Genomic DNA, 144179 nt, shown 5'->3' on the forward strand with positions numbered 1-144179 from the left:
CCATTCCACAATTTTCTTATTTCAAGGACGCACATGGATGGAGTTAGGCAGGAGGGGACGCAGGAGACCGGCGTTGCTCACGGGCGCGCTGCCCTGGAGATGCCCCCGCGCCGTCTTGGGCACCTTGTCCACAGCTCTCCATCTCTGTTTGCTGAGTGGTTTCCCACGGGCGTACGACTTTCTGAAAATCCAGGAGAGAACCGATGATGGGACCGTTTCACTGTAGCGTCAGCTCATTTGCTACGCCCAAGATTAACACGTCATAGGCCCCACCCCTCGGTCCTGGGGGAGGGGCCTCTCCGGGGCTGACCTGCGCAGAGCGGCGCGTGGGCGGGGCGTCCTGCCTCTGCGGCGCGCCTGTCCCCGTGCTCCCGAGGCTGGCAGCTTGGTGAGGGGCCTTTGCTTCTCTTCTCCGACCCGCGGCGCACCGGGGCCTGTCGGTGCATCGGCAGCAGTGGCAAGGGTGGCGCGGTGGCAAGAGTCAGCGTGTGCGCGCTGGTGGCGGGGGTGACACTGGCCCAGTACATATTCACCTTGAAGAGGAAGATGGGCCTCAAGACCAGGATCATGGAGATGATTCGCCACGTCTACGAGAAGTAGGATGGAGCGCATCCTAAGTATTCTCCCGATAGTGCTCTGTGCATGTGAACATCTGGGATCCAGTGTTTATGACAAATAAGAAGATTGGATAACCAAGATGTGACTAATCGAGAGCCTGCTGTACTTACCAAAATGATGCCAGAATTCCAGAAAAGTTCAGTTCGTATCAAGAACCCTAATGTTGGGTAGCAAATCACTTAGGTTCTGCCAGACACATTAAAAAGTGATCTAAGAGTTTTATTTGGAAATATCAATAACTACTAGGTGGGAGAAATGACATCCTTTGCAACTATTTAAATTCTGGACAAAAAAAAAATGTTCAAGATGTGAGAACATTAAGAAGCACATGGGTGGGGGAGTTTAGAGTTTTTTCAAAACTTTTTTTAGCATACTAGAATATGTGTGAATAAAAACTTTCAAGCACATACTTAGTAAAGTGCTTTTGAAAATCTATGAGGCAAGCTGGGCACGGTGGCACATGCCTGTAATCCTAGCGGCTTGGGAGGCTGAGGCCAGGGGACTGTGAGTTCAGAACCAGCCTCAACAGGGCTGGGGTTGTGACTCAGTGGTAGAGCACCGTCTAGCACGTGCGAGCCCCTGGGTTTGATCCTCAGCACCACATAAAAATAAATAAAATAAATGTATGTGTCCAACTACAGGAAGGAAGGAAGGAAGGAAGGGAAGGGAAGGGAAGGGAAGGGAAGGGAAGGGAAGGGAAGGGAAGGGAAGGGAAGGGAAGGGAAGGGAAGGGAAGGGAAGGGAAGGGAAGGGAAGGGAAGGGAAGGGAAGGGAAGGGAAGGGAAGGGAAGGGAAGGGAAGGGAAGGGAAGGGAAGGGAAGGGAAGGGAAGGGAAGGGAAGGGAAGGGAAGGGAAGGGAAGGGAAGGGAAGGGAAGGGAAGGGAAGGGAAGGGAAGGGAAGGGAAGGGAAGGGAAGGGAAGGGAAGGGAAGGGAAGGGAAGGGAAGGGAAGGGAAGGGAAGGGAAGGGAAGGGAAGGGAAGGGAAGGGAAGGGGGAAGGAAGGAAGGAAGGAAGGAAGGAACAGTTTCAGCAACAGTGAGGCACTAAGCAAAATACAAAAAAGGGCTGGGGATGTGGCTCAGTGGTGGAGTGCACTGAGTTCAATCCCTAGTGTCAAAAATAGAAAATTTATCAGGCAGTAAATGTTATGTAATAGTTCTCCCACTGGCATCCTGTCAAGAAATTAGTCTGAATTAGGATAGTTTCAGTCTGAGTAGCCCAAATCTGGTTCGCACTGGGTTAGGCAGAAAATAGAGTGTACTGGCAGATGCACTAAAAAAGCTGAGGTGCCTGGATCCATATGCTTAGCCAGCGCCTGGGAACCCATATCTTTCCAGCTTTTCTGGCTCTGCTTTCCTCTCTGGTCATCTCACTCTGGGGCATCCTTCCCAAGATGGCTGCTGGCAACCCTGGTCTTCCATCCACCCCACTGGGAAAGAACTTCCTGTTCTCAATAGCCTCAGTGAAATGTCGGGCACTGGGCCTCCTTGGCTTGGTTGGGATCCTGCACCCATCCCTAAACCAGTGGCTGTGGCCATGGAAGTGGGATGATCTGATTGGCTGGGTCTGGGTCACATGCTTCCACCCCCCCTGGGGCAAGGGTCAACCTCATTCTTGATCCACTGAGATGAACTAAGAGTGGAGGAGGGAAGCCCAGAATTCTAAGAGAAGAGAAAATGGACAGTAGAGTGCCCGAGTGATAGAAGGCTTCTGTATAATCTGCCAATCAGCACATCTTCACAGAGTTGTAGGGGGAACATGTGACACCCACCCTTTCAACCTCCTGACAAGGAGCCTCTGGGAGACTTTGGTTATCACTGTGGCGCAGATGGGAACATGACCACACAGAGAGGTTACGTTATTGCCCGAGATTGCACAACGGTAAGTGGGGGAGTAGGGTTTGGCTGGGGCATCTGTCCTAGGGTTGGCACTCTCTGAGCCTCCACGCTGGTGGCAGGGACAATGGAAAAGCAGTGTGGCCCAGACTTGAGGATCCAGGAGCTGGGGGGGGGGCAGCGATAGGATGAGCTGTAAAGAGTTAGCACTGGGGCCGAGCAAGCCCTGGTGCCCCAGGCTTGGCCCCAGCTCCCTGCCTCCACCCCACCCTGGGTGCAGCAGGAGCACTGCCACAACTCCAGCCAAGCCTGCGCCAGCCCTGCCACAGTCTGGGAGCTGAGACGTGGAACTGGCTGGGGAGCTGGGGTGGCAAGGTGAGGACAGGAGAGGAGCAAAGAGAGGAGGGAAGGCCGGAGTCAGGAGGCTCCTTTGAGCCCTGAAACCACAGAAGCCACCATCAATGATGAGGCCTGGGCCTCCAGTAGAGGCCTCACCTGGAGGCAGCTGGTGGGCAGCTCTGAGGCTCCTGTTCTGGAGACAGCACCCTGACCACACGTCCGTATCAGAAGCAGCTCGGAAAGTTTTGTTTTATTTATTTTTTTATTGTGATAAAATACACATAACACAAAATTTACCATTTTAACTATTTTTAAGTGGACCATCCGATGGCATCAGGTACATTCACGTTGTTGCACAAACATCACCACCGGATTCTGGAGAACTTTTTCTTCATCTCAAGACTAAAACTCTGCCCATTAACCAGTGACTGTCCATTTCCCCGGCTCCTAAACCCCCAAAGCTTCTATTCTGCTTTCTCGGAGTCTCATGTAAGTGGAATCATTCGGTGTTTGGCTTTTGTGACTGGCTTACTCCACGCAGCATGACGTCCTGCACATGCTCGGTGGCAGCGTGTGGCAGAATGCCTGTCCTTTTTCAGGCTGAGTCATATTTATGGTACGTAGGTTCCCCATTTGGCTTATCCATTCATCCGTGGTTGCTGGACACGTGGGCAGTTTCCACCCTAGTTTGGTGAATAATGCTACTGTGAATATTGAAGCACAGGTATCTGTGAGGCCCTGCTTTCTTTCAGTTCCTTGGGGGTACATACCCAGGGGTGGAATTGCTGAGTCATGTGCTAATTCTATGTTTGTGGTTGCTATTGCTTTGGTACTGGGGTTTGAACCCAAGGGTACTTAACTACTTAGCCCTTTTTAAAAAATATCTTATTTAGAGACAGGGTCTCGCTGCATTGCTTAGGGTCTTGCTATATTGCCTAGGGCCTCACTAAGATGCTGAGGCTGGCTTTGAACTCGCGATCCTCCTGCTTCAGCCTCCTGAGCTGCAGGGATTACAGGCATGCACCACTGCGCCAGGCTAATTCTGTGTTACAGTGTTTTCCGCAGTAGTTGCACTAGCAATGTACAAGAGTTCCAATCACTCCATTCCTCTCCACATCTCCTTGTTTTTCATGGGAGATGTGTGTGATTTAGAGTTGTCCAATAGGGGCTGCATTCAGGGGGCACGGATCAAACCTAGCAGGGTGAGGCTTTAGGTTAACTCTCCGCTGCCCATCTGCTGCCCTCCTCTCTTGGGGGTGCAGAAAGGATGGAGCACCACCATTGCCCTTATCAGTGACTCTGACCTCCTACGAAACACGTGAAACCCGTCACTGTGGTCCCCCCTCACCTGTGGGGAATGTCTTAAGACCCCCCAGGGGGTGCCTGAAGCTCAGATAGTACTGAACCTGACATCGACTTTTTTTTTCTCTGTACATACACACTTCAGATGAAGTTTTATTTATAAATTAGGTACAGTAAGAAGAGACGAACAAGAATAACTAAAACTAGAATAATTTATAATGAATGATATACTATAATAAAAGCCATGTGAGTCTTGTCTTATAGCTTTTTGCTCATTGCTGGAATTTTCCATTTATTTTTCTCATTTGACCATATGTAAATCAGAAAGCGTCCTTTCTTTGCTTACCTACTGAGGCAGTCCCCAGCCCTTTTTATGTTTGATTGTGAGACAGGGTCTCGGTAAGTTGCTTAGGCCTCACTAAATTGTTGTGGTTGGCTTTGAACTTGCCGTCCTCCTGCCTCAGCCACCTGAGCCACTGGGATTACAGGCTTCTGACAACATGCCCTGCTCACTCCAAGTCCTTTCAACTGGTGTTCGGAAATAGCCTCTTGCACTATCTGATCAAAAAATTCTCAAATAAGTAGATAAGCTTTATAGTCTGTCCTTATTAACCTAAAAAAAAGTCAATAGGAGTTCCTTTTACCCAGGAAGTAAAACTATGGATAAGGGTCTCTGTGCCCCACTGTGGTGGCTTTTCTCCATTCCCCCTTACCTTCTCCGCACCTTTCTTGTCTCTGCTCTGTACCCTGGAGGGCAGGACCCCGTGGATGCATTTTCTGGGTTTCCTTCCTCTTGGCCTCTGCTGGGTTTGGTCAATGAGAGACACTGAGAAGAAACCAGAAGGTGGAGGAAAGGGAGACCTGTCACACATGTGTTGTACTATTGCTGGTGTCACCAAGATCCAGGACAAAATGGGGCCCCACAGACTTGGAGGTGGTGGTGGTGGGGGTTCTGCATGCCACTCCACACAGTCATTCTCCTCTCCATTTTCTGTCCACTGTCCCCTCTAAGGGACAGCATGATACATTCACCTGATCCAGGGACAAAGGTGGAATGAACCCTGTGTTTATCGGTGAGAGGTCCTGGCTGGCTGCCACCGCCATGGCACACTTGTGATCTAGAAAACCTGGCCAGGCCAAGTCCCCACAGGATCCGCAGGCATTGCACACTGACCTGCTGGGCGTTCTCCTGCACTGTGGGTAATAAGTGCATGCACAGCATAGATTTGCTCTATGCTTCTAGAAGAATCCCACTGGTTTGGTGTTGTGGGTTATGGGCTTTCCAGCTGCCTGTGCCACTGGATGACTCCCTGGAGGATGGCCTCCGGAGCCCTGTCCTCAGAAAAACCCACCAGCCTCTGCTGCTTGGCAGAAGCTGGGCCCTGGGGGCTTCTGCCTCTTCCGCCAGGGAGCTGCAGCTCTACGAGGAAGGGCTCGCCAGGTATCCTGCCCCTTGGTTCTGCCGACTTCCAATTCTCACCAGGAACCAGGTCTCCGTGTCCACTCTGCCCCCACTTGTAATGGATCAGCCACTGTCCTCAGAGAGTGCCAAGGACCATGTCTTCATGACTCCAAGAGAAAGGAATTGGCATTTTCCCACCATATATTAGATTTCAGTTTCAGATGTCAAAAATCATCGCTTTTGGTGACAAGAAAGGGAGTGAAATCAATGAGGGGATTAACAGGGGCCTTGTTGGTTCAGTGGGTTCCCACCCGAGCCCTGGCGATGGTTAATTTTCTAGATCAAGTTGCCTGGGCCATTGTATCCAGCTGTTTGGTCTAGATATTTCTGTGAAGGTATTTTTTTTTTAGATGTAGTTGATATTTATTTATTTTCTTTCATACACACACACACACACACACACACACACACATACACGCATACATATGTATTTTAGTTGTAGGTGGGCAAAATACCTTTATTTTATTTTATATGGTCCTGAGGATTGAACCCAGTACCTCACGTGTGCCAGGAAAGCGCTCTATCACTGAGCCACAGTCTCTGCCCTGTAATTGATACTTAAGAAGTACACTTCAAGTAAAGACAGTAAGCTCCATAATGTGGGCGGCCTTCATCCAGTTGGTTGAACACCGTTGGAGAAAAGACTGAAGTCCCCCAAAGAGGGGACTTCCAGATGCTTTTAGGCTCAAGCTGCTATGTCACCTCCAGCCTTCAGCCTGCCTTGCAGACCTCAGTCTTAGCAGCCCCATGACTGCATGAACCAAACCCTTAAAGTAAATTTCTTCTACACACACACACACACACACACACACACACACACACACACCTATTTCTCTGGAGAACTAACTCAGTTTTCTTAGCATTTTGGTTTGGATATGAGGCGTCCTCCGAGAGCTCCTGTATTAATTCAGGAATGCTCAGAGGTGAAATGACTGTAAGCTAATCAGTCCATCCTAGTCAAAGGGACTGAGTGGTAACTGTGGGCAGGTGGGACGTGGCAGAGGAGGTGGGTTACTGGGGGCCGTCCTGAAAGGGGTCATCTTTCCCGTGGCCCCTTCGCCCTTCCCTCTCTGTCATGAGCAAGATAATTCACTAACATAGACCAGACACATTTGTGTCTTTCCACAACGTCAGAATTTATTGAATAACAGCAAATTCACAAGCTACACCACTTTCATCCGTTTCGGTTCACCTGATAGTCAGAAGCCCAGCAGACACAAGTACTTTCATTAATTTCTCATATCTATAATTTCTCATATCTTAATTTCTCATATCTATAACCTTCAAGTCACACTCAGACATCGTCTGCTGACATACAGAAAGACTAAGAAAAGACTAAGGGGGCAGCAGGTTAAAGGGCGCTGGGCCACCAGCCCAGGCAGAGATATGAAGGCTGAGAGTCGGGGTCACTGTGGGTGGCCAGATAAGGACTTTAAGGAACCAGTTCCCCAGACTCGTCAAAGCAGAGGATCCAACAGGATGGACAACAGTCTCAGTTTCAGGTGTCAGCTCAAGGTGTCAGCTTGGCATGGGCCCTCTGTGGTCATCATGGGCAGGAGAAACTGCGCTCTGCTGAAGCCCCAGCTCAGAGATTCAGAGGTTTGTCACTGGCGTGGTTTTCCTGGGCCAGGCTTGTGATGAGTGGCCAGTGATGGGGTCAAGGGTGTCCTCATGTGGAGCCTCGGGTCTCCAGCGAGGGGGGTGCCTCTGTTGAGGGTGATGAGCTCCCACGTCTGGTGTTCCCGACAGGATTTGGAATATCCAAGTGTCCAGGTGCTCCTTGATGCAGTTGGATAAGTTGGCACATGTCAGTTGTTTATCAGTTGGTGCATTACGGTAGTGCCAGTCAGATGGTGGTCATCCACGTGCACAAACAAGGTATGGAGTCATTCTACCTTGGCACTTGCACTCACAATGGAGCAACTGGTGGCAAACTGCTGCTTTACAAAAATGGAGTAACTCAGGTTTAGGCACAGCCCCCAAACTGCTCTTCTATACATGGAGTTTCTCAGCGCAAGGCACAGCCTGCTCCCCAAAATTCTCTGCTTTCTGGTCATCCATGAACGGAGCAGTGATCCTCCACCATGTCTTCCTGCTATGATGTTCTGCCTCACCTCGGGCCCAGAGCAATGGACTCAGCCGACCATGGACTAAATCTCTGGAACCGTGAGACAAAATAAGCTTTCCCTCCTCTAAGTTGTTCTTGTTGCGTATCTTGGTCACAGTGATGAAGCTGACTGATACCCTCAGGAACTCAATGTGAATAGCTAAGCTATGGGACCAACCTAAGTGCCCTTCAACAGACGAGTGGATAAAAAAAAAAAAAAAAAAACGTGGTATATATACACAATGGAACATTACTCGGCCATAAAGAAGAATGAAATGATGGCATTTGCCAGTAAATGGATGGACTGGGGGAAGAGAAGACGGGATGGCAATGGCAAAGGCAGTAGAATGAATCAGACATAACTTTCCCATGTTTATATATGAATACACGACCAGAGTAACACATCATGTACAACCACAAAAATGGGAAGTTATACTCCATGTATGTATGTCAAAATACACATTGTCATGTATGATTAAAAGGAACAAATACATTTTTAAAAGTAAGCTTAGTGAAGGAGCACATGCCTAATGGTGGAGCCCATCAGGGAGGCTCTGGGTTCAATCCCCAGCACCACAAGAACACACACACACACACACACACACACACACACATACACCACACACATACACACACACACATACACACACACACATACACATACACACACATACACCACACACATACACACATACACACACACACATACACACACACAAATAACAATAAAAAAGAATGTATATAAGCTGGAATTAATTATCAAAATTATTGTTCATAATCTGTGGCTCTCAGTAAGGTCTAATGTCCGGATCCATCTTTACATAATACAATGATAAGTGACATATTTACTGTCAAAAATAGCCCTTTCTCCTGCTCCCAGAGATAAACGGATTGACTTCTGTGTGTTGGTTTCCATCTGAGCATCAGCAGAAGTAGTTGTTGAGCACACACAGCCTCGCTCTATCGGAAATATGTACCCAACACAGTAGAAGCCCCCTCACAGGGTGAAACGCACCGTGAGGGAAATCTAGAAACCGAGAGCACACGAAGGAGTGTTTGGTTCCAAACTCCAACGTCTCTCCTACTCCAGGGCATGAACTTATCGATGGGAACAGTAAGCCAAAATCTCCTTTGTGATATAAACTCACTTTATCTTCCACCTGTCTCTGTGTTGCCCTCAGCATGCACATACAGCCGATTTTAAGTGAGTTGTATGGGGCAGTATTTTGGCTGTGACTCTGCTGTGGGACTCATGACCTGGCTGCTGTCGGACTTGACTGAACACATCTCCCGGGACTTTGGTGTGCTGTTAGAATGCATGGGTTTTGCATGAAGAGGCCTCTTCATAACTGTCCCCAAAGGACTCATTAGTCATTTGAATATAAATGCCAAAGAGACCAACCTACTCTTGGTGAAAAATTCCAGCATATGAGCCAGGCTTGGTGGTACATGCCTATAATTCCAGTTATTCAGGAGCCTGGTGCAGGATGACAAGTTTGAGGCCAACCTGGACAACTTAGCAACTTGTCTCAAAAAAAAAAAAAAAAAAAAAAAAAAAAAGGTCTGGGGTGATCAGGGCTGTGTCTCAGTGGGAGAACACTTGCTTGGCATGCTCAGCCTGAGACTCTGGGTTCAGCCCCCAAAATTGCTAGAAGGAAGGAAGGGAGGGAGGGCGGGCGAGCCAGCTTCTGTGAGACCCATAGAAAGGCTGTCAGTACAAACTGAAGACGACACTCAGAAGTCATCAAAATACAAATACTTTCAAAGAAGAGAGAACGGAAGAGTTGAACTTCCAGTGAACAGAGAACCTACAACTGCATACACTGCCTAAAAAAAAAAAAAAATCACAATTGTAATCCGCTCTGAACAGATAAAGGATGATGTTTATTGAGATGAAAAAGTAATTATGCTTAGACTAAAAAATATTGTCTTTCATATTTCTTTTAGTAACACTGGTAAGAAAATTTTACCAAATTGAGTTTAGCTGTGATCTTCGTAGCCAGTTAGTTTTTATGATACCTACACTTCACGTGATTTATATCTGTGAAGCATAAAACATACCGACTGCTATGGTTGGGTCTGAAATGTCCTCTGAAAGCTCAGGTGCCGAAGGATGGGTCCCTGATGGGTGGCACTACTGAGAGGAGGTGGAAACAGAAGGAAGTGGGGCCCTGTTGGAGAAAGCAGGCCATGGCTGGGGTGTATCTTTGAAGGGTTAGTTTTTCTTCCTCTCTCTCTCTCTCTCTTGGCTTCCTGGCCACCATGAGGTGAGCAGCTCTGCTCTACTACTGTGCTCCCTGTAATGATATTCTGACTCACCAAAGGCCCAAAGCAATGGGGCCAAGTGACCTGGTCTGAAACCGTGAGCCAAAATCAACCTTTCCACACTGTAAAGTTGATTCTCTCTGGTATTTTGTCACAGTGATGAATATCTGGCTAACATACATATAATACAGCATATATATTCACCAAGAAGAGGTAGCTTTAGTCTTCTTAGTCTCCCCTATTGATGAAACTAAAATATATTTCAAGTGTGGTTTTGTTGCACACAAAAGGCAAATAAAAAATTGGATATGTCCTATTATTTTTCTTTTTATCTCTCTCTCTTTTTTAAAAAAAAAGCTATTTTAATATATCTGAGATCTATCTTAACTCCAGTGGTGTTTTTTATGGTGAGCTCTGGTTCATAGTGTTCACACCCTTGTGTGGTCCCTTCCTGGCTGGGTTCTAGACTAATCTTGGTGGCCAATAGAAACCTGTGAAAATGTGTGGTTCCCAAGTCTAGGCCATAAAAGCCATATCTTCTGTCTTGCTCTCGTGGGCCATTCACTCTGAGGGAAGCCAGCTGCCATGTTGTGTGGCCACTCAAGCAGCTCTGTGGAGAAGCTCAGGCAGAGAGGCACTGAGGCCTCCCATCAACAGCCAGCACCAACTTGCCAGCCACACGAGGGAGCTGTCCAACAAATGGCTGTATTCTCTAGCCCCAGTCAAGCCTTCAGATGACTGTGGCTCACCTCAGCCAATATCTGACTGCAATTTCACAAGAGACCAGAAGCCCCAACTGCGCAACCAACTTATTCTCAAATCCTAAACCACAGAAGTTATGACAGATTAAAAAATGATGATTGCTATTTATAAGCTATTATGCCTGGGGTGAATTGTTAGCAGCCATAACTAATATGGAAACATTATTAATCTTACTGATTTTTTTATTTTAAATTTATTCTAATTAGTTATACATGACACAATGCATTTCAATTACACACAAATGGAACAAACTTTTACTTCTCTGGTTGTACATGACGTAAAGTCATACCATTCCTGCAATCCTACATGGGGTAATGATATCTGTCTCATTCTACCATCTTTTTCACTCCCTGTCCCCTCTCCTCCCCTCACTCCCCTCTGCCCAATCCAAAGTTCCTCTATTCTTCCATTGCTGCCCCCGACCCCCATTATGGATCAGCATCCACTTATCAGAGAAAACATTGTATGCAAGTTGTATGCGACGATATTTTGGCTGTGACTCTGTTGTGGGTGTAGCTTAGTGATACAGCACCCCGGGGTTCAGTCCCCAGTATTCGTCTCCTTCTCCAAAAATAAGAAGGAAATCTAATTATCAAAGATCAGTCGCTTCTTGACAAAAATCTCAGGACTGACTAGAAAGGGCTCCCACCCATCCAAATAGAGAAAAGTGGAGCATAATAAAGAATAAGAAGGCAGCTTTGTGTAGTGGCAGTATCAGAGCCAATGAGGTTTATCTGAGGCTGATCGTTGGGAATTGAAAACGTTCCCAATACCCGGCCTTAACGACCTGCAATATGATCAGCATTGACAATTTTTGACAGTCTCTATAGAGACTGAATAAAAAAAAAAGAATAAGGAGGGAAGTTATACTTTATGTATGTATGATTGTCAAAATACATTCTATTCACATGTATAACTACAAAGAACAAACAAAATTTTTTAAAAAGAATAAGGAACAACTCAAACACCCGTTTTTTTTTTTTTAAAGGGTGCTGAAATACATCAGGCAGGAGGCAGGACAGGTAAGTCTTTGCTGAAAGGATTGGAGGAGGCTAGGGTTTTTTTGTTTTTGTTTTTGTTTTGAGAGAGAGAGAGAGAGAGAGAGAGAGAGAGAGAGAGAGAGAGAGAGAGAGAGAGAGACTTTTTTAATATTTACTTTTTAGTTTTCGGTGGACACAACATCTTTATTTTATTTTTATGTGGTGCTGAGGATCGAACCCAACGACTCTCGCATGCCAGACGAGCACATTACGGCTTGAGCCACATCCCCAGCCCTTCAACACCTCCTGATGGATGAATGGTCATATAATATATGCACATACATACAATGGAATATTATCCAGTCTTAAAAGGAGGGAAATATCTGACACGTATTGATATTGGTTGAAGAGGGAAACAATTCTACCATGGAAATATCAGCCCGTTGGGAATGAAATTCAGCCAACCTTAGCATCTGGAGAGTCTGAGCATGCGAGTATGCTGAAATATAAAGAGAAGTCATCACCTTGGGAATATTTGTACCAGGGCTGGGAATGTAGTGTAGTGGTAGAGCACTTGCCTAGCAACCATGAGGCCCGGGGTTCTATCCTCAGCATGAAAGAAAAGACAAGAGCACGAGGCAAAGAAGAGGGAGGGAACTGGTCTGCACTGACTCAAACCAGCTGTGGAATATTATGTAGGATGACTGGAAAAATTTGGATATGATCTGTGGGTAAGATGATTTTTAGAAACTTATTTTCTTACATGTGATGAAGGAATTGTGGTTTTAGAAGACAATGCCCATGTTAATTAAGGTTGTGATTTTTTTTTTTTTTTAGAGAGAGAGTGAGAGAATTTTTTAATATTTATTTTTTAGTTCTCGGCGGACACAACATCTTTGTTGGTATGTGGTGCTGAGGATCGAACCCAGGCTGCACGCATGCCAGGCAAGCGCGCTACCGCTTGAGCCACATCCCCAGCCCAAGGTTGTGATCTTTTGATGCTCATAATTTACTTTAAAATACTTTAGCAAATCATAAAAGAGCAAATATGAAGCAAAAATGGTGAAATGTTAGTAACTGTTAGATGTCCAAATGGGCTCATTAAATTGTTTTATGTACTTTTCTGAATATTTGAAAGTTTTCAAATGTAGCAGTTCTCACTTAGCCAATACTTTCCAGGATCCCCAGTGGATGACTGAACCCTAATATATTTTTCCTGTACTCATAGGCCTATAATAAATTTCAATTTATACATTAGGCAAGTAAGAGATTAGCAATGATAACTAATAAATAATAAAATAGAATAATGGTAACAATATGCTGTCATAAAAGTTATTTAAGATGTATGAATTGTTTATTTCTGGAATTTTCCATTTAATTTTTTTGGATCATAGTTGACTATATATGACCGAAACCCAGAAAGTGAAACCATGGGTAAGGAGGTACTAAGATATAAAAGCAAAAATGGATCTGTGGGGCTCTGAGAAGCACAAATTCAGGGGTTAAGGACCATTTCAGGGTGAAATAGTCCAAACAAATTGGTGGGTATCATTGTGACTGCCATATTTATCTGTAAATAATGACTGACATTTATCTACAGATATCTATAAATATAACCTGTCTCAGAAACACTGAGTGCCCAGTTCAGCAGGACCACATAACTAACAGTGCTAGAGTTTGGGTCTAGAATGTCCCTCGAAAGCCCATGTGCTGGAGGCTGGCTCCCCAGCCACGGTGCACTGGTAGGTGGAGGAACCTCTAAAGGTGGAGCCTAGTGAGAGGTCTTTAGATCACTGAGTTGGGCCACTGACGGGGATTGTGGGACCCGGATCTCTGTCTCTGCTTCTTCTCTCTCCTTACTCCCTATACACTCCTGGGTCTCTCCAGAGACCCCAAAGCCACAGGCCCAACTGTGGTCATGGACTGAAACCTCCAAAACTGAGCCAAAATACACTTTTTCTTGTATAAACTAATTGCCTCTGGTATTTACTGCAGCAGCAACAGGAAGCTGACAACCAAAACAGTCCTAGAGAAATTCCAGGTCAGGAAGCTGCAGAACTGGTTGGGCCCTCGGTCTTCTACAGTGGGTAAAGGACTAGGCTGGAGACCCAGAGCCTTGGGCTCTAACCTTGGGGGTACCATTTGTCTTTTCAAAACTCAGCCTAAGATTTCCTACTTTAAAATGAGGATTTGTTGTTATCTATTCAGTTGACCAATTTCTTAATCATATGCAAAGTTTCAGCCCTGGTCCAGATGCTGAAAATATGGTATGAAGATATCCCTGCAGAGTTTGCTCAATGGGAAAGAGACAGGTGAGACCCAAACACCAGCCCCAGTCAGGCACAGAGGAAGGCTGGGAAGGGGGGACAGAGCAAGAACCAGGCCAAAAAAAAGGGAGGGGTGGCTTGGGCTGGGAGATCAGGGAGGGCTTCAACAGACCCGAGTCCCAAAGACCAGTAGGTGTTCTCCACAGGCACAAGTGTGAGAGCGTGGCTTCCAGGGCAGGAGCAAAAGAATGAAGGAAAGACGGGGAGGCCCAGGAGGTGCAGCTCTGGTGCACACCAGAGGGATAGCATGTGAGGCGCTGGGCCCCAGGCTGAGCAGACTTTGGAAGGATGTCATTTATTCTGGTGCCCAAATCAACAAGCACTCAACAGCCAAGGAGGAAAGCCAGGAGAGCTGGTGTTTGCAGAAGATGATTCTGGAAACATGGGGAGAACCAGCTGGGAGGTGAGAGGACGGAAGTGGAGCTGTTAACGTTTTCAGGGGCCATGGACTTCCTTTTAGGGTAATGTTTTTAGGTGCATGGATTAAAATACATAGGATTACAATGGAAACGTTGAAAATCTGCTGTCAAAATGTGTTTAAAGGGCTGGGGATGTGGCTCAAGCGGTAGCGCGCTCGCCTGGCATGCGTGCGGCCCGGGTTCGATCCTCAGCACCACATACCAACAGGGATGTTGTGTCCGCCGAGAACTAAAAAATAAATATTAAAAATTCTCTCTCTCTCCTCTCTCACTCTCTCTTAAAAAAAAAAAATATGGGGTAAACTCCATTTAAAAAAAAAATGTGTTTAAAACTTGTGATGTGTAATATGTGTGCTTCTCTTTTAAAGACATTAAATAACAGATGTAGTGGTGAGTTTAACAACACTATGATTTAATTGATTGATTGATTGATTGATTGATTGATTAGTACTGGGGAGTGAACCCAGGGGCACTTTCCCACTAACCTACATCCCCAGCCCTTTTTATTTTGAGGCAGGATCTCACTAAATTGCTTAAGGCATTGCTAAATTGCTGAGGCTGGCCTTAAACTTGTGATCCTTCTGTCTCAGCCTCCAAAGTCACTGGGATTGCAGGCATTTACCCCCCACCCCTGTGCCTGGCACAACTACTATGTCTTTAAACAAGTGATTACTGTAAATCGTATTCTTCGTGTGATGCTATGTAAAACAGGAATTTCAACAGGGGACATCGTCACAGGTACTTCTGTGGTTTGTAACCTCAGTCATCACTGAAGGGAAAGTTTGATTTCAGATTGGGGCTGCTGAAAACAAGGACAGGCTTGGTTTCCCCCTGAAGTGTAAGAAAGACCCTTTGAATTCCATCAGAAAACCCTCGGGGGACACCTCTCTAGATTAACTGTCCTGACTGCCCTGGAATTTGGTACGCGCCCCCACCGTGTGGATGTAGTTTTAGGATTGTGCCAAGTTCAGGGGAGACTCCATTTCCTTTGAAAGTTCCAGCTTCATGATTTGGTTCTTTGGGGTGGGTTTGCTTGGGAGCAGGATATTCAGGTAGCTTGTGGCACCACGGCACAGCTGACGTTAATCCAAGCAGAGGAAAAGGAACTTTGACCATGGGAGATTCTGTTAGACCCATCCCCTTAAGCAAAGGCCCAATACTCACACCGGAGAGTGCATCACTCCTAAGGTTCTCTGAGGGAAGGAACATTTCTTTTGTGCTGTTTGCCTAAAATGCATTGAAAAGAAGAAGGAGGAGGAGCTGTTCCATGTGCAGGAGATTAAAAAGATCTGATGACTAACTGCCTTGCTTACTTTAGGATTGAAGCCTAGCTGGAAAACAATGGTTAATAAAGGATATTATTGGAACAACTGGCAAAATACAGAATCGACAATATATAACACGATAATACTGTAATCATATTAATGTCTTGGCTGTGATGATTTTTCGGTAATTGTGTGAGAATGTCTTTGTTCTTAGGAGATATACTCAGAATGATTTAGCTGGGAGGGGTATCTTTACAGTTCAGCAAAAATAAGTCTCCGTGTATTCTAGATGACAGATACACAGATGCACATCCTTATACATCATACACATGTATGTAAATGTACACATTTGTATATACACACATGTACGTATGGAAAAAGAGCGTGTGAGCAAATGTGACCATGATGGTAACAATGGGTGGGCTTAGATAACAAGGTTAATGAAGTTTAGATGAAGTTCATTGTCCTATTGATGAAACTTCTTTGTAAGTTGGACTTTTTTCCAAAACATACTGTTCAAAAAAATTCAGAAGCCCACCCTCCAGAGTTAGGAGGGACAGTGCTTCAGCTACTCTGATCTCAGATCAATGCTGGAGGCTCTGCTGATCAGCTAATGTGGATTAGGAATTCGTTTTCACTCATGAAGTTGGTGGTGTTTGTGCCCTGGGCACGGCTAGGTGTGCCGTGCTGACCCCCGGCATGAGCAGGGCACAGGGATGGAGCCAGGCCAGGGCACCAGGCTCAGACCTGAAGCAGCCACGTGCACAAGTTCTGCGCTTCAGTTCCCAGAGCTACCCCCAGAATGGGGATCGTGGAATCTGCCCAGAGTCAGCCTTTCCTGGAAGGTGCCATTGGAGAAGCCAGAAGCCAGAGAGCCAGGACTTAATGGAGTTGACAGAAGAGGTTTCCAAGGGCTGTCCTGCCTGCTGAAGATTTGCACAAGTGACAAGATTCTGTCTGAGGACTGTCCTCCTCTTCTTCTACTACTACCTTCTCTTTTTCCTCCTCCCATTAATTCTGGTTTTATTGAGGTGTGATTTAAATATAAAATCCACCCCTTTTAGGATCAAGTTCAATGAATTCTGTAAATGTGCAGTCATGTAACCACTAAGTTTTACAACTCTCCCATCTCCCCTAGAAGTTCCCTGTTCCACGTGGTCACCATCGACAGCATACCCTGACAGTGGCCTACCACTGACCTGCCTTCTGTCCCTATAGCTCTGCCTTTACTAGAGTTTCGTACTGGAGTCATTCAGTATGGAGTCTGTTGTGTGTCTCCGTGGCTTGTTCCCTTCTACTGCTGAGCAGTTGTCCATAGTGTAGATATCCCATAATTTTTCTCTTTTCAGACACTGAGGTTGTTTCTAGTTTGGCTCTTTTGAATAAAGCTGCTATTAAATTATATTTAAATAATCTAATAGTTCTCCTTTCCTTTTAATAGATGTAATGCTGGAATTTCTCATAAGGAAAAGGTATTCCAAATCCAATTGAAAGTTTTATATTTAGTGTATCAGAATAGTGAGTTAATTGGTGGTAAAGTTAAGAGTCTCAGCCAGTCTTACTTTTGAGTATGATGATTTTTTTTACACTAATTGTGATAAGATAAACATAAACATAAACTAACCCTCTCGACCATTTTAGAGTATCATTTAGCAGCATTAAGTACATTCACTTTGATGTGCCATGGATCTGCAGAATTTTTTTTTATCTCGAAAAACTGAAACTCTATATCCATTAAATGGTGGCCCCCTCCAATTTCTCCTTCCCCATTGGGAAGGGGTATATATTCCCCAAAGATAAACTTAAAATAACCCTTTTTACTCTAAACTTTTTAAATTTGGATTCATCAGGACTTAGTGCTGCAGAAAGGCATATGTGTCCAAAAAAGGTACATAAGCCCAAGGTACTTTGGAAAGATATTCTAACAGGACAATGGAAAGGTCCTGACCCAGTAATTGTCTGGAGTTGGGGGTCTGTTTGTGTGTTTCCACAGGAAGAACAGCAGCTGATTTGGATTCCAGAGAGATTAACCAAGGTCCTGACCCAGTGATTGTATGGAGTCGGGGGCCTGTTTGTGTGTTTCCACAAGCAAAACAGCTCCTCAGGAAAAACCCTCAGAGCCCAACTGCCACCACCGGCTTCCACAAGCCTCTCACCCCCACACCAACAACCACCTCCCACCATCCTCCTGCTCTTGAGGCCGATTGGCTAGGTCGCATGGGCGGAGCCAAAGAAGTCCCCCAATGAGCAGTTCCGTAGTCTGAAGGGCAGGGAAACAGCCCAATGAACATGACCACAGAGGAGCCAATCAGCTAGATGTTGCTGGGGCCGCTGTGAGCCAATCATCAGCTGGCAGTCTGAAGGGCAGGGAAACAGCCCAATGAACATCACCACAGAGGAGCCAATCAGCTAGATGTTGCTGGGGCCACTGTGAGCCAATCATCAGCCGGCAGCTGGAAGTTTGCTGGGGCCCCTTTGGCTGTGGCTCTCAACACCCCATCATTCTGCTTTTTGTTTAAATGACTTTAACTATTTGAGTTACCTCATGTAACTGAACTCAGGTAAGTAGTTGTTCTGTTGTTATTGTTGTTGTTGTTATCTGTAGAATGAGAATGGGACACAGTATTTTGTGCATGCTGGGCAAGTGCTCAACCACTCAGCTACATACCCACCCTTTTTCATTTTTTTTGTTTTGAAATGGGGTCTCACTAAATTGCCTAGGTTGGCCTCGAACTTGAGATCCTCCTGCCTCAGCCTCTTGAGTAGCTGGGATTATAGGTTTGGACCACTGCCCTTGGCTGATATTGCCCTTTGATGAACAAAAGTTTTACTATTGATGCAGTCTTTTTTTTTTTTAAATGATTCCTTGGCCTTTCTTTGTCTTTCAAGACATTGACAACTCTGAAGAGTATAGTCCACTATTCTGTATGATGTCCCATAACTGGGGTTTGACATTTTTTTCACATTTTTCTCATTTAATTCAGAATGCACATTTTTGACTGACAGCAACTCTGTTAGTGATGCTGTGGTCTTTTCGTTACCTTCCATCAGAAGACACACCCACACTCATTTTATCCTATTATTAGAGCTGTTATTAGAGCTGTTAATTAATTAATTAATTTTTTATTTTTTAATATTAATTTTTTAGTTTTAGGTGGACACAATATCTTTTTTTTATGTTTTTATTTTTTAGTTGCCAATGGATCTTTATTTTATTTATTGATATGTGGTGCTGAGGATTGAACCCGGTACCTCACACATGCTAGGCAAGCACTCTGCCACTGAGCGACCACCTCAGACCTTTATTTTGTTTTTATGTGGTGCTGAGAATTGAACCCAGTGCCTCACGCATGCTAGGCAAGCGCGCTACCACTTGAGCCACATCCCCAGTCCCTACACTTGTTATTTAAACTCTTGACTAAAGTGGCATCCTCTTTGAAACTGGTAAATTTGTAGCTGATAAGTAATCTGGGAGAACCGCTTAAAGATTGCACAAATATTGTGAATATCCTTTGCCCTGACAAACATCAGCCCCATGGTTTTAGCAGCCATTGATGATTCTAGCCTGAGCAGTGATTATTATGAAAGGGTGCTTTTTCTACTTGTCTTGGTCCCTTTGCATTTATTAGTTGGCATCTTACTTTCTCTTGCAGTGAAAGAGGAGCTTCCTTTTTCTATTTATTTTTTCTTTGGTATCAGTCTGACTCTTTTTTATTCAGGGATATCTCTTTTGTAATTTTGGTGAACTTTTTTTTTTTTTCATTTAACAGTATGAAAAAGATCTCTGTCTGCACACAGAGATCTTCTTTGTTGTTTTATTATCCTTTATTTTTTTTTCCAGTTCTGAAACTCAACATATTGGTTTGTATAGTGCCCACAGTATTGCAATGTGGAGATGTGCCATAATTTACTCAAACAATTTCTTACATAATGGAGATCCTGGTTGTTCTTAATATTTTGTACTTATAAATTATTATATACATAGCAATTTATTCTATAATTGTTTATACATGGAATTGTTAGAGGTTATTCAGGATAAGCACCCAGAAGTGAGATTTCTGAGTCAAGGGCCAAATTCTAGGTAATTTTGTTAGATGTTGTTCAATTCCCCTCAACAGGGGTTGTACCACTTTCTATTCTCACAGCCTTGCCACAGAGTGGTTTGTTAAGATTTTGACTTTGCCATTCTGGTAGGTAATAAGTGTATTATAATTTAAATAGTGCTTTTGTTATTGTTGTTATTGTGTATATAGAGCATGCATAGCACACATTCTTTCAAGTAAGTGACTCCTAAATCCTTAATTCAGAGAACTGTGTTCCACTCAGGCTTCAGGAGTTACTTATTCTTCAGCCCTAATCCCTATTTTTTTCTTTATAGAGAGATGCAGTCAGTCATTGTAGGAATGGGATCTTCATTGACACCATCATTATCAATTGGGCCTAGACATGGTAGGGCACTTAATACACATGTACCAAGTGATGTCCTTTGCATGGAGTTGGACAGCCATTCATGTCCACCTCAATCCTCATAGTCACCTCCTCCAGTGGGCAGCAGATACTACTCCCCTATTAAATGAGGAGGAGAGGAAGTTCAAAGAGATAAAATGATTTATCCAGCCCAAACCAGAGACCCCATGTTCAGATTCCTAGTCCATGACTGTAAAGCTAGGTGACAATCCCTGAGTTCACCTCACTTCTGATACCAATTGCAAATTCAGGGATCCTGACAAACACTTCAAGTTCAATACTTCCCTTGAAAGATTCTCAGGACCTACTAAAAGCTATATATATAATTTCAGTTTATAACAGCAAAGAATTCAGGTTACCATCAGCCAAGGGAAGAGAATGGTAGGGTAGAATCCAGTACAGTTGCACACACAGAGCTCCCAACTGTCCTCTGTCATGGACAATGAGAAATCCTTCTGGAAACAACGTATAATAACAAACATGGTGCACTCTTGGCTGAGGAAGCTCTCCACAGCATTGGTGTGTAGAATTTTTCACAGGACTTTTTCCTAGTAATGTTGATACAGTGACCTCAATCTCCAGTCCCTTTAGAGGTCAAGTTGGTACTGTTTCCAAATCTTTCACCATAAATTACATTGTTACACAATCTGGAATGACCCAAGGCCTTTAAACAAAACATACATAAGGCAGGACATTATAAGAGTTAAGAGATGACCTCCCAGGAGCTGAGGACAAGGCCAGTCTCTCTGGGCAAGTTTAAATGTGTTAATTGTACAATGCACTTTCTTTGCAGTACATTGCTGTAAGTGGGGGTGCCCTGCTGGCCATCCCATAGGAAGAGCATGGTCTCTATGCCCACATAACTATGAGGAGGGACAATCCTCCTTACAAAGTAAGACTGGGAAATACAAATGGAGCATTGCAAAGGGAAAGATAGGCACACAACTGAATTTAATGACAGCTAGTCTGCACAAAAAAGTACAATAGATCCTGATTATTGAGAAATCACAGCCAATGTTTTTCTCTACTCATCAACTATAAGGAAAAGTGCTAGCAAGAGCTGCCTGTTGCTTGAGTCAGATCCCAGCTGGCTTCTGATTGATTGCATTGAGGATGGCTAGGTGGCGCCAACTTCCAGCTCGAGTAGCTAAATAAATAAATAAAGGTATCTGAAAGTTCAACCAACCTCTCTTTTATCAAATTACATTTCCCAGTGAGATAATGTTACCAAAAGAGTTGGCTTGCAATTTGTGTAATAGCTATATCCCTTTGTTTTCTTAAAAAAAAAAAATCTCAGCCATGGGACTTTTGTTGGCAGTTGGGAAAATATTCCACCCCATTAGGACAAAGTTCAGCCGGTATGAAGCCAAGGCAGAGGGTTAGGGTGGGGCAGGGGAGAGGAAGGTAAATACTGGGTAGTGGCAGCTCAGAACAAGCACAGGTATTTCTCCAAAAGACCAAGGCTTCCTGCAAAACCAAAGACTGACTCTAGTTAGATAGGAGGCCTGAGGGGAAGGCAGATGGGGTGGGGGAACAGACTCTGGAAGGCAGGGGGTGGGGTCCTTTGTTGGGGACAGTATGGAGAGCCAGAGGAGTTGGGAGTGAGGAGAAAAAGCTTCTCACTCTACTCTGGAGTGCCTTCTCTACACAAGCTCAGCTCCCCTCAAGGAGGAAGGGAGACTTCCCTTCTCCCTAGTTTCTGGAGCCATCCAGAGACCCCTCTCAGGCTCCCCTTCTCCACCAGCATTCCTTGGGAGGAAGCCAAGACTGAGCTTTCTATGCCATGGACAAAACCAAACCAAAATGTGGATTACCAAACTATGGAGTCTTATTTTAGACACAAGAGACAAAGAGAATTATAACATAGGCTGAAATGCTGAGAAACTATCAGAAGGAGTAAACCAGTGTTTGATGGAGAACAGGTGGTCATTTTAAATTTGGGCAAGAGTGGTCTCTTTGAGGACTTAAAATCACCATACTACAGTGACACAGACACATCAGTGTTTATAGCAGCTCAATTTATTATAGCCAAACTATGGAACCAAACTTGGTGCCCGTCAACAGATACATAGATAAAGAAAATGTGTTATGGGCTGGAGATGTGGCTCAGCGGTAGCGCGCTCGCCTGGCATGCGTGCGGCCCGGGTTCGATCCCCAGCACCACATACCAACAAAGATGTTGTGTCCGCCGAGAACTGAAAAATAAATATTAATAAAAAAAAAAAAAGAAAATGTGTTATATATGCACAATGGAATATTACTTAGCCATAAAAAGAATGAAATTATGGCATTTGCTGGTAAATAGATGGATCTGGAGAATATCATGCTAAGCAAAATAAGCCAATCCCCCCAAAATTAAAGGCTGAATGTTTTCTCTGATATGTGAATGCTAACCCACAAAGAGGGAGTGTGGGAGGAGGAAGAATAGAAGTTCATTGGATTAGACAAGTGAGAATGAAGGGAAGGAAGGGGAGAGGCCAATAGGAAAGATAGCAGAATGGATTGCACATAACTTTCCTATGCTCATATATGAATACACGACCAGTGTAACTCCACATCATGGACAACCGCAAGAATGGGATTCTACTTAGAATGCTATATTCCATGCATGTATAATATGTCGAAAAGACACTCTATTGTAATGTATATCTAAAAAAGAACAAATAAAAAAAGAGAGGGATTCCAACAGCAAAAAAAAAAAAAAAAAAAAAGAAAGAAAGAAAGAAAGAAAAAAGAAAAGAAAGAGAGAAGGTCTCTTTGAGAAAGTAACATTTAAATAAAGACCTAAAAGACAAGAATAGGCCAGTAAATGTTAAGGAAAGATAATGGAAAAAAACCCTTGAATTTGTTGCTGGACCAGGTCTGTTTTGTCTTCTGCAGAGTATGCCAGACACTGAGATGATGAGTTTTGCAAAAGAGAGTTGATTCACAAGGTAGCCAAGTGGGGAGGTGGGATACCCAAGTCCAGAACCTGCCTTCCCAAGAGCAGGGTTGGGAATATTCACGGGGTGAAGAAACAGGGTGACTTCAGGCAGGGGGAGGGTGAGGGGAGGTGAAGCAGTGGGTGTTCTGAATGTATATAATCAAATTCCACCGCTATTCGTGGCATTCATGTTCAGAAAATGGTGGCATTAGCAAGACCTGGGGCTACCCATTGGACAATCACAGGCCCAGATGAAGAGTCAGTGGTTCCAACAAAAATGGCCTTCAGGTCCCTGAAAAGTAACATAGGCAACTGTTGTCACCATGACCCACATCTCAGAGGTATCATCTACAGCAAAACGACTGGAAAACTAATAATGCACAGCCCAGCTGCGTGACCTCCAGAATTAGTGATTTTTAAAGTTAACCAAAAGCAAGTAACTACGGGGGGGGGGGGGAAGAGGGGCTCAGAGTCAGAGAAGTAAAAAGCGCCAAGTTGGCTAGTATGTACACGACCAGGCCAGCTGTGTTTCTTGGCTGGCTATGACCAGAGTTAGGATTCTGTCCTCCTGAGGAGTCTTGGAGTCTGGGGTCTTATTCTTTTGCTAATTACATTCCTGAGAACAGCTCTGGGGTCCTCAAGGGATGCTTCTGAGCACAAAAGATACATATTTACAACTGTAAGCTGTTCTTCTGGTAAATGCCAAACAGATGGTTGGGGTCCATTGAGCAAGGGCTAGGTTGTATGTTGAGGAAGGAAGCCTGGCTTGATGTAGACTTTAACCTATCAAATTGGCTGAGATGTAGCTTCTACAGCCAGCAGAATCAGTGTTCAAAATAGAAATGAATTTGAATTACGAAAGAATTAAGAAAGCTACAATCTGCACCCTCCAATGAGGAGATGGGAAAGAGAACCAACCGAGTCTTGGGTTGTTCCATTGGGACCCGCCAAAAAGGCTCCAGACTGGCCCCTGACATGGTGACCTGCATTATTTTCAGCATGATGTTGTGGTATCAGAGAGACAAAGCTTTGAATTCTAGGAGTATGACCTTTGACAATTCTTAATGAGTCCAAGCTTCAATTTCCTCACTTGTAAAGGGGATAAGGATCCTCCCATTCAGTGGGGGTGGGATGCCAACAGCATCTTGCCACAGAGTTTGGCACAAAGAACCATTTCCAAAGATGGTACGCAGCCACTCTCTAGGGATGTCAAGAAGCATCCATGAACTGTGCATGGACCAAACCAGCATCGCAGCCATTGAATAGGAAAATCTGGTATCTGGGAACTTCCAGTGGCAATCCTGCTGGTGAGACTGCCTGGATACCTGCGAGCTCCTATTCAGCTCTGCCAAAAGGTCCCACACAGCACCAGAGATGGGGTGACCTGCTGCAGCCACATGGCAACACCGCCTCTCAGAGATGGGTGTGGCTTGTCAAGACGCCAATCAAGTGTTGGCTGCAAGACACTGTGAGGCAAGACTCCACCCCTGAAACCTTCTCCCTGCCTTTGATACTCGCCTTTAAATAAAGAATCGGAGCCATTTTTTAACTGTTCTGTTCCAGCTCCTATCAGGACCGAAAAAATATATCAGGCGCTCTGCTTTTAAAACCTATTCTTTGACTTTGTCTCTTATTTCTTCCCTAAATACTTCAGACTATATTTTTCTCGGTTGGCTTATCCCCTCCTGAGCAGGAAACATTACCCTGGCGAGGTGCTGGCCACCTTGAACTACAGGGGTTCCTCCAATGGCTGAGAAGGACTGCTTAGCGGGATAAAGGAGATGCCCTCTGTCAGTGGCATTCCTTGGTGGTCTTGGAAGCAAGGAAAGAATGCTTAAGGGTGAGAGGGCTCTTTGCCAGCAAACTCCTTCCTGCAAAAGACAAACGGCAAGTCTCAGGCAGCTGTTACACAACCGGTTATATAACCCTGCTGCTGAGCACTGAGATTCAACAGCGTCATCTGTCCCTGCTCAAAAAGGAACCACATTCTCACATCCACCTGGAAACAGCCAGCTTAAGTGAGTAACAGACAATGCAGGTCACCATCTACCAGGTCCTGACCTCCAGCTGGTGGTTCACATAACCACCTCCCGGCCTCTGGGAAGTTGTTTGCCTCTCACCGCTTCAAATCAGTGGGGGCCAGCAGCCTAGGATCGCCTGGGAGGATGGGAGTGCAGGGTTTCCTAGTTTTGCTGGGACAGAGCCTGCACTATTAGCAAGATCTCCAGGTGATTTTATGCATATTGAAGTGCAAGAAACCTTCCCTTAACATTTCTGAGCCTTTATCTCCTAAATGAGAGGCCCAAGGGGCTTTTAAACATCGAAAATAAATTTAACTAGCCACTAAAAATATACGAGTAATACATATTCATAATATAAATGAATTCTTTATGAATAAATACATTCATAAAGAGGGGGAAATTAAGAGCAAAGGTAAAAAACTAACGGTTCTCTACTCAGCCCTTCACTCCACCAGACACTTCTGGGGGCCCCTCAGTCCCTGCCCAGAGTCCAGCCATTCTCCCCTCCTGGCACGCAATCCCCTCTCTCCCACTGGGCTTTTTTTGAACAGAATTACTTGTCATGAGCTGGAAGCGTCCCTTCAAGCCCCTTCGACCCAACCACACTCCTCAGAGAAACACACACTCTGATCTGGCCTACAGGTTTTTCCCTTTCTCCTAGAGAGCCTGCAGGAGAGGAACCGGCTCTCAGCTCCTGTTAAAGAACTGGTCCAGCCTCCTCTTAGCAACTTACACCTTCCTTTGGAATGTTGAGGGCTTGTCACTTGTCGCTTATAAGCTTGACTCTGGCTTCAGTTGACATGCCCAAACAGGGGGAAAATGTCTCCAGATTGTCTTCCAAACCTGGGGATCTGTGGATTGATCTCACAAGACTGGATCTAGGCCAGTGACCATCTCATGGTTGACTCTCTCTCTTTTCAGATGAATGAGATTTGATGGAAAGACCACTCTTCACTAGGATCACAGTGGCTCTAGAGGGAATCTATCAGCATCTTGGGTTTCCCATGGCTATTTAGATAGTATCTCCAGTTTTGCAAGACTGGGTATCTTGGCTAACCCCTAAATCTCAAGTTTTCACCTGTCATCTCCATGAATGAACAAGTATCACACACTCTGTTGATATCTAAGACATGAATATCCTTACTTTAGCAAAATTCGAACCTGAGAAATGGAAGCAGCCTTTGTTTTGCTTTAATGCCTGCATTCAATTTATTCATGAAATATCCCTTAGGGTTTACTGTGTGCCCGGCTCTAAGTTGGCACCAGATGTTTAATGATGAGTAAGATGGCCAAGATTAAATTTGATAAAAAGCAGTCCTGTGAGCTGGCTGTCAGTTCTGGAGGAAAAAACTCTCTAAAACTGAAAACCTTACCTTAGTCTCTGCCACAGGTGAATCTCATATCTTGTAAACACTGGCTTTTTTTTTTTTTGTGTGTGTGTGTGTGTGTGATGCTGGGGATTGAACCCATGGCCTGTGCATGTGAGGCAAGCACCACATTGAGCTATATCCCCAGACCCAGGAGGTTTTTTTTTTTTTTAAGTTAAGCATTTAAAATATTTTTATACTGAATTTATTTGATTTTCTTTTGAACTTAGTAAGAGTAGATTTAGTCATACTCCTCACTTTCAGGCATACTTATTTCTTTAAATCAATTCATTATGGTAAGTACACTCAACATGAGATGAGCCCTCTCTCCAAGTGTGCAATGTAGATTGTCAAGTACAGGTGCAACAATGTATAATTGTATATTATGTCTCCAGAACCTATTCATTCTGCTTAATTGACATATCAGACCCCTGGATTAGCAACTCCCCTTTACCTTTCCACCATTCCACATTCATTTATTAGGATTTCAATTGTTTTTATTAAACACAAAAAAGGTTTTTATTGTACTCAAAAAAGGTTCACTTTAAATTTAGCTTTTTGACTCTATGCTCAAGCCTTCAATACCTTCATGATGATTTTCTGCTCTTGATAAAGAAAACCTGTTTAATCCTGTCACAGACACACTCAACACATATAGGACCACTCTAAGCCTCTGATGTGTGTGTTTTTTCAAAATGACATCATGAGAACCCTAGGTCCAAGGTCCATGATGTGAACATCTGCCCAGGCACATAGGACATACAGATTTTGGTGCTTTCCCTACTTTCTTTCTTTTTTTTTTTTTTAATATTTTTTAGTTGTAGATGGACACAATACCTTTATTTTATTTATTTATTTATTTACATGGTACTGAGAATCGAACCCAGTGCCTCATACATGCTAGGCAAGTGCTCTACCACTGAGCTCTTTCCCTACCTTCTTGATATAAAGATAAACAATTCTATTACCAGGGGTTTGGAACAACTGGGTTTTCTTAGAGACTGCATTGTAGGAAATTTTTTGACTGCCTTCTAACACTGACCTGTTCCAAGTGTGTCTAGATACCATCCCTGGAAGAGGAAAAAAGCCTGTTCCACTTTTGGATTCAATGAATTTGCCTATTTTATATACCTATTTTAAGTGAAATCATACAGTATTTGTCCTTCTGTAACTGGTTTATTTCACTGAGCATAGTGCCCTCACGGCTTGTGTTGTTGCATATTGCAGAATTTCCTTCTCTTTAAGCAGAATAATATTGCATTGTAAGTGTACACCATGTTTTCCATAACCATTCATCTGCTGATAGAAGTGAATTATTTCCATAACTTGGCTATTGTGAATGGTACTGTCATAAACATGGAAATGCCATTGTTTCTTTGAGATCTGGATTTTCATTCTTTTGGTTAAATACCAGAAGTGGGATTGCTGGGTCATATGTAGTTTTTTTTTTAATATGTCTTTAATTGTTGATGGACCTTTATTTTATTCATTTATTTATATGTGGTGCTGAGAACCAAACCCAGTGCCTCACACATGCTAGGCAAGGGCTCTACCATTGAGCCACAACCCAGCCCCACATGTATAGTTTTTAGATTTCTTGAGAACCCTCTATGCTATTTCCATGATGATGTCACCATTTTGCATTTTCAGCAACAATGTACAAGGAAGCCAGTTGCTCCACACCTCATCAACACTCACTGCCTGTTGAATGTTTGATAACAAATGTGAGGGGATGTCTTATTGTGATTTGCAATTCCTTGATGCTTAGCAACATTGATTATCTTTTCATGTAAAGTCAGCCATTTGTCTTCTTTGAGAAAATACCTACCACTGACCCATACTATAATATGTTTGAAGGTCTCAAAATTTGCTGTGTATTCTTAGCACTTTGGTCAAAGATCAGTTGTCCGTATATTTCTGGACTTATTTCTAGGCTCTTTATTCTGTTCCATTGATCCACATGTCTGTCTCGATGCCTACCATTCTCTTTCAACTACTATAGCTTTGGAATACATTGTAATATCAAGAAATGGAAAGCCTTCAGTTTTGTTCTTCATTTCTGAGATTATTTTGGTGATTCAGGACCATATTTTGATCTCATATCAATTTTAGAATTGTTTTTTCTATTCTGTAAAAATTTCCAGTGGGTTTTTTATATGGATCACATTGAATATAAGTGACATTGGATACTATGGGTATTTTCATAATATTATCTTCTCCTTCTCTTTCTTCTTCACAAGGGATTGTACCCAGAGGCTCTCTATGACTGAGCTACATCCAGGTCTTTTTATTTTCTTATTTTGAGATAGGATCTGCCTAAGTTTTTGAAGGTCTCAAAATTTGCTGAGACTGGCCTTGAATCTGCAGTCTTCTTGCTTCAGACTTCTGAGTCATCACGATTACAAAATTTTGCCATGACACCAGCCAATATTAAATCTTCTAATACACAAACATGGGATGACTTCTATTACTTATTTTAATGTTTAAAATTTAATTATTATTTTAATTTATTTCATCAACATTTTGTAGTTTTTGGTGCATAGGTCTTTCACTTCTTTAGTTAAATTTATTCCTAAGTACTTTATTCTTGCTAGTACTATTGTAAATGAGATTATTTTCCTAATTTTTTTCCAATAGATCATTATTAGTATGTTGAAACACAATTGAAGCCATCAGTCCTGAGCTTTTCCTTATTGGGAAGATTTTGGTTGTGAAGTCAATCTCAATATTATTTTTTTTAGTTTTATTGGTTTTATTTTTTTAAATACACGACAGCAGAATGCATTATAATTCTCATTACACTATATATAGAGTACAAGTTTTCATATCTTTCTATATAGAGTATGTTCATGCCAATTCATGCCTTTATACATGTACTTTTGGGGTTTTTTTGCATACAATTCTTATTACACATATTTATCACAATTTTTCATATCTCTGTAAGTATATAAACTATGTTGACACCCAATTCGAGGCTTCATACCCTGCCCCTCCCTTTCTCTCCCACACTGCTTCCCTATCTAGAATTGATACTCTGTGTGTGTGTGTGTGTGTGTGTTGTGCTGGGGATTGAACCCAGGGCCTTGTGCATGCAAAGTAAGCACTCTACTGACTGAGCTGTATCCCCAACCCTCTTTTGTTTTTTGATTCAGTCATGGTAAGTTGTATGTTTCTAGGAATTTTTCCATTTCTTTGAAGTTATTCAGTGCAGTAGCATAATTATTCATAGTAGCCTCTTCTTTAAAAATTTTGTTTTTAATTGTAGATGGACACAATACCTTTATTTTATTTAATTAATTGTTTACTTATATGAGGTGCTGAGGACTGAACCCAGTGCCTTAGAGGTGCTAGGCAAGCCCTCTACCACTGAGCTACAACCACAGCCTCACATAGTAGCCTCTTTTGATCCTCTTTATTTCTGTAGTATCAGATGTAATGTCTCCTCTTTTATTTCTAGTTTTGTTTATTTTAGCCATCTCTCTTTTTTCATAGTAAGTCTAGCTAAAAGTTTGTCATCTGTGTTTATTTTTTCAAAGACCAACTTAGTTTTTTTTCCTATTTTTTATTTTCAATTTTGTTAATGTCTGCTTTAATCTTTATTATTTCCTTCCTTTGCTCGCTGTGGGCTTCATTTTCTTTTTGTTTCTCTCCCAAGCTCTTGAAGAGGTAAATTTAGGTTGTTTATTGGAGATTATTATTCTTTTTAATATAGGAATTTGTTGTTTATATTTCCTCTTAATACTGTTTTTTATTTATCTCATAAATTTCCACATAAGTCAAATTCCATTATATTTTCCTTTTTTATGTCTTATCATATTTCACTTACCCTAAGGTCATCGAGATTCATCCACATTGTCCATGTGTCAGCAAGTCTTTCCTCTCTAGAGCTGGATACCACCCCATCGTATTGATAGGCCCCATTTTGTTGATTCATTCATCTAACAGTGAGCACTTGGATTCCTGGCACCTGGTATTAAGGATCATGCTGCTATGAACCTGGGAATACAAATGTCTACTCATGTCCTCCTCTGAGCCCTTTTTGTGTGCAGACCCAGAAGTGGGATTGCCTCCCTCACTATTCTTAATTGCAACCTAAATGACTCTGTTGAGAGGATGCACAGGAGTCTGTTGGTTGTTAATTTACATGAAGATTTTTCCTTTCACAATTCAGAAAAATGTCCCACCACCGAGGTACTTTCATACATACCTCGATTCCAATGTCAATGTTTACACTCTTCTCTTTCTAAATTGCTTCCAATACAGATCCGGTAATGCCAGATTCGTGGAACCCCAATAGACCTCCAGGAGCCGAATCCCATGCAATCACACAAGAGTCTTTATTGCAAACTTGAGCCTAGACTCACAACCATTTACAACGCAGCAGTCCCGAGGAGTGAGTCCTGACCCTTAGTTCAGTGAGGATTTATAGGATTTTGGGGGATACTCTATGCGTCACAACATCACACAGCAAATCATTTTACACCTCGAGAAAATCAAGAAACAACTCTAAACATTGACTAGCACATTCTTTGGCGGGAACAAGTTGGGTAAGGTGATTGGTTAGTTCAAGTGGTGGATACATTTGAACTGATTGGTTTAGGTCTCAAGAGGTGTACAGCTAAACTACACGGTTTCCTCACAGGTTATCACCAAAACTACTGGGAGAATCACTGGCATTTCAGATGTTTTCCCTGTCTCACGCTGATTGGTGGTTGCTAGGGCGTTGCTATGGGTCCTCACCTAGCCTAACTGAGTCTGGGACACCTGGCACTGCAGATCTCTCCTGTTATTTACAGACAAACAACTTAGCTGGATGGGTATGTGCCTAGGAGTGCTCTGTGGGTTTTTCCAAGGACAAGGTTCATGCCCCCTTCCTTGGTCAGGCTTTGCTCTGAGGTAGAGGCTGGTTTCTCAAAAATGGAGTCACAGCAGTTTCTCAATGCCATAATCTTATTAAGTGCTTTCCACGCTCACATCATGGCTGCATTATAGAGTTTCAACAGATTGAAGCTACTTCCCCTTCATTGTTGGTATATAATTTCACATAATCTGTTGCTTCAGGTTGAGGTACAGATCAAGTTCTGGTCAAGTGAGAGAGGAGGAAAAAGGCAGTGACCAAAAAAACAAGCATTTGAAGGGTTTTCTTGTTTGTTTGTTTTTAATATTTATTCTTAAGTTTTTGGTGGACACAATATCTTTATTTTACATTTATGTGATGCTGAGGATCCAATCCAGTGCATCGTGCATGCTAGGCGAGGGCTCTACCACTGAGCCATAACCCCAGGCCCAGTTTGAAGGGTTTAAAATGGATTAATTAAAAAATGGATTACAATTTTAAAATAGCCCAATCAGGAATGGGAAACAACTAACAATTCACAGATTGGTACAGAATATGTAAACAAATGAAAATGTGCTCATTGGCATGCAGACTCCCAGAAATGAAAATCAAAAGTGAGATGGCATTTTTCATCTCTTAGATTGGTAAAGAGACTGGTACTACGAGAGTTTGATGAGGTTTTAGGGAAACAAACACTGAGGGTAGGAATCAAAATACATAAAACCATTTCATAGAATAATTTGGCAAAGACCTTAACCAGGGATGTGCCTGTGAATATGACCTTATTTGGAATAAGGTCTTTGCAGATGTGCTTAGTTAAGGAGAGGTCATAGAAGGCTACCATGGGCCCTAAATCAAATGACTGGTGTGCTTCCATAGGGCAGAGAGGACACATGGAAAGGGCCACACAGAAGGACATTCATGTGAACAGGGAGGCAGATATCATAGTGATGGGGCCACAAGTCAGGGAACACTTGAAGCCACCAGATACCAGAAGGGTCAAGAATCTCGATTTTGAAAATTTACCTTCTAGAACACAGAAGAATACATTTCTATTGTCAGCCCTAAAATAATAATTCAATAGAGATTAGCTAAATAAAAAAAATGATGCATTTATTGGCACATTATAGTCATACATAGCAGTGGGATTTGTTATAATATATTCATTTGTTCACAGAATAAAACAGTATAGTTTGATCAAAAAAATGATGCATACATATGACTAGAGATGGGAGTGAGGCCCTCAAACTATTTCTTTTATGTTTTGGTTTATAAACTACAGGAATATGGTTCTTTTCATTAAAATAAAATTTAAGCAATAAATAAGGCAGCATTCCATTACTTTCCTTATAAGCTAGCTGTTTGGCTTTTACTTGCTCTTGAAAGCCAAAATAAATAAGGAAATTATATTCATTGTTTATCATAAAATTTTGAGTCAAAAAATATCTAAGAGATTGCTTAGTTTTACTGGCAGAATAATAAATCCCAAAGATATCCACACCCTAATTCTTGGACCTGAGAAATAGGCTACATGAGGGAGGAGAATTGAGGTTGCAGATTGGATTTACATTGCTGAATCAGAAGACATTGAAGAGTTGACCTTGGAATATGCAGGTGGGTCAGGTCATCACAAGGGTTCTTCAAAGTGGGAGTGGAGGGTTAGAAGCATAGTTCAGTGGTAGAGGAGTTGCCTGGAATGTGTGAGGCCCTGGGCTTGGTCCCCAGCACTAGAAGGAAAAAAAAAAAAGTGAGGGAGAGGAACTGGGAAGAGTCGGTGCCCAGGTGACCATATATGAGAAAAATTCAACTGGCCACTGCCAGCTTTGGCTTTGAAGATGGAGGAAGGGACCGGGGTTAGTCAAATTTCCATGACTGAGGCAAAATATCGGATACAAACAACTTACAAGGAGGAAAATCTTATTTTGGCTCCTAGTTCCAGAGGCTCCAGTGTGTACAGTCATTTGACTCTGTTGCTCCTGGGCTTGAGACAAGGCAGGAAGTGCCTGGTGGAGCCAAGTGCTCATGTCCTGGCAAACTAGAAGCCAAGAGAGAAAGGAAGAGGAGGGCCAAAGTTCCAATACCTCATCTCATGTGCTCTCTCCCAGCCACCTAATTTTCTTCCACCAGGCCCCGTTTCCCAAAGCTGGTGATGGCCAGCTGAGTCTTTCTCACATCATGCCATGGGCGGGAAACCTACCCTTTCAACAAATGGGTTCTCACCTTCATCCCAAGCAGGCGGTGGAAATGGGGTTCCCCTTGGTGAAATGGGCTGGTTGAGAAAAACAGGACGGCAAAAAAAACACAGGACCCAGAAAGTAGTTTCAAAAACCAGGTGGGATGGGCAAGCCCATCAGATGGATCGAGCTTCTGGACCACGGCAAAATGGAGCCCACACCTGCTTTATTTATACTGGGAAACACGGAAGGCCTTCCATAGAATGTTCTTCACCAAAAAAAAGGTTAAAGGTGGGCTTTCCAGTCCCCAGTGGGTTAGGCCCATCTCTGGAGCTACCATGAGAGATCTTCTTAGCAGAACAGAGATAAAGGTCACGTGCATTAGGCAATCTATTGTGCTGGGAGAGCCATGGATAGCTCACGATGCCAACCCTAAATCTCCCCGGCTACCATACCAAGAGAAGATCCTCATGTAATTCACGGATGGCTTCTCACAAGGGGTCTTTAGAGGACTCTCAAGATCCAAACCATACCAGTGCTGTCATCCTGGAAAAGGTACGGAAATGGGTTTTTCCCCAGACACTCCAGAAAGGAACAAAGATCTGACAATACCTTGATATTATTAGCTCACTGAGACCCACATATTAGACTTCTGACCTCCAGAAGTATAACAGAATTAACCTGCCTTGTTTTACACCACTCTGCTTGGGGTAAATTTGTTACAGCTGCATTAGGAAACCCATGTAGTTGTTCAACCTAGAATCAGCACTTGACCTCAGGTCTCCTGATTAATAGGCTTGTTCTCTTTTCACTATAAAATGTGTACATGAATAATAAATTTTAAAATAAACCACCTTTCATCTCTAACATATATATTTTTTAAAATTTTTAGTTGTAGATGGACATGACACCTTTATTTTGTTTATTTATTTTTATGTGGTGGTGGGGATCGAATCCAGTGCCTCACACAGGTTAGGTGAGTACTCTACCATTAAGCCACAAATCCAGCACCTCTAACATATTTTGTCACAGTCAAGTCTCTTGGCACATTTGAAAGATTGTTAACCTTTTTGAAGAGTCAGCTTATTGACAAAATTTCTTGAACAAATAGATATTGCATGTTCATTCCTAAGCCAACTTAATTCCTAAGCTCCTTCTTTTGCCCTGCTGAACTGGTCAGACTTGTCTCCCTTAGCAACATTGAACTGGATTTCTCACTTCAGACTCATTCAGTTTTTATTCTCTTGAAAAATAAAAAATAAAGAACTTCTCAAAGGGGCTGGGGATGTGGCTCAAGTGGAGCACGCTCACCTGGCATGTGCATGGCCCGGGTTCGATCCTCAGCACCACATACAAAGATGTTGTGTCCGCCCAGAACTAAAAAATAAATATTAAAATTCTCTCTCTCTCTCTCTCTCTAAAAAAAAAAAAAGAACTTCTCAAGAAGACAAATAACACTCAGTGAACAGTTAGTGCAAATGTCACAGAATCACTATAGATTTAAATACTTGTTCATTGGCAAGAGTAATAAAAAGATCACTTTTAGGATTACTATGAATCTGAATCCTGTTCTATAATGCATTAAGAGATTAACCCAAAGAATATGTTTTAAGAAGATCAGAAAAAGGATCCTGAGCAAGTGGCATAGGAGGAAAAAGTTATTTTTTATTAATATAAGAAAATCAAATCTACCCTAAAGCCCCTGAGTATTTTGTACTTTTTTTTTTTTTTTGGATACCGGGGATTGAACTCAGGGCACTGAGCCACATCCCCAACCCTATTTTGCATTTTATTAAGAGACAGGGTCTCACTGAGGTGCTTAGCGCCTCACTTTTGCTGAGGCTGGCTTCGAACTCACAATCCTCCTGCCTCAGCCTCCCAAGTCACTGGGATTATAGGCACGCGCCACTGTGCTCTGATTACATGTGTTTTGTTGAATCATAACATGGGGTGGAGGTGTGTCTTATGACATTTAATTACTTTACTCATACTTACTATGCAAAATGAGAGTGATCAAGAATCAAGTTTTTTATTTCATTTTAGACTCTAAAACAAATTCCATGATGTGGTTGAAAAAATGCTGGCCTCAAATTCAGGAAAAGCTGGGTCAAGTCTGGACATTACTGTCTAGGTAATTCTAATCACCTTACTGAGTCTATAATGTAAAATTCCCAGTTTATACGTGAGGGTAATGATGCCTGCTTGGCCTGATCACAAGTGCTTGTGAGCACAAAATAAAGAGTATGAAAATAATTCATGAACTTTGACTCTTGGTACCAAAGAAAAATCTTGAGTGGGAAGGAAGAGCTGAAAGGAGACTATGCTTCAACGAGGGCCTCAGATGCAGTTACCAGCCCAGTGTGAAATGCCTGCCTTCTCTGGCAAAGCAGAGACTTTTATCCACACCATCAGGGTTTGGTTTTGTTTTATTTTGGGTTCTGGAATATAACCCGGGGATGCTTTACCACTGAGCTACATTCCTAGTACTTTTTATTTTTTATTTTGAGATAGGGTCTTGCTAAGTTGCTGAAGCTGGTCTGGAACTTGAAATTCTGCTGCCTCAGCCTCCTGAGTGGGTGGGATTACAGGTGTGTGTCTCCATGCCTGGCTCCAAACATGCAGTTTTTTATTCAAGTTCACACACCAAATCATTCCCTTGTGCTGGGAATTGTCCTGTTCCTGGCATTGCCCTGACCTTGACAGATAGACACTGGACACCTTAATCTATTGCCCTGAACATTTTTTTTTTGTGTGGTTTCCTCTTCATTTTATCTAGTTAAAGTATACAGGAACAAAGGATGATTATTTATCTTTTTCTTATTTTGTATACCAGTTAAGATGATTTAACAAGCAAGTGAAGAAACCCCATCTCAAAATGACTTAACCATGCTGGGTGCCCTGGTGTGTGTGTCTGAAATTCCAGCTACTTGGGAGCCTGGGGCAGGAGGATTGCAAGTTCAAGGTGAGCCTGGGCTACTTAGTGGGACCTATCTCAGAAATAAAAACAAAGAACAACAGAAACACTTAATCAATGTAGAGCTGTGTTGTTTCTCACAGAAGAATGCATGGGAAGAATGGCTTTGTGCATGCAGTTCATAATGGGCTGGATGATGATCTTATACCAGAAAAAAAAATGCAGACTGGCTTTATTTTATGGCTGCTGGCTGGTCAGGGCCTTTGGGATAATATGTGGATAACCCCAAATATATATGACAGCAATGATGTTTTAAAAATATTAAACCATTGTAATTTTTTCCCCTTTTAAATCATATTGTCTGATACCTCCCCACCTCCAAGTCTGAACTCTGAGAATCTTTATTCCAGTAAAGGATTAGTTGTTTACTCCTAGAACAAAGAAAATAACTGCTTTCAATTCCAAATATGATTTTATTGGGCTGGGGAGAGCACCTCTGGGTTTAATCCTCAGAACCTCAAAAATAAAAAAGTGGTTTTTGTTTTGTTTTGTTTTAATTTGAGGCGTTTTGCACAGGGTGACCAGACATCTTGGATTTGCCTGGAATGTTCTCACTCACTTGTAGTCATGACATTGTTATTAGTAGCAATCTCTTTTCCCTCAAAATGCCAGAGTTTGGACAATGAATTATTGAATCATCCTATCTTAGAAGACCATTGTTTTGAAAAACCTTTTGGACAGACTATTTTCTAAGTTCCTTCAGCATCTATTAACAAGTCAACAGTTCTCATAATAAGATTGTAGAATCTTACTCTAGGGCTGTAGCTACATTGTAGCTTGTGCTTAGCCTGCATAAGGCCCTGGGTTCAATCCCCATCACCAAAAATGATAAAGAAAAGAATAAGAATTCTGGGGCTGGGGTTGCAGCTCAGTGGTAGAGCGCTTGCCTAGCACATGTGAGGCACTGGGTTCAATCCTCAGCACCACATAAAAATAGATAAAGGCATTGTGTCCATCTACAACCAATAAATAAATAAAAGTAAGAATTCTCCTATCAGACAGAGGAGCAAGAAATCAGAGTGAAGGCAGAACACAGGCTTTTCAGGTGTGGTCCTCACACCAGCATCTGCTAGAAACAAATGCCCATCATCAGGTCTCCCTGCCCCCACACCCACTGATCAGGAACCGTGGAGACGGCCAAGTCATAAAATTTTAATTTATTTTTTAGGTGTAGAAGGACACAACACAATGCCTTTATTTTTATGTGGTGCTGAGGATTGAACCCGGGTCCCGCCCGTGCTAGCAAGCGCTCTACTGCTGAGCCACAATCCCAGCCCCTCATCTGGGCTTTCATGAGCCTCCTGTGTACTTGGAGTAGCTGAGTTTGCTCCTCTGAAGCAAAAGAAGTGAAACACCTCTTCTTCAGGACTGTGGGAGGGAAGAAAGGAGAGAGCAGTAGAGGAAGCACACGGCCCAAGCCCGGTCCTCCCTTCCCCTCTGTCTGCGGAGTTCTGAGGCTGCAAACCCACAGACAGCAGGAGATCTTGCTAGTGGCACACTAGGAGCAGCTCCATGTGGGGACATTCTGACATAGTACCTGGTGACAGGGCCGTAGGGTGTGGAGGGAGGTATCAAGGTAGGGAAGTCTGTGCCTAGTGCCAGGGCCACCCTGATTCCTGAGGGCCCCTGGGGATATGAACATGCCCAGGTGACTGGTAGGCCTGGACAGAACACAGAGGCGGGACCTGGTGCCCAGAGGTTAATGACAAATGGCCAGAACCACAGGTGACAGGGTAGGAGCAGTTTAGAGGTGGAGGAGACCAGAAACCAATAAGGACTCTGCCTACACTGCTTGGTTAGGAGGAGTCTTCCGCATTGCTGCCTGACCTCTGCCAGCCAAGTCCCAGGGCCCTTCCTGGAGAGTGACAGAAAATTGGCCACCATCTGTGAGGCCTGGGATAACTCAGCGTCCCCTGGGGAGTTTCTGGCATTGTGATGAGATCATGGAGCAACTGACTGAGAGACTGATGGAACTAAGTCCTCTGGGCAGCTAGATCTCCCTGCACTGGCCTGCTGTGGACCCTGAAGTGCTGACCACAGACAGGTGCTGAACCTAGCACCTTTCACCTGACAGCCGCGTTCTGAACCGATATTAACCTAGTCACCTTTACTTCCACCAGAGTTTCTCCAAAAAAAAAAAAAAATTGAACTGGCTTCATTAGACAGCTTCTTCCCCTGCATAAAACTTCCCCACACATAAAACTCTATGTGCTCATAATGAATTCACATCTGAGCAATTTGTTTTGACACACAGAAGAGACTGAGTCAACTAAAGCAGTGATTTTCAAAGTGTGGTCCCTGGAGCAGCAGAATGACTATGACCTGGAAACTCATTAAAATGCCAGTGTTCTAGCTGCACTCCTAACGAATCAGAATGCGGGTCCCCTGAATCAAAAGCACTGGAGGAGGGAGAGGCTCTCTGGCTGCAACAGAGTGCAAAGGCCAGCAAACCCTCACTTCAGAAAATAACTGCACCATTGAACAAACTGCTCAAGAACAGCATTTTGTTGCTTCGGAAATTGAGCAGAGGCTCCTAGAACCATCTGGGAAGTTGTGAATGGCAGGTAAGAACTGTGGGTCCTGGGGTGTTCTAGCCAGGACTGCTCCCATCTCCTGTAGCCAGGGCGACAGGCCAGCAGGGGCAGTTGAATGTGGGATCAGTGGTTGCCTGGGGCCTGTGTGGGGAGAAGGATAAGCAAAACTAGCACGAGGAAACTTGCTGGGTTGATGGAAATGTTTAAAAACTGCATTGGTGGTAACAGCAGACAACTGTATGGATTTATCTAAAAAAAAACAAAAACAGAAAACACTGAAGAGTATAATTACAATGGGGTCCCTTTTATGATATGTAAATCATACCTTTTAAAAATTATTTTTATTTGTTCTTTTTGGATATACACGACAGTAGGGTGTATTTTGACACACTATTTACATACATGGATGTAAATTATATCTTAATAAAACTGTTTAAAAAATGGGAAAAAAACCTTGTGAGATTCCAGCAATTTTTTAAGCCAATACATCTTTTATTAATATATTTCTCTATAAACTGAGAAGAAATCATAATCATGCTGCTGTCTTCTAAAATTCCTTTGGCGGCTCCTCATCTCTGTTGGTAAGAAATTACGTTTGCAGCTGGGCACAGTGGAGAATTAAGCCTGCAACCCCAGCTACTCAGGAATGTCAGGCAGGAGGATTCCAAGTTCAAGGCCAGCCTGGGTGAATTAGCAAGATACTGTCTCAAAATTTAAAAATAGAAAGGCCTGTGGATGTAGCTTAGAGGTAGTGTCCCTGGGTTCAATCCCCAATACCATACACACACTCACACACACCAAAAAGAAAAGAAATTGCTTTGACCACATGTAGTGAAAGTCTAGTTGTGCTTGCTTAATCAAATAAAGGTTTATTTTTCTTATGAAGCAATGTCATCTTTTTAAAAAAAATATTTATTTTTTAGTTGTAGTTGGACATAATACCTCTATTTCGTTTATTTCCTTTTATATGTTGCTGAGGCCCTGCACATGGGAGGCGGGCGCTCTACCCCTGACCATAACCCCAGCCCCTGAAGCAATGTCATCTTAAAAAAGATGAGATGCTGAACCCCAGGCTCATGCTGAGCCTGTGCTCCACATGGGGTCCACTGCAGCCAGCAGGATTATCTTGTAATGATAAGGATTTGATTATATACTACAATAGTATCTCCCCACCACCCTAATTCATGGTTTTACTTCCCAAGGTTTCAGTTATCCTTGGTCAACTGTGGTGGTCTGGAAATACAAAATAAAAAATTTCAAAGACAAACAATTCCTAAGTATTAAATTGCATGGTTCTGAGTGGTCAGATGAAATCTCATGCTGTCCATGTGGGAGGTGAACCTTTCCTCTGTCCAGCACAGACATGCTGTATGTGCTACCTTAGTCACTTAGCCGCTGTCACAGTTAACAGATCCACTGTCGGGGTGTGACAGTGTTCAAGTGACCCTGAAGTGCAAGAGTAGATGCTGGCAATCTGGACCTGCCAGAGAGAAGCCTTAAAGTGCCTAAGGTGAAAGTTCAAGAAGATACCTTGAGAGAAAGTCCACATCCACATAACATATTAGAGCATATTGTCATAAATGTTCTATTTTATTATTAGTCTTTGTTTTTAACCTTGTCCTGTACCTGATTTATAAGTTTAACTTTATCATAGTTTGTGTAGGAAAAAAGCATTATCTTTTGGGTTTGGTACAACCCATAGATTTAGGCATGCACTGGGGGTCCTGGTGGAAAAGGGGGGTACTTTACCTATGTGGAAAATGTGATTCACTTACCTCTCAAGACATTTAAGGATCCCAAACCAAATATGCCCCTTTATATATTTTGCCAATTTCCACACAATATATAAAGCCCTAAATGATGAAACTTTTTAAACAACAATTCCATCACCGGTGATCCCTATCAACTTTGGGTTTTCTTGGGTATTGCCCTAATCTCTATATTACCTGTTCATTTGCAACTTATAATAAGGTCAGATAAATTCAGACTTTTGATCTGCTTAGTTTATTTTCATATCCAAGCACTGGACACAAAGTGTACACTCCAATATTTGTTGTGGGAATAGATAAATGAATTTTGGGGAAATATGCTAAGATGCTAAAATGAAGATAGTCCTTGATGTATTCATGGCAAAATGTTTGTGACTGGAATACTTTAACAACAAATATGATGCCTAGTTTAGTTTTTTAATTATATTTATTTCAGGTGTATAACAGGATGGTGTGATATATTCATCATCAGTGATTATAGCAAACAAGTCAAGTTACATGACCATTACCTCCTATTTTTTTTTTTGTGTGTGTGTGTGTGTGTATTAAGAGTACCTATTGTCCACTCTCTTGGAAATTTTTCAATATATAATAGAATATTATGAGTTATAGTTCTCCTATTGTACATTAGATCTCTAGACTCATTCATCCTACATTCCAAGTACATATGTGCCCTTTGACCTACATGTCCCCATTTCCTGGTATACCCCATATGTATTTAACTTTTTTTTTTTTTAAGATTACACATATAAGTGAGATTGTCACTGGGACAAGGGTCCTGAGGAGGTACCCAATAAGGAGGTGAACCTCAACTGCAACTGAGGTCCTGCACATTCTTGATGTCATTACAGAAAGGAATTTAGGGATCAGGTCAAAATGAAGCACAGGTTGAATTTGCTGAGAGAAAGAAGGAAGTCCCCACTCTGAGAGATGGGGTGGAGCACAGGCGTTGGAGAGGAAGCGCTGGTACATTTATATAGGTAAAATCTCCAGCACAGGCCCATGATTTAAGGGGGTGCTTTTAGTTCTGCTTTGTGTTGGTGAAAAAGTACTAATAATTTCCCCACCAGAGGATTCTTTATTATTCTGCTTTGTGAATTTACATAGTACTTACATAGGAGTCACACTGAGGGTTTGACTGAGAGTATGACACAGAGACACAGTAATCAGATGTAAAAATACAAACCACGAGAATATCTACCTGTTGAGCAAAGGCACTCTCAGACCTGCTTTTTAAAAATTATTATGGGCCAGCAGATAAGGTCTAATAATTGATTGAATGATGCTGTTTGTGATTATGTTTCACAAAATATGTGAAAGTGACCTTTAAATCTGGACTTTAATCCATGTGAAAGCAGACTTTGACTCCAGACCTGAATTACAGCTACTTTGGTGTTATCAGGCATGTCTCCTTTCTTCCTATCCTCATATCTTCTATCCTTCTTTTAGGTCATGCAGGATTTGTATTTTTGTTTTGGATTATTGCATTTCTGCATAATATCCAGAGTGTCCCAAATGGCAGTATTTCCTTTTTCCCTAAGGCTGAGAAGAAATATTCTAGAAGAAATAATCTAGAAGAAATATTTCTAGAAATATTCTAGTGGCATGTGCGTGGGCACCCATGCGTGTGGGCACCCATGCGTGTGGGCACACACTCACGTATATACAATCATAAATATTCTATCCATTAATCCCTTCATGGATTCTTAGGTTGCATCCACTTCTTGGCTATTGTGAATAGTGCTAAAGAGAATATAGAAGCACAGATATCTCTACAAGATGCTGATTTCATTTCCTTTGGGGATATACTCAAACGGGGATTGCTGGGTCATATGATAAGTCTGCTGAGGAACTTCTGTGCTGTTCTCAATAATGGCTGTATGAATTTCCCTTCCTGCCAACAGTGTACACGTGTCCCTGTTTTCCTACGTCCTCACCTGCACTTATTACCTCTTAGCTTTGAGAAAGGCCATCCCAACAGGTGTGAGATGATGTTTCACTGTGGTTTTGATGTGAATCTCCCTGATGATTAGTGATGTTAAGCACAAGTTGTGTTTTAACAAGCCTTCCAGAAGGATTCTAATGTGTATTAATGTTGGTGAATCACTACTCTAAAAAGACAGTTTAATATAATGACACAGCCACATCAGTGTATATAGCAGCACAATTCAAAATATCTGAGCTATGGAACCAACCTAGGTGCCTTTCAATAGATGAATGGATAAGTAAAATGTGGCATATATACACAATGGAATATTACTTAGCCACAAAAAAGAATGGAATTATGGCAATTGTTGGTAAATAGATGGAACTGAAGACTATCATGCTAAGTGAAATAAGCCAGTCCCCCAAAACCAAAGGCTGAATGTTCTCTCTCTGATATGCAGATGCTAACACAATAATGGGGGGAGGGGCAGGTAGACATCTTTGGATTAGGCAATGAGAATAGGAAAGACAGTAGAATGAATTGGACATATATAAATACACGACTGGTGAAACTCCACATCACATACAACTCTGAAAACAGGAAGTAATACTCCATGTATGTATAATATGTCAAAATACATTCTTCTGCCACAATAACTAAAAAGAACAAACAAATTATATATATATATATATATATATATATATATATATATATATTTTTTTTTTTTTTTTTAAAGAGAGAGTTTGAACCAGACAAACTTGAGATAATATCAGTGGCAAATCTAAGTCTTAGCTGGCTCCTACTCATTCAGTGTGGTAGAGGATTAGAGGATTGTGGAGAAATTGTATCCCCTAAAGGGACTGGATTATACATTTTTTTTTAGAAATCTCAATTGCATACATGTTAAGTTTAAGCTTTTTTTTTTTTTTTTTTGGTACTGGGGATTGAACATAGGGATGCTCTACCACTGAACTACATTATATCCTGGTCCTTTTTAAGGTTTTTTCATTCTGAGACAGAGTCTTACTGAGTTGCTTAGGGTCATGCGAAATTGCTGAGGCTGGCCCTGAACTTTCAATCTTGCTGCCTTAGCCTCTTGAGTCACTGAGGTTACAGGAGTGTGCCACCGGGCCCAGCTCCTAAATTAAGTTTTGTCCCAGACCTGCTTTCCTTGGTTAATAGCACCACCAAATCCCTTGTCACCTAGGGCAGAAACCTGGGGGCTGCCTGGCCTCCCTTCACCTTGCACATGTATGAGTTGCTGGAGTTTGAGGTTCTATTTCCATCCTCTCTCTCCTCTCTTCCAGTAATGGCCTTAGGCCAGCCCCCTAACATGTCTCCCAAATGGCCTCTCAGCCTGCAGTCTCACCCCACCTGCTTCAGTCCATCCACTCCATATTGGATGGACTCATGATTGTGTTCTCACAAATGAACACAATCATGTTGCTGAAATCATCTTTGCTGGCTTCTTGTCTGTCCATAAGCAATTGTTTTTGATTCTCAAAATTCCCACTTTTTTTTTTTTTTTGGCAGTACTCGGGATTGAACTCAGGGCCTAGCACATGTAGGCAAGCGCTCTACCACTGAGCTGCATCCCCAGCCCTAGCAATTGCTTCTGATGATATGTGACTGGAACCGATTGTTTAACCAATAAAGGCTTATTTTTCTTATGTGAAGAAAAATAACAAGCCTCTTTCCACTGACAACCATTGGTAATTTCTTATTAATCTTATGGCAATATAAAGTGCATTTACAATATAAATAAACACAATTTTAAGATTTTAAGGTAGTGGGGCCTAAGCTCAGTGTTTTTATTTTTTGCTTTTAAATCTCCTGGGTTAATTCTACTCTGCAACCAGAGTTGACAAGTACTGCATCTCACCCAGGCACCTCTGATTTACAGCTGAGGTCTAGAGAGAATGATCCAAGCTGATAGAGAGAGGCATAGTTGGGTTAGCAACCAGGGTGGAGCTATTAAACAGATAGCCTATGACATGTGTCATTGCTAAGATGCTTCAGTATCCAGCTACCTCTTGATTATAGAGTTTGCAGACTCCTGATCCCAGGCCGTTTACTCCTGCTCGCTAATAACAATCTAAATTAATTTTTATATTTTTCCCTCTCCAGTTTTAAAAATGCATCAGATACTTCATGATTCTCTGTGTAATCATGCACCGTTTCTTTTTGGTAACAACTTTTGTTTTTGCTATTTACTTACACTGAATACATGCAGGTAGGACTGGCTAATACCATTTTTAAGTCTTTCTAATTTGCTCTCTAGTTATTAGTACATTTGTTTCTTGAATTGAAAAACAACTCATTGCACTGTTTCCTTTGGGTATCACCTAGTTCTGACATTTTTCTACAATTCATAAGAAAACTCTGATGTCTGGGAGGGCCTTGGAGCAAAGGCCTGTTGACAATTTGTGATGTATGATATGCAGATTTACAGAAAACACTTATTTACTGAGAATGAAAAAGGTGAAAAGTGGAGTTGCCTTAGGTGACAGAAGTATTTAAAAAATAAGTGTGGGAAAGAGATGAGATAAAGGGGAAGATGGAAGAGGGAGTCCTGTGAAAGAAAGCAGAGGATAAGGATGTCAATCCAAGACTGAATTTCTGTTCTACCTTTAGTTCATCTCTTAGTCATAGAGGTCCCCCATATGGCTTCATTCTCGGGAATGCCAGAATGACACATTAAAAGCTGCTCAGTCACTGCAGTACAAGCTAAAATCTGATCTGAGGTACCTGCACCTACTTCTCACTCTCTACAGAATTAGTCTCCCCTCATTCAAGGGACACATTCTGACTGTCAGATTCAAAGCATGTTCTAGGTTTTAGGGGAGCTAAGCTATTTTCGGATTCTGTGGACTTCTCAGACATCATGACTCTCAGTGAAAGTGGCCTGTGCAAGAGTGAACTTTTCAAAATGATGTGTCTGAGTCCTCCAAGCATGATCCAGTTTGAAATACATGAGGTCCATGACTACATGATGGGACAGGAGCACCCTAAAGTCAAGGTTGGAAGGAATAGTCCTGCCCTGATATTTGCAGGACTAAGACAAGAAATAGAGGACCACATAAGATATGGTAAATATTTAGATATCATAAATCAAAATAACACAGCTAATAAAACAAATAAAACATATCCTGTCTTTCTGTCTCAAAAAATCTGAACCTAGCAGGCAAGTTCAGATTTGGAATTCTTGGACTTTGAGTTCTGTGTAGGAAGATGACAGTGGCAGCCTGCAGACCTGGTAGCACAGGTATCCAAGTCTCCTCTATTTCTTTCTAAATATTTCTGAGCTTCCAAGTTCTTCTTGGCCTGTTCAGGCCCTGGAAGCAAAATCAAGGATATTGGGTCAGGGAATTCTAGGGCCTTGGGTACTTGACTGGTGTTCTAGAACAGCGGTTCTCAATGGGAGGGGGATTTGGCAATGTTTGGAGAAATTTGGGGTTGTCACAGCTAAGGGGGTGGGGAGAGTGCTACTAGTATCTAGTGAATAGGACCCAGGGATGCTACTAAACATCCTATAGTGTGCAGGAAAGTTTCCACAGTAAGGAATTATGTGGCCCAAAATGTCAACGGTGCCAAGATTAGATAACCCGCTGAAGGAGGATATGAATACTGTTAAATGCCACAGAGTTACAATTCCTTAATTCCACTTTAGAAAGAGAGGTGAGGTTCTGGGTGGAGGCACTTTCTGGCTTCACAGATTCATAGAAGATGTTGCCTGAAGATTGACAGAACAGGGTCTTTTAGAGCGGGGGTCTTGACCAGGGACCCCCTTGCCCAGGTTTGGCAGTGATCCTGCAGAACCCAAAACCCTTCCATGGAGCCAAACAAGGGGTTGCCTAGGCTTCATTTGAGTATCTCAAAACAGCTGTAACTTATTGTCCCAAAGTGGCCCCTTGTATCCTTGGTTTGCTTTCTTGGCAAGTTTACAATGACCTGCAATCTACCTCCCTCACTTCCCAAACGCAAAGAAACTTTGGCCTTGGGCAAAGGCCCTTTGGCCAGCATTGGCATTTATGTAACTGTCTAGCATATGCAAGTTCATCTGGTGAATACTAGTAAGTCACACTTTCTAGAGGATGACAAATATGAATTGTGTGTCTCTGACAACAGATGCATTAGATTTCAAGGGCCTAAATAAATAAAGTGTTTCCCAGATAAGTGCATCTTCAAAACTAAATTCTGTTTTCTGAGCTTTGGGGGTAATGCAGATTGTATTGATGAGCCTTTGAGGAGATGGAGAGGATTCAAATCCCACAAAGCAAACAAAACAGAAATTCCAGTGGGCATTTTTCAGTCTTCCCCATGTGGGTCTCTTCTTGCTCCCAATCTGGGTCCCTTTGGTCCTTTCTTCCAGCTCTTGTCTCCGGCTTGCATCTCACTAGGCATCAGAGAACAAGACATGAACTCAGAATTCTTAGTTTTCAACCCAAACTTTCTGAATCAGAAATCCAGCCATCTGAAGTTTAGCAATCCCTTTAGGTGAACTAACAGTGGCTTTCAGGATAAGGAACCTTACCCTTCCATAGAAAATAGTTCAGCCATTACTTTTTATTCAAAGACACACTATTGAATGAAGCAGGAACACTCTCCTCCACCCTATGCACTATCAAACTATTTTCCCAACGAAAGTATGGGTTAAGATGGGGGAAATTCTTATTCTGAGAAAATTTAAGCCATTACAGACAGATTCATGTTCACTGTAAAAACAATTCTAAGAGAACATTAGTGAAAGTTTATCTTGCACTGGAAAAGTATCCAAGTCTCCTCTATATCTTTCTAAATATTTCTGAGCTCACAAGGAAAAATATGTTGATCTTTAAAAATAAAAATATTGTTTGCTCATTTCATTGTTTTTTTTTTAAATATATTTTCCTTGAAAGATTGGGTAATATTTCTCTCTCCTATTGTATGAACTTGTCATAAATTATTGAACCGTTCTAACCTTCTCCTTGAGCGTGTGTCCTTAGTTAGAATCAGACAAAAAACACAGATTCCTAGAAGCCAACCAGTTGCCATTTTGACATCTTTAGGATTTTGGCCTGGCCAGACACAAATATGAAGCCAAACAAGTAACAGTATGGGGCAAAGATTAAGAAAATTGTAAAGATGAAAAGGTGGAGCCAGGGATTGAGGAATATCGACTTTATACACAACACCACAAAGCCAAAAGCACTGTGAATAAAAAAATGAAAACTACAAAAAAAAAGCCATCCATTTTGGAACATTCCAATTTCTAAACAGCAAACGAGATATTATGATCACAGTCACTCATAACTAACAACATGTCTAGACGAAGCAGCTGCAGATTTCCAGGGAGAACTACTTCACATCTTTCGGAAAGGAGAAGCCGTTTTCCCCGGGTTTCGGGTTTCAGGACTTTTCAAACCTCGGCCTGAGCGGGTGCTGCGCGGAGGACGGTTCTCAGCGCGGCCCTCGGCCCCGCCCCTTAGCATTTATGGCCACTCGCGTTCTAAAGCCGCCGTAGGGGGCAGGCAGATCTCGCGGCCGGCGATTGGTTCCGGGATAGAATGTAGGCGGGCCTTGGGGACTCCAGCCTATAAAGCAGCCGCGAAGCTTCCACTCCGGTTTGCGCCGGCGTCTCCCGCTTCGTAGCCTGCAGCTCCGTTAGCCGCGCTCGGAATCGGACTGCCAGCGAGTTATGGCAACGAAGGCCGTATGCGTGCTGAAAGGCGACGGCCCGGTTCAGGGCACCATCCACTTCGAGCAGAAGGCAAGGCCCGGGGCGTAGGTCCGCGGCGAGGCCCTGCTCGCCCGCCAGCCCATGCACCTGTGTTGGGAGCGGGCCGGGTCGGGCCGCCATCGCCACGCCCCCGGCCCAGAGGTCCGCTCCGCCCGGGACCTTGGCACCCGCACTGGCGTCCGCGTGCGTCCGCTAAGTGCTGAGTCACGGGGCGCGCCCGCGCTGCGGCGTGTAGCCGCCGGCGGTCTGGGCGGGGGTGCGGGCGGAGAACGGCAGAGCCTGCCGGGCTGGTGCAGATAGCCGCGGGCCGGGGAGGCGGGTTGCTCGCGGGGCCTCGGCCTCCGCTAGCGGCCGTCTGGAGGCCAGGGTGGGGGCTGGTCGTCTGTGAAGTGGCGCTGGCCCTTCCCTGAGCGGTGTTTTTCCTGCTCGCGTGGGTTTCTTGGACACACTGGCGCAGTCCGATTTCCGGGGCAGCTGGGTCCTCCCGAGTATTGTCGCATGCATTATCTCCATGGGGCTGCCTTCCCGACTTGAGTGCGCTGGATTGGGGTTCTGCGAATTGAGTTCCGCGGTCTTTAACAGCTTTCGAGCTAAGATTGGTTTTTGTATTTTTATAATGAAAAAGAAGACTATTCAACAGAGAACGGAAGTGGTACTTTGCAGGATGGTGCTGGCCCGTCTCTTGGTCGTGGTCGGGCCACAAGGACAAGAAGATGGCCAGAGATTTAACTGTGGAAATTTTCCAGGGCAACGATGATCAACTCTGGTTGTACAGTAAATTAATTTGGGGAGCTTTTAGGAAATATAGATACCAAAGGCCCATCCCCGATCAAGAATATAAAAGTCTGTCTCGTGCATTGCTTTTTTTTTTTTTTTTTAAGTTTCCAAATGATTTTAATGTGCACCTATCCTTGAGAACTGTTGTTTAAGAATAGTGGGTGGGGTAAGAGACTTGGAGTTTACATTACATGAAATTGGTACTTAATAACAGGTTTTAGAGCATTCCTTAAACCAAATTCACTCCTCTACTAGCAGCCAGGTTGCCCAAATGGCAGACAATTTTTTTTTTTTAAGGTGGGATCTCTCAAAGATAAATTCATGAACAAATTTTGTAAAATAAACATTTTCTGAAATATTCATTGCCAATAATGTTTGCAAAATATTTGTTCTGCAAGAAAGATAACTTGTGATAAGACTGTCGCCAGACCATAGTAATGTTACCAACTGAAGGTTTTGTTGTGCTTGGCTTAATCATGAGAGAAGATTTAATATATGAATGAGATTTAGTCCTCAAAATGGTTTACAGAAATGTGAGTGGGCAGGAATAGAAGTGTATGCAAAGTAGTGTATGCTAGGGAGAACCTGGTATTTGAGTATTTTGGTCTCCACCTTTTCTGAAAAAGATTCTTTGGTATTTGACTCCATTTGGCTGTGTTTCATTTGTCAGATTTGGTTTTGTCTCCCTTTTCTCCTCCCCGTGTAATTCACCACTGCTGGAGAATCCTAGGAAGCCTCTGAGGGATCCTTTCCCTCTAGCCATTGGAAAATGTGAAGACCCGCCAAACTCAGTTTCCTGATGGTTTTCCACCTGTCTTGATCACATTGTTTAGTTAAGCTCCAAACTTCATATTGGTGGTGCCCTTTGTACTTGATAAAGACCCTTGGATAGTTAAACATTACAGCTCTACAGATTGGCAGATGTAATAATTTGGCTATAAACTGGTCTGGCCTTTTTCAAATTTAAAATTTTGGTTTAGTTGCCCACTTTAAAAAATCAGAACTTTTCACCTTGAAAATTTTGGAGATGTGCTCATACTGAGCTTTCATTAACCCAAGACAACACTGGACTGGGGCAGTTTATATTCATTTTTGCTTCCCATGTCAGTGTTACACACAGTGGTGCCTGTCCCTTAGGGTGTAACTGTACAGCTGCTTCTGAAGAACTACTTACTTGTCCTGTATGCATTGCCCATGTGTGGGTTGGGGTTTGAAAGAACCTGCCCTTTTTGCCTGGTGATTCTCTGTTTCAGGGTGAGGAAGTGTTCACATTTGAGTTTTTCCAGAATTAAAGGTTGTACATAGAGGAATCATAATTCCTGTTTTCAGAACAAAAAAGGGCAATTGTATGAATTGCTATTGTATGAATTGTTTCTTTGAGCTGTGTTTCCAGATGGAAAATTAAACAAGATTCCGAACTAGAGAAAAAAAATTTGTAATTTATAATTACGTTATAACAATGTTATATAATTACCAATTATATTTTATAATTGGTAATTACACTATGAGAATATTATTTAATACATGAATTATATTTAGTAGATATTTAGTCTTCAAGTAGATAGTCTTTTACAGAGAGGACAGTAGTGGTAGTATGTGCAGGTATCTATGAAATGTATGGGGAGGAGAACTATACTTGTTGATCCTGGTTATTAAAACAAATAAACAACAACAACAAACTAAGCTAAAAACAAAGATACTAGCATATGTATTACAGTGTGATGTAGTTCCTGTCTTATGTTTTATTTCAGTTCTTGACCTGAGCTATGACAGTAGTGTCCTTAATTTCTAGATGCAGTACCATTACCTGGTATGACTGCCTGAATGGCATGTCATACTACTTTTTTTTTCTGCTTAGTTCAGTGGTTTGCTTTTTTTATTTTTGTTTTTGGTATTGGGGATTGAACTTGACTGCTTTACTACTAGGCTACATCCTCTGCCCCTTTAAAATCTTTTATGTTTTGAGACAGGGTCTCATTAAGTTGCTTAAGGTTTCACTAAATTTCGGAGTCTGACCTCCAACTTGCAATCCTCTTGCCTCAGCCTCCTGAATTACTGGTATTGCATAGGCCATGCCTAGCCCAACTACTTTAGTGATTTTATTGTCCTTTCTTTTTGTTAGTGTGGAAGGTTTCTAGATTTCAGTGCCTAAAAAAGACTTTAAAAAAAGAGTATGTTCTCTCAGGGTAGGATATTGTCTGACTACTAAGTGAACTTAGAGTAGAGAATGAGTCCTGGGGTAGCAAGTTGGATATTGCTGGGTGGTTTTTTTGTGGTTTTTTTTTTTTTAAATACCCAACTGTTTGCCCCAAGGAAGAATATCTGCATGAAGAAAGAGCAAAGGGCTAATAATGAGTGTATGATTTGAGGTTCTCTTTTTAGATTATTAATTTTTTCATGTATGGTAGTTGAGATTGAACCCAGCAGTGGTCTACCACTACCACTATTCCCCCAGCCCTTTTTATTTTGATAAATTACTGAGGCTGCCCTTGAACCTTTGACCCTCCTGCTTCAGCCTCCTAACTGCTGGGATTATGGGTGTGCACCATCACACACTGTTTTGGGTTCATAAAGTTTGATATGGGACTGAGGATGTAGCTCTGGGCTTGATCCCCAGCACTGCAAAAGAAAAAAGGTTGGCTATGTACCTGTGTATTCACTGTACAAATACAACCTCTTCAGAAGCATTACTGAAGAAGTACTTAGTCATATTTACATATTCATTGCAAGAGTCACACCCTACAAAGTGCATTACACACATTTGACATTTAGGTGCTTACTACCTTCCTGCTGTGTTATGCTGCTCTGTAATGTGCTTTTTATATGTTACTTAATCCTGAGCAGCAATGTTAGAACAAGGAGGTTCTCACTGGCTGGGAAGTAGTGGGAGTCTGCCTTTATCACTTTACTGTGTTAATAAAGGTAAGTCAACTGTAAGTAAGTCTTTGTTCAAAAGTACTTGTATTCTCAAACTTAATGCACTTTTCTTTGAATAAAGGCAAATAAAGTTGTGGTATCGGGACGCATTACAGGATTGACTGAAGGCCAGCACGGATTCCACGTCCATCAGTTTGGAGATAACACACAAGGTAAGTTTTGCAGTGCTCCACTGACCATAATTTTTCGAGCTAGGAAGGCAAATAGGACTGAGTAACCCCTCACTGATAAAAACCTTCAACTTTTTTTTGAAGGTCAAGTTAAAATAAAATTATTATTAAGGCCAGCCTTAAGGAAATTAGCCACAAAACTGGTATTTGACTACTTACGTGTGGGAAGGGGAGAGAAAGGAGTTTATGATTTTGTAGAGTTTGTGCTTTTTGCCGGGGGGGGGGGTACATCCTGGGGATTGAACTCAGGGGTACTTGACCCCTGAGCCACCTCCTCAGCCCTATTTTGTATTTTATTTAGAGACAGGGTCTCACTGAGTTGCTTAGTCCCTTGCTTTTGCCAAGGCTGGCTTTGACCTTTCTGTCTCGGCCTCTGGAGCACTGCCCCTGGCCTTATCTTGTATTTTTTAAGAACACAATAGGAAACAAGTAAAAGCTCCTTTCTTGTATTGGGTAATGATCTCAGGTGTTTGTGAGCTGAGATGGGAGCTTCCTGCACAGCACCTGATTTGTTTGCATTACCCCCTGGAACAGCTTCACACCCAACTTGAGATCCCTGTTGGGACATGATTACAAATAGTATGTAGACCTGGTGCTTTGGAATGAGTTTCATTTTCTTAATTTGGGATTAGGAGCAAATTAATGAAAGATTACAGATTAAATTGCATTTGGTGATCATTTGCCATATTTGGGTTATAATCTGAACTTCAATCATGTTTATAGATTTGGGATGAGTTCTTGATTGATTTTGCTGGAACTTGTTTTTAATGTACCATGGTTTGTTTCCAAATAGTTATTTTAGTGACCAGATTTTACTGGTTTCAGTAATGACTAAAATTCCCAACTTGCTTCTACCTCTGGTTTGGGAAGTGATCGTTGTGTAGCTTTGACTTGGTAAACTACTTCCCATAACCTGCTGTCTTCTTCTGTGTGGTACTCCCTGGGGCCTGCCTGGGTAGAAGCTATAAACAATGGAAGCTTTCCTTTGGTTGTTGAATAGAGAAAGCCTATCATGAAAGGAGCTCCTGGGCTGTCACGGCTGTGTTCTTTGTGAATAACATCTCTGGTGCACAGGAATGCCGCATCTGGGTGTGGCACAAAGGTGCTATTTAATATTCTGCCTATACCAGGTAAAAGCCTCAGACAAACCAGGAGAGCCTTTTGATATATGTTGCTTAAGAGATAAATTTTTTGGAATTAGACATGCTACCTTCTTAAAGCTAGGATCATAAACATGAGATTTTAACTCCTAGAAGACCTGTTGAAGTTGTCTGGCCTACCATTCCATTGTGAAGAAGCCAACACCCAGAGAAGGATATTAATTTGACTAGTGTCAGTAGTTGGAATCCCAGTCCATTGTGTTCATACCAAGCTGTTGCTTCCTGTTTTTATTATCCCAGAAATCATGACGCAGACCAGCGCTTTCTCTATCGGAAGTTTTGGCAATGATCATTTTCTTTTTATAATTTATTTTGGAATTTTGATTGATAAACTAGCTGACCCCCCCCCCTTTTTTTCTTTTATAAATAGGCTGTACAAGTGCAGGTCCTCACTTTAATCCTCAATCCAAAAAACATGGTGGGCCATCAGATGAAGAAAGGTGAGCTGCAAGATGCTGAGCTCCTCTGAAGTAATTGTGATGTTTTGTGGCGTTGATAGTGTGTACCGCTTGCAAAACCAAGCAAGATGATTGAGTGTTGTCCCCTGTGCTTTTGAATTTGTTGTCTTCCACATAGCTTCCCCACCCCTTATGCTGAAATGGCATATTACTTGGGAACACTTAAAACAATTAGGTTTTGTAGCATTTATTGAATATAGAACTAATACAAGTTCCAAAGGGAACTAATACAGGAAATGTCAAGAATAACAGTATTGTTGGCCACTGGAAAAGGAAAGCATCAGTGTCTACCTAGGAAGCTTCTGTAGATAAAAATGTCATGCTGGAAATTAGCTGAGACCCCCATTTGTATGTGTGTGTCTTCTGAAGACCTTTCAGAATATTAAGTTTAAGGACAAGATTATTTTTATAACAGAAGGCCTAGGGGCCTAGCTTTCTTAATTGTTCCATTAACTGAGAAGGATAATTCAGTAGCTGAGTTTACTATGTGGTACTTTATCTCTGAAATCATTAACTGAGAAGGATAATTCAGTAGCTGAGTTTACTATGTGGTACTTTATCTCTGAAATTAGAGGTTGCCCCCATCCCAGGACTCCTTCTCAGCTTGTTTTTAAATTTATGTTTTCAGAATTTTGTCAATCTGGAAAAGTGATCTTTTTTGATACATACCTCTTAGTCTGCCTTATTTGACTCAGTCATGTTTTAATTTAGTACATGAATCCTCTGATGTTAAGTGAAAATCAGTGCTAATCCATCTGATAATTTTTCAATGCCAGGCACGTCGGAGACCTGGGCAATGTGATTGCTGACAAAGATGGTGTGGCCAATGTGTCCATTGAAGATTCTCTGATCTCACTTTCAGGAGAGCATTCCATCATTGGCCGCACAATGGTGGTAAGTTTTCATATAAAAAGGATATGCATAGGATTTTTTCTAACATATAGTCATGTATCTTTTCACCATTTTCTCAGTGGTTAGTCTTGGTTTTTAAAAATTCACATAAATTGTACTTTTAGTTCAGATTAGGAAAAGTATTTTATTCAATGTCTACAGTGAAGATGAATTAATATATCTAGGTCAGTTAAGAACACTGTTCTGCTAAGGTGCAGTAAAAAGCAGGTTGTATTTGGCCGTATCAGATCAAATTGGGGAGATAGTAGTTTTTAGTTTTAAAGCAGCCAAATTTTATTGCCATGATTGTTTCCCCTTGTAGGTAAATAGAGTATTTTGTTGAATCTAAAATCTGGGATGGACTTGAGTATTCATAATGAGTCAAACGTGTGTAGGCTGCCATATGGAGCGGTCCTCCCAAGTTACCCTGGAAGCTGCATCTGCTTCATGCACACCACCTGGTAGGAAAGGCTCAGTCAGGGCAGTTAACATTCAGTAGGCACTTCCTTTCAGTGGACCCTTTATCCTTAGAATTTTCTTCAGCCCTATTGGTGAAGCAGAAAAATCATTTAATGTACAAAATTTAAAATACCATTGCTAAATAGTTTTAGGATTCTTTCTTATTTATAGGTCTACAGTTCATTAGGCATGAAATTTTTGGTAGGTTTACTATAACTAAGGTTACTGTTTTTTTATGGAGAATGAAGACCATGTGGCATTTGGGTTTTCAGTATTTCTGAAATAGCAACACTTACCTAGTGTTTAAAGGTAACTTGTCTTTGCACCAACAAGAAAAAACTTTTTAGTAGTTTCTACTTTGAAACTCCTAGCATAAATGTTAGTTTTTGTGGTTTTTTTTTGATAGTTGGATTATTTTAACATGTTGTTTTCTAATATTAAATGATTTTTAGAAGTCTTTTAGAGCATTGTTGGGAAGAGATTCTATATTACTTGATAGCCCAAAGTTAAATGTTCTTAAATTTTTTTAAAGGTCCATGAAAAACCAGATGACTTGGGCAAAGGTGGAAATGAAGAAAGTACAAAGACAGGAAATGCTGGAAGTCGTCTGGCTTGTGGTGTAATTGGGATCTCGCAGTAAACATTCCCTTCCATGTTGTCTGAGTCCCAGTAACTCATCTGTTATCCTGCTAGCTGTAGAAATTTAACTTGATAAACATTAAACATTGTAATCTTAAAAGTGTAATTGTGTGACTTCTTTTTAATTGCTTTAAGTGTTGTAATGAGAATGATTTACGATTACTTGGAAATGTTGTATAGTTTTATAAAATTCATTCAATTAAAATGTTTTAACAATCTCCATATTTTACCACTTATCACATGTGGGTATTAAACTCACTGAGTCTCTTCAATTCTCATTCAAGCTTGTGAATAAACACCCTATGTAAGGATGACATTTATTTTGAGCCTATTAAAGTATCCAAATCAAAATTCTAAATTAAGCTCTGATAGATACTCTTCTATACATAGAACATGAATTGAACAGATGTAGTAATACTAAAGATTTCATAGCACTTTCAAAACGTTTTGAGAGGGCATCAAAATCTAAAAATTTTAGCAGCTCTCTCTTTAGCTATGGCAACCCAAATTTGTCCTTTGTCAGCTTTAGGGGAATTTCCCTGCTTAGTGACTTAGCATTTTGATTCATAAATTACTTAAGTTTATTTTCAAAAGCATGTAGTATGGTTTAAGAAAGCCCTTTCATAATTTTTAGTGACTTGTAAAAGGCTAATTACACCTAGTTAGCTAAGATTAATTGACCTGTCAGAATGATTTAACTTTACAAAGTGGAAGTTGGCACAATCTGTTTTCTTCAGATTGGCCCTCTCATGATACTACAGTACTAGCAGGTAGAACCAGGGAAATATTTTTTCTGGCTGTTAAAACAGTCTTTAAGAATTTACTTAATTTACCCAAGTTGCAATTGAGTGAATTAGAGAAATCAGTTCTCTTCCTTTGATGTAAATATGTATGTACCTGTGAAAGAATGTGTTTATCTAAGGTTCGTGACTATCTGGATGACAGTTAAAAGAATTGTATAAAGATTTCTGATAGGATTGTAGTTTATTCCTGGTTTCTCTACCATAAATATGTACTTTATGAAATGTAAGAGGTCATTTAGAACAGCTAAATTTGAAAAAGATACTGTTCCCAAAGTTCAGATTTGAGATAAAGAATATGCTCATTAAGTGGTTAGATGGCCTTCAGATAAGAGAATTTTAAACAGTATTTCCAGATTTTGTTAATGTAGTTTGTTGCTCCTGTGGGATGACTCAGATACAGGGACAGTGCAGTCATACTACAAAAGTCAAGTGTTTTTGCTTTTGTTTTCATGTTCAAATGGGGTGGTGTCTAAAATACTTTGAACTGGAAGTAGAAGCTTAAACTGGAATCAGGAACACCGAAGTCCTTGAAATCTGGAAGGAGTTTCAGTTAGTGCTTCAAAACTTCCTAAGTTGGAGCAACACAAAACTAAAGAAAAGTTTTGTAATTGAAGTTTACAGATATGGACTTTTCTAAAGGCAGGGGCAGAAGGCTGTCCTAAATACATGATCCTCGTCAATACAGATCTTATTGAGAAGTAGTAAAATAATGTAGTTTCACTGAGGATGCAGATAAACAAAGTCACCTACTCAGCACTAGGAAACTAGGACAGTATAAGAATTTAGGAGGACTGGGTAAGCAGTTTCATGTTTCTGCTTTTCTGTACTGCTTCTTATGAAGGCTTGTTTTGGTTTCAAATATTTTCAAGTGATACTTCTTGAATAACTTAAATTCATTTTCCCAGTTAGCCCAACAGTTATAGGCAAAAGAGATAAAACACTTTATGTGGCAAAAAATTCAGCCTACCTCTGAGCAACAGGGAAATTAAAACAGTAAAGAAAGGCAACAGGCAAGGCTTATAAGAAACAATAGGTTGCATTTAAGTCCTTATATAAAATAAGACAAAAGCTTTCAGGATGCAAATGTTAACCTTGATTTCATTTTACCTTTTTGGAAAAAATGGGATGATTAAAAAAAAAAACCTAAGTAATATCCAAGGTAAACATAATTTTATGGTACAATTTTATGATTTGGGAATGAATTTCTCTCCAAATAAAATGTTTTTACAAATTAATTAGGACATTACCACAAAGCCAATGGAAAAAAAACAAAAACCTTGATTGAACTGCAAACACTAACAAGCTTTTCAAATAACTGCTAAACTTATGATTAAAATGCTAAAAATCAAAAAAATTACAAATGATAGTGTTTGAGAGTAACTACATAAAATTGTATTTCCATCAAACAAGTCTAATTTAGACTCCAATACATAAGAGCTCAAACTTTGATGGTGAACAATCCTTTTCTACCTTAATGCAGTGTAGGAAGAATAGCACACATTAAAGTTTGTTACGAAAATAGAGTTTATTAAAAACATCCCTATTGTTTTGAGGAGCTTTCACCGTTACCTTGTCTTAAATTAAAAAAAAAAAAAAAATAGAGAGCACTTCTAATTACGATTTGTAAACTTTTTAAAGTCAAAACTTTTAAAAAGTTACAGCAAAAAGGGTAATATTTATTCATATCTTCAGTATTTTTTGTTATTTTGTGGCTATTTTTAAATAGAAGGGAAGCAATCAAATTGCTTTACAATTCCCCACCAACTACTGCGGGGCTGTGATATAGCAGGAGCAAATATAATACAGCATCTGTACACCTCAAGCTCTACACTCCAGAAGTGTCACTGTCACATTGGGACAAATTCCAGTCTCTAACGAGGAGCCTCTGCTGCTGAGCCAGAATCCTTTTCGGGTTCAACGGATGAGGTAGCCTCAGCAGGTAACTCTTCGGAAGGTTTCACCACTGTGGCCTCGGCCTCCCCCTTAGCAAGTTCTGAAACAGTGTCTACATTTCCAACTTGGCTAATGGGAGGTTCAACGGTTTTGTTACCACCTGCCCTGTCTGTCACCTCAGGCTTTTCCTTTCCTCGGTTTTCTTCCTTCTCTCTACGAGACTCTCTATCTCTAGAATCTCTCTCTCTGTCTCGATGCCCACTAGAGCGTCTATTTCTCTCTTCCAAGTCTCTGTGCCTGTCCCGGTCAGGGCTCCTTCTTCCCCACTCTCTCCTTTCACGATTACTATTATCTCTATCATCATTACGGTTCCCATACCGTTCCCGGTCATTTTCCACCCTATTTCCGAAAGATCTTCTTCCAAACCTTTCTTGGTCTCTACCTGAATTGAACTGCTGCCTGCTATCATTTCTAAACTGCTGTGGCTGCTGCTGGGCTGGTGGTGGCTGCTGTGATGGTGGTGGCTGCTGCGGCTGTGGCTGTGGTGGAGGTGGCTGCTGTGGCTGTGGCTGCGATTGTTGCTGCCTTCCATCTCTGTCTTCGGGACCCCCTGGGCCTGGCCCAGGGCCCCCCAACCCTGGCATTCCACCAGGCCTAACAAAAGGGCCATGTGGTGGGAAGGGCCCTTTCATTCCATGCGGTGGAGGCATTGCAAAGCCCCCTGGTCCTGGTGGTGGACCTCTGTGCATCATGTGCGGTGGCATGGGGCGGGGTGGCATCAGAGGGAATCTCTGTAAATGAGGTGGAGGCATTCCTGGAGGGCGCTGGAGTGGGATGAGGCCAGGTCGTGCACCCAGAAGACCAGTAGATGGTGCCTGGAGCCCGATTACAGGACCAGGAGTGACTCCTTGAGTGCCTAAAACACAACAAAAATAAAAAATGTAAATGCCACAGAAGACAGCCTTCTAATTTTAGCTGTTATCTGTGCAGTTAAAGGCAAAATGAAATTCAATCTAGAATCTTAATTTTCATGCTATGTATCAGTCTGTACCAATGCATCCCACATCCACTGTGAGGGTCCAGTACCTAAAGCAAGGAATCTATTAATGACTCATTTTGTAAGTAACTAGTATATAGACGGAGGCAAAAGTAAACTGGAAAAGAAAACAAATACACCAATTTTTGAAGAGTAGGTCAAAATCTTCGGCAGGCTTCAGTAGAAGCTGTTTCACCACTCCAAATACATTAGAGAAACATGTTTTAAAACCTAATGACAGAAAGGATTGCATTCACCAGCAATAACTACTGAAGCCAAGCAAAGGGTATTTCAGGTGTACCCTTAACAAAATCTCAGTCTAAGTCTTAACATAACTACTAGATTAGGAAAAAAACGAGGCCACTGACCCAGAAAATCCAGTGAGAAAATGATTCTATGCTACAGTCTATCATCTTAAAATGCCTCATAGAATAGCACAATGTGTAACCTGCCAGGTTGCTGAAACTGCTGAATAATGCTAGGTGTTCATTCTTCCAAGACGAATAAACTGATGCTGTTATAGTAAGAATGACTTACTAGTTTCACTTTCTCATTTACATGAGGGCTTCTCATTCTAGTCTGAGAGTCACACAAATTCAACGATTCAACATCTATAATCATAGTGAAAAGAAGTAAGGATTTGTTTTGGTTCTCCACTTACATAATAGACACCAAATCTCCCTTAATTTCTTTCTTTCAAATATAAGGTAAATACTCCCAAGGGGGGGGGGAATTTTAAAAATATTATTTAGTTTTCGGTGGAAACAGCATCTTTATTTTTATGTGGTGCTGAGGCTCGAACCTGGGTCCCGCCTGTGCTAGGCAAGCGCTCTACTGCTGAGCCACAATCCCAGCCCCAGGAGTTACTTTGATAATTGAAAAAGTGCTCCAGATATTGTCAGAACATGGTATTTACCACTGTACTGCAGAAAATCTTTTGAGCAAGTTATGGTTTATGCTATGAGCTGGTAATGCAATAGAAATGCTTGTGTAATTAATAGAAAAATGACTCAATACTTTAGTACCAGTTTTTCAGCTCCCCCCCCCACCCCCATCATGTTATTTTAGGTTATAACTTGCAAACTAAAGTCTTTCTATGTTTCTACAATTTCTGTATAAAAAATTAATATAATAAATGAGAATTTCTTCTTCAGTTTTTGTTATTCATAACGTGATCCAATTTTCATCAGGCTTAACCACTGAAGTGAACCTGAAACGTGTACGTAGATATCTAGTTTATAACTTTTCTTTTTTGGGGTGGTTGTACTCGAGGCAAGTGTCTACCACTGAGCCATGAACGCTGCCCAGTTTTGGCACTTACTAAAATGCCCTCTAAATGCTTAAACAGAAATACACTTATGCAATATAAACTTTCTCAGGAGTGATCTTGGACACATACCCCCCCCCTTTTTTAAACATTTATTTTTTAGTTGTAGATGGATGCAATACCGTTTTATTTTTATGTGGTACTGAGGATGGAACCCAGTGCCTCACACATGCTAGGCGAGAGCTCTACCCCTAAGCCACAACCCCAGCCCCAGTATTCAGGTTTATAAAATAGGCATAGCAGTGATATCTGTCACTTCCACTTGACATCAAATGAAGTAAGAATGGGTTCAGTGCCTCTCTATTAACTACTGAAATTACTATTCCATACATCTTATTTAGATAGTCCTAACACTAAATATTTTATTTACAAAAAGAGCAGTTTTATCATTTCTGATAATTACGATCTTAATCAATTCCTCCTGTTCCCTCAATACCCAGCAAGATTTGAAGTCAAGTTTGGTGGCTGGGGAAATTTTAAGTATACCGAGTAACAGCAAAAGGACAGATTTTAATCTGTCCCCTCAGACTGTAGTTAGGAAATTCCTGGACAACGAATACACATAGGACCACCACCTAGACTGTATTCCAGACTCAAATGAGATCTAGTGGCAGACCAAAACATTCTTCTTAGCATTTTAAGTAAATATAAATTAAATGTACATCATAAAAACAAAAGTACCTAAGGTATGTCCTTCCTCTCATTCTAAATGAATAGCGTTATTTTCTAGATCTGTGGCCTTTAGTTCAAAGCAACATAAAATGTATATACTCAGTTAAAGCTTCTTTTAATAGAGATCTCATTACACAGAAGCATTTTAAAGCAACCAAACTTTATTTTTTTTCCATCAGCTTTATATGAAAAGTTTTGTTTTCAAGGACTGAAAGGACCAATGTTTACTGTTCTGAAGGTCAGTGTGTATACTCCAGCACATTTCTATAAGCTTCAAAGGGCAAAGGCAAAATTTTTAAATGCTAGAAAATGGGAGAGGGTTTCAAAATACCTATTATGACAAAAGAATTAAGTTCAGTATTCTTCAAAAGCAAACGGTGACTCTGACAGGGCAATGGAAAGGTCCTATTCTTAATTTCCTCATCATGACTTGGTTTTCTGAATTACCAATTTGAGAGTGGCCAAAGAATGCAAAACGACCTCAATCTTGTTCAGGAAATAGAAAACTGCAAACAATTCTATATAAAACAAATCTGAGGCTCTAGGACTGCACCTCTTAAGTCCTTTATAGCATGCATTTGAGGGTATACAGACTGTTAACAAGGTCAACACATACATGACAATCATATACTTAAAACCTCCTATACAGCACAATTTTTATAAAGAAAAAAAATCGCAATTCATCTATTTTACCCATATGGGTATTTGTCCTTGGGATTTACTTAAAAGATCATACCCCAAACCTCTTCCCTACTTTGTAAATAGTGTTAGGAAGATGTGTCAAGCTGGATTTCCTTTTAAGCCTGTAGACCCAAATGGCCTTTGGACCAGAAGTAGATGGTAGATTTCTTTTTTTATTGGATTAGCTGTAGTTCCCTTTCCTCTTCTGCAGTGAGCACATATTACTTTTATAATTAAAAATACAAGAGGTGGCAAAAGGTAGATATGTGATCTGAACTTCAAGTTTTATTAGGCAATCTTTATTAGGAAAGCTGACATTCTGTTCATACCAATGGAATACATATTGAGTTTCCAGGTCAAAAGAGCACGAAGAGCAATAATTCACTTTATCTGGAAGTACGCTGTACACTAAGATATGTTCCTAGAGTTACAGATGAAAAATCAAATTCATTCACACACTTAGTGAACATCTGAACTTTATATTAACTTGTCTAACAGGCTGGGAATATAAATAAAATCTTCCCTTTCTTCAAAGGGGCAGTCTAGTTCAAACAAACCTTAATTTTTGTAGATGACAGAAACTAGTATGGTGATAAGGTGGAACTGATAAAGACGATGTGTGGATCTGAGTGGGAATTAAGAGGAATGTCTGGTTTGGGTCTCAATAGAAGTAGAGCACACACAATGCCAATGTAAGGAAGCACACTACTGGTCAAAAAAGGAATAGTTTTTGAAAAGGTTTACAACAAAGTGATGCACCCAAGTGCTCTGTTCAGAGAATGAAACAGAACAACTTGATGAAAACTGAGAAAACATAGGAGATGAGGTTTTTGAAGCAGATCAAATGAGCCAGGGCAATTCAGAGGCCTTACATGCCATAAAGAACCCAGAGAATAATTCCAAACAGGGATAAATGATCCTTTTTTTTTTTTGGGGGGGGGGTACCAGGAATTGAACTCAGGAGCACTCAACCCCTGAGCCACATCCCCAGCCATATTTCATATTTTATTTAGAGACAGGATCTCACTGAGTTGCTTAGTGCTTTGCTTTTTGCTGAGGCTGGCTCTGAATATGCTATCCTCCTGCCTCAGCTGTTGGGATTACAAGTGTGCACCACTGCACCTGGTCTGACACTTTGTTCTGAAGATTCTTCAGGAAAGAAGTGTATAGGAAAGCAAAGAGGAGGAGGACACTGCAGAGTATTTGGGTTCTCATTCCAAGAATCTAGTAGATGGTGATGAGAGACTGAACCCCAAGAAAGGTGCTAAAGCTGAGACAAATTTAAGATATTTAGTGGAACAGAGTTCTTGCTATGAATGGTGGAGTTTTGATGCAAGACCAGGAATGTAGAAGCAATGTTTGAATACAAATTAACATGTTTCTTATGGTACTAAAACACTGAGTCGGAGGGTCTGGAATACCTCAGTGGAAATGTGCGTAAGAAGCTGATTATGTGCATATCTAGAACTTAGAAGAGTAGAGTCACAGTATTATTATAGGCAAAAGAAACAAGGGAATAATAGATCAGACCTGACAAAACATTGTATTAGACACAGGAATTTCTAATGCAAGGGTTCAGGACAGACCTAAGAAGCCCTGAAAGTCAGTATTCAACGTTGACAAGAAGTCACTGGAGCTCAACTCTAAATAACAAAACTGCATACTTCCCATGATAATCAAAAAATGGTTATCGCACAATTAAAAAACAAAGGGGAGACACCACTGCTATTGTGTGGGGAAAAAAAGGGAAAAAGTATATGAAGAGACTAAAGGGGACGTGGGGGAAGTGGGAGATCACACTCATGGTTGGAGACCAATGGGGGCAATCGCAGTAGAATGTAAACAATGTATGCAAAAGGTACAACACTAAATAGGATGGTTTTCTGCCTAGGACTACAGTATACCTACTGGGGAGAAACACATAAAATGCTTACTACAAAAGGTCTCATTTAAATACTGTGGAGAGACCAACCGCATTAGCTGATGCAAAACTTAAGTAGAATATATGTATGTATGTGTGTGTGTGTGTGTGTGTGTGTTTGTGTGTGTGTGTGTATATATATAAAGTACGGCTCTCCTACATGAAAAAGTGAGGGAAGAGGTTCAAGGAAGGTTAGGGAGGAAGGGCAGAGTGAACAAAGCAGTCTGTTCCTCCATATCTTCTCAGCCAATGACCTTGGCTTCCTTTCTACTGCAGCCACCACCTCTGGAAGGTAATGAAAGTTTTCATCACCAAGAACTTCATTATTGCTCAATTCTCATTTCCGGTAGTCCCCCTTCTGATCCCCCTCCTTCTAGGTCATTCTCTCTGGAACTCCATTCCTCAACCTTCAACCTTATCAGACTCATGACCCCAATACCCTTATGTCTCTCCTTACCTGCTTCCAGGTCCATGGCCCTCCCTCACCACAGCTGCCTGGAGGGACGCAACCTTTTTTTTAAAATGCAACTATTCTACCTAATCTACACTAAACATGGCTGAGGGTCACACCAACCCCAGCAGGCTGACTGGTGTCATTCACAAATTTTATAACTACAACCCCAAGTGTGCCCCTAATTCTGGTGAGCAATCTCAACATTTTCTAGTCAATTTACACATTCATGTCCTACTTATTTCATGTTTGTTTCTCCTTCATTTTCGGTCTATTCCTAGCTTGTTTATTCCATAAAAACTTCACAAAAGATAAAATTCATGTAATCTGCAACTTACCCACATAAAGCATGCAATTTAATGCTTTTTAGTGTATTCACAGAATTGGCAACCTTCAAAATCAATGTTAGAACATTTTCATTATCCCCCAAAGAAACCCTGCATTCTTTAGCCATCACTCCTTCTTTCACTCCCACCCAGACAGGCAAACACATAACCTATTTCCTGTCTCTATGGACTTGCCTAGTCTCAACACTTCACACACATGGACTATTACTATGGCTGGCTTCCTTTATCACCTGGCACCTTTCCAAGGTTCATCCATGTTTTATAGCACCCTATGCATGTACTTCATTTTATTTTATTACCAAGTAATAGTCCATTATATGGACACACCATGTTTTATTTTATCCTAGTTTACCTTAAAAAAAAAAAAAAGTCCTTTAGCAAAGGACTTTCATCTACCTACCAGTGAAATTATTCCTTCGGTCTATGACCACCCATATTTCAAAGATGAAGCCTTTTGTTTCTATCCTGGATCCACCTCCTCTTACCTATCAACCTAGCATTTGTTTCTTGTGCCAAAATTCGACTATCGATGCTGAATAATCAGCATGCTAACATTATTTGCATTTTTAGGAAAACAAAACTAACTTCCCCATCCTGTATATTTTCAGCTACCACTCCATTTTATTGCTCCCCTACATGGCAAACCTCAGGAATGTTCAAAGTCACAATTGTACCCTTGTCTTCAACCACCATTTTCTTCTGACCATCTGTCATTGGATTTTTGAACCATCATTCAGGAAAATCTCTTTCTCCAGGTCACCAGGAGCCTTCCAGCTGGCAAAGCTCAGCATCTTGAATCATCAATGCCATCTGGCAGTTCATCTCTCCCTCTTTCCTATGAAGGCTCTTCCCATGGTCTCCAAAATGTTTCCTTCTTATGCACCCTTGCCTACTGGTTGCAGTTTTCTCAATTATAAAATGGGGTTCATCTCATAGGATTCTAAGGCTTAAATGATGACCATATACTAACTACCTGGAGGAATTCCTGGCAGGTGAAACTATGTATGTTTTAGCTCAGTACCGTGTTCTCAAAGGCTAAATGTTGAAGGATTCTTTGACTTTGTTCTCTTGCCACTTCTCTATTCATAGTTTCTCCCTATACAACCCTTATAGGCCCCATGTCTTTAAATATGATCTTCATCACCAGGATTTACATCTCTAGATTTAAGTTGGTTTACTTGACATTTGCACCTGTGTATCAAAGTTAAAACAGCCAACATTCAAATTTAATACCCACTTCCCAAATCCTACACATTTGTGTATCTCGGGAATGGCAGTAAACACTTTACAAATTGCTTAAGTAAAAATCTTGTTATTCTTGACTTCTTTTAGGAATTATACTTAAGTAATGAGACAATTCTAAAGGTTGTCTTCAAAACATTTTGATCCCTTCACTGCACCAGAATCCAAACACACCATTGATTCTACTTTTACCAACTTCCATTATTATTTGTTCTCTATAGCTGCAATAATCCCTTGAAAAATGTAAATGAGATCACAACGCAAGCCAAAACCCTGTACCACTTGGTATTGCACTTGTCTGCACTCACCTCTTGTCACTCTTTACTTGGGGCTTAACCTGCTCCAGCTGTAGCAGCCCCTTATGGTCCCTCAAACAAATCAAGCTCCCTCTTAATTAAGATTTCTCTTTATTCTTACCTCTCTACCTGAAATGCCTTTTGTCTGTACTTACGTAGCTTACTATTCAGGTTTTTGTTTTCTCATCCAATTGAAAATGGCACATCCGTGTGATACCCTCAAATCCCCTAACTGTCTATCTTCACAGGAATATCTCCTTGTACAGCTGTTAGTTTACTTGTTATCCAAGTCCCTACTAAATATAAACTCCAAGAAAGTAGGTTTCATTTTGTTCATGATGGTATTGTTAGCACCTGGGAGGGTGCCTGGCACACAATAATGCTAGTTGCAAAGGTGATGCCCAATGTAAAAGAGAAGGTACCTCTTGGGATAAAAACAGGCAACAGGTCTAGGAATCTGACCCTTGGAAGGTGAGAATTATTTCTGCATAAACTTAGGAAAACCTGGACTTTTGAAAAAGGATGTGTTTTTCTATGAATTTCCTTTTCTGTTCCAATCTGTTCTACCTTTTTAAAATTTGATCTCAACACTATGACAGTCGTGGTGGCATTTTGCATGAGGTTAAAATGGAATTTCACATGCATGAAGGAAAAAAATGTTATCAACCACTCTTATCTCTTCCACCAATGCCTCTAGGCAAATATAAAAATATGTAAACATTTATTTAATGAACAAAACTGTTTTCCTTTTATGATTTCAGACCTTCAAAAAACTGCAAAAACAGTATAATTGACACATGTATTTCCTTTGCCTAGATTCACCAATTAATGTACTTAGGTACATTTATTTTGAAGACACTCCCAGTTGATTCTCATAGTAGACATTGTGTTCTGACAGCTGAGAATGAAGAATAAGGAGCCAGATTTCAAGAATGAGAGAAGCATATTTCATTTAGATTGGATGATATTAACATTTATATAAACAAATTTTTTTTCCTTAGAATATTAGGAAGATCTTTAAGAGAAACTTCAGTTTTCAGTAATATATATTTTAGGTATACTGAGATCTTCATTTTTAGCATAAGGGAATATTAAGCTATGTTTCCATAACATCTACAATAAGGGGGGGAAAATACTCTGAAATCAGACTGATTACCATCTTTTAAAAAAGACTCCATGACAGGGCATGGTGGTGCACACCTGTAATCCCAGAGGCTCAGGAGGCTGAGACAGGAAGATCATGAGTTCAAAGCCAGCCTTAGCAATGGTGAGGCTCTTAGCAATTCAGTGAGACCCTGTGTCTAAATAAAATATGAAATAGGGCTGGGGATGTCGATCAGTGGTTGAGTGCCCGAGTTCAATCCCTGGTAGAGAGGGGGAGGAAAAAAAAAAAAAAAACCAACCCACAAAACCACAACTCCATGGATTTTCTGCAAAATAATGTAGTCTTTGAATGCTCATTTTTTCCTGCACATCACTTATATTTGTGTTTTAGAATTTCAGCTTGCATATTAATTGCTAAGAATTTTATAAAAATTGACAAAGCCTAACAGCTACAACTTAAGAGTTAAGAATTTCACTATTAGAGAAAGTAAGTTTGAAATATATAGTTAACCTATCATAAATGTGATTGTCCATAGGCAATTTTATTTTTAATGTGAACCTGGTAAAGTCTTACCTGAAATTCTTCACAGCAATATTTGTCTGCCAAAATCAACCTAGAGTCCAAAGTTTCTGCTCTTCCACCTTCCTCAAGATGTCTCTCAGAGAGACATTTAAGTTTAAAGATAGTCTTCAGGCTAGTATTCTACACCAGCCTAGAGAGCCCAGGGTGACATGCAGAGAGAATGTAAAAGTGCTCTGGATTTTTTGCACATGACTACTAGTGTTTTGCTTGAAGTGCTGAGTCTTCTTGGAGAATATATAGTGTATATTCATGCATAAATTCATATTCCAAGTTCAATATTTATTGTGGAAAAATCACTACTTTATGCACGGAATAATGTCATATACTAAGTTGAGGACATTGTAACGCATATTTAAGAACTATTTCTATTCTGTAACACAAGTGAAATACCAATTCAAATATTTTAAATCTCCTGAGGCTGGGGTTGTGGCTCAGTGGTAGAGTACTCACCTAGCACGTGTGAGCCCTGGGTTCTATCCTCAGCATCACATAAAAATAAAATAAATAAAATGTTTAAAAGCTCATGAAGAACAGGATAAAGTCATTAGATTTTGGGGGTACCAAATCAAGTATCTATCATACTTTCTGTCTTTTAATTTAACGTAATCAAATCATACAGTAAAGTTCAAAATAAATATTAAAGTGCAAAAACTGTTCTTTAAAATTAGGCTGTTTTATGTTCTTAAAACTCCTAATTTCTAGAATCTTCTCCAGGTTTTCTTTCATCGTTAATGACTTAATACATTACTAAAAGATTGGTGCTCTAATGTTCTAATTTAAATGTTGTTAAAAATTAGTAGCTCTAAAAAAACCTCAAAATTTTAGAGACGAGGCAAAGAAATCCAAAGCTAAGTGAAATCATCATCAATTAAATACCTATCTTAAAGGAATTTCTGAAGTGGCTGGTAAAATCATTTGCCTCCTAGGCAGTTTTAGGGATTATAACCATTGCACAAAAGCAAACACAAGTGTTTAATAATTCACAAATCAATTTTATCTCCATATTTCTCAAGGTGCCCAAGTTTAGGATAAAGTCAAATATCTACTGAGGCTACACAGGGAATGAGTTTATCACAACACTTGCCTAGCAATTCAGCCTAATAGGCCAATAATTTGTGATTCTTTAAAACCTCTGGCTACAAAAGTTATAAGTAAAAAAGGATCTAACAAATACTCAATTCTTACTTTACCATCATTTGCAATAGTGCAACAAAAATGGTGAGAGGTCTCTTTATATTAATGATTACTGAATAAATATATTTGACAAAAGGCTTTAATTATCCACAAAGGAATGAATTCAACCGACATTAGTTTTTGCTTGAAAACATTCTGGATAGCCTGGTAACACGGCAGAGATAGGTAACACAAACAAACATTTTTTTTGTGTGTATTTTTTTTATTGTTTGGAACACCAAAGTAACCCAAACTTCACATTTACAATAAACTTTTTAATAAAAATATGCTGTACATCATGTTAGAGATACATTATTATACAAAAGTTTTTGAGAAAAGTAAACACAGATACAGTCAAGAGAATGAACTGAATTGCTGTGATCTTTAATTTTTCTCCTCTCCTAAATGACCAACAACTGCACAATGTTATCTTTAGCCTTTATGAAACCAGCCCTGTGCTAACTACTTTGGCTTGTGAGCTATTAAGTACAGATTTCTTTAAAATCAATTAGTAATAAATTATTATTGTATATCTGATATTTTTCTATTTCCAGTATCACCAAAAGAATCATGTCTAATGATGGGAATTTAATTCTCTTCATATCTAGTAGCAGGGGTCAGGCGAACTACCTCAGCCTAGATCCAGAGATCGGCAGTCACTCCAAACTAATGCCCACACTGAAGTCTGATAATACAGAAAATTCTTAAACCAAATTATCCTTAAGGCATCCTAATGCCTCCTCCCATTATAATCAAGCCTCAAAATAGACTGTTTGGAGATATCTTGAACATTTGTTTGGCCCCTGCTACTTTATTAGCATATTTTAGAAATTATGATCTAAGAGCTCAGTTAAGTCTCAATGACACATTTATCTTCCATTATAAGATAACTATTGGATATCATCAATGGAACCAATTTAGATAGCAAGTTATGCTATTTAAATGAACACCACGATGATTTAACACACACATTTTCTCAGTAAGCCAAATAAAGGAATTTTTAGTGTGTGAACTTAAGATATGGTCTAATCTACCTTGAAAATATCTGAGGCAACTATGTCAAGATATACTTCCTCCTAATAAGTTATTTTCCTGTTTGCCAACAAAGAATTTAGAAAGAATTACAACCAAAGGAATTTTAGGATTTCAAAGTATAAATATTCCTAAGTGTTCTAAACATCATTTCTTACCTGTAATAACACCCACTGTTTACTAAATGCCTACCCTGTGGCGGATGTTTTACCCCCATTGAATAATTATGACACCTTGGTGTGTCAATGTCACTTTTACTCCCCTTTACAGGTGAGGAAATGAGAGTTCAGTGTCAACTTCTAGGCTTACAAGTTTTCTGGTCAGCACAGCATTTCCTTTTATGAACTTAAAAGAAAACATTAGAGCACCAAGAGAAAGCCAGAAGCATCAGCTCCAATACTCCACACCTGGAGCATACCAGTAATACCTCTACTGAAATCACTGATCCTTTAGTACTGCAATACTGCAATGGGATTACTGCATTCCTTCATCAAAATGATGGGACTATGGTTAGTCTGTTTTAACCACTCCTCCTTTATTTGCAGACAAGAATCTTATTTTGAAAAAGCAGTTTTGAACCTGCCAAGTATACACCATGAGTAAAGCTTACCTTTTCAAGTAAAAAAAAAAAGGGGGATGGACAAGAATTTATCATTAAAATTAAATATTGGTAGACACATTCAAGAAATACTGTGGGAATGTAATCCTTTTATGAATCTTACAACAGATGACTCTGTGAAGATGGCAACCAGTGGGCAAGAGAACAATAGGTGGTAATGAGGAAATAGTATTATGCCAGAAGCCTTAGAATGAGTATAAATGATAGCTATTCAGCAGAAAAATCCATGTCCCTTCTCCAAAAAGCCTGCTTTTACCATAATGTAAAAATTAGGTCAAGTGCATTTTTAATTTTGTTAAATAAACTTTTGTAATAGTTTAAAAAATCTTACTTCTCTTTTAATAGGTCAAAACTTATGTGACATTATTTTCAAGATTTCTGATTAAAAACCGAAGGCCTTTTTTCCTCACAACTAAAACTAAACTGCACTTTAGTTAAAGCACTTTGTTTAATAAAACTAAAAATGGTTTTCATTTTTACTTTGTCAAATTTTAAACCTTTCAGTATTTGAAAGGGCCTTCAATTTTTAAACTTCCATTTTAAAAGTTACAGTCAAAAGTAATCAGCAGAGGTGAAATATCAATAGCCTTGCAATGAATGACTATCCCTTTCTCATGGAAATTTTATTCAGTGTGTGGGGGGGAGGTCTGATAAGCCAGATAAAAATAATACGAAATGTGAAGAAAGATTTAAAGTTTAATTATCTGTATTGTGGCACTGAGCTTACTAAGTTTACTTTTCAAGTTTACTAGCTTTTTTTTTTTCTGTGTTATATTTTGTTCCACATGTTGGATGCAGAGGCTAAACTGTTCAGTAGTGGTAAGGAAAAAAGGGCCAGCCTGGGTGCAGTGGTGCACACCTTTAATCCCAGTGGCTCAGGAAGCTGAGGCATGTTCGTGAGTTCAAAGCCAGACTCAGAAACTCAGCAAGGGCCTGAGCAATTCAGTGAAACCTTGTCTCTAAATAAAATACAAAAAAGGACTCGGGTTGTGGCTTAGTGATTAAATGTCCCTGGGTTTAATCCCCAGTACCAAAGTAAGTAAATAAATAAATAGGTTTTCAAGATCTATTGTTAAATCAGAGGCAGGTACTTACTCTTCAGGGTTGTTTGAAAGCAGTAGTTATTAAACTCTTGGAGATCATGAAATCTTTCCACTCATTCAATGAATTTACTAAGCCCAGAGAAAAACACAAATGCACATAATTTTGTAAACAGCCCAGAGTGACCTACTATTCACGGACCACAGACAAAATTTCATTTCAAAATGAATTCATAACTGAAGGTGTATGTGGGTAGAGAAAATATGGAGAGAAGGGGTTGATCAGAAAATTCTATGATTCAGATTCTGTGACCCTGGTGCAACCATCTTATAAATATGAAAAAAGAAAAAAAAAAAAAAAAAGGCATTAGGGCTTGGGTTCTGGCTCAGCAGTAGAGCGTTTGCCTAGCATGTTCAAGGACCTGGGTTTGTTCCTCAGCACCACATTAGAATAAATAAGTAAAATAAAGGTATTGTGTCTAACTACAACTAAAATACATATATATTTTTAAGCATGACAACAAGCCACAAAGATGTTAAGGTTCTTTGGTTCCTGTGTGATGTTGCTTCTACTACAATTTTCATTACAATGTAGATCTCTTAAGCAACCTTCTTATTAAAACAAATCACTTTCCATCATTATGATAAATACTGCTAAATTACTTGTGATAAATTTTAGTTTCAAATCGTCTTTTATTATTTCCCAATCTGTATCCTAAGGGAAATAAAAAATCAAGTTGACTGTGGGCCTGAGCTCAGTCTTGAAGAGGCCAGAATACACAGAATGCCATTGGCTTGTACTATAAATGTGTGTGTATATACATCTGTGTGTGTATATGTATATTTATATCATCAAAATTTACAAAAATATCAAAGGAATAAGTGAAAGCATAAAAATCCTTCATGATAAACTGATGTCCCATAGTTCCTACACCTATTTCAGAGGTAACCAATGGTTATTCCCTTAAAAAAAAAACTAAGATGATAAAAGCAAATGTGTACACACACACCTCTACAAACATAGTGGGCTCACAGTTCTAGAATACTATAACATTCAGGAAGTAAGCATTATCTTCCCATTAGGAGAATAAAATGTTAGTTATACTTGGCAATAACTACTTCAAATAGTTCAAATAGATGCTCTACTGAAATTAACTGTGACATATTTTTATAATTTAAGCCAGCCAGACTAAGCCCTCCTAAAGATGTAAAAAAATTAAGTCATACCTTTCTTAATTGCAGTAGTGAGGTTGTAGATATAGAATATAAACTCCATCAGGAGAAAACTGAGGAGTCAGAGGGAAAGTGGTTCCTCAGGAGCTGAAACTATTACTCAGAAACCAGTCATTTTACTGCAATGTAGCAAAGATGATTTGCCATCCTACAAAAAATGCTATCAAAGTTCAGAGGTTTCAGATGGATAAAAATTGATCCAGACAAAGAAAAACCTATATCATCAAAGAAATATTTTTCTGAAACTGGAAGAGTAAGAAGGTATGTTAATCAAGAATTCTGTAACAATTTCTTTTACATAGGAGATTAATCATTTTTTGTACCAAATTAAGATGTGGAAATCCAAACATTTATTCAAGACAAATAAGCATGATGCCACCTTTGAGGTTTCTTATAAAACACACATTTGATTTAAGAAGATTTTCCTCAAAGAAAACTAGCCTAAGAGACCACTTCTCCAAAATTCACATTATTTTTAAGATACCTAACTTGGGTGGGGAAACTAATGATAAAAAAAAATTAACTTACCAAGAAGTGAAACAGGCTGGGTTACAGGAGGGGTAGGCAGATTCGTGGGTGCAGCAGGTGGCACAGCAGAGCCATACATTTTCACACTGTCACCAGACTCGGCATTTCCTCTAGCCCCAGACACCACTGTTGGAATGGGATTTCCAATAGATAAGTCTTTTGTAGTGTCTTCATTTATACCAGCGATAGTAGCTAAGGAATATAATTACATCAACATGTGAAGCTGAATAATTAATTATCTTCCTGGTCAACATTCTTCTGCCACACTATAGATCCTATTACTGGTTCATTCTCCCTTCTACCCCCAGCTTGAAAAGGTCAAGTAAACACAATGGAAAAACATGCTTACAGTTTGGGATGCTTATTGGTGGAGTGTGAGGAGGAGGAATGGATACTGGTGGAGTTATAGGAGGTGGGGGTCCAGGAGGAAGAAAACCTAAAGTAAGAAAAATAATGTCAACTTTTGTATCACTTCATTTCAGATTCTAAAAGAATGTCTTTTCAAACAACTTAGTGTACCTGGTGGTAAATGCATTGGATTGAATCCTGGGCGCAAAAATGGTGGTGGAGGAGGTGGTGGAGGAACACCAGGACCAAAACCTGGAGGGGGAATTCCCAAAGGAGGTGTGAATGTGGGTGGCTGAAGAGCACCAACTACAGGAGGACCCGGCTGATGTGGTGGGACCTAGAAAGAAACAAAAATAAAAATGGAATTATCCACCTAGCTGCCCTCACACAGTATATTTAGATGAAATAAATATTTTATTGCTGGAAAACTAAATGTTTCTAAATTTGTGCTTACTCTATCAATAAATTAGTTATAAGATACAATTTGTGATTCAATTATATAAATATGACATAAAGATAAATCAAATGAGAGAAAAGGGAAGTTTTGTTTTCTCCTTCAGGAATGCAAATTCACACTCTATTTCATCAGCATCCACTGGTGCTCTGAAAGCAAATGATACCTTTAAAAATGTTTCAAAGTTCAATGAATTTTGGGAACTCTAGCTCTAAGAAGTGCTACTTAGCAATCACCTAGTGGCTAAGAACACAAATCCTGAAGCTAAGTTGTCTCTACCCTCTTCTTAGGTGGCTACATGTGGGGGAAGCAAGCTATTTAAACTTTCTAAAATGGAAACATGCTGGGCATGGTGGTATATATATATGCCTGTAATCCCAGCGGCTTGGGAGGCTGAGACAGGAGGATTGTGAGTTCAAAACTAGCCTCGGCAAAAGCGAGGCACTAATCAACTCAGTGAGACCCTGTCTCTAAATAAAATACAAAATCAGGTGATGGGGAAACGGTTTAGTGGTCGAGTAGCCCAGAGCTCAAATCCCAATATGAAAAAAAGGGATATGTGCCAATATCACATAATTATGGCACTGAGTAAATACACATTAATTACTGGTACCTGACACTTTTATACTAAATAGCCAACAAATGCCAGCTACTGTTTATATATTAAAACATGTAATTTTCCCCTTACATTGAGAGAAAATCAAGAGACCAGACAACCTATTTTTGTGACAGATCAGATTTATCTGATTTGGAACTATGGATCAAGTATTTATAAATTTCACCCAAATGTTTTCTCATTATTATTATTATATGCTAGGAAATATGCTGAGTGCTTAACACACATTGTCTCATTTATTCCTCAAAAAAACTCTGACCTAAGAGGAACACAAAGCCAAAACTAGGGAAAGTTAGGTGCTTCGCTCAAAGCCACATTGCTAAGTACAAACAATGGAGCTGGAACTCAAACGCAATTCTATCAGAATGTGCATTTTTTCTTTTGAAGCACCAGGTGAATTAACTAGATAGCAAAGGTTTTTTTTTCTAATAATATACTTCTCATTATGTTAAATGACACTCAGCTTATTAACTAGCTTTCAATATCTGTTAAAAAAAATTCATGATGGCACCATTGAAACTGAAGATTAAGAGGCTCCCCTTCCCTCAAAGCAGCTGTACTGGGTGCATATCCAAAATCCTTCAGAAAATAATATTCTGAAGAATAAAGGACCCATAAGAAAAAAAGAGTATGTACCTACAAAACTAATAATTAGAATTAATGTCTAGAATATTTTAAGACAGTGAACAATCTAAACAGATGGTAAAGCAATATATTTATGAAAAGAAAGTGTTATAGAGATTATAAATGACATGATATGCCAAAATATAAAAAATATGCATATGTATGTACTTGTGGTTCTGACTGAATCTAGACATATGACTACAATAAGATCTATAAAGGTTTAAACTATGTCCCAAATATTCTCACCTGTGGAGGTGGCACTGTTATAGGTGCAGGAACAGGAATAGGAGGTACAGGCACAGGTAAAGGTTTAGGTATGGGTGATACTGGTTCTGTATGTGAGCTTTCTGCACCTCCATTTTGAGCAACTTCATTTTCAGGCTTCTTGGGAATTCCTTTCCAATCTATAAAATTTAAAGAAATGTAACAATGAGATTATAAAAATCGGAACCAAATTAATACAGAAATTCCTATGTGAATTTTATAAACAATAATTATTTAAATTAAGGAACAATAAAAAACATGGAAAAAAGTGCTTACAGTGTGCTAGCCACATCCTAAACACTTATGTATACTAACATTTTCACAGCTATCTAAAGTAGATTACTATTATATTCCCATTTTACAAATGAGGAAAGCCAAGACAATTTGCCCAAAGTCGCATTCCTACTAAGTGGTAGGGGATTCATCCCAGACGTACCCTGCTCTAGAGTCTGTTTTTTTTTTTTCTTTCTTTTTTTTTTTTTTTTTTAAAGAGAGTGAGAAAGGAGAGAGAGAGAGAGAGAGAGAGAGAGAGAGAGAGAGAGAGAGAGAGAGAATTTTTAATATTTATTTTTTAGTTCTCGGGGGACACAACATCTTTGTTGGTATGTGGTGCTGAGGATCGAACCCGGGCCGCACGCAAGCCAGGCGAGCGCGCTACCGCTTGAGCCACATCTCCAGCCCTCTAGAGTCTGTTTTTAACCACAGGAGTGTACTAAAAAAACTTTCTCTAATAACTCGGATATCCTCTCACATGTTTCCACATACCTTCTAGTCAAATGAAAAATAGGTAAGTATCTTTCCATTCTGTCCTCTAGAACACTAATCCATCAGAGATTCTCCTTCTCTTAAAGGAACACCCCCACCCCACTGTGTATGAGCTTCAGGACTACCACTTCCCCAGCCTTTTTAGTTTTGGTTCAGAGCCTCTCAGATATCTGGAAGATAGTAGGTCTGACTGTCTGAACAGAAACCAAGCTCTATCCTTAAGTGAAGGCACCATGCATCATGGAAGGATAAGGTGGCGTTTGGGAATAGTATAGCACTTTTTTTTTTTTTTAACCTAATTCTGGCTCTCAAACATCACTCCTACTTCAAGATTACTTTGAATGCTCATTCTATTTTCCAAGCCACTTTATGCCCTTTGTTCCTGTTATCTATTAATCTATAGGTCATGCCTATATATTTTTCTATTTTTCCCCACTGCAATCTTACTGTCAATCAGGCATCTGTAATGTTAATAACCAGAGGTAACTGAACCTTCTAGTCTTACACATTTTCTTTTCATTGCTTCTCTGAACATTTAAAAATTTCCAAAGAAATTATGATGAAGCACTGCATTAAAGTTGAGTACCCCTTATCCAAAATGCCTGGGACTAGAAATGTTTCAGAATATTTGCAGATTTTACAGGCTGGACCATCTATAATTCAAAAACCTTAAATGTGTAATCCTCCCAAATCCAAAACTTTTTGAGCCTTGTGTTGGTGTTAAATCTCTAAAATTTTTTCTTATAAAGAACAAACCAGATATTTTATTAAACACACTTCCAAGCGAATAAATGAACTGTAAAAGAAATGACAGTTTTACCTGGGTTAAGTGTATCACTGTCCAACATTCCTCCTTCACAAAAACTCTCCAGTTCCTCAGGCTTGACTTTGTCCCATGGAATATAGGTAACGCCAAGTTCTACATCCCAATACTGCTTGTAATCTGCTTTTATTCCTTTGTTTAAGGCCCAGGCAATCTATTTCACCATTAGTGAAAATATGAAGGGAAAAGGAAAGTAAGTCTTAAAGAGTTCACTACTCCACATCATGCTACTCATTTGGATGTAGGAAGTAAAGGAACATTGGCACTAATTATTTCTGGATCTCAGACTTTTACTCTCAACATGAACTGGCTATACCTTCATTTTGTCCTCAGCTGAAAATTTCAATGGCAACTGCTCCTTATCAACCCTCACCCTGACCCCAACTACCCAGCCCAGCTATTGTAAAGCTCATAGAAAATAAGTTCATTAGAGAGACTGAAAGTTTCCTATATAGCCTGGCATGCTGGGTGTCATTTTTGAAAGTCTATGGAATCCTGGCAATTAACATTAGACAAAAAATCTTTTTAATAAAACAGGACTTTAGGAGCCAGAAAGAATGGACATGTCTGTAATTCAGGAGGATGACAAAGGAGGACTCTTAAGTGCCAGGCCAGCCTGGGCAACTTAGAACAATCCTGTCTAAAAAAATAAAAGGCGTGGGGATGCAGGTCAGTGGTAGAGCGAACTGGGTCCATGCCCAGTACTGAAAAACAAAACAAATTGAAACAAATAAAAACGTTAGGACATTGATGAAACAATGCCTTTGATTTCTCGGGGTGGGGGGGCGGGGAGGATATGAAAGGCTTTGTACCTGAATCATTTTCTATATCATTAACAATCATTTTTCACAGTTCATTTTGAGATAGTAATAAATCTCAAAAAAATATGCTAAAACACATTTTATTTAAGGCATCAATCAATTATATTTGATGACACAGTATCTATCTTAAACAAGGGGATAGTCTACAGCTATACTTCTGTGAGGCCCTGGGTTCTATACCCAGCACCTCCCTTCAATTCCTACTATGCACTGAACATTTAAAATTGTGTTTTAATAAACATTATAGGTTTTGTTAAGAATTTTAAAAGGACATATCTGAAATGCCTCAAGTCATAACTAAGCCCAAATTAGTTTTTAAAAAGCAACATATTAATTCCACATTAAAATAAAAATAAAAAATAATTATAAAACTGTACCTTTATGGATTTTTGATTTACTTTATAGTTTCCACGGCTCAGTTTCTGCAGGGCACGATAAGCATCTTGCCTATGAACCATAACAATATAGGCACAGCCCCTGGGAGGAATCATCTGCTCCAAAACATTTTATTACCAAGGAAAAAAAAAGGCAACAAGATATAATAACCAGGTTCAACAGTCCTACTCCTCACCCCAACAGCCAATGCAGAATAAACTATGGCCAAAGTCACTTGCCATAAGTAGACTTTCATAGAAAAATTTTAAAATTAAACTTTACAGTCTAAGAAATATTAAATGCAGAGTGCTGAGCACAGACTCAGAACACCTAAACATGCAGCCACAAGTCCATAGACTTCTACAAGTCTATGGAAATTATAACTCAAATCTCAAGTCCTTAATTTCGTAAAATGATATTACTCACATCTGCTCCACTTTCATTAAATAATTAAATAAATACTCACATTAATTGATTCAATGGGACCAAACTCTTCTAATAGACTGGCAACGTCCTGTTGAGTAGTCCTTTTGTCCAGCTGTCCCACCCAGAGTGTAGTACTGCAAACTGAAAATAAAAGAATGATTGTAAAAATATTCACATTTAATAAGTAAACTTCATGTTACATTTTTAAAAAGTTACATAAAATATATGAGCACATCTATGATACCCAAAGTTTAACACAGAAAATTCCTATACAAAATTGTTTAAATTTAGAAAACTGTATTAGCACTTCTAGAAATGGAACCAGAATAGTTAAAGGCATACTTAAGAGTTAGAAAAACTGGTCTTTTTATACTTAGACCAAAGATCTCAATGAAGTCTGAGGTCAAAGAAGCAATAATTTGCCCAGTCACCTTGCCAATAAACAGTAGAACCAGGACTTGAGTCTAAGTCTCTTCATTTAAAAACTAACTTGGTGCTTTATTCACTACATGGAGATATCCTTTTCCAACTCTTGGGTGTCTACAGTTTTTCTTTTATGATGTATTCTAGGCAATAAGCTTTATAGAGTCAGAAATTTTATATGCCCCAGAAATTACTATGAATTAAAATCTTTATAATAGTTACTGATTTATAACAAGAATATAGCATACCTTATTAAACATTCTAAAGATATCTGATGAGATTCATGTAATTATGCAAGTTAATATATCCTGTAAATGGTTAAATTCAAACAAGACACAAGAAAGCAATATTTGGAATAAAACAACATAGTGAAAATATTTCATTTATGGCTCTGCTCACGGTTATAAAACATGTTAAACCAACCATATAAAAAATAATGCAGGAAGTTTGAATACAAAGGGTTGTTTACCACTTGCAGTTTCTGGTTTGATTTGAGGCAGGCCTTTTTGTCTCCGTTCCCTCTCTTTTTCTCGATCACGCCTTTCTTGGGATCGAGATCGAGGAGAATGTCGGCGTCTATCCCTGGACCTTGATCGGGAACGTCGATGACGAGACCTTCGAGATCTAGAACCAGATCTAGATCGTCTCCTTTTTGGTGACCTAATATTTTTATTAGGAGGATGGATAATACATGGAGAAAAAAATAGAAAATACATACTCATATTAAGTTAGAGGGGAAAAAACAACTAGGTAATTTAATGTTTTGGATATTTAAGATTAGTCAGGAACTCATTTTAAAGATCTTTAGTATGCCTGAGGATAGAGAGCATGCATATAATTTAAATAAGAAAGGTTTTCAGCCTATAAAAGTTATCTATCATCTTCAGTTCCTCTGAAACTAAATTATAATGTAAGAAGTAAATTTTCATGGTTAAGGCACTGCTACTTTAATTAGGAAAGTCTTCTTTTCTGCAGCAATTAAATACTTAACCCAAGAAGGCTTTACTCTCTCACTTCTGTTGGTTGATAAAAGTTGTAAAGGAACTTTGAGTATATTCTTTTTCTAATACCATGTTACTCTATATAAACAAGACACCAGATCAACTTGAAGAAAACATGGGTAAGATGACAGACCTTAGATTTTTCTTTTTAAAATCAGTATTTGTGTTTCTGCTTTATCCCATGTATGAATATAAAGTGCTATTCATTAAAATAGCCTTATTTGTTTTTCACCTATATGTCTTCTAAGACATATAGGATTGGTAAGACATTTTCTCTAAATTACCTGGATGCTGACCTAGATCTTGACTTTCTGCTATCAGACATATGCCGCTTAACTTCTGGAATACAAGGCTGTTCCACTTCCATTTCCTTAAAAACAAAACCATCATAAAATAAGAAACTGTGCAAATTCTAGAGGCCAAAATTTAACAAATACTAAATTAAAAAACTCTTGCTCCAAAGAGATTATGTCTTCATCTTTTAGTTACTTGGGACCAAATTTCTAATAAAGTGGTCATCACTTAACAAAGCAAAAATGTCATATTTTGGCAATTCTCTATTTCTGGACATTATATAACACTTTAAGACAGTAAACTAGGCATTGATTATGTCTTCTATACTCTATCTCAAACCTCAGAGATCCCTGTGGAAACCGGAAGTATTATATGTCCACTTTCCGGGTGAAAAACGTGGAGCACAGATAATGAGGGTTTAATATATGCCCACAGTGTTGTTTTTTTTTTCTTCTTCATATTAAAAAACAAAGATGGCAAACAGAAAAGCAGAAACGTCCATAAAAATCAAGGCAACTTGTGACTCTGTGTACAACCAGAGATATGAAAAATTGTCTCTATATGTGTAATATAAACTGAAATGCACAGTCATATATAACAAATTAGAATTAAAAATATACATAAAGTTAAAAAAAATCTAAGTCAACCAAAACAATAATTAGCAATCTAATAAAATTTTACCTGCTGATGTGGCTTCTGTGTAAGTTGTTCATTTTGTGCCTGAAAAGGAGGTTGGAAAGTCTGCTGTACTGGTGGAGTTGGAGGAATCACAGGCTGTGCCATGGGAGGAAATGGAGGTGTAGGAAGAAGTCCATATCCTGGCATTTGTCCATTAGGAGGAAGTGGAACCTTTAATTTTTAATTAGATTAGATTTTAAGTAAAAGCTATCAAAAACAATTTGGAAAATGCTTAGTTACTTTATATAAAACTAAAATACCTTCTATAAACATCAATCAAGGAAAAGCTACAATGACATTCAACAATGTTTAACAATTTCAATAGTATAATCTTTCCTGGAAGTATTGTTACACACTCAAGTATTAGATTAAAAATCCTACAAATCATTTCAAAATTATGAATATACTGGTTTGACTTTACACATTTGAAGACATAGCTTTATTTACATAAGGAAGCACCATGATAGGCTGAACTTAAGTCAAACGCACTCTACTGTGAATTGTCTTCTTTCAACTTCTTTCATGGCAAGTAAGCCTTTTGGGAGAGTGATTTCTAGGTTTACTTCTTTTTAAATTTACTAAGAGAGTAATTTCAACATACTCAGAGTTTCAAAAAAAATAATGATTTAAAAATTTTTCATTTCATTCATAATACCAACTTAGCAAACCACAACTTAACATTATTTCTGCATGTACAATTCAAGCACTAACACAACAAATATAATATACTAATGTCACAAAATCTTTCCAATTATTATAAACTTATCAGTAATTGCTGGAAATACAGTAATTCATGAGTTTTATTCATATTTTAAACAGGTTTTTAAAATACTTTCCAAACATCACCAACAAGTCTCTAAAATTAACTTCATATTATAAAATATGAAGAAGAAACTGAAATAAATACATATTAAGAGAATGAATATAGGGTAAAGAGATGTCTTAAAGTCTTTTCTAAAAAGACTACATAAAGTATTATTTCCCATAGCTGGCTTGTACAAGAGAATCCAACAAGATAATCACTGTAGCATTGAAAAGAAGAAAATCAAAAATCAAGATTCTCTAGAATGATTGTAGTACTGAAGGGATATACTGTGTGTGTTTGTGTGTCGCGCATATATATATTTTGTATTGGGGAATGAACCCAAGGGCACTCAACCACTGAGCTACATCCTCAACCTTTTTTTGTATTTTATTTAGAGACAGGGTCTCAATGGGTTGCTTAGGGCCTCACTAAATTGCCAAGGTTGGCTCTAAACTCACGATCTTCCTGCCTTAGCCTTTCGAGCCACTGGGATTATAGGCATTTGTCAGTGAGCCCAGCCATGCTCTGTATTTTTAACATGCCCTCTCCTTGCTCCAATAATTCAGATGCATAGCCAAGTTTAAGAAACTGAATTAGAGGACTTACTGAATCAGATTCAATGAACGAATCTCTAACTTCCTGTAAATCTCCAGTATGCTCCTTTAATTTCAGATTTCAAACTATATTTTCTGAACATTGAGAGTTGAAGGCTCTAAAGTATGTAACTGTACAACATGCAGAAAAATGGGAAAGAGCTATGTAACTAAATAAGTGAGTTTTTAAAAATAGAACTGTAATGTCTCTCTAAACTATTTTAACTAAAATTATAACAGTCTTGTGCTCAACAGTTATTAATTGGAGCTGCTGTATTACTTAACCACACAAGTTAACAGTGGTCTGTGAAGCACAAACTACATTCTCTAAGGAACAGATCTTGAGTTATTAAAACTCAGTTGCAAGAAAAATGCCCACACCTGATGGTGTACTGGATCTTGTTGCATTCCCATCATTCGAGGTGGAAACTGATCCATATTTGGATGTTGTGTATAAGCTGGCTGCTGCATGCCATCTCCAGGAAATCCACTAAAAAAAAAAAAAGTGAAGAATCTTTTAACTCATTTAGAAGCACTTAAGATTCTCAGACACATCTACGTTATAAAAACATATTGAAATGTTGTCCAAAAGTCATTAGTACTATATTCTCAGTACTATTTCTAACACAAAAGCCATTTTTAAATTCTAAATCTAACAGGATACCTTCTATTCAAGAGAAAATCCATAATGTTCCAATTTTACAAAATAATCACTCCATAAAAAAAAAAAAGTTGGGGGTTGTGGTGGTGGCTAAATGTTACTCAAATCATACTTCACAACTATTACCAACTTAGAAACTCACAATGTTGTCTGTGGGGGAGGTGGTGAGGTGGCAGTGGGTGCAGCAGCAGCGGGTGCAGCAGCAGCGGTAGCAGGTGTGGCTACAGAAGATGCAGGAGGAACAGCAGGAACAGGTACTGCAGTGGTGACTGCAGCATCTTCTTTCTTTGATTCTTCCACAGCTTCTGGCTCATCATCATAATCAAATCTATCAAGCAGCTTCTGGAATAGGTATGCCAATATTCCATTTTAAAATTTAGACTAGAATTAAGTCTAAACAACAGATGCTTAACATCATCATTAACCCCACCACAGTGTTGTATATAATCTAATTTTGCAAGTGTCCCAGAGGATCTTGGTTGAAAGACAATTTTTACACAAATAACATTTTGAAAAAGACAGAATTTTTTATTCAGCTTTCCTTCTCCAATTATAAGCGCAAAATTTTCTGACCATTTTCTATTTGCTTAATCTCATAATTAACTGAGCAGTGTACTTATTTTTCCTAAAATATTCATTTATTTAAGACTAAAAACCTCTGGAACTTTGTGTACATAAAAATGAGTGTACATTCTTAGTCAAATGTCAATGTATAAGATAACTTATCCAATCACTATGAACACACACAGTGAAATATCCCTATATTGCTTGTTCAAGATTATACTAATATGATAATTGTTCATTAGTTTTTCAACATCTATGAAAATAAATTCTTATCGTTAAAATGTCAAAAAAAGAGAATATACTAATATGAAAAAGAAAATGGCACAGGATACAGACACAGAGTTGTCTCACCACATATTCACTAGCTTCTTTTCGAAACTTCGGAGCTTACCATAAATTTCTATTAAAAATAATCAGAATAGGTGGGCACAGTGGTACACACCTATAATCCCAGGGGCTTGGGAGGCTGAGGCCCTAAGCAATTCAGTGAGACCCTGTTTCTAAATAAAACACAAAAAAGGGCTGGGGATGTGGCTCAGTGGTTAAGTGTCCCTGAGTTCAATCCCAGTACCACCCCCCCAACAACAACAACAGCAACAACAAAAGCCTGCAATGAGATCTAGTTTGTTCTTTTTATAGATAAGGAAACTAAACCTCAGGTAATTAAGAAATATAACCAAGATTATTATGTCAATGAATGGTAAAATCAGGATGTTGACACTGGGCCTTCAAAGCCTTCAGTTTTTAGCTTACAACAAGCAAATTTTTCCTTCAAGATGTATCCATTCTACTCATGGATTTCAAAGTCAAAACTCCCAATGTTCTGTGATAGTTCTGCCTATAGACTGTGGTTCTACTTCACTGAACAACAGATTTCTAAATTAGGAAAGGAAGGAAGGCCCCCTTTTCAACAATACAGTATGGAGGACTAAACCAAGTATAAAGTGTTTGGGACAGAGCTAACTTGTGCCCCAGCCCCACATCAGGGGATCAAAAGTTCTTATTATAAACAAACATTTCATATTTTCTAAACGTAAACTCTTAAGCCCCGGTACCTTGCTGTTTTACACATATTAGTTTATTTAACTCCTGTGGCAGCAATAAAATATAGTTATTGCCATCAATAATTTACTCTAGTAAATACTGAACATTTATCTAACTCCACATCAGGATAGTGATAGGAGCCAAAGTTAAAATTCTGATTTTAAGTCTCTTAACAAAAACAAAACTTACGATCTTTGCATTTTATTACAGATCAATATTTCTTTAAAGTTTTAAGATCTATACATGTTGCTCTGACAAAACAATTCTACAATTAAAAACTATCATCTATCCCAAAGTAATTTTTGATGCTTTTAACTGAAGATCCACAAAACACTGAAATTGACAAATTCTCAGTGACTAGCTAAAAATAGACAATTTTATGAAAAAGCACAGAATTCCTTTTTATAAATTTGATGTAACAAACACTAGCCAACCCACTTAAGGTAAAATACACTTGAGGAATTATAAGTCAAATTATAAGAACACCTACTAACAGGGTCTTTACTTAATATTTTTATGGAAGGCCTAGTCATTGGCAGAAAAAGAAAAAGACATGGATACTGGAGAGAAAAAGTCAAATTTAGTAGCTACTTAGAAAACCCAAGAGAACCAACTAGAAAACTAAAGCATTTAATACTGTGACCATTTATAAACTAAAATAAAATCAACAGTTTTTCTGTCACATGAAGAAAGTATCATTAAACTAGTTAGGTCAAACTCTAATCCAGATGAAGGTATTTTTTAGAGGAGATCACCACTAAAATCATATAGAGTAAAGCAGACTACCCTTCCTAAGGAGTAGGCCTTAACCAAACAGGTAAAGATCTTGAGAATAAAAACTGGGGTTTCCCGAAGAAGGAATTCTCAACACTGCAACACAGAAACCTTGCCTGAGTTTCCAGTCTGCAGGCTTACAGAATTCAGACTCGGGTCTGCAATGATAACTCTAATCTGAATTTCCAGCCTGCTGACTTGCATGACAATTCAAATTTTCTGGCCCTAAGTGCATGAGTCAATTCCTTAAGATAAATCTCTTTTCATCAATTCATATAATCACTGGTTGTCTCTCTGGTGAATACTAATACATATGACCATGAATAAATAGCCAAAGAAAGTTTGAGAAAGTAGGGGGAACACCTGGATATAAAACATGGCATATTACATGCTGTGGGTATAGCTCAGTGGTAAAGTATTTGCTTAGCATGGGCAAGGTCCTGGGGTCAATCCCTAGCTTACATGTTAAGATGTTACAACTGGGGCTGGGGATGTGGCTTAAGCAGTAGCGCGCTCTCCTGGTATGCGTGCTCAGCACCACAAACAAACAAAGATGTTGTTGTGTCTGCAGAAAACTAAAAAATAAATATTAAAAAAAAATTCTCTCTTAAAAAAAATCTCTAAAAAAAATTCTCTATAAAAAAATGTTACAACTGATTATGAAGCAGAAATAAATATATTAGTGGGATAGAACACTGTTAAGCTAGACAAAGAAAGATGGAAATTTTAGTGCATTAAAAAAGTACTGAGGGAGAACTGGCAATTCAAAAAATATAAAGATTCAACTAGATTTCAAGAGGAAATAGAGACAAAAAAAAAGCTACTAGAAGAATAAATTCTTTTAAAGTGCAGGTATGGAGTTTTCTGAATCAAAATACAGAATAAAAAACTAATAAAACTACCAATGTAAGATTTTACATTGTTCCTTAAACTGGATATGAAAGAATACAACAAATATGTTCAAACTAGTATAGAATTGCTTCCCTTTATATTTTATAATTTCAATATTATTTGTTTTCTCTAATAAGCACGTATTTCTTTTTTCTTAAAAAAAAATGCACCCAACCTTTTAATTAGTAGTCATTCATAAATTACTAGGATACAATGAAAACCAGCATTCACTACATGGATTCTTAATTGGAAACACTGGCAATAAAGCTTATAATTATCTTATAATTAGAATGTTGGAAAGAATTAGAAGTTTTAGACATTATGAAACCAAAGATATCATTCAGTTCCATGATTTTCAAACTTTTGTGTTTTGCAACAAAAACTTTTAAAGTAAAACGAAATTTCACATAGCCATACACCCAATTAAAACAGATAACAGTGGAGCTCTGTGGGTTAAACTTCACAGGAATCTCTGAAATGTCCATGTTTAGCATACCCATGTCCTTAGTCAAAGCTTCTTAGATGTACTTAAGGAACCATAAGGTCCAATACAGCAGCTGAAAGACACTGAACCAACCAAAACCCTCACATTATAGATATGGTAACTAGGGTCTATAAACAACAAACACAGTAACTTGAAGTCTATATATGTAGGAGAATGGCTCAACTGACCGGTCCAGTTAATGGAATCCTATATATTAAACGGCATTTATTTAAAACTGTAAATTTAAACCCACTAGCAGTAACATCAACAATAAAGTGAGACGAAGAGTAAGATCAAAATAAGCAGGTATGTTATTATGAACAGTTAATGAAAAGTATATATCCACAGGAAATTCATTCTGAAAAGATATATAGCAAAATTTTATAGTAGTAGTTTCTAAGGATGCAGTTTAATGAAGAATTTTCTTGGGTTCAATTTCCTTCATTCCATGAAAACTTTTGCAATGAGCACATCTTATATTTATAACCAGGAAAAATAATCAACATTTTGATGTTGAATAGGCAGAAAATGTCTCAAATCACAAACAATAAAAGGAACAACCCATAGCAAAGCTACAGAAGGATAACTCCCACAATCCAAGCTGAGTGATACAGACAGTGAGGTGGGTGTTGTGAGAGAAGCGTACCTTGTCAAATGCAGTTTTTTGTTCAGGTGGGGGGAAAGCAGCTTTTTGTTCAGGTGGTTGTGTAGGAGCTGTCTTTAACTGAGCCGTGATAGCCTGAACCTGAGCCATCACAGCATTGTCAAGAGCGGGAGACTGTGGTTTTGGAGGTTGTTGAAAAGTCTGAAGGATCTGCTGAAGCTTAAAGAATGGGAAAACTGATAAACCACACAACAAAGTATAATCGGAGTAAAAAAGTTAATTTACTTAAAAAAAATCCATCTTTTACTATTGGTTAAGTTTGTGAATGGAGATATTACAGTGTGCACTGCTAAAAGTTAAAAATGTATACTGACAATCTCAATGATACAAAATGAAGGTAAAAGAAAAGAGAAATACACTTAATTGTGAACAAGGTAAAATGAGTTTTTCTAAAATGTGGAAAAATTCTCTCCAATCAATTTTTAAATCAATCAGAAATGCTACTAGAATTGTGAGCAAGAACACTGGCCACTTAGGAGTTCTAAAGTTGTCTTCAAAGATGTATTGTCATTACCTTGTTTTTCACATTTGTATTTTTTTTATTATCATATGTAATTATCTCCCTAGTGAGGGCCTCTCTTGTTGAAAAGCAGACGTATTTCCTCCCTTCAATGTGCTTATGAATGAAGAATGGAAAAACAAGAACTGATGACACAACTTAACCATGCAACAATTCAATCGTTGAATAGGTAGCTTACCTGTTGGCCTTGAGTTGTCTGAAACAGTTGAGCCACAGCAGCAAAAGCATCAGAGCTGGGCAACTGTGGTACTGCAGGTATGGAGTTCGGGGTGGTTTGTGGGGGTTCAGAAGAAACTTTGACTGGAGGTGGAGGTGAGCCTTAAAAAAAAGGGAAGGGGGAAATTAAAACCTAAGAAAATGCTAACTTACAGTCAGGTGCAGTAATGCATGCCTATAATTCAAGCAACATAGAAGGCTGAGGCAGGGGATCACCAAGCTTGAGGCTAGCCGCAGCAATTTAATGAGATCCCGACTCAAAAAAAAAAAAAGTCGCTGGGTTCAGTGGCACAGGCCTGTAATCCCAGCAGCTTGAGAGGCTGAGGCAGGAAGATCCTGAGTTCAAAGCCAGCCCCAGGAAAATCAAGGCACTAAGCAACTAAGTGAGACCCTCTATGTAAATTGGAAAAGGTGGGGGTTAGGTAAGGGATGTTGGCTCAGTGATCAAATGCCTGAGTTCAATTCCCGGTATAGTCACCTTACAATTTTCTCTTTTTAAACTCCTTTATGGTTCTTTGCGAAAATAAAACTGAGGTTTATACTGTAACAAGTAACAAAAGGATATTTTCATTAGGAATAGAATTATAAAAAAAGGAAAAAAACCTACCTTCTAAGATGTAAACTTAAGTTTCCTTTTAAAGGAAAAATTTTACCAATATAGGCAGTTACAACATTATTTAAGTACACAGACACATATGACTCTACCTTCATTGTTGGTAACATTTTCTGCTACAGGGGCAGCATTACTGGTTCCAGCTGCCATGTCCAAAAGAGGCTGGATAATTTCAATTTTGAACACTCCATTTTTCTGCCAAAGGTTCAGCACACGAACTATTTTACTCTGTAATGTATGAGAAAACACGAATGTGATAAATATTTGCATAAATAATTTGTTATATTACTTTTTTACAAAAAAGGAGAAAGACCACCTAGGGCTAACATTTCCATTGCTAAGTCTGTTTCATAAGCAGGAACCCCGCCATCAATTATAATTCAATTAAACTACACTAATCAGGCCTTTCCTTTGGTGGGGATAATCTAGGAAGACAGAATATCGAGAAAGGGATTATAAAAAAATATTATTTGAGGTTTTCACCTTTTTTTGAGTTGTTGTTGCTGTTTAATCTTTCTTTTTTTATTTTTTATTTTTGTAGTTGTAAATGGACATAATGCTTTTATTTTTATGTGATGCTTAGGATTGAACCCAGTGCCTCATTACATGTTAGGCAAGAGCTCTGCCACTGAACTACAGTCCCAACCCTTAACTGTGTTTTATTTATAGTTACAAAGAAATTCCACCATGGACCGAAAAAAAGAGAAGTAAATAAAAAAGAAATTTCTTTAGAATAACAGTTAAAATAATTAAATATTTTAGAAATTGCCCTATAAATGAGAAGCAAATTCTTCTGTGACCAAGTAAACTGAAGGAGATCCAGATGTGTTATTCATAAGCACAATTTTTATCTTCCACTCAAGGAATCATTCCTGTTTTTATTATTTAATACATCCCCCAACTCCCTAAGAGCACTCCTCTTTTAAGAGGCAGAATCACAGCCTCTGGGACAAGAGTCCCCTGTGTTTCTACTTTACTAGCCAAGTAGTAAATCGGTTGTCTTTTTCCTTTCTCTCAAAAAAAAAAAAAAAAAAAAAAGAATAAAAACAATATTTTCACACCCAAATTTATAATAAATGTCTCCATTCTTCATTATTGAGTATGTTTACCAGTGTAATTTCTTCCACCAATTTATTATCCACTTATTGTATCTGTAAATATTTTTCAACAATACATTGTAAAACCAACTATATATGTAAAAGGAACCAAATACTATTATCTAATTGCTAATAAATAAACACCAGCTACTCTAGCACTTCTATATGCTGGGAAAGACTATTAACTATTGGCCCTTTCCTTCTAAGCAGTAATCTGAGATAAACACTTCTTTTATTACAGAATTTCTTCATCACAACTATACAAAGCCTATCTTCCCAGCCGTATTTTTTTTTTTAAAGCAAGATTATGCTTCTAGAGCATTTTTTTTTGAAGTTTATTTTATTGGGGTAAGGAACACTTTTAATACAAGATCTATTCTCCTAACAAATTTTTAAGGTACCATGCTATTCAACAAATCTCTAGAATTTACTTGAGCTTAGCTAAAAAAATTAGACCTGTTAATTAGCAACTCCCTTTCCCCCTCTTTCTCCAGCAATCATTTGTTCTATAAATTTGGTTCCTTTCATATTTCAACAGTACTACATTCCTGAAGAATTTCACAAGAAAACAAATATGAAATGACCACTGCAGAAAACACTGGGGTTTGGCTTCAAACTTACAAAGATCACTACATGGAAATTTTATCTAATAACATAGTAGGCTTTAAATATCTAACACACAATTAAATAAACATAAAAATAACAAATCCAACAAGAATCCAAGTTTTTAATTTAAGAATTATTAACTATACCTTATCTTCAGATGGACAAAGATATAAATATTGGAATGTGGCAGTTATGTTTTTAGAGAATCTTGGCCCAAAAACATCTTTATCAGTTCCAAACTGATGACGAGACTGTCGCACAATTGAGTCAATTACATATAATCCTGGAACCTTGTACTCTGGTTTACACTGCAAGGGTAAGAATGTAAAGTCAGTACAAGAAAATCAAACTCACAATCATTCATTACTTTCATATTATGCAACCTTATTCATCCAATCACTGTTTAGAAACTACTCAAATGTTTCAGCCATCTTATTAGCTAACTTGTCAAATTTCCCACCAGTCCCTAAAGAATACCATTCTTAGATACTTCAGACCCAAGATTTTAGATGCATCTGATTCCTCTCCCTCCTCCAATTTCTCAGAATTGATATTACTTTATTAAACCCTAAGCCACTTTCATATAAATTCACCTAAGAACATCTCTATTTCCAAAACCACCTTTTAAAATTATCAAAAAAAAAAAAAACTTTAATTTTTTTCTCCCCGTGATGCTGGGGACTGAACCCAGGGCCTTGTGCATGTGAGGCAAGCATTCTAACAATTGGGCTATCTCCCCAGCCCTAAAATAACTTTAAGAATAAATCAATTTTAATTCTACTTAAGTACAAAGTTAGAGGAATAAAAGTTTAAAGGTAATTTTTGATATACAAAATTAACACATCCCTCCCCCCAAAATAGAGAAATAGGCACCATACACATTTCTAGTAGCAGTGGCGTAAGGTACCCTTAAGGAAGACAATTAGTAATAAAAGCAAAGCCTATCATTCAACAATTACTCATCTAGGAATTTATACTATGGAGAAGAGATGTACATGTACACATTTTTCCCACAAGGCTAGTTATCAAAGCATTTTCTATAAAAAGTAAAAAGTCAGAAATATCTAAATATCCAGATATAGGGAACTGGCTGAGTAAATCATGATAACAATTATGCAAAGAAGTATTTTGCAGATGTTTAGGAAAAACTCAGTGGAAAAGTAGGTTAACAACCAACATCTGTCTCCATTTTTCTCTTATAAATGTTCATGTACATAAACAAAATGTAAATATATTCAAATGCAAACATTCGAGTGATCAGGACACAGTGGCTATCTGCTGCTATAAAAAGCTCCCACTGATAAAAACATTAGTATGTACTACATTGCATAGCTCCAGGTCAAGAGGATAGGATAAAGTTGTCCAAGACTATTCTAGGTCTTCCAGAGACACGTGTGCTAATTTAACCTCACAAGTTAGAAGACAACACATAAATGCAGAACAAATTAAAAAAGGCTTAATCATGATGAAAATAGGAAAAACTGGGAAAACATCAAAGTAATTTCATCTGAAATACTTGAATGTGAGATAATGTCAACAGAGTAGATGGACTAAGGGTAAAGCAGGCCCATCAGGCATATAAAGCTCGTGGCCCAAAGACAGAAAATTTTGCTGTGAGACACGACAAAAAACTTGAGTGCCCAGTTCACAGTAAATGCTTAATGAGATGCTGCTATAAACATTTTTTAAACTTCTAGTGAATAAAAAGAACATCTAAAGGCTACTTTCAAATACAGTGGCTTTAGAAGAAAACATTCAAATCACAATTTACAATGTAAATTACAAATATGCATCATAAATAAAATGAGTTATAATGAAATAGTTACCTTTTTGATGAACTTTTCTACTATTTGAACTACGTGCTTATAAAGCTGAAAAGAATAAAAAAAATTATTGGCAAGTTTAATACTTTCTACATTTCCTATAGTTTTCAAAAATACTTAATATTTATAGAAAAAAAAACCTTGAAATGTATACAATTAAAAAAACTTATCAAGATAATACCAAAGAAAACATAAGAAATGATCCGAAAGCAACAAATGGGGAAAAAATCATAAATAAGAAATTAGAAAGGAATTAGCTAAAACAAAAACTACAAAATTAACCCTAAACAGAAGGTCCTTCCATTGGATTTTTTGGGGGGAGGGGGCAGGGATTGAATCCAGAAGTAATTAACTACTGAGCTCATCCTCACCCCTTTTTACTTTGAGACAGGTTTTTGCTAAGTTGCTCAGGGCTTCACTAACTGGTGAGGCTGGCTTTGAACTTGTGATCCTCCTGTCTCAGCCTCCCAAACCACTGGGATTACAGGCAAGTATCACTATGCCCAGCCTTCTATTGGATTTTTAATCAATAAACTTTCATAAAGCAGGATATTAGGCAATCTTATAAAAAGGAACAACAACAACAACAATGGAATTAGAACTAAGCAATGCAGTTTCTATAAAATGAGTCATTTAAGTGTGATCTTGGGTAAGCCATTTAAATTCATGGAGCCTGATATATTTTTTTTCCTTTCTTATAAGAAAGAAGCTAATAGCTGGTTTATAACAAGGATTAAAATGAAATAAAGAAAAAAAAAAACCTGAAATAACATACAATTGAAAGGCACACAGTATTATCATGAACCTTCAGCAAAAGCATATTAGTGTCCTTGATGAATACCATTTTCAAAATTTCAAAAACACTTTTATATTAAATATACTTATTTTATTCTTACCTTAATAGCTTTTATAGCAGCTTTAGTAATGAGAATCATCTTGGCTCTAGAGATGGGAGGTTTCATATCCATAAGTGAAAAGAGCTTTAAAAAAAAAAAAAGTAAATTCAGAGGTCAATTCCCTTGTTCTACAAAAATATTTACAATCCAAAGAGAATACAAAACTGTTGGGACTAAACAATTTGGCTAGTAAGTAAAAATCATGAAGTTTCCTACCTTAAAAAATAACAACACTTAGAAAATACAACAGAAAAATATCATATTAAAAATAACAGGGCTGGGGATGTGGCTCAAGCGGCAGCGCGCTCGCCTGGCATGCGTGCGGCCCGGGTTCGATCCTCAGCACCACATACCAACAAAGATGTTGTGTCCGCCCAGAACTGAAAAATAAATATTAAAAATTCTCTCTCTCTCTCTCTCTCTCTCTCTCTCTCTCTTCTTTCTCTCTCTCTCTCTCTCTCTCCTCTCACTCTCTCTTTTAAAAAAAAAAAATAACAAAGAAAAATACTTCGTGGAATTTGAGGTAAAAATATTAAGAAATTTGCAAAACTTGTAATAGAAAAAATTATAGGACTTTATCAAAGAACGAAAAAAATGATTTGAATAGAAACAAACACCACGTTCCTGGACTAAATGTGGCAATAGTGGGACTGTCAATATTTAATGCAATATAAATTCAAATCTCTTTTGAGATTTTAGAGAACTTCAAATAATTCTAAGGGTCATATGGAGAAAACAGGCAAGAAACTTTAAATGCCATTATAAAGTTCCATTAATCTGTGATGTAATATAGGAATTCAAAATTTCTTCATTTAGTCAATAAGACCAACAGCCCATTATTAAAAAGTCAACACCTAAATTTAGCAAATCTTACAACAATAATCAAGTGCTCCCATGAGATCTAACCACACTTAATACTTCTTCCCTCAAAGATTTAAATGTAACCAAGAAGATTTAAATCTAACCAAGAAAGTTATAAAGATAAAATCCTGACAAAAGAAGCTTATATCTATCTAGCTTCTTAAATTCTTGTGTTTTGTTTACTTGTAGACATACACTCACTGGAGATATTAAGAAGTTATTTTGAAGTACATTTCAGGGATTCCTAAGCATTATCAATCTTCTTTTGAATCACATTTCCATTCATTTTTAATTAATATCAATATGCAATTATGGACCCAGTGGATATTAACTAGCTGCTGCAAAGAAGCAAGCCTAAAGAGATTCTGTCGTAGAGTGCCGAGTGTGCTTGAAGCCCTGGATTCAATTCTCAGTACTGCCCATCTCCCTTGTCAAGTCTTTTTTCCCCAAGGTAAATAGACCTACCTGGTAGCATATCCTAAAAATTCATAATTTTCAGTTTTCCAAAACTAGACACAATGGTACTACAGATATCAGTGACAATAATTTCAGAAAAGACATGAAATGCTGGATATAAGACCAGATACTCTAAATAGAAAAGGGTAGAATTTTTCTATAAATATTAAACAAATGGGAGAAATGCTTAACATCCCTATTTACATAGGGATTTTGTGAAAAGAGATTGTCTAGGCTGTGATTTTTAATTTCATTATTTTATTTACCAACATTATTAAAAATTTATCTTGGAGAATAAACACTAAGTGAAAACAATTAGAAATAAAATAGTCATCACTGAAGCTATATAAATCAATGAGGAACTAAGAAACAAAAATTTAAATATTTCAGCACTTCTTTATCATTTTAGCAGTAAGAAACTGCCTGTATTTAAAAAAAATCAAATATGCATACAAATTAATACAGCTTCTGAGGAAAAACCCATTGGTATTTAAATTACCATATTTATTTAAAAATTAACATACAGTCTCTATCATATAGCAATATAATCAGACAAAAACAAGAGAACTATTAAGGTATTATCATCTATGAGACAGTCCAAGTGTGTCCAAAAATAAAGGAGGATGGGAAAAGAAGAACCAATATTTGCATACCTACCATGTATCATGTATAGCTGTTTTGAGAAGATGCTCAAAAAGGTTATATAGTCTGTTTTACACAACATACAGGAAATGGATCTAAACTAAAATTTGTTGATTCTAAAGCTCACACTCCTAAGCACACTCATATTCTCACCCTTATACAATGCTGCTTACTGATTATATTTGTACAGAGACTATGATAAGGAATTCGGTGGTGGGAGCTGTCAGGCAGGTATCTGAATATCCTGCTTAAATATCACATTGATACAGGGAGAACAATGAATCTTATTTAATTTGGGATGTCTACTGAAAATCCTGGCAAAGACAGGAGGATGAATCTCCACACGAAGACAAGGCCAGGCTAGAAAAGAAAGGTTACCGAACTGAAGTTGTAAGGATAGGTTAGAAGAAGCCTGTTTGCTAAGAGAGCTCAGGACACCATAGATGGCTAGGGTATACAAACAAACAAACAAAAAAAAAAAAACTCAAGGCAGCTGGCACTGCCAGATGCAAACCAAACTTTGTTTTTTCCCTTTTCAATTAATTGGCTGAAAAGTGATCTCAGTTTTGAAAGTGATTCCAAATTCTAATCAGTTAGGTAGTTTATGGTGAGAAAGCAGAAATGTATTTCTAGCTATCTTTTCATTTATTCAACAAGCACCTAAGTGCTAAATAGGGGCAAGATTGGAGTTAAGCACATAAGGATGAGAAAAAAGCATTATTGGTGACCAACCTTGTGTCACTTATTAGGCGTTATAAGGTTTCCATCACATTTAAGTTTCTTTTAAAATGCCCTTTATGTTCCCTTTTATCAATCTTTTTCTTAATTATTAAACCTGTGAATTTGTATTTGATATATTTTGTGAAGAAAAACACTACAAGTAGAGAGAAGTTTCAAAAATAGAGGCTTAAAAATTTATTATTTAAAACTCAAGAAGCCAGGCTCAGAAATGAGAAAACCATACTGCATTCAAAATGCACATATAAAAAAGCTTATAAATCTTTGTTTCATAACCCAACAATTTTACTTCTAGTCATTTATCCTTAAAATAATTCCTTCAAAAATGTTCAGAGAGTTAAGCACCGTGGTACATGCCTATAATATCAGCAGCTCAGGAGGCCGAGGCAGGAAAATTGCAAGTTCAAAGCCAGCCTCAGCAACTTAGTGAGACCCTATCTTGAAATAAAAAATAAAAAGGTAAGAGGGGCAGCAAGAGAAGGGAAGAACAGTGGAGGAGAAAGGGAGGAACAAGGGAGAAGAATTGGAGCGAGGAGGATAAAGAGGAAGAGGATGAGGGAGGGGAGGGGAGGGGAGGCTAGGGTATACAAAAAAAAACCTCAAGGGAGTTCCTCCCAAGTGGCTCTATGATGTCTACCAATTCTTTGCACATATTTCACTTAAATAAAAGCATTCTGGCCTGTCATTGGTTTCTTTTATTGTCAGCTAATAACTTGACTGGACTTTCCCAACTTTTGTTGAAAGCAAAACCTTAGAAACCACTGGAATTTCCAGATGTTCTAACGAGGCACTTGGGATCATTCCTTTTCCCCTTTTCTAGGAAATTTCCCAAGAAACCACTACCCAGGTACATTTGTGATGTCTGTTACTCTTTATTTGAAGGCATATTTGCCAATATAATTTTTTAAAATTAAAACTTGTCTAAATAAATAAATAAATGGAAGGATGGATGAATGGATAGGGATGTGGCTCAGTGGTTAAATGCCCTTGGATTCAATCCCTGGAACAAACAAAACAAACAAACAAAAAAATGATATTTTACCGATTTCTTCAAAGCACAAATTCACCAAATTATCTCTACATTTTATAAGGCAAAAAGGTTCCCTGCTATCTAAACCAACGTATTCATTTTATAGATAGACACTGAGAAATTAAGCTGATATGCTTTGAAATAAATTCATATACTTTCCTAGTAATCATGTACACTGGCATTGATCATTTGGACAGAAATACAAACAGTCTATTATGGTGAGATAGATGCTTTAATTCCAATTTATAGATGGGCATGCTGAAGTTGAAGAATATGCCCAAAGTCATAAGGCTAATTAAGTGTCCGAACTTAATCTATAATGTGTTGTTTCCCCCAAATCAAGTTATTTCCAGGAAATACCTAGCAGTGAGTTATTTAAAATACATAGAAGAATAGTGCAGACACTGAAGATAATAAAGACTAAATAGATATGTTGAATAAAAAATAAAAACAACAAAAAAAATAGAATGTAGATCTAAATAGAAGGTACTATATGGCATAGAGGCAAAGTGATGTTGTCTACCCACGCAACAAGTTAGAGGCAATGTAAGTTACAATATTTAATGTGAACTTTATGTGATTTTTAAAAACCCTATAATGAATGAGCTAACTTATCAGGAAAAAAACTGTCAACGTTGTTTAGATGATCAGAAGCTAAATACAAAAGTAATCAAATTTCAATTTTATAAGACTTATTAAGCCATGGTTTTTTACATTTTGGATCTCAATTTTATCTTTGGGCATCAGAAAGTACATAAACAGCCAGCATTCTGTACAGTGAAATTCTACTTTCTGAATATAGACTCATCCAAATATTTCTAGAGAAGACAGGGCCCTCTATGGCAACTGGTTCTGAGTCCTTAAAATAAACGCTGTTTGCCATCTTTATGAATTATTAGTAGATTACTATACGAAAGCATCTAAAACAGTGCTTAATAAATGTTGGCTCACTTGTTTCTCTTCCTGGTTTTTACTTCCACTCTCCTTCACATTATACCAACCCCCCACTTTTGTTTCTTTACAAATCAATTATATAGTCATTGTTACATTTTTTTGTAACAATGTGTTGTTTATGCTGTTTATTGTTCTCATTCTAAAGCAAAATGAACTTGTTATTTGTAAATGATTTATTATGGAGTCCTTCCTTACCTTAATCTAGAACAAATCTGCAATGCAGTAATCTTCAATAAAAAAAATTCTTATAGTCACCAATATTGGCTGAGGAATCTTCCAAGTATAAAATCCAATTTAGTGCTGGGGTTAGGATTTTGATTAGCTACCGAATTTTTATAATAAATTTGTTAGTGTCATGGTCAGAACATAGGCCTAATAATCAACTGCCTGGGAAATCTTAGTTTTACCACTTAGCGACTATAGGAATTTATTTCTTCGTGGGTAAAAAGGGAATAATAAGAGTCTCAAGTTACTTAAAGAACTCCAATAATTAAATATAAAAAAATACATATTAAAGCACTTAGTGTAGCATCTAGCAGAGAATTAAGTGTGCAACGCAAAACACATAATTCTCTTGAAAAAAAAAAATAACAGAGAATCCTGGAGATAATTCAGAGCAGTGCTTTTCAAACTACAGGTTGACATCCAATGTGAAAACAGCTTCATGGGTAGGGACATACCTTTTTTCAGTGGAATAAAGTAAAAAATAAAATAGCACTGCACATAAGGGTTAAGTGCAGATCTCTGCATATAGATACTCAAGTCCCTTACACAAAATAGCAGAGTATTATTTGTATACAACTTCTTAGATACTTTCAATCTTTAGGTTGCTTATAATATCTAATACAATGTAAATGTTACATAAATATAAATATGATACTGTATTGTTTAGGGAATAATGAGAAGAAAAAGAAGTCTACATGTTTGGATGCAGCCATTTCAGGCATAAAACTACAGAGCACACAAATGAGACACAGGGGAATAATCTTGGAACCAGAGAATCTGAAATAAGGAAATTCCACAGCAGGGTATGCCTGCTCAACACTTCATTCATGTGAATTTAGAGTAGTGCTTCTGCATGCCAAATTCAATCTTATACTTTCTAGAACTACTGCACCCCCCACCCCGCGCGCGCAATATTTTCAATTCAAGATTAGTAGAACCTGTGTAAGTGAACAGTCAACCACATTGTTTTGTGAAATCTCTCAGTTTCAAATCAGCCAAAGAATCATAAAGTCTTGCCCATACAGAGTAACAGCAGCAGCTGCCACTCCCAAAAGGTACAAGACCCCCTTTTAAGGTGTAAATACACTACAAAAAGAGCATATTTGCTAGCAGCAAATCTGAGTTTGGTTCTTTGTTCTGTTGTTTGTTTTAGTTGTGGTTACATATGCACAAGAACCTGAGTCTGAATTTAAGATGTAAATTCTTACTTGGGTGGATTGTGGTTAAAAAAATAGGAAAGCCGGGCTGGAGATATACCTCAGTTGGAACAGTGCTTGCCTTGCATGCCCAAGGCTCTGAGTTCAACCCCCAGCACCACCACTAAAAAAAAAAAAAAAAAAAAAAAAAAAAGAAGAAGAAAGCAAGCCAATGATGACCCACAGAAAAAAAAAAATTGTTTTACAAATGAGGAAAATAAGGCCTAAAATACATTTCTTATGGACAAAGATTTTTTTTTTAAATAAATGCATCATCAAGTCAGAAAAAAAGGTCACATTTTTCAATTAAGTTTTGGCTTTATACATCAAGTATAAAAACCATATTATTCAATTAAGTTTTGGCTTTGTACATCAAGTATAAAAACCATAGTATTCCAATACAATCTATTAGTGAAAAAATACCAGACACTGTGGTATTGTGAAGAGGTTTCACAAAGACCTGCTTCTGAGTATGGGCCAGCCATATAGATGATTCTGAGCAAATAACTTAACCTCTCTGAGCCCGCACGTGTAAAAAGAGTATATTAACATCTACTTGATAGGCATCAGTATCAATTTCAGGTAAGAACTAAATGAGGTTTCCCACTTGGAATGATGACTAGAATCACAAGTGTTGGATAAACATTATTATTAGATATAGCACTTCCCTCACCATTATAGCCTGAATTTGTAATTCATCTGTCAATGGTGGTGGGGGGGGGTATCAAATCAGCCAAAGAATCATGAAGTCTTGCCCACACAGAGTAACAACAGCAGCTGCCACTCCCAAAAGGTACAAGACCCCCTTTTTTAAGGTGTAAATACACTACAAAAAAGAGTATTTGCTAACAGCAAATCTGAGTTTGGTTCTTTGTTTTGTTGCTAGCTCAATGACTACAAGAACATTTAAGCATGACAACTGTCCTGCTTAAGACATATAGAAACTTGAGATACAAAATATTTTAAACATGATACTCATCCCAATCTCTTATTCCAATAGTTCCAAGAGAAGATAAGGAACAAGGATGTTTACTCTGTGACACTTGCAGAACTAAGTGTTTAAGGATTAATCAAAGGAACATGGTACTCTATTTACCAATAACAAATACTGACAAGTGTTACTTAGTTCTATGTTGCTGTACAGAAGACTACATAAGTTTTATAGAAATTTGTTTCTTACATCTCTGGAGCTGGTAAGTACAATGTCAAAATACCAATATTTGGTGAAGGCCTTTGTGCTAAGTCATCCCATGCATGGCAAATGGCAGAAGGATACAGAAAAAGAGGGGTCAACTTTCTTTTCTATTAGCCAACTTTCTCAAGAATGACAGTAATCCATTCATGAAGGCAGACCTAATCACTTCTTATTAGATTCCACCTCTGAACCTTTATGCACTGGGGATTAAGTTTCTGATACATGAACTTTGGGGGGAACACATTCATACCATACAAAATTTAACCTTTCTAAGCTTCAGGCATTTTTTAAATTTTGAAAAAAAAATAGTGACTAGTACTCACCCCATCTCATAAAGTTGTCAGATAATGTATACAAATCTCTTGGCCCAGTACCTGACATGGCACAATACTTGACATGTAAGTGCTCAATAAATAATTGAGCAATATACTGTCCTAGGAATCTTAAACCATATCCAAGGGCCAAGGTCTTTTTGTTTTCTTACCATTATCTTTTTTTGTACTGCATCTACTATTTAAATGATGCTTAGAAAAACTTTCCTGATGACGAAAATACAATTGTATCAAAGATTTGTAAAAGTTCTATGGAATCTTTGTATCTAATCTATAGTTATACCAAATTCAAACCTGCTTTTAAATTACATCTGACAGATTCCATCTAGTAAAACATACTTAATTTCCTAACCAGTCCAATAGTTAACAGCAATATTCTTTGTACTGACCTCAAATCCCACTTCTGGTATTATCCTTTTCTCGTTCTAGTTCTGTTCCTGTAGCACATAATAGGGATCCTTCTCATGCGATAAAATATTTGGAGATAACTATTATGTTTCTTTCTCTTCTTTAACTGTAATGCCAAATGATAGCATTTCTAGATTTGACTGTCCAAGTTAATTCCTTTTAATAGTATATTCCAAATAAACAGGATTCAGATGTATTCCTTTGTTAATGGGATCAAATAGTGAATTGGATTTTGTATTAATTTCATAGTACTACAGTTAAAAAAAAAATCACCACACATTTAGTGGCCTAAAACATCACAGATTTATTATCCTTCACTTTGATGCCAGACTCTCACCAGTCTAAAATCAGGGGTCAGGTAGAGCTATTCTGGAGGCTCTAGGGGAAAATGTATTTCTTGCTCTTTCCAGTTTCCCACCCAGTCACAGTCAGGGTGCCTACGTTCCTTTAGATTATGGCCTCTACTCTACCTTTAAAGCCAGCAGCATAGCATCTTCTTCCATTTCCTTTATTTCTTTCTCTGTTCCTGCTTGTTTTATGTAAGGACCCTGGGACCTCTCAGATAATCCAGTACAATCAATCCATATTGAGATCCTTAACTTAATCACATCTTCGAAGTCACTTTGTTCTCATGAAAAGTAATATATTCAGAGGTTCTGGGGAACAAGATCATGGACATCTATGAGAGACTGTTCATTACTTTTTTAAAAAATAACTATTTTATTTTTACGTGGTGCCAGGGATCCAACCCAGTGCCTCACTCTTGCTAGGCAAGCACTCTACCACTGAGCCACAACCCAGCCCTGTTCATTACCTTTTTAAAGTAGTGTTTCATTCATTGTTAACTGTAATCAACTGAATCCCTCAAACTGTTTTCAATATGATCTCTATCAAAACTAGATTTTCATGCTGTCTGTTTTGGTGTTTGACAGTCCTTTCAACCTATCTAGTTAGCATGAAAATCAGTTTCTATTTGATGTTGAATCTAGCCTAATCAGCTAAATTTCATAAATTTACTTAGTATTCCCTACTCTAAGTCAATAGTTCTTAAAATATCAAAAGAATAAAAGTTGTGGGATGACCTTAACTGATTTACTGACAGCTAAAACCCACTGAACAACAGCCTGCCTATGTTTTTCTAATTTATTCACGATGCAGTCATAGCCAATCTTTCTGAAAAAAACTGGCATACAGTCTTCACTAGACAAAGAACACTTTTAAAAAGAAAGAAGTTTAATTTGTTATGAATTATTAGTGAATCTGTTCTGGCTATTAATGATTAGCAATTTCTAGGAATGCATAAAACAAATCTCTAATAGAATTGGCAGGGATAAAGGTGAACTGGCATAGAGTTTACAATTTCTAGAATACACCTTTTCCTACTTTTTGAAATTAAGCTATCAAGGCAATGAAAAGAATTGGAAAGCTACACTTTAGTTCAATTTAATTTTTCTTAACCTTAATTACCTCAATCAGTAATTTTCGTCCTGAATTTCTCTCAATGGATACTAACCCTATCTTTTCCCTGAAACTTTAAAAAAAATGTTTTCCTCAAATTTATTTTGGAAAGAATTTTACTGTAGTATTCATTCCTTTGCAATTATGACCTTCAAGATGGTAAAATATTTTTCTTTAAGCTCCTGTTATTAATAATGTATAAAATTTAATTAAAAAATAGGAATGCTTCCCAAAAGAAATTAAAATACTTCACAGTGATGGACACTCAAGCCTCCCTCCTGTTTGATACAGGTATCAATGCTTAATTCTATACTCTTTCCTCCTTTTTTGTTCATTTGACTTTATATACAGATACACTGGCTTAATCCAAACCAAGAGTTAAAACTAACCCAATTATTAATAATTACTAGTAACATATAAACACTTTATAAAAAACACTAAATTTCTTAATAAAAGATGTCTATCTTTTCTGAAAAGATGTTTACCCATCTAATTACAACTTAAAGGTAACGTCATAAAATACTTATTTTATTGTATTGGGTAAGGGATAGTTTACAGTCCCCTCTTAACGTAGCATTTCGTTTTATGCTCTTAGTGTGTAATTTACCAAAAGTGTGTTATTGAGTAAATCCTTTCTTAATACTGGGCAATGCAGCTGGGTACAGTGGTACATGCCTATAATGCCAGCATCTTAGGAGGCTGAGGCAGGAGGATCATCAAGTTTGAGACCAGCTTCAGCAATTTAGTGAGACCATATCTCAAAATATAGAATAAAAAGGGCTGGGGATGTAGCTCAGTAGCAGAGCACCTCTGGGTTAAATTACCTGTTACCCCCCAATCCTTCCCCCCCAAAAAAAGACAGAAAAAGGACAATGCAATGTACTATGTAGTAGGGGGAAGACGGAAGGACAATCATTTGTTAAACAAGTACTACCATGCCATTCCACATGAAAGTAGAATTCCCTGTTAACCAACAGCATGAACAGACAATAAAAGATACAAAGAAACTGAAAAATGTATACAGAACAACTCTATTAACAAAGGAAATCCCAATAGTTAAAACAGTGAACATAGAAGAAAAATTCAAATTTACTAATCAATAGTCAAACAAATACAAATTAAAACAAAGAGATAATTCTTCATTTATCTGACATGAATGTGGATTGCCATAAAGCAAAAATTGATGAGATCTAGTGGGCAAAAAAAAAATTTTTTTTGGTACCAGGGATTAAACTCAAAGGCTTAACCACTGAGCCACATCTGCAGCCCTGTTATTTAGAGACAGGATCTCACTGAGTTGCTTAGTGCCTCACCGTTGCTGAGGCTGGCTTTGAACTCTTGACACTCCTGTCTCAGCCTTACAGGTGTGTACCACCACACCTAGTGGCAAATTTTTATTCTAGAAAGAAATCTAAAAGCATCTAACAAGATTTTTTTAAATGTCCATACCGTTTTTAAAAACAATATTTTTAGTTAGTTGTCAACAGATCTTTTACTTATTTATGTATTTATTTATTTATATGCAGTGCTGAGAATTGAACCCAGGGCCTCACGCATGCTAGGCAAGTTCTCTACCACTGAGCCACAACCCTAGCCCTCCATTTTTTTTTTTTAAATATTTACTTTTTAGTTTTCGGTGGACACAACATCTTTATTTTATTTTTATGTGGTGCTAAGGATCGAACCCAATGCCACGCGCATGCCAGGCGAGCGCACTACCGCTTGAGCCACATCCCCATACCTTTTAACAAATAATTCTACTTCTTCTAGAAATGTATCTAAGGCAATAATAGTTCTTAAAATTTCCACAATGACTTCAGAAAATAATAAACAGAATAATTTCATGTTATTAAAAAGACCTGGTAGGGACTGGAGTTGTTTGCTCAATGGTACAGCACTTGCCTGGCATGTGAGGCCCTGGGTGCAATCCTCAGTACCGTGTGTATATATAAGCAAATAAATAAAAGATCCACTTACAACTGAAAAAAAAAAAAAAAAAAAAAGACCTGTTAACTATGTAAAAATTTTCAAACACAAGGCTGGTGCAATTGTATACCTGCAATCCAATCTACTCAGGAGGATAGATGGCTAGAGCCCAGGAGTTTGAAGCCAGCCTAGGCAACAAGGTGACTCCACTTCCAAAACAAAACAAAAAAATTCCGAATAGATGCAGAAAGGAAATGAATACTGAAATACTCTAAATTGCTAATGGCACAGGATTTGATGGGATTATGGTATTTTTTTCACTTTCAAGTTTAAACATACCTATTTGCATTAATTTTAAGATGAAAAATATTAAAATTCACGGATTTAAAATGAACTTCAAAGTGTCTAAGACCAAAAAAAAAAAAAAATGTAGCTTCAACCTTTGGTTATAAATGTAATTTAATCATACAGAACATATAAATGATTATATAGAAGATCAGAAATGACCTTTCCAGGAATAAAGCATCTTTGAAGCTAATAGTCACAATGTCACTAGTAAATCTTTAATAAAACGTTTTACAATTATTATAAAAAACTTAAAATTAATAAAATTCCTCCTGATAGTCCTTACATAACTGAAACTCCTGTACATATGAAATCCAAATCTAGGAGACCACTCTTTTAAATGTACTTTAAATGTTGTTGTTGCTATCTATGCGCTAAAGAAAGCACACTTATTATTACAGATACATATTGTAAATCGTTTAACTTTTAGCAGAATCAAACCCTTTGGCATCTTCACATTGAGCCACTTTCTGACACTTGCTTAGAGGAAAATATGAAGACAAGATAGATCTAGCATTAATAGGAAATACTCCCAAAGTGCAGAAAATTTCAAAGCTTTCTAAAGAGTCGGGGAAAATAAACTGCAGTTTCCTTGCTACTACTGAGCTGTCTTTAGTTTGATGTAAACACAACAAAAATAGTTTCTTCTCCATAAAATCTACTTCAGATTTCCAAAGATTCCAAACCAGACATTTTCCGAATGCAACAAAGTTGCACATACTCTCAAAGTCAATTTTTTTAGAAAATCCTCATGCTTTTTCCTAAATTTCTTTTTCTTTAAACACATTATTCCACAAACTCGCCAACTTTTCTCCTGACTTCAGAATTTAGAGAAATGTTTTACAAAATAAACACGTGTAAGTACAAAATTAGTTAATATTAAAAATGAAAATGTTTTCAGGTTAATTATTTTTTTCTATTTTAACCTGAAATAATTCTGTTGATATCTGAATTGCTTTCAGTGGGACATTTGCTTTAAACCATAAAGAATTTCCATTTCCGGGCTGAGGATATTGCTCAAGCGGTAGCGCACTCGCCTGGCATGCGTAGGGGCCCGGGTTTGATCCTCAGCACCACATACAAACTAAGATGTTGTGCCCGCCGAAAACTAAAAAATAAATATTAAAAAATCCTCTCTCTCTGGAAAAAAAAAAAAAGATAATAGTCCTTGACAACATTAAAAAAAAAAGAATTTCCATTTCCATGTACAAAATCCTTTCTCCCTACCCCCCACCTGTCCAAACTAAAGAGGAAACAAATAAAACCCCAAACTCATAGCTCAGCTTCAAATAAGTTTGGAACAAATGAGCCTCTAAACACTTATACAAGGGCAAGAAATAAATAACAAAACTATTTACAAAAATATACAAACTTATATGCCTTAACAATTTACACCAGTTCACAAAAATATTTAAAAAAAAAAAAAAACACGGGCTGGGGATGTGGCTCAAGTGGTAGCGCGCTAGCCTGGCATGCGTGCGGCCCGGTTCGATCCTCAGCACCACATACCAACAAAGATGTTGTGTCCGCCGAAAACTAAAAAAAAAAATAAATATCAAAAATTCTCTCTCTCTCTCTCTTAAAAAAATATTTTTAAAGAAAACACTATATAAATTAAAGAACTCAAAAGTATTAAGACTTCCTAGGGTACTTATCTCATGCAGGTCATAGTTGAAAAATCAGGTTTTGCCATCTCACAATCTAAACTGTAAAACAACCATTTTTTACTCTTTGAACATTAACTGTACTAATCAGATAAGGAAAAAAGGATCCTCTGTGGACACCAACATTATCTTGCACGTGTACATCATTCCTGACATTTCCATTACATATTTCTATGTGCACTAAAAATAGGGATAGTAATAGCAAAATATAGTTAAAACTTCATCTGCATTACTTCTCATCACCAAGCCATATTTCTGTTATCATTTGATGCTGTCAGAATAAATTTTCTAGTAGGATGCAGTGGTACATGTCTATAATCCCAGCAACTCAGGAGGCTCAGACATGAGACTGCTAGTTTGAGGCTAGCCTCAGTAATTCAGTGCCAAAAGGTTCAATCTCTAGTGGGGGTGGGGGAGTGTAATTTTTCTAAGTAGTTAATTTCTAATGACTTCCCCTATAAAGTATGCCCTAACTTTTCATTTTAGACTATCTCCCCTGTAATTTCGAAAGATCTACTCTTCACTCAAGTCTTTTCACTTATATAACCAAGCTGTACTTCCCTAACCAGGGCTTGTAATCCACTCTGCTCCAGCTTATCACAAAGGGTCACTTTCCATTCCTTACTCTATTTTGGATCCTCCACTATGAATCAACTTGCAATGTATTCCCTCTTTAACTGCTCAAGAAATATGCAGGGAGGTGATTTTAGGAAATCTCAGTATTATATTCATGCCACTGCTCTACTTCTTACACAGATGCCAGATTTCAAGATCACTTGTATTGCACCTCGCTAGTGAACTTTGTGTCCCCTCCAAGTTGGCTCATAAACATTTTTATGAAATAAATATTTCTTCACAGACTTCAATAGGAGCAATAAAAAATATTTCCAGGATATAAAAATCATTTGATTGGAAGAAAAATAACAAAGTTAGCATTTATAAAGTCCTAAATCAATTTAAAGTTCTGAGTATAAATTAGATAAAAAAATATAAACACACAAATCTTAAAGCATTTTTCCTTCCCTTCTCACCCCCCCCCCGTTCTCCTTCTTCCATTGTTATTCTATTTATCACTGTTATTCTATTTATTGTCTTTTAAATCGGTGCTTTATTGATATAAAGGTGAAATTCTCTGTGCTATGTTCATATATGTACATAACATAATTTGGTCAATTTCATTCCTCAGTTCCTTTCTTTTCATGTTCCACCTCTTTCCCCCTCAATTCCCTTCCTCTACCTTCACTAATCTCCCTTCTATTTTCATGGGATGAGCACCCCCGGCCCCACAACCAATCTTTTTCTTATTTTGCTCTAGCTTCTACATGAGAGAAAACATTTGACCCTTGACTTTTTGGATCTGGCTTATTTCACTTTGCACGATGTTCTCCAGTTCCATAATTTTATACAATCATATATATATAAAATTTTATACAATGTCCCTATATTTATTAGATAATAGTGAAAGGCCTTCATAAAGATTTGGACATATCTCTGATTGAACCCCAAACCTGGATGTCCTTTCTAAAGTGATTTATCACTTAATATTTCTTAATTAAGGTAAATTGGGTACTGTATAATCATTAAAGTTTGAAGAATACTGTGCTTCCTAAACGGTTACAAGGAACATTACAGGAAGTTTCTGTACTGTAAGATTATTTTATACAAGGCATTGTAATTCTAGTTCAGTAAAACTTCATTCTGACAGTCCCAAGGAAAAAAATGTGGTAAACTCATAACAAGTGAATAAAGATATTGTAGAGGAAGATTACACACTACAAGGTTGGTCAACTATTACTTTCTAATGAAAAAGCATATTTAGAGTGGGGCAATGGCACCCAGGTGTAGGCAGTCTGGGGGCAAACTAGCTCAATACTCTGTACAAGAATAAAACTCTCAGTAGACTTGTTTATTATTATTATTAGGCACTGGCAATTCTAAATTATCAGGAATAAAATATCCACCCTGCTCTATGTAGTAAACTGTTTCTGTGGTTACTATTGAGTTTTTAACATATAAATGTCAAGTCTGCATGTTTTTATTATGTAGCCCTTAAAAAGCAATCAAGACTATTAGGAAACCCCTTAGTTACATTGTCAGTTCCAATACAACCAGATTCACCGTCCCTATTCATGTGAGGAGTTAAGTACAAAAAGTCTAAGGACAGATGAGCTTCCTTCAGGTTCAGTCTCTAATCCTGAGGCACCTATACATACTTCTGTGCTTGAATAATACATTAAAACATGACATCTACGCAGTTTTTCTTTGCTGAGATACCTCTCTTTTTCTGACAGAGATATTTACAAAGACTCAGTATTGAACAAGTATCTAATGGAAAAACAAAGCTTTAAAACTGAAGACTTGTGAACAGGAATTATGGAGAACACCATTACTAAGCAATTAAGTGTAAAGAAGAAGAAATTTACACAGAATTTCAAAAGTGTTTACAAAATATAGTCGAAATTTACATTTTTTTTTGGGGGGGGGGGTAAAAACCATTCTAATGAAATAATTTGACCAAAAAGATATCTAAAAGTCACTAGAAGCAATGGTAAACATGGACACATTCAGAATTATGATGGCCAGATGTCACTGTGGGGTTGGAGATGTGGCTCAGTGGTAGAGCACTTGCCTAGCATGTGCAAGGGCCTGGGTTCAATTCCTAGCATATTGGGGGCGGGGAGGGGGGGGTCATTTTGAAATGTTTTTTTATAAATCCCTATTAAGATTTCTTATTTGCTGCTTTGTGTACATTTTTTTTTTGTAATTAAAATTAACTTAAAAAAAGGCTCTTTGGGCTGGGGATGTGGCTCAAGCGGTAGCTCGATCGCCTGGCATGCGTGTAGCCCAGGTTCGATCCTCAGCACCACATACAAACAAAGATGTTGTGTCCACCGAAAACTAACTAAATAAATAAATATATAAATATTTTTTTAAAGGCTCTTTAATTATGGGTATAGATTGACAAATGTGGCTGTCTACTAACACAAATATGTGAGAATCAAGTTAATGTGCATGCATTGACAAACCCAAGACTTGAAACGGGAATATCGATATTGAGTTTCATGACAGACCAATTCACAGGTAAGTTTTTCCATCTCAAAAATATACATATTAGTGCAATTTATAAGTATTAACCAGCTTCTTTGGGAAAACAGCAAATGGCAGATGATACTGGTACAGTCGGAGGCCCCAGAGGGCGTGCCAGCTTCTTGCAGAGGCTTCAGCAGCCATCTCTGTGGAACTCATGGAAGCAAGGCCAAGGTGTGGATCCCTGTCATCAAGCTCAGCCACCTGGTCAAGAGCATGATCAAGTCATAATCACTCCAGGAGGAAGTTTTGAAGATCATGTCTGTGCAAAAGCAGACATGCGCTAGTCAGTAGACCAGGTTCAAGGCACTTGTCACTATAGGGGACTACACTGGTAAACAACCTACAATTTGTGTCTGGTTTTGTCAACTTCATATTATTAGGTAGTCTATCCCTGCCATTTTGTCAACTTCATATTATTAGGTAATCTATCCCTCATTGTGTTTCACAAAATTTATAAACCTCTGATCACCAAGTCTATCAACTTTTTCATTACTCGAATTTTCTCTGAATTGATTCCTTATCATGTATACAGATAACTTTTTCTGAAACAAAATACTTGACATAATAAAAGAGAATGTTTTCATAAAGAACATCAGGGATAAATGTTGCCATGGAAAGTCAGCTTTATTCCACTCACTACTACAAAGTCAGACCCCAAGTGTTGGCAGAGATTCAGAATTCCCTGAGAGACAAGAAAGAACAAAAGGAGAAAACTTAACTTTTGGTATTCAAAAGCCCATGGTCATGGTACAATATGGTCAAATGTAGTTAGATAAACCTCCAATTTTATTTTAATCACTGATCTAGTTTCTATGTATTTCCTCCACACGGACAACTTCATTTGAACCCTTTGTTAAATGTCTTTAGAAATAGTGCTCAGAGAACAAAAAGACTAAAGATTAATATAACAAATTTTTTTTTAAAAAAACTGGGGCTGGTGATATAGCTCAGTTGGCAAAGTTCTTGCCTCGCATGCACAAGGACCTGGGTTCAATCCCTAGCACCACAAAAATAAATAAATAAACCAACAAACAAACCGAATCATCCTCATGAGAAGGTCTAAATTCTAGAAGACAATCACGCTTAGTAATCAACAGGCAAATATAAAATAGTCACACCGAACAATTTATAGTGGGGGAAAAATGGGAAGAGGCAGCAAACTCCCCACTGAGAAGTAGAACTCAACTCTTCCTTCAGGATAACATGGGTCAAGACTGAGAGCCCAAAATGAAAAAGTAGACCCGAATCAATTAATATATTAAGTATTCACAAAACTTAATTTATATATGATTTCAAAGACAAAAAAGGAATATTAACCCATTTTCTTCCTACACTGCAGAGCGGCATTATATGCACTGTATCTCAGAGCAGATCTCAAAAAGTAATACAAGGACCCCTGGGGTCTCGGAGATCAAAAGATTTTTTCACATTAATACTAAGACATTTCATATCTTTTTCATCAATTTTCTCACTAGTATACAGCAGTGTTTTCAGGAGGCTAACTGATGTATTATTCCAAGAGAATGAATAAAAAAGGAGATACAAGGATGCAGGTTTTGTTAAACCAAAGTTTAAATGAGATTTGCAAAAAAGGTCAAATAAAGCCACTTTTCATTTTTGGATGGGGAATGTTATTTTTTTATTAAAAATGTTACCTATACTAAGGGATGGGACTGCAGCTCAGTGTCAGAGCGCTTGCCTAGCAAGTGTGAGGCACTGGGTTTGATCCTCAGCACAACATAAAAATAAATAAAATAAAGGTATTGTGCCTATCCTACAAGTAAAAAAAAAATGCTTTTTAAATGTTACCTATATTAATATGCAATGATTAATTTTTTAATAAACACATTTCTCAGCTTAAATTTCTAATGTGGTAAATATCAATAGATAATCACAGATACAAAAAAAAAAAAAAAAAACCTCTCTGTGGTCCTTAATTTTTATGAACTTAAAAGGGTCAAAAGCCAAAAAGATTGATAAAAGCTGTCCTACCCAAAGTACATAATAAAGTTTAAGAAAGTCCTTTGCAGTCTATCAGCAAAAATAAACTAAATCTTTACAGTCATTAATGTTTGATTAAAAAAAGGCACACTTTAGCAATTACACTGCAAAGCAGCATTATATGGTTTTAAGAAGGGAAAAGTTGCTATATAAATAAGTATATATCAATTATACATCTCCATAGAGATTAAAACACCAAATCGTTATTTTGATTGCCTCTGACAGTAAGAAGGGTTGGAGTAGGCATGAAAGAGGAATTTACAACTTTTTAAAATACAAAAATAGAACAATCACCAACTATTTTAATTTATAGCTTTTATCCATTCATTTAAAACATTTCAACAACATCCAACTCTTCACATTAAGAAATGCCTAAACACAGCAGAATACAATTAAGTATTGGCCATAATTGATCTGATTCTTTTTCACTCACTTTATAGTGTCCTGATATAAAGTTCTCTAAATATCCTGTTAAATGGGTTTCTAATAACCTCACTCTCCTCATCTTTTCCTTCTATATCAGAGATAGACATTTTATCTATACTTCCAATCTGTCCTTTTTCTTTTATACACAATTTTGCTTTAAGTTAACCATTGCCTCTTGTTGCTTTGAACTATGCTTTTCTACATTCCCTTCGCTGAAAATACTTAGACTCCACTTTCATCTCACAGAAGCAATGGTCTGAATTCACTAAGGCTAAACCTAGTCTCAATGAACATACAAACTGACTAGTAGCAGTGCTTTGTACACTATTAACTGACCTTTTTCCCCTGCATCCTTAGAGCAACTTTTCCATTCTTAAAACCAAACTTCTAAAAGATTACATTTGCTACCTCTTAATGCCTTACCTCTCATCATCATTCAACCCTAAGCTTCCAATCCTATTACCCTAAAAAAAATTAACCTTTTATAGTCTTTAACCTGTGATGACCACTTCCCTGGAATTGTACAAAATATTATCTTCAGGCACCAATTAAGTTGGAGAGATCTGCATTCAAATCCTAGCTCTGTTGTTAGTTAGCAGTATGCCCTGGGGTAAATTATTACTTAACTTCTTTAAAAATTGTATTTCTAATTTGTAACTATCTATAAATGGCTGTATACATCCATACCTATTAAATTAGATATGAATGCATAAAGTGCCTGACATGCCACAGAGGCATATTAAGGATTCTTTTTTTTTCTCTCCCCCTCTAAATTTTCTCCAGGGCACATCTGAGAGTGATTAACTGAAATCTCCCTCTATCTCTTTGTTGCATCCAAATTTGAGTCCTATATGTCCAACTGCTTGCCAAAAATATCCACGTGACTGTTCCACACACAATTCAAACTCAACCTCTTCAAATACCAAACACAGGGGCTGAGGATTTGGCTCAGTGGTAAAGTGCTTTCCTCACATGTGTGAGGCACTGGGTTCAATCCCCAGCACTACATAAAAATGAATAAAGATACTGTGTGTTCATCTCCAAATAATATTAAAAAAAATATACCAAACACATCTTCTCCAACGTTTTACTCTACTATTAATGGTACCATTACTGTCAGCTTTGTAGAATGTGGAGGCAGAAGGTACTTATAAAAGTTCCTGGATTACTTTAGCCAATATTCTTCCCCTCCTATTCTGAACTAAATTTTCCAAGTTCAGATTTTATTTACCTCTCCTACTTTGGTATTCAACCCGTCAATCTTTCCCAAGTCTTTGCTTTCTACAACACATATCACCACAAATCAAGCACAATTCTGACTGTATCATTCCACTATTTTACAATCTTCAATGTTCACTCATACCCTAAAAATGAAATTCTTAAACGTTAGACAGACATGATATTAGTCAGACCCCAAACTACTTTAGGAATCCTACTTTTTAAAAGCTTCCAGAGCCAAATTTCTACTCACCTATTTCTCAGCCCCATTGCCCTCTGATCACTTTCCTATACCTTCTGATATCCTAAAATGAAGATTCTTCTCTTCCCAAGCCTTCACTGATCATCCATGGCCATTTTGCAGCTATTTTACCACAGATTAAAGTTATCTAAGTCTTGTGACTTCTATTAAACTTAGATGACAGAGACCTTCTCACACTATTTCAGACACTGCTGAACAGGCACTTGAATGCTTGTTAAATGAAGATTAAACTGGGAGATTTGAGATTACTAGGAACTAATTATTAACACTTCATAAACGAGGAGAAACAGTTGAAAGCACCACACATAGGGCACAAAAATATGAATTTTTAAAGTCAGATTAATTTCAGTAGAAGTTGCCATTTAGCAGAAAAGAGTTGACACTGACAACACACACCTAACATAAGTGCAATCTGTAGTTAATAAAGACTAGGAACTGAAAAGAAAATTTATAAAGGAAAATAAACAATGATAAGCAAATGCTTATTTAGCACATTTAAAAGGTCACAATACCATTTCCCCCTTTCAAGGAGTCAATACTATGTTATTTTGGCTTTCCAAGGCAACAACTACTGATTGCACTTTTTTAGGGTTAATATACTGTGTTTAATATGCTTGATGCCAACTTCCATAAATACTTAAAATTAGAAATGCTTTACCCCCTACATTTTTTTATTGATGCATTATAATTGTCCTTAATGTTGGGATTTGTAGTATTAAATACTTCTAATCCTAAGAATACACTCAAAATATTCCTCCTGTTCATTAAAAAATCCAATAGTTAAGTTTTTATCTTGGGAAAAAAATGGGCTTAAAATCATTTAACAACCATTTTGCCATTTGTGTAAGGTCCCATTCATTCAAGAAATATCTGTCAGGCACCTGCTATGGTGGGGGAGTAAAGAGAGAAAAGAACAGAAACCACCTGTCCTCATGGAGCCAACATTCCAGGGAATTTTACCTTCAGGAAACAAAGTTAATGTCCAACCTTGAAATATCTGGAGCATTATCCTAAATTATCTGGCAACCAAAAATTGTAAATAATATATTATTTTGAAAATCATCACTACTAAACTTTTCCAAGACACTGCCCAATCCTAATTGCAACTACTGTAGTTAAAACATTTATGTATCCATTAGGTGAAGGAAAATAATTTTTAGGATAATTTGCATAGCAATAAATGGTCTCTACTAGAGTGTTAAAGAGTGTTAACTTGAAGGTCTCAAATTATTGCACTACAAATTGGAAAAGTTAATAATAACTGTAACAAATGAACTACCAAAATCTTATCGTGAGATAGATGCAGCAAGTTTTTAAAGTCACATTAAAACATCTAGTACTACTACATCGTATTTCCTCCATGTTGGCTGTACAGTTTGAAAAAGAAAGAAAATCCAAATCAATCCGCGACAATAGTTTCTATTCTGTAGTTGCATTTGAAAGCATCAATGGTCAAGTACCCTTCCTCCCAAATCCATTCTGATACACTACGTGAAATGAACTCCATTGGCCAAAAGAGCACCTGGGATGATGATTGGAGATACAACTAAAGAGCTTTAAGGGGCAGTCAGCTTTGTTCCTAGTTTGGGGAGGTTTTCAGATGTAAATGTTCCCGCAGAAGAGAGCAGAGGATTAACTACCTCGGGAGGCGGGTGCGAGCGTGGGGAACTAGAGGCCAACACCGGCTTTCAAGCGGACTAAGGCGGAGCAAACACTCTGCTCTCCCATTCAACTTTTTGGGTGTCACTTTGGGGCCATAGAGCCTATAAGATGGTTATGTTAAAGACATAAAAAAAAGGTAAGAGGCCACCCCCCTCCATTTATTAACTCCCTTTCCCAAGTGTGTGACATTCGGAGGAGGGGGACGAGCACCCTCTCCAAATCCTCCCGACCCGGGATCAGAGTCCAGCCGCCAACGTGCCGCGGCCTGAGCAACAGGAGGGCCGAGGCCGCCGCTCCGCCAGCTCCAGACGGGCAGAAGCTCCAGCTCCCCCGCCCCCAAGCCCACACGGCCGCCCGCGCTTCTTTCTTAGACCCTTACGGGCTCCCGGCACCGCGCAGCCGATAACGGGTCTGGGAGCCGGGAGCCAGAACGCCGGTTCACCAAAGCGGGCGAAGTCGGAGGCAGCGGGCCGACGTCGGCAGGGCAGGCCGGAAGGGGGCGAGGGGGCAGCTCGGGTCGCCGCCGGGTGGGCGGTGGGGGAGGGGTGTGGGTCAGCTCCCGTGGTGGCCGCGACCTCTCCCGGGCCAGGCCGCTCCGCGCAGGCCCCGCTGCCCCGGAACCCGGGCAGGAAGCGTCCCCACCCCAACCAAAGCTTCAAACCTCGGCGGCGGGAGAAGCGGGCCCCGGCTCCCGCAGCGGGCCCGCACCCCTGCCCCGAGCAGCTCTCACCTCCTGGTTGAAGGCGTTGACGGCGTCCATGTTCGCGCTGCGGCGGCGGCTGCTCCGGGCCCGCCGGTCACATAGACCTCGCGCCGCGGCGGAGCGGGGCCGAGGAACCGGCCGGGCCTGGGGCGGGGGAGGCGACGAGCTGCGGAGCCCGAGGCCGGGCAGGAAGGGGCTGTGGCCGAGGCGGCGAGGCGAGCGGCCGAGCAGAGGCAGCGGCGGAGGGGTGGCGGGCCCCTTCTCAGTCCCGTTTGCTGGATGAGGAAAAGGAGGCGGCAGCGGCGCTGGGCTCCAACATGTCCGTTCGGGGGTGGCGGCTGCGCTCTGCGTCTCGCTGACACGGCCCCCCGCGCCCTCACGCAGTGGCCCACACTGGCCCAGCCGGCGAGCGGGCGGGCCTCTCTCTCCCTCTCGCCAGCGGGATGGCGGCAGCGGCCCGAGTCCACGCCGCGCGGGGCACCCTGGGACGGCTCGGGCCTCCCAGCGCTTCCTGTGCCCGGCGCCGCCCCGCCCCTCCCGCCCGCGCCGGCCCCGCCCACGCTCCGCCCCGCCCCGCCCGCGCCGCGCGCCTAGCCGCCGGCGCGTGACGACGGGACGCCGGGCGCTTTCCCGCCGGCAGCGGCCGCGGGCCCGGGAAGCCGCCTAGCACCGAGGCCGGGCCTGGCGAGGGAGTCGGGGAGCGCGAGTTCCCGGGCTTCGAGGCTGGCGCTGAGCCGGCCTTGGTGCGCGCGCGCGCGCCCCCGCCTGACGCGGTGCTCACGGGGTGCGTTTTTTTTTTGTGCCATTGTGCCCAGGCGAGTCCTGCACTGGGCCGGGGCGGGCAGGCACGGCTCGCCGCTGCCTCGAACAAAGGGCTCCGAATTTAACCTCGCCCGAATTTACAATCTCCGGTGCGCACTGCTGGGGACGGTGAGGGGACCCTCTTCCCGTGCAGCTCTGTGCCTGCCCTCGGGTTAATTCTGAGCGATAGAAATCCCAGGAAGGACGTGCAGGCTCTGGATACCCACGCAGGCATAAAGCAACCTCTTGTGCCACGAGAGGAGTATATTCCGGACACCTTGACGTTGGTTGCTCAAACCAAGTTTCCTTTTCGGCGGAAACACTGCTCTGATTCACTTTCCTCCTACTGTTTGCTAGACACCCCAGTTTGGTGGAAAGGACAAGCAAGTTGAGGAAAGTGTTATAAAACACAGGGGCCCTGGGAAGCAGAGAAGAAAGGTATTTATCCAACTAGAAGTCCAGAAAGACTTCCTAAAGGAAGTGGCACCCATGCTGAAAGGAGAGGTAGGGTCAGGAGAGGATCCTCTGAGCCAAGGGGAGCCTGCTGATAACTGCGTTATCACCTTCCCATGAAGGAGGACCAGCTGAAATTTAGTGACTAAGACCAAGTGCTGAGGAGCCTTTGTCCTTCCGAAGACAGGCGGTGGGGAACCACTGACAAGAGAGTGGTGTCATGCAATGCGCTCTCTCTGAAGAATGGTGTAGAGTAGCAAGAGCAGAGGCAGAGAAAGCGTGGTGGCACAGCAGAGAAGAGACATAGGTACTTAGTGGGACAAAAAAAAGGGGGGGGGCTGGCATGTGGCTCTGTGGTCAAGTGCCCCTGAGTTCAATCCCCAGTAACCACCACCCACCAAAAGAAAAAAGAAGAAGAAAGGAGGATGTAAAAGAGGATGCCCAGGGTTCTGGCTTAACAAATGGCAGAATGAGAGTTTTATGAGACATCTAGAATTTATGGGAAGGAGTAGGATTGAGGGAAAATGGTTAACATTTGTAGGTCACCTGTTGTGTGCCAGGGTACCTGATGTAGAATTCTGTTGTTTTATTTAATCTTATAATAGACTTCTCTGTCAGGTGGCTATCAGTAATGCCTTTGTTGTAGAAGTAATGCCCAATGCAGTTAACTGAAGTGCCCAAGGTCACACAGCTGGATGATTTCTGCTTCAGACCTGTGGCATTTGAGCTGCCTCTGGGAAAAATAAGTGAAGATGTCTAGGAGGCAATTGGGTAAACTATAGAGTCAGAAGAGCTGGCTAAGAGGAGATGGAAATCTGGGAGTCACTAGAGCACAGCTTCTGGAGGAGCTAAAACAGAAAAAAAAAAAAAAAAACCCACAAGGAATATAGGTGTTAAAGGAATAAGTGGTTGAGGATAAGAAGAGGTAGAGAAAGAGCTCTGGAAAAATCATCGTCCCTGTCCAGTGCTGAAGGTACAGAGGGGTAAGAAATGGAAAGTGTATCTGTTGGATGGCAGCAATTAATTGTACATCTCAAAATAGCTAGTAAAGAGTATTGAATATTCCCAACACAAAGAAATGATAAAAGTTGGCAGTGATGGATACACCAATTATCTTGACCTTATCACACGTTTATACATGTATACATTAAGTGGAATGTCATACTGTACCCCATAAATATGTCCACCAAGTATATGCCTATTAAAATTTTTTAAATATTAAAAATTAAAAACTGATAGATTGAGCATCTGGAAGCTCATCCTGCACCTCAGCTGGAATGGTGAAGGCAGAAGCCCAGTTTTTCTGTGGATTGCAGAGGGGAAGACAGGCAGGATCAATTTTCCAGGCAAGTTGTGAGAAAAACTCCAGGATGAAAGTTTCCTTGTTTCTTTTTCTTTTGCATCCCCACGGTACTGGGGATGGAACCCAGGGCCTTGTGCATTCTAGCTAAACAATCTACCATTGAGCTATACCACCAACCCATTTTACACTTTTATTTTGAGATAGAGTTTCTTGCCAAGTTGTCCAGGCTGGTCTTGAACTTAGGATCTTCCTGCCTCAGTCTCCCAAGTATCTGGATTACAAGTGTGTACCACTGCACCTGGCTTTGTTTGTTTAAGACAAGAGAAATGTATTCAGTTATTTGTTAAAAGAACAAACAAAATAAATCCCAAGTTTTATTTTCAGGTTCACCCATTATCTACTTTATAGCACTTAATATTATTACAGCTTTTCTTTTTTATCTCTCAGCTGATCTTCCATAATATTTTCTAAATCCATTTTGCCTCTATAAGAGCTGTCCATTCACAGGATCACCAACATTGCAGTACAAAGTGCAGGCATTAATAGATTTCTATATTCCTAGACTTGGTTTTTCTAGACATTCACCATCTGCCAAATAATCAAGATCCCCACACTCTGTTTCTACTTTAGTGCCAGGACACAACCCAAAGTTGTTATTCCCTGGATACATTTAGAAATTGACAAAACCGGGCCTCTGCTCTGCTCTTACGTAAAACCCATCCCTGCTCCTCTATGTAGGTAGGCCCATTTTTTTTTTTTTTTAAGAGAGAGAGAATTTCTTTAATATTTATTTCTTAGTTTTTGGCAGACACAACATCTTTGTTTGTATGTGGTATGTGGTGCTGAGGATCGAACCTGGGCTGCACGCATGCCAGGCGAGCGCGCTACCACTTGAGTCACATCCCCAGCCCATAGGTAGGCCCATTTCATTCATGAATCATGTACTTGGTCCAGTCACTGTGCAGAAAATCCTCCTGGTCTTCTTTCCATCCAGTCTCCCACTGTATGCTTTCATGACCCAACTATATTGTCACTCACCTTGCATTGTTGTCTGAAAAAGTCTGCATTATTCCAACACTATACTCCTGCCCTGCCTCCACCTTTCTGTGAACAGTGGAAGACCTTAAAGATGGACTCCCAAGTTGAACGGTATTTTTTCTCTCCCATTCACACAAGCAATTGTCTTTCATCTTGTGCATTAGGGAGATGAATATGGCTAAGAAAGGATGAAGTCTTGAGTTGGAATCAAAGAGTGTGCGTATGTGTGTGGGGGGGGTGACAAGTTCATCTTTGTATGTGATGTGTTTGGGATTTGATGCATTATAGCTATTGGGCTCTGTAATGGTTATTGAAGGAGGGAATAAATGGTCCAAAGGGGTATTTTCTGTGTACCATCCTAATGAGATTTGAAAGTATAATAAAGAAGATTCATGTGTTGGGGTAGAAAACTGAAATGTAGGAGGTTCGTTTCTGGGAAGAGTTGTTTGGTTTTTAGATTGACAGTGTTTTCTTGGTTTTTAAGCAAGTTCTTGGGAGATGTGTATTATCAGCTAGACTTGGGTGCTTTGGCAACATTTTCTAGCATTTTTCATTCTGAAGACAGCAGCACCTCTATCTGCTCTGGGACATCTGGCAGCCATTTGCACAGATACTGCTAGACTTCCATCTCTGTCTCTCCAGGCAGATGACGCAAATCTTCCACTAAGAAATTTTTGGAAAATGACAAAAAATTATGGGGACTGTCTTTTGTGAACAGACCTTGAGCAAACAGAGATGCAGCCATTAAAAAAAAAGTGCCAGAGCAGCATGAATAGATGTAACTGGTAATAATCAATCATCCACTTGCAACTACCCTTCTCTCGAGGAACATAGATCCATTTGTTCTTAATGTGGGTGCAAAAATGGCTCTGAAAAACCATTCTAAACAAACTCGTGTTTGTGAAATTAGTATTTAAATGACAGAAAAGATGTCATTCAGGAGGTTATATTCTCCTTAGTTCCATGCCCTTCGAATGTCAACTCATTGTCCTGAAGGAAAGACTGGCCATACTCCACAGGTGTAGGGAGTAGGATAGAAATCCTTTTTCAGGAGGTCCTGAAAAGCCCAAGGGAATATTTATAGATAAGGCTTCAAGAGAAAATGAGTTCTCTAATACCTTGTCCCAGGCAGGTCCCACCTGAGTCCCTTCTGCACCAACCTCTGTTGGTACTAAAATAGTACAATAGACTGTGAAGAAAACAGAAACTCCAGGAAGGAAGAACTCAGTGGACACTGGGATTTTTAGGGATTTTTTGTTTTCTTCTTAATTTTTCAACATTTCCAGAAGTTCTACGGAAGACATATCTTCTCGTGTGTGTGTGTGTGTGTGTGTGTGTGTGTGTTGGGAATCAAACCCAGGGCCTTGTACTTGCTAAGCTTGTGTTCTGAGGTATACCCCCAGCCCAACATATATTGCTTTTATAGTCAAAAAGAGGAAACTCCTTAAAAAGAGCAACAATATAGGTAATATTCCCTCCTCTCTCCTATGATCCCCTTCCTCTACTCTCCTGGTTGCCCTTCTATTTTCATGAATTCCCCCCTAGGAATTCGTTTTCTAATGTCAAACCACCCTGGTATTCCTGGAATAAAGCCACTTGGTCATGGGTATTGTGCATGTGTGCAGCAGACCTCAAGTGTTCTGGGTTGCTAATCTTAGCTTTGATTATAACAGTGAACATCTGAATAACTAATAAAGGGAAACTACCTCTCTCAGACATTTCCTATCTTATCAATAGAAACTCAAATTCTGTTTTCAAAATTGAAGTCATTAAAACCAAGTCTCAGGGCTGGAGATGTAGGTTAGTAGTACAGCACTTGCCAAGTATGCATGAGGCTCTGGCTTTGATCCCCAGCACAGCAAAAAAGAAGTCAACAAATCAGTCCCTCTTGAATCCCACATTTTCCCTTTCGTTTATTCACCAAGTCAAAATGAACATATACTATAAACAGGCACTGTGCTGGATGTTTAGGTACCAGTGTAAACCAAAACAGGTAAGTTCCTTCCTCATGGAACCTTGTCTTCAAGGTACCTGATATTCCATCATTTGTCTTATTGAATTGTATAAATGCTTTACATATTCTAGATTCAGGTCCTTTGTCAGATATGCAAATTGTGACTATTTTCTCCTAGTCTGTAGTGTGTCTTTCATTTTTCTTTTGAAAAAACAAATTTTAATGTTAATGAATGTAACATCAATGTTTTTCTTTTATGGTTTGTTATTTTCTGTCCAACTGAATAATTTTTGCTTACCCCTAAGAGTACTAAACTATTCTGTTTTCTTCTTCTTGACTCTTTATAGTTTAGCATTTATGTTTAGGTTTGTGATACATTTTGAGTTAGTTTATGTGTATGATATGAGGTAAATGTCAAGGTTCATTTGTTTTTCAATAGGACATTCAGCATTATTGAAAAATATCATTTCGTTGTTGAAAATCAGCTGACTGCATAACTATGAAGCTATTTTTATATTTAGTCCCAGTCATCTATATGTCTATCTTGCATATAAATATTAGACCATCTTAATTTCTCAGGTAATTCAAGTAAATTATTGTAAGTCTCCAGTAATATCCTTCTTTTAAAACTGTTCTACAATCTTTGCATTTCTACATACATTTTAGAATCTACTTGTTTATTTTATTTTATTAATTAATCAATTTATTTATTTTTGGTACCAGGGATTGAGCTCAGGGGCACTTGACCACTGAGCCACATCCCCAGCCCTATTTTGTATTTTATTTAGAGACAGGGTCTCACTGAGTTGTTTAGGGCCTCACTAACTTGCTGAGGCTGGCTTTGAACTCACAATCCTCCTACCTCAGCCTCCTGAGCTGCTGAAATTACCTGCATGTGCCCCTGTGCCTGGCCATATATTTCCCCCTTTCCTTCCCTCCTCTCTCCTATGATCCCCTTCCTCTACTCTCTGGTTGCCCTTCTATTTTCATGAATTCCCCCCTAGGAATTTGTTTTCTTATGTCAAACCACCCTGGTTTTTCTGGAATAAAGCCACTTGGTCATGGGTATTGTTATTCTTTTATATATTGCTGGATTTAGTTTGCAAAGATTTGGTAAAGAGGGTTTCCTTCTAGTCTCATGTGTGAGCAGTACTGGCTTGCAGTTTCCTCTTGTAATCATAGCTTATCTTCATTAAATGATTTGGGAAGCATTTCCTTCTTTCTCTGTTTTCTAAAACAGTTTGTGTAGAATTGATATTATTTCTTTCTTATGATTTTGTTAGAATTCTTCAGTAAAGCCACCTGGACCTAAACTTTCCGTTATGGGAAGATCTTAATTAGTAATTCAACTGTAAAAACTGATACGGAGCTCCTCTTGTGGTTAGGGTAAGTGTCCCCTAAAGGCTTGGTTGCCAGCTTGGTTGCCAGTTTGTGCCACCATTGGGAGGTGGTGGAACTTTAGGAGGCAGGGCCTAGAGCAAGGAAGTTAGGTCATGAGGGATGTGCCCTTGAAAGAGATATTGGGACCCTGGTGCCTTCTCTTCCTTGTTCTGTTTCCCACCAACCACGTTTCCTACTCACCATGAAGCAAGTAGCTTTCTTTGCTATATACTCCTGACATGATGAATTGCCTTACCAAAGGCCCAAAGACAACAGGGCCCAGTGATCATGGATTGAAGTCTCCGAAACCATGAGCCAAAATAAACCTTTCCTCCTTTTTAAGTTACTTTATCCAAGGTTATTTGTTATAGCAACAACAAAAAAAAAACTAACAAAAACTCCTTAGGTTTCTATTGTTTTAGTTAATTTTGATACTTTGTATCTTTGGGGGGGACTGGGGGTTGACCCAAGGCCTTGTGCATAGGAGGCAAGCACTTTACTGAGCTATATCCCCAGCCTACTTTGTATCTTTTGATGAATCTATTTAAAGTTTATCAGTTTATTGGAATAACCAATGATATTTCATGATATTCTCTTATCTTTTTAATGTCTGTGGTGACATCTTTCATTCCTGATATTAGTAATAATTTCTTTTCTTTTTCTTTCTTTCTTTCTTTTCTTTTTTCTTTTTTTTGGGGGAATTGAACCCTGGCCTTGTGCATGCAAGACAAACACTTGACCAACTGACCTATATCCCCAGCCCCTAATATTAGTAATTTTTATCTTCTTTTTTTTCTTATTCAGTCTAGCTAGAGATTCATCTTCTTTTTTTCTTTAAGGAAAAAAGCTTTTAGTTTCATAGATTTGCTTCATTATTTGTGTACTTTGTACTTCATTGATTTTTTTTTTTTTTACTTTTTGTTAGTTCTTTTTTCTGTTTGCTTTGTATTTAACTTGCTTTTTTCTAGTTTCTTAAAGTGGAAGCTTAAGATTTTTTTTTTTTTGGTAACATAAGCATTTAATACTTTAAATTTACTTCTCAATTTTTAATATATTGTGTTTTCATTTTCATTTAGTTCAAAGTATTTTGTAATTTTCTTTGCAAGTTCATCTTTTATCTATGAGTTATTTAGAGGTATATTGCTTCAATTCCAAGTATATGAAAATATCTGTTTTTGATTGATCACTGATGTAATTCCACTGTAGCCAGAGATGATACTTTGTATGATTTCATTACCTTTAAATTTATTGAGACTTGTTTTATAGTTCAGCCTATTATCTATCTAAATGATGAGTCCACGTGAACTTTAGATTTAGGTATGTTCTGTTAGTATTAGGTTGGTCTATCAGTATTGCTTAGATCAGGTTGATTAATAAATAGTATTCTTTAAGTGTACTCTGTATTTATTTTCTGCCTACTTAATATGTCAATTATTTGAAGAGAAGATTTAACATCAAATGTGCTTGTGCATTTGTTTATTTCTTCTTCAATTTTGTCAACATTTTGAAGCATTTTTTATTAGGTACATAAAATTTAGAATTATTATTTCTCCTTAATGAATTGGCCTTCTTATCATTCTAAAAAGAATTCTCTTTATCTCTGGAAATATTCCTTGTTTTGAAATCTATTTTGTCTTATATTGATATAGCCATTCTGGTTTTCCTATTGTTTCTGTTCAACAGCGTATCCTTTTCCATGCTTCCACTGTTTTTTTTTTTTTTTTTGGTGTGTGTGTGTGTGTGTGTGTGTGTGTGTTTGTGTGTGTGGTGCTGAGGATTGAACCCCGGGCCTTGTGCATGCAAGGCAAACTATCAACTGACCTATATCCCCATAACCCCAGCCCCATTCTCCTTCTCTTAACCTCTCTGTGTGTTACACACACACACACACACACATATATATATATGTATAATTTATTTATTTATTTATTTATTTTGCAGACAGCATATAATTGGGACTTGCATTTTACTCTAATCTGACAACTCTTTTTTCTTTTTTTGGATACTGGGGAGTGAATTTAGGGGCACTCAACTACTGAGCTACATCCCCAGCCCTATTTTGTATTTTATTTAGAGGCAGGGTCTCATTGAGTTGCTTAGCACTCGCCATTGCTGAGGCTAGCTTTGAACTCGTGATCCTCCTTCCTCAGCCACCCAAGCCCCTGGGATTATAGGTGTGCACCATTGCACCCGGTCTAGCAATTCTTTTATTTGGATTGTTTAGACCATTTACATTTCTTGTAGTCATCAATCTATTTGGGCTTACATCTACCATTTTGCTACTTGTTTTCTGTTTGTCTCATGTGCTCTTTACTGTTTTTTTCCTCTCATTTGCTTCTTTGGCATAGTTTAGTATTTTATTCGATCTCTTCTAATAACTTACTAGGTGGACCTGATTTTTAGTGGTGGCTCTCAGGTTTTACACACATCTCTAAGTCATTACAGTCCACTTTCAAATAAATTTCTGCTACTTCATATATAGTATATGATCCTTAAAATGTGCATCTGATTCCTCTCCAATTTTTGTGCTTACTATTGTTCTGGATTTTACTTCTACATATGTGTTTTATGTTTTTGCTTTAGGTAGTCACTTTCTATTAAACATATGTTTTTAAAACAAGAAAATGCTTCTTATATTTTCCTATATATTGCATAATCCAGTACCCTTCATTCTTTAGCATATATTCAAATTTCTATCAGTTGGCAATTTCCTTATCCAAAGAGAAGATCCTTTAATATTTCTTTTAGTATGTCCTCAGTTTAGTGAAGTCTCTCTGCCCTTGTTCATCTGAAAAAGTCTATATTTCTTTTTTTAAAATCTACTTAGTTGTACATGATAGCAGAATGCATTTCAATTCATTGTACAAAAACAGAACACAACATTTCAATTCTCTGGTTGTACACAGTGTAAAGGCACACCATTAGTGCAATCATACATGATCCTAGGGTAATGATGTATATCTCATTCCTATCTCCATAACCCCTCCCTACCCTCCCCTTTGCCCAATCCAAAGTTCCTCCATTCTTCCAATTCCCTCCCCCCATCATAGATCAGCATCCACTGATCAGATAAAACATTCAGCCTTTAGTTGAAAAAGTCTACATTTCATCTTTTTTTTAATTGGTATAATTTTTAAAAATATTTTTTTTAGTTGTAATGGACCTTTATTTGCTTATTTATATGTGATGCTAGGAATCTAACCCAGTGCCTTACACGTATGAGGCAAGCACTCTACCTCTGATCCACAACCCCAGCCCTCATATTTATTTTTGAAAGATATTTTCAATAGATTTAGAATTCTGGGTCTATGGGATTTGGCCCCTACCACTTGAAATATGTCATTCCAGGGCTGGGAATGTGGCTCAGGCGGTACACGCTCGTCTGGCATGCGTGCGGCGCAGGTTCGATCCTCAGCACCACATACAAACAAAGATGTTGTGTCTGCCAATAACTAAAAAATAAATATTAAAAAAAAGAAATATGTCATTCCATTGTCTTCTAGCTTGCATAGATTGTCATGAGAAGTCTGATAATTCTTATATTTGTCAATAATTTACTTTTTGTCCAATGTTAGGAAATTTTTGTTTCCCATATGTTTTTCAATTATCTAGTTTTTCCCCATGATGATAGGGTAATTGTGGACCTCATGAATAGAAGCAGACGTTCACAACGTTTTTAATTATTATGAAGTAATATTTTTTCTTTTATAACAGGAGACTTTTTGTGGTCTCAAAAATATTTACCAGTACTGAGATTATAAAAATATTCTCCATGTTTCCTTTTAGAAATTTTACAGTTTTAAGGCTCCTATTTAGGTCTGTGATACATTTCAAATAATTTTTTGTATATGTAAGAAATGGATTTCAAGGTTCATTTTTTAAAAAGTTATTTCACCCTTCTTTATTGGAAAACTTCCCTGCTCATCCCACTGAATTGCCTAGGCATTTTTGTCAAAAATTAGGAGGCTGCATATATGCAGTATATTTCTGAGTTCATCGTTCTATTTCTTTGATCACTAATTCCACATTGTCTTGGTTGCTGTAATTTTGTGGTAAATTTTGAAATCAGGAAGTTTAAGTCCTCCAACTTTGTTTTTCTTCAATATTATTGTGGTTATTCTCATTCCTTTGCATCTCCTTATAGAATTTAGCTTCAGCCTGCCAATTTTGGAGGAACAATAACAATAACAAAAAAAACCCTTTCATAGTATATTGGTATTTTGGTTGTGATTTCTGACTCTTAGTATTCATAACAATGAATCTCAAAGGAGTGTCTATCATGTAACCAGTAATCATAGTACACTGTGGAGGCCAACCTTACACGTGACTGAGTTACACTCCCCTGTTGGGTGCTGAGGCTCTCAATCGCAGAAATGTGGCAACCTTCCTGGGTGCGAGGGTCGGTGTCTCATGCATGGGTGTGTCTTGCTACAGCCCCATGGGTGAGGCTATGCTCACCTGTTCCTTTGTAATATAACCCCCTGCCCTGTTTAGGATAGAATCTTCCATGGAAGTGCCTTGTGTGTGTCCCCTTCTCTTACTGTGCCCTTGGGTGTGGCCTACCCAGGTGTCAGTCAACCTGCTGACAGTGGACATCATGAAGATACTCAGCCCCCTGAAACCTGACCCCTTGCCTCATTTGAATAGCTTCTCCTCAATAAAAGGGGTCAGCATGTGCTCTCTCTCTCTCTCTCTCTCTCTCTCTCTCTCTCTCTCACTTTCTGCGGACCCTTAAGGTCAGAGGAGCTGTCACAGCGACCCCAAAGAAAAAGGTATTTGTGTCTCTTGTGTAGTTATTTTGTGCAGCCTAGTTAGCCCAGATGAACTGGAGTGACCCCTGAGCCTTTTAGTCGCGAGAACAGAAACCCGGCAGTACATTTTCCCTGTTCACTTGGTCTCCCTTTCTATTTTAATGTCTATTACTCTCTTTTCACATTTCCAACACCGCCTCTGTTCTCACTTTCAAATAACGATTTTGCTTCCATGTCACTGAGAAATGGAAGCATCTGGAAAACTCCTTCAGACTCACATCAATATGCCCCTCTACTTACCAGCCTCTCTACATAGACTGTACTTCCTTTCCTGCTACCATAAGTAAACAACCTGTACTGTTCTAAGAATTTGTCCTTCTACTTGAACACTAAATTTCAGCCTTTCTTTCTATAAGATTTTTGCTTAGCATCTGGGCAGCCATCTTTAAGTGACAGCTGCCATTTTTAGAAAAATTTTACTTTCCCACCCAAGAGCATTTCTGAGAAAGGCTCACCTGCTGCAGTCTGGCTGGGCACAAATCATGAACCACTGGAAGATTCAAGCAGGAACTTACTTTATTTTTAGAACCCACGCCGCAGGCCGCCCTCGAGAACTCTCCAGGAACTCCATGAGAGCTCCACTGGAACTTCGGGAACTTTGCGAGCACTCAACCGGAACTCAACCCGAGAACTCCACCCATGCGAACTCTCTAGGAACTCTGCGAGATCTCAAAAATAGCGGGCACCCGAGGCAGCAGGAACCGCTCCTTCTGGCAAAATGCCAGGCACCATCTTGACTTGGCCATGGCTCTCAACATCTCCCCCCTTTTGTTTAATTAAACAACAAGTATGTGGCTTAGGGACCATGCCTGTCTTAGGTTGTCCAATACTACATATGGTCCTTACCTGTCATCGGATGAGCTGACCTCAAGGCATCAGCCTCCTGTCTTAGGTTGCTACCATTGCAATTGGATCTTACCCATCATTGACTACCAGCCCAGCACATAGCCATACTTGTGGATAGTGGTTTTTACACAAACACCATAAACAACCTGCTACAGCAGAAAGGGGAGGATACAAAAAGCCACGATATTAAGCCATTGACGGGCTCCTTTTGGAAAAATTGTACCATCGATGACACCATCAGCAAAGATACCCCAGCACTACCACAATTTGCTATACCAACAGATAATTCACAATGCATACAAGTGATACACAACCCAGTTGCCTGTTCAAAGTAGTTCAAAGCAGAGGAATCCATTACTATGTCCTTTTCCTCCCAAAGTTAACCGAGTCCTTGATTGAGCATCACCTGTTGAGTTACACCATTCATTGATGCATCAGTTTATACAGTTTGTTGTGACAGCTATCGCAGAAGCTGTAGTTTGGTTTTATCTTTGTCTTCACTGGCACTGGGATGAAGATAGGAATGCTGGCAGTAATGGCTAAAGAAAAAATTATGTAACATTCCAGCAGGCACTAAAAGAAAGCAATTTTCTAAACAATTTAGTATCCTGAATAGAATTAGATACAATGAAAACGAAAGGTGAAAGTAAACAAACAGATCTATTAACCTCCTTTTTTGTTCACATTTTAAAACAATCCTCAACAGCTGTTTATCCAATTTAAATTAAACCATTTAAATCACGTGAATAATAAAAAAAAATATTTGGATCCATTTTTTCATGAGCGCTCCTCATATATGATATATGGACTATGCACATGCAACACAAAACACAAGTGTGCGCACATAACACAATACATACAACACATAACATAATAGTAAAGGCCTTGTAGCTTTTTACAGGTGAAATCTCCATTGCAATGCTCAAAAACTCCACAGTCAAAAAACAAAACTTATCAGAAAAACATTAACCTAGGTCTGTATGAGCTCAAAAAACAAAACAAAATTTCATGATGTGGGAAAGGGCAATAATAAAATAGATATTTAAAAAAGCATCCTGGTTACCACCTGGGTTTGACTCTTCTTTTGATATCCCATCCTTTTTCCTGTAACTTGCATATGGGTCTGAATGTATTCCCACAAGCAAGCCCCAAGGTTTCCTACATTTGAAATAGGCCCTAATAGTGTTCATTATTAATTAGCCTCCTGGTGTGGGAGAACCACTGTCGCAGATGTAAGAATAGCCAAACTGGAGTTCTGGATATCAGCTGTTATGGATTTGAGCCAAATCATCTTCTTTTTGGTCTGTTGAAATTGCTTTAGTTAGTCTCTCTGGAATCCAAATCGGCTGCTGTTCTCCCTGTGGAAACACACAAACAGACCCCGACTCCAGATAATCACTGGGTCAGGACCTTTCCATTGTCCTGTTAGAATATCCCTCCAAAGTACCTTGGGTTTATGTATATTTTTTGGACACATGTGCCTTTCCGCAGCACTAAGCCCTGATGAATCCAAATTTTAAAAGTTTAGAGTAAAAAGGGTTATTTTAAGTTTATCTTTGGGGGATATATACCCCTTTCCAATTCCCTCTTTTTGCTTTAATAAGTACATTTTAATAGTTTGATGAGCTCTTTCAACTATGCCTTGTCCCTGTGGATTGTATGGGATTCCTGTTATATAGTAATGCCAAATGATGAGCAAAATTGTTGAAAAGAGGTAGAAGTATAACCAAGGGCATTAAAGTATTTGCATTGACATGGAAGGATTTATGAAAATTTGTAGCTTCTTATAGCGCAGAAAAAATATGTATGTCATGTGTAGTTTTATCTGCTAAATGATTGCCCAAACTAAGGGCTCCAGGCAATCCAGTATGTGCCCTGATATGTCCTATAAAAAATGGATCTTTTCTGTCCCAGATTAGACTTTGTATAGTGGAAAACAAAGAGAAAACAGTAGAGGAAGGGGAAATCCTACCAGCATCTTCAAGAGATACTATAGCATTAACTCTATACTGATTATTGGAAAATAAATTAAATACAGAATGTTTAAACATCACAAAAGCTTGTAATACTGCATTAAGCTCTACCTTTTGAGCTGATTGTTTGGGTACTAAAAATGTAAAAGTTTGACCAAGGGTAACTACTGCTGCTGTACCATTATTTGACCCATCAGTGAATATATTTGGAGCATTCATGATAGGTGTTTTTCTTGTCATTTTTGGAAAAAACGACAGGATGTGAAGACCAAAAGGACAACAAAGGATTAGATGGTAAGTGGTTATCAAATGAAACATTAGATTTCCACATGACTATTGCCCAAGTATTTAACTCATTAGCTAATTCATCAATTTGATCCATTGTATATATAGTAATCATTTTATTGGGAGAAATTCCAAACACTCCTTTTGTTGCTTTTATTCCTTTATGTATTAATTGTCCTACAGCCTCAGGATACCTAGTAAGTATAGTATTAGGAGAATAAGATAAATGTATCCATAATAATGGACCTTCTTGCCAAAATACTCCTGTAGGAATATTTTTTGTTGGTAGTACAATAAATAATAAAGACAAACATATCAATTCTATCCAAATGCATATTTTCCATATATGTTTCAATGATTTTTAATTTCTTTCTTGCTTCAGGCGTTAATATGCGGGGTGAATTTGGATCTAATGGACCTTTTAGGATATCAAATAAAGGTCCCAACTCTCCTGTTGGTATGCCTAGATAAGGTCTTATCCAATTTATGTCTCCTAATAACTTTTGAAAGTCGTTAAGTGATTTGAGTTGATCTACTCGTATTTGAATTTTTGGTGGACGGACCATGGTCGAGGATAATAGAACTCCTAAATAATTAATTGGAAAATTTAATTGTACTTTATCTATTGCTATCTCTAAATTATAATTTTTAATAAATTTGTAAATTGTCCATATAGTGAAATATTTGTAGTTCAGGATTTTTATTTCCAAGTGGCTGGATTGCTTTGTTAACATAAATTTGACACATAGTTGGGCTGTTAGCCGTCCCTTGAGGGAGTACTTTCCATTCATATCTCTGATCTGGACCTTCATGATTCAGCACAGGGATAGTAAATGCAAAACGTGGACTATCCTCAGGATGAATTGGAATTGAAAAAAAACAATCTCTAATATCTATAACTAAAATATACCAGGTTTTTGCAAAGCAGACAATTGGAGAAACCCCAATTGAGCAGGTCCCATAATAACCATCTCATTATTAATGGCTCTTAAATCTTGCAATAATCTCCATTTACCAGATTTCTTTTTGATGACAAAAATGGGAGTATTATGGGGAGATATGGAAGGTTGTATATGTCCCTCCGCTAATTGTTGTTTGACCAGGTCATGGACTGCTTGCATCTTTTCTTTAGTCAGGGGCCACTGAGGAACCCATACTGGTCTTTCTGATTTCCAAGTAATTTTTATTGTCTCAGTGACCCCTCCTAAAAATCCAATCCATGTCTATTTCTTGATCTATTTGTATTGGTGCTGCTATACCTTGTTCTTGTTCTCCTAATCTTTTACCTTTCCTAAAACCTTGTCTAGCCATAATAGTGGGCGCATTTGGATTGATGTTATTTGTTAATGTTAAACCTAATTGATCTAGGACATCTCGTCCCCATAAATTTATAGGAAGATGATCTAATACATATGGCTGTATAGTTCCTTCACATCCTTCAGAATCCTTGCAATCTAATACCATTGCACTTCTGTGAGGATTAGTTGCCACTCCTAGGCCTCGAAGTGTTTGAGTGGCTTGTAATGGGCAATGTTTCGGCCATTCTTGATGAGAGATGATGCTAAAGTCTGCACCTGTGTCCAGTAGCCCATTAAATTCATGTTCTTGAATATTTAGTTTTAGCATTGGGAGAGAATCTAAATTTAAAGACAGCATAGCCCAATCTACACCTATGGAGCCTAATCCCCTGGAACTTCTTTCTATAGTACGACTGGAAAATTTATCATGTAGGCTGGGTATTATTAATAACTGTGCTATTCTATCTCCTGGTGAAAGTACTGATATACCCCTTGGAGAACTGGCTATAATTTTTATTTCACCTTCATAATTGGGATCAATTACCCCAGGACTTATCAAAAGTCCTTTTAGAGTAGAAGAGCTGCGTCCCAATAATAAGCCTACTGTTCCTTGGGGAAGAGGCCCTTTTACCCCTGTGGGAATGATTTGAACTCCCATCTCTGGAGTTAGTACTGCTCTGGCAGAGGCACAGATGTCCAATCCTGCGCTCCCTCTGGTTTGTCTAGTGAGGGATCTAATGGATAATGTGTTCTGGGCACTACCCTGATGGTGTTTCTGGGTTCCTCCAGTGCCCCGTATATTTGTGGTTGTGGGCCCCGGAGCATGGGCCCCCCCCCAGTCCATTTTTTGGCAATGGAGCCCAATGTTTTTCTCCATGATATCGTAGGTAAACACCTGTTCATTGTCCGTTTTTTGATAATGGAGTACCTTCTATAGTGGTTTGAGAACGGCACTCATTAGCCCAATGTCTCCCTCTATGGCATCGTGGGCAAATACCCGGTATTCTACCCCTTTGATACCTAGTTTTGTTAAACTCTCCTCCTATGTGGCAACTCCTTTTAAAATGTCTTGTTTGTTCACAATTGTAGCATGTTTTTGGCCTGGCACCTAAAGCCTGTTGTACTGCAGCTGCCAAGACTTGCCCTTGTTCATTAATGTCTCTACATAATTTAATATATGTGTTTAAATCTCCATGTTTCCGTGGTCTAATGGCCTCCCTGCACCATCTATTTGCATGTTCGTAGGCTAGTTGCTTTATTAATGGCATTGTTTGTTCTATATCCCCAAAGATTCTGGTAGCTGTTTGTATAAGCCTATCTACAAATTCAGCGTAAGGTGCATTAGCTCCTTGTATTACCTAAGATAATTGACCTTGTAAATCTCCATGTCCTTGTAAAGTCTTTTATGCCCTAACCACAGCTGCAGCAATTTGTGAGTATATGGCAGGATCATATCCAATTTGTTGCTGCTGACCCTCATAAGGTCCCTCTCCTAACAACATATCTAGATTTCTCTGAGGATAACCGGCCGCTGCATTTCGCCTAGCCATCTCCGTGCAAAATTCCTGATTGGCAACCTTCCATAACAGGTATTGTCCTCCATTTATCACAGCTTTGCACATACTAGCCCAATCTGCTGGCGTCATGTTCAAGTTGGTAATGGATTCAACCATACTTACAATGAAGGGTGCTTGAGGACCATAGGTTGTTACAGCCTCTTTCAGTTGCTTCACTGTTTTGAAATCTAAAGCATGGTGAATATGCTGCCCTCCTGCCGTCTCAAATACAGGGCATGCTAATCTTTGATGTCCTGTCTCAGGATCCCATCTATCAACTACGGGGGTTGAGGGCCACTCAGCATATGTTGTCTCCAGAGACGGAGCTGTTGGTTGGACACCCACGCCCCCCAGTGATAGAAAGGGGTTAGTAGCAACCTCCTGTTATAATTTCTCCCCTTATAGCCCTTCCTCCTCTAAACTTTTTTCCTTTGACTGACTAACTCGAGAGACTTCCTCTTTTACTTGATGTAAGATGTCTTCTCCTAGACTAAGCAAACAAGATTGTACCAATGTCCATAATGGTAATGTGCCAACTGGCAGAGTTCCTGGGTTTCCTTTTGTATCTTTTTTAAATCTCCACCAAGATGGTTCCATTGTGATATATTTAACAACCCCTCTTTAATGAACCATGGGCTACACCTTTGTATCGTCTTAACGTATGCCCTAACTGTTCTTGATTTTACTGAGATGCCTCCTTCCTCTAGCACTTTACTTAACACCCTTTTGGTTTGGTTCTTATTAATTTTTAATTCCGTATTTCTGTGACAAAGATACTTCTCACTAAGATAATGCAAAAGAAAACCGAGACAAAATGAAACAAAAATGGGACAAAAATTCATTATATCAGCCTTTCTATCCTCCTGAAATGTCCATTCTTCCTTTCTCCCTATCTGTTCCTTAGACGCAAATAGTTTTTCCTCAGATGTGAACAGTTTTTCTTCCGTCCCACCCATCTCCAGGGACAGGCAACTTAAAAGCGAAACAAAGTGAAAGAAGAATCTTTAAATGGTTACCCATCTTTTCGCACTGTCCTCGGGGGGTGAGCAGTTTACCTTATCACTTACCCTCAGGCGTTCCCTGCACGGGCCACCATATGCCGAAGTCTGGCTGGGCACAAATCACGAGCCACTTGAAGATTCAAGCAGGAACGAACTCTCCAGGTGAACTCTCCAGGAACTCCCAGAGAGCTCCACCAAAACTTCAGGAACTTTGCGAGCACTCAACCGGAACTCAACCTGTGAACACCACCCACGCGAACTCTCTAGGAACTCCGCGAGAGCTCAAAAATAGCGGGCACCCGAGGCAGCAGGAACCACTCCTTCTGGCAAAATGCCAGGCACCATCTTGACCTGGCCATGGCTCTCAACACTCACCACGCTCTCATACCAATCTAACACTTCACATGCCGGGCTCTAATCTCTGAGCCTGCCCCATAAAAGTCCTGAACCCTAGGCCTGTTTTGCCTCTCTCCCTCTATGGAGAGATGTGCCTTTATTTGTCTGCTCTGACAAATAAACTCTCATGTGGATCTCTGCCTGGTCTTCGTCTTTCATTTTTCACTCACCTGATTCCTTGCTTTCCTTCCAATACAGGCTCCTATTTCTCCTTTCTTAAAAATCCTTTCTATTCTTAATAGTTATCATTCTGACTGGAGTGACAGCAAATCTTAGAGTAGTTTTGATTTGAATTTCTCTAATTGCTAGACATATTGAACACTTTTTCATATATTCATTGTTTGTGTATCACCTTCTGAGAAGTGTCTGTTCAGTTCCTTGGCCCATTTATTTAATGGGCTATTTTTTTTTTTTTTTTGGTGTTTAGCTCTTTGAGTTCTTTATATTCCCTAGAAATTAGTGCTCTATCTCATATGTAAGTGATAAAAATTTGCACCCACTTAACCCAAACAATCAGCTCACTGATTGTTTCTTTTGCTGAGAAGAAGCTTTTTAGTTTGAATTTATCCTATTTATTAATTCTTGATTTTAATTCTTGTGCTATAGGAGTTTTATTAAGGAAGTAGGGGCCTAATCTGATGTGATGGAGATTGGGGCCTACTTTTTCTTCTATTAGATGCAGGGTCTCTGGTTTAAATCCTAGGTCCTTGATTCACTTTGAGTTGAGTTTTGTGCATGGTGAGAGACAGGGGTTTAATTTCATTTTGTTGCATAGGGATTTCCATTTTTCCCAGCACCGTTTGTTGAAGAGGCTATCTTTTTTCCAATGTATGTTTTTGGCACCTTTGTCTAATATAAGATAACTGTAATTATGTGGTTTAGTCTCTGTGTCCTCTATTCTGTACATTGGTCTACCAGGCTATTTTGGTGCCAATACCATGCTGGTTTTGTTACTATTGCTCTGTAGAATAGTTTAAGGTCTGGTATATTGATGCCACCCGCTTCACTATTTTTGCTAAGGATTGCTTTGGCTATTCTGGTTCTTTTATTTTTCAGGATGAATTTCATGACTGCTTTTTCTATTTCTATGAGGAATGTCATTTGGATTTTTATTGGAATTGCATTAAATCTGTATAATGCTTTTGGTAGTATGGTCATTTTGACAATATTGATCCTGCCTATCCAAGAACAAGGGAGATCTTTCCATCTTCTAAGGTCTTCTTCGATTTCTTTCTTTAGCATTCTATAGTTTTCATTGTAGGGGTCTTTCAGCTAATTTGTTAGGTTGGTTCCCAAGTTTGGTTTTTGTTTTTTTTTTTTTTTTTTTTTGAGGCTATTATAAATGGAATAGTTTTCCTCATTTCCCTTCAGAGGCCTTGTCACTGATATACAGAAATGCCTGAAAGGAAATTGAGGAACCGGGAGATGGGAGAGCAAGAAATGAAAGACAGAGACCAGGCAGAGATACACACGAGAGTTTATTTGTCATAGGAGACAAATAAAGGCCATCTCTCCATAAACGAAGAGAGGCAACACAGGCTTGGGTTCTGTGACTTTTATGGGGCAGGCTCAGGGATTAGAGCTAGGCAGGTCCTAATACCTGTGGTGAAGGTTTGGGTTGGTATGTGGGAGTGATGAGCCTTTCTCAGAAATCCCCTTGAGCAGGAAAGTGAAACTTATTCTTAAGATGGTGGCTGTCACTTAAGATGGCCGTCCAGATGCTAAGCAAGGACCTTACAATGCCTTTGATTTATAGGAGTTGATTTTGTATCCTGCTATTTTGCTGAATTCATTTACTAGTTCTAGAAGATTTCTGGTGAAATTTTTTGGTCTTCTAGGTATAGAATCATATCATCAGCAACTCCAGTCAGAATGGCAGCAATTAAGAATACAAACCACAGTAAGTGTTGTTGAGGATGTGGGAGGGGATGTTGGGCAGGGGGAGGGGGGAGATGTGGGGTTGGGGGAGGGGGGAGGCACACTCATACATTGCTGGTGGGACTGCAAAATGGTGCAGCTAGTATGGAAAGCAGTATGAAGATTCCTTGGAAAACTGGGAATGGAGCCACCATTTGACCCAGCTATCCCACTCCTTAGCTTGTACCCAAAGGATTTAAAAACAGCATACTACAGGGACACAGCCACATCAATGTTTATTGCAGCACAGTTCACAATAGCTAAACTGTGGAACCAACCTGGATGCCCTTCAGTAGATGAATGGATAAAGAAAATGTGGCATATATACACAATGGAATATTACTCAGATATTAAAGAGAATAAAATCATGGCTTTTACAAGTAAATGGATGGTGTTGGAGAATATAATGCTAAGTGAAGTTAGCCAATCCCAAAAAACCAAATACTGAATGTTTTTTCTGATATAAGGAGGCTGATTCATAGTGGGGTTGGGAGGGGAAGCATAGGAAGATTAGATAGGGCAAAGGGGTGGGAGGAGAAGGGATGGGGCATGGGGGTAGAAATGAGGGTGGAATGAGATGGACATCATTACCCTAAGTACATGTATGAAGACACGAATGGTGTGAATATACTTTGTCTACAACGAGTGATAAGAAAAATCATGTTTTATATGTGTAATATGAATTATAATGCATTCTGCTATCATATATTACAAATTAGAATTAAAAAGTTTTAAAAAATTCTCTCTATTGAACTCACTTCAACTACCAGCTTGTTGGGACCTTTTACCTCCCTTGGGACCTCGGCCATTATTGGGTGTTGGCTGAGGTGGCCTCATGGGTCAGCATTTCCATATATGTGACCTGGCTGGATTGGCGTTTGTGGGCTTTTGACTTTAGCCCCGCCTAATAGTTTAATCTGAAATCTGCCTAGGCCCCTTAGTGATAGTGACATAACTGCCCCTTATTGGTTCTTGCTACTGTCTCTTCTTACTCCCTCCTATCACTATATGACCTTGTCCCTGACACAATAAAGTTGAGATTGTTGCACCTTCATGGTTGACTCATCTCCCTACTCAGTGTGATTGTGGGCCGGGTTGGGTGGCAGGCTGGACACTTACCCTCTCGCTCAGCCCCTGAGACACTAGCTGGTCTAGTGCGCTTCACTACCTCTGTCGGAGGGCGGTTCCGACAGCTGGTGCCTCGGAGAGGCTGATCCTGCCTGTCTCCCAAGTACCCTTGTCGCAGGAAGCGACACCAGCTATCTCCCCATTCCTGTGCTCACAGGGACACAGCTTTTTACTGAGGACACAACTCCAAACACCTATCCACATATGTCAGCCTTTAATGTGTGTCATTTCCATCAAGTTCACATATTTCCTCTTGACCTGAGGACATAGGTAAAAGATAAGGCATCTGCCCCCAAAACTCACATATAGAATGATGGGAAAAGAACGGAATAGGTGCATTTAAAGGCCCCATTTGAGAAAAGGAAATTCCAGTGGTCACTGGTCCCTGGTGCACACTAAACCTGCTGGACGGGAGTGGTGATGACTCCCTTGTTTGGTATGATGTTACTGTCATGCTTAGCTGGTCTGGAGGCCACTGGTTCTTCTCTTGGGAGGTTCTTCCTACTTCATTTTCCAATCGGCAGAACACTCTTTCTGAGGAATACACAGATTTTGTAGTTTTCTTTTTGTTCATGCAATTTTGAGGCATAGGAATCGCCTTGAGGTGTTGAGATGGTGGATCTCAAACTAGGTTGCACAGGAGAATTAAAAAGCTTGACAGGAGGCACACCTCAGTCCAGTTACTCTCAATAATCCTTGTGTCAGTAATTTTTACCACCCCGCCCCCACCCCCAGGTGATTCCAACAGGAAACCAAGGTTTACTATTACTGCCTCAGGGTTCTGTTTAGGCAATCACTTTCCTGCTTGCCCTTGTGTTTGCTTCAGTTGAAGTTGGGAAAATATTGTCCTTATTGACCTGGTCAGTCTTCAAATTGTGGGACTCTCTGTTAGATCAGAGAAGAATCATGCAATTTAGCAAAGGTGATTAACCACGCCCATCAACTGTCACACCAGGCATGACAAAGTTAAGGTCTCCTTGCTTGATAAGTTAGGGTGTAGGCTCAGCTGCTATGACAAAGAGACCCTCTCTTTGATACCACTGGTTACTAGTAACAAGTCCTGCTTCCTCATGTGTTGAAGTATAACATTAGAGAAGCATGCCAAGGCAATTAATGTAATTAACAATAAAATTTTTTTAGTCTAGATGGACAATATCTGTGTTTTATTTATTTTTTTAATGTGGGGCTAAGGTGCCTCAGGCGTGGAAAGGAAGCACCATACCCTGGAGCCACAAACCCAGCCCAGTAATTAACAACTTTTTGAATTCCCTGTAGGGTGGGGCAATCTCTGGGACTGGTTACCTGAGCTGTAGGTTGGATCAGGGGCAGGTTTAAGGATGGAGGAAGGGCTCCGAAGGCTTAATTCTGGCTTCACCTTAACCCTAACAGGAACATAGCATTTTTTTTAACCATACGATTTATTTTTATCTTTTTTTTAGTCCTACATGACAGCAGAATGTATTTTGACATATAATACATACATGGAATGTACATACATCAATCATATTGTCTATTCTGCTGCCCTTCCTATCCCCCCTACTCCTCCCCTCCTCTCCCATCCTTTCTCTCTATCCAATCTAATGTAACACACTTTTTTTTCTTTTTCTCATCACAACATCATATATGTATTCTGTATAACAATGAGGTTCTCCTTCCATCTTCCGTGCAACTCCCCTCTCCCTCTTTTTCTCTCCCACCTCTCTTCCCTAATTAGTGGTAGTCTTCTTCTCATGCTCTTCCGCCCTATCCCATTTTGAGTCACCCCCCCTTATATCAGAGAAGACATTTGGCATTTGTTTTTTAGGGATTGACTAATTTCACGTAGCATAATCTGCTCTAATGCCATCCATTTGCCGGCAAATGCCATGATCTTGTTATTTTTTGGTGCTAAGTAATATTCCATTTTGTATAAATCCCACATTTTTTAATCCAGTCATCTACTGAAGGGCATCTAGGTTGGTTCCACATTCTAGCTATTGTGAATCGTGCTGCTATAAACATTGATGTGGCTGTGTCCCTGTAGTATGCTCTTTTTAGGTCTTTTGGGTATAGTCTGAGAAGGGGAATAGCTAGGTCAAATGGTGGTTCCATTCCCAGCTTTCCAAGGAATCTCCATACTGCTTTCCAAATTGGCTGCACCAATTTGCAGTCCCACCAGCAATGAATGAGTGTACCCCCGCCCATCCTCACCAGCACTTATTGTTGTTTGACTTCATAATGGCTGCCATTCTTATTGGAGAGAGATGGTATCTTAGAGTAGTTTTAATTTGCATTTCTCTGACTGCTAGAGATGGTGAGCATTTTTTCATGTATTTGTTGATTGATAGGAACATAGCATTTTTGAAAATGTTTCTTTCTTAGGTAATTAAGAAATGAGTGTTTTCAGGCTGGTGAGATGACTCTCCCATTCTCAACATGTGAACTCCAGGGTGACCAATGCCACTTGTCATGATTTCCTAGCCAGTAGAAGAGGAAAAGGGGAAGTAGAGGCAAGCAGTCTCCTTTTAGGATGTCACTGGATGTTGAGAAGTTCTTGTTGGCTCACATCTCAGTTGGAATTTATTCACATGACCATTCCGATCTTCAGGGGAGCCAAGGAAATGTATTTTCTGACTGGGTTGGCCATGTATCTTGCTGAACCTCATCAAGTTCTATTATTAAAGGAAATAAAGCCTCAACGGGTTTGGAAGGAAATTCATTATTCTTCATTTTGTCTATGGGACTTTGCTAAGAGCCATAATAATTCGTCAACATCAGTGTTCTGAAATTTCCTGCCATTTCTCCTAATAGCACAGAATGTATCAATATAGCAAGTCACACTTATACCAAATATTTTGCCATCATCAAATCACAGACCTGGGATGATTATTGTCACTGCCTTTTGTCCTACCTAGTCCTCTCCATTATTTTAGAGTCTGTTCCTTGCAGTAACCTAGTTCAAAGCATCACACCATCTGTAGAGTAGGAATGCTTACAGCAGCAAGTAAAAACAACCTAGCCATCAGCAGCTTCAGCAGGCATTTGTTTTTCTCATTCAATAAAAAGTGTAGAGGAGGTGGTCTCCAGCATTGGCTCCGAGGTGCCGCAGAGGACTAAGCCTCACTTTTTCTTGCTGCTTCACTTTTTTTTTTTTTTTTAAATATTTATTTATTTTTAGTTCTTGGCGGACACAACATCTTTGTTTGTTTGTGGTGCTGAGGATCGAACCCGGGCCGCACGCATGCCAGGCGAGCGCACTACCGCTTGAGCCACATCCCCAGCCCATCACATCTATTTTAAAGCATGAGAGATCAGTACCTGCTGAGGCTCTTCCTTACGTGAAGAAAGGAGGCTCTTGCAGAAATTTCTCTACACAGTTCTTCCTGCCTCTTATTGAACAGAAATGGGCCACATGCTCCTCTCTAAACCAACAAAAAGAAGAAAGGAATTGATTACTTAAAGCCAAACAGGTTTCCTCCACTAGGGCTACCATGTGGGTGACTTTCCTTTAGAGAGGAAGAGATCTTTGCCAAATATCCAAACAAATAAATTCTGTTACCAAGAAAGTGGAGAGGAAGGCGGAGAGGAAGGGAGTTGAGGTATGGGTGTTTCATGGGCAACAAAGATTAAAGGCCATAAAATCCTGTGTGTGTGTGTGTGTGTGTGTGTGTGTGTGTGTGTGTGTGTGTGTTGTTTGATTATATAAGCTTGCAGCAAGCATGCAAAGGTATATACTCAGTGGTTAGCACATGCTGTGTCACAGGAAAGGGGTGCTGAGCATGTGACAGCAGGATGAAGGCAAGAAGAACTGAGGGGAGAAGTGCTTTAAAAATGTACATCACATTTATACATTTACATACATTTGTGTATTCATGTAAATATCTAAATAAAGGAAAAGATAAAAAAAGAATTCCAACACCACCCAAAATAAAGGTCATTCAGAACCACAGCTGAGCACCTGTGTGCAAGAGCAAGAAAAGATAAGTGAATAAATAAGATGGAGGGCAGCCACCATAAGTGTCTCATTAAAAAAAAAAAAAAAAAAAAGAAAGAAAGAAAAAAATAGATGTCCCATTAAAACAATATACACGGGGCTGGGATTGTGGCTCAGCAGTAGAGTGCTTGCCTTGCACCAGCGGGACTCGGGTTCAATCCTCAGCACCACATAAAAATAAAGGCATTGTGTTGAGTCCATCTATACCTAAGAAATAAAACAAACAAACAAACAAACAAAAAACAATATACATGTACATGTAGGTACATCCTTCAGTGTCTATAGGGGATTGATTCCAGGACTGTCCAAGGATACCAAAATACAAGGATGCTCAAGTTCCCCTTGAAAAATGGTGTAGTATTTGCATATAACCTAGGTAATCCTCCAGAATACTTTAAATCATCTCTAGATTACCTAAAATGTCCAATACAATGTCCATGCAACATAAACACTTGTGCTATATTATTTAGGGAATAATAATAAGAAGAAAACAAGTCTGTATATTTTCAGTATAGATGTAAGTTTTTGGAATAGTTTTGATCCAGGGTGGTTGAATCATTGGATGGAAGGCCAACTGTAAATAGAAACAGTTCTGAAAGCAGTCAGAATGAATGTCTTGACCACACATTAAGATTATGCATGCCACCCACAGGATGGTCATTCAGCACTTACTCCTGATAAAATTGCCTGACAATTCTAACACCTTGAGTGTTTTTTAATTTTTTTTTAATCCAAGCACATTAAAAGTAGCAAAATAGTAGAAGAGGTCACTGGAGACAGGCAATCTGACAGCAACAGGAGGTGGCCACTGACAGGCTAACAATAAAGGGAGAGACAAAAAAAAAAATCTATAGAAAGCAGACACAAGAACTCACAAAGGCAGTTTAAAGCATACTGGTTCTGGGCACCTCTGAAACCCCTAGAGTCATCAGTTTTATTGCAAATAAAGAGTGCTCAAATGTCAGACTCCAGTTAACCAGGAACATAACACTATGTGCCACTTATTTTGTTCAAGAAAGCAAAATAGTCTAGGATAGAATGGAGAACAATGTCCACCCCTTTTGGAGAAAGGAACTATGCCCAATTCAATTCAAGGCAAAGCTTTCAGCTCTCTGCTGGATGGTCCTCTGCTTTCTGCAATCTCCGCGCGCTCAAAACATTTAAACTCTTCCTGCCTCATGTTTGAGGATGCTGATTTATCGATGACCACAAAAATGATTATAGGGCAAATCCATGAATCCAGATT

General features: G+C 39.1%; 2 protein-coding genes and 1 non-coding gene across 6 annotated transcripts; 2 read left to right on the plus strand and 1 right to left on the minus strand.

Moving 5' to 3' along the window:
• The first annotated feature begins 11384 nt into the window (after nt 1-11384).
• LOC113186207 (U4 spliceosomal RNA) lies at nt 11385-11523 on the plus strand. The gene has a single exon (XR_003301244.2). It is a non-coding gene; the product is annotated as a U4 spliceosomal RNA (small nuclear RNA).
• A 36740-nt stretch (nt 11524-48263) lies between these two features.
• Sod1 (superoxide dismutase 1) lies at nt 48264-55990 on the plus strand. The gene is made up of 5 exons (XM_026393568.2): nt 48264-48423; nt 52169-52259; nt 53808-53877; nt 54672-54789; nt 55778-55990. The coding sequence occupies exons 1-5, from the start codon at nt 48352-48354 to the stop codon at nt 55883-55885; spliced, it is 459 nt and encodes a 152-aa protein (XP_026249353.1). The 5' UTR covers nt 48264-48351; the 3' UTR covers nt 55886-55990.
• A 2020-nt stretch (nt 55991-58010) lies between these two features.
• On the minus strand, nt 58011-117264 carry Scaf4 (SR-related CTD associated factor 4). Of its 4 annotated transcripts, none has more exons than XM_026393549.2 (20): nt 116848-117264; nt 94029-94112; nt 93136-93180; nt 91456-91617; nt 89699-89834; nt 88956-89095; nt 88240-88416; nt 83979-84178; nt 83557-83665; nt 81781-81948; nt 81102-81175; nt 80274-80464; nt 79422-79522; nt 78958-79071; nt 77757-77913; nt 76154-76311; nt 74385-74550; nt 74215-74301; nt 73866-73991; nt 58011-59496 (listed from the first exon to the last, which is right to left on the minus strand). In XM_026393549.2, exons 1-20 carry the CDS (start codon nt 116875-116877, stop codon nt 58559-58561), a joined length of 3363 nt encoding a protein of 1120 aa, XP_026249334.1. In that variant the 5' UTR covers nt 116878-117264; the 3' UTR covers nt 58011-58558. The 4 variants fall into 4 exon arrangements, with proteins under 4 accessions (XP_026249334.1, XP_026249332.1, XP_026249333.1 ...); XM_026393547.2 differs by having other exon boundaries at nt 73866-74057; XM_026393548.2 differs by having other exon boundaries at nt 81090-81175.
• Nucleotides 117265-144179: the final 26915 nt, after the last annotated feature.

Source organism: Urocitellus parryii, chromosome 2 (genome assembly GCF_045843805.1).
Source record: "Urocitellus parryii isolate mUroPar1 chromosome 2, mUroPar1.hap1, whole genome shotgun sequence".
NCBI classification, from domain to species: Eukaryota; Metazoa; Chordata; class Mammalia; order Rodentia; family Sciuridae; genus Urocitellus; species Urocitellus parryii.

Excerpts from the sequence above, each read along its gene's own strand:
- Sod1 (XM_026393568.2), top strand. The coding sequence starts at position 48,352 with ATGGCAACGAAGGCCGTATGCGTGCTGAAAGGCGACGGCCCGGTTCAG. Across the intron at positions 53,878-54,671 it reads GGGCCATCAGATGAAGAAAG|GCACGTCGGAGACCTGGGCA; the intron begins GTGAGCTGCAAG and ends TTTCAATGCCAG. Across the intron at positions 54,790-55,777 it reads TCATTGGCCGCACAATGGTG|GTCCATGAAAAACCAGATGA; the intron begins GTAAGTTTTCAT and ends ATTTTTTTAAAG.
- Scaf4 (XM_026393546.2), bottom strand. The coding sequence starts at position 116,877 with ATGGACGCCGTCAACGCCTTCAACCAGGAG. Across the intron at positions 88,417-88,955 it reads AGACAACTCAAGGCCAACAG|CTTCAGCAGATCCTTCAGAC; the intron begins GTAAGCTACCTA and ends CCATTCTTTAAG. Across the intron at positions 74,302-74,384 it reads TCCAATGCATTTACCACCAG|GTTTTCTTCCTCCTGGACCC; the intron begins GTACACTAAGTT and ends TTCTTACTTTAG.